General features: G+C 37.9%; 1 protein-coding gene across 1 annotated transcript; it reads right to left on the minus strand.

The window, feature by feature from the left end:
* Nucleotides 1-30,783: 30,783 nt before the first annotated feature.
* On the minus strand, nucleotides 30,784-108,106 carry LOC131033290 (uncharacterized). Its single transcript, XM_057964472.1, has 5 exons — nucleotides 107,369-108,106; nucleotides 105,897-105,995; nucleotides 82,161-82,205; nucleotides 81,198-81,335; nucleotides 30,784-31,410 (listed from the first exon to the last, which is right to left on the minus strand). Exons 1-5 carry the CDS (start codon nucleotides 107,750-107,752, stop codon nucleotides 31,075-31,077), a joined length of 1,002 nt encoding a protein of 333 aa, XP_057820455.1. The 5' UTR covers nucleotides 107,753-108,106; the 3' UTR covers nucleotides 30,784-31,074.
* Between the last annotated feature and the right edge of the window lie 36,073 nt (nucleotides 108,107-144,179).

Consider the following 144,179-nt stretch of genomic DNA (forward strand, 5'->3'; position numbering starts at 1 on the left):
AGTCAAAGACAACATTTGTACAGTGTGAGCAAGGTAATGCAGATAATGTATAGGATACTGATAATATTATGGATAATACTCCACCGACATTAACAGATATTGCACCAAGTGGCAAAGCCACCGGTGCAAAAGAAGATGAGAAAAGAGATACAGCAGGAGAGGATAATGAAAAGGATGCTGATAAGACACCCAGTACCATACTAGCAGTTGATTCCTCATCAAAAAATTTGTCAATTGACACTTCTCAAGTTGAGAAGAAATCAATCACAGGGATGAGTCCCACAGAGCTAATGATGATGGCTATTCAAAAGCTAATGAAGGAGGGATTTGCAGACAAAGGAATAATAGATAAGTCAATAATAGTTTTACACAGACTGATTCTGGATTGTATGATTAAAAATGAAGCAGGCCCTTCTGGCAAGCTTAAGGTATTGATAGAGAACATCTCTAATAACTTTCAATCATTACAACAGATTTTTGACTGGCAAACACTTGAAAGATTTAATTTGGCTAAGAAAGTCGCTTTTGACCAAATTATTAAGACAGAGAAGAGGAAGGTTGGAGAGAAACTTATACTTATTGAAAATTCTTTGAAACGGTGTACTAACATCTACAGGGTCTGTTGTAATATAGAGATTCTTACAACAAATGTAGATAAAAGGATAAAGGAGCTACAAGAAAAGATTGCTAATATTGCTAATTCTTTTGATGGAATAACTTCACTTACAACATCTATTGATGGACAAATTTTGACTTTGGAGAACCAAATTTTTTCTTTTGAAAAGGAAAAAGATAAGATAATTCGAAGAGCAAGGAGTCTCAGAGGTTTGGTGAGTCCAAGATTGGATTCACTTGGTGTACATAAGAGGGAATGCATGGATATGCTTGGGAAGCCCACACCAACAGAAGTCACTGAGAAAGAAGCACTTGCACATTTATTGAGTGGACTTGTATCCATATCTGAAACATTCAAAACCGGCTGGGATACCTATATACAATTACTTGAGAAAGCTTATCTAGAAATCTTGAAATTGGTCAAGCTCCGGTAAAGTAATCTGTAACAATTCTTTCACCGATCTTTGGCATTGATGCCAAAGGGAGAGGATATGTATGTGAGAAATATGTATATAATCCTAGGGTGAGGATATCAGACAAAGAGTATATTGCAAACATAATCAATCAGCTCAGAGGGAGCATGTTTCAATTCATGTTTCAATTTTAGTTGAGCCGGCAGGGAATCCATTTTTCACATGAGTGTTGCCATCAATGTCAAAGGGGGAGATTGTTGGCAATTTTAGATTCATATGTTGTCATTGATGGCAACAAGATTCTATAGAAGGCATACACCAGTAGATATAGACATTGGAAGCATACACCAGTAGATACTAGCATTAGAGTAATCAGGGTCATCACCCGACATCCAACACTTCAATGAAGCCGACATCAGTTTGGGACCCGAAAGGTTTTATTTGTAAAATCATTTTGTAATTATTATAGGGCCTACATTGAATATCTATTGTAACGTTTTGTAAGCCAACATAAGGCATATTGTTTGTAAAGGGTATATAAGTCGGTTTATTAGGTCATTTTGATATATACGACAAGGAAGTAGAATAGTGTAATGTGAAGGATATGTATGTAGGTCATTTGTATGCGAAATTCATATCATGCAATGATCAGTAGATGGTTTGTAAAGCATTCTTGGAGGAAAGGTGATACCAGTAAAAGGGTTCAGGGTTTATGAACCAGTACATAACAAAGCTTTAACCGAAACTCTTTTTGGCATTGTAGATGCATTTTGTGAGTTCATCATTACTATTTTATATCAACATAAGCTTGTAGTCAGTGAGACTCTTTTGTGTTGAGAAGTGTGTTGTAGGCAATGTGCCTTCCTGCATGTGCAATCCCCCATGCTATGTAATATCTTTCATGTGGCCAGTGAATTGATATTGTGGGTCAGAAATCCCACCGTGGTTTTTCCTCTTTGAGGTTTTCCATGTATAAAATTAAGTGTGTTATGGTGTTCATTCATGTGGTTGGTTTATTTACTTCATGTTATATGTTTCTTCATTTACTGGTTTATATGTGTAAGTTGTAATAAGGTAAAATTTTATATTATCGGCAGAACATTGATTCACCCCCCCCCCCGCCCCCCGCCCCCCCCTCTCAGTGTTCTTGGATTCCAACAATTGGTATCAGAGCCTGGTCCATTGGAAGAAGTTTAATAGCTTGAGGAATGATATTCCTATCTTCATTGTTGAACAACACATATCTTCTTCTGCCTTCTTCCACTCTAAGAGCTCCTAATAACTTCAATACGCTCTTTCTCAAGCTTCCCATCACATATTCCTCACTAATATGTTTATACATTATTTGCTCCACTGAGCTCCTCCAAGAAGGATTTATACATCATCTAAAGAAATAAGCATTTAGTATTTGGTAATTATTTTTGTATTGGGTCAAAATCAAGCGATATTGAGAGCTCACCACGAAGGAAAGTTTGTTGATGTATCGTAAGGATTTCCTCCTTTGTTTTCAAAGTGTCATATCGACCAGCAAAGTTGAGATAAGGCTATTCTATATCCGTTAGTTAATGGTTTTTTTAAAGGTACGTGCACTTTGGAACCTTTGAAGAAACCTTGTTCCATGTTAATCAAGGAGACAATAGATAAAAATTTTCATATTTTATGTTATTTGTGTGGACTTTTCTAGGGAATGATTTGATGTAGAGGAAAGGGTGCAATAGTTAATTATATTTAATAGATGAGATCATGATAAAGATTTAACATTTACTAATAGAGTGAGATGATTCCATTCGAAAGAATGAATAACATAATGTCATAGGAATAAATCTTCAATTAATATATAATTATAGGTCTAGTTTTTAAAGAGTTTTCATTAAAATCATGTTGATGTGACATCTTGGTTGATGTTGTAAATCTAATAAATTAAGTTTGAGTTGCAAACTTGTAAGGTCAATTATAAAAATTTAAGTAATTAAAGAATGTCACATATGATTTTGAGAGGTGTGAAGTTAAAATACGTAAGTATTGGGTCATTTCTTCTAGTTTGGTTCTTTTAGCGGAGCAATCAAACTTGGTATTGAAATAGATCTCATGTTCAAAGATTTTGTTATGTGCTTAGGGATCTCATGTTCAAAGATCTCATGCTCACTTTGGTGGTTATGCCTCATGCCCCTGATTCATGCCTAATTGTGCTTAGCTCATGGCCATGTGTGGAAGCTCAATGCAATCCCCTACTCAATGACCTTTGTTTTGGCCAATAATTTTTAGACTATGGCGACTAGCGCCATAGACCTCCTAGACTATAGCGCCTAGCACCCAAGTAGAGCCATTTTGGCCCCAAATTTGAACTTCAAGCATTTGGATTTACAAGTAGTAGGAAAGTGCTCCTCGATGTCGGCCTTCTTTGAAATTTAAACCCCAAAAAGTGAAAGTTGTGTATAAACACAATTCCCTCTCTCTTTTGAAATCTAAGTCCTATTAGACATTTCAAATAATCGGAAGACAAATGAGACGAGGGGTGAATCAGTTGTCATAAATTACCAGATGTCATAAATTACCAGAACATTTAACAATTAAAACTTTAATACCAGAACCCAAAATATTAATACCAGAATGCTTAAACCAATTACCAGAATAGCAGTTAAACCAATTAAGCATAAAATATAATCAGAGAATAAATACCATGCACATGACACCAAGATTTATACGTGGAAAACCCGATAAAGGGAAAAACCACGATGGGAAGCCTACCCACAGTCAGATAATACTTTTGTAGTAAGTATTTGAATTACAATTGAGGGGCTTGCACTTGCAAGAAGGCCAACAGCCTAGAGCACACTGCTCATCACAAAAGGATTCTCATTAACTACATAGAAATACAGACTACAATCTGGAAGAATGAATGAGCTTCAAAGATAGCATCTCCTATGCCTAAGTACAGTTCTGGTTAAGCTCAATACTGGAGGACTAGATCCTCTTACATAAACCCAATTCGATCTCCAATGATCGACCAAATCCTCTGCCTGAATGATATTACATTATTCGTACATTACATATCCATATCCCATTCCATGACCATGATCTACAATGAGATCTTATATCATATATATACAAACCCTCGACCATAAACAATCAGGTCGTCCACGAGACAATAAATAAATTACATAATTACAAAACATCTTGGCCTTTGACCAAACAAATTATATCCAACTCATAAGACATCTCAAAAACATATCGAGAGGTCCAATCCACACGTTACATTAAGCTGGTCCATAACCTAGCTCAACCAGTACCCAATATAGGTCCACATGCTAAAGCAATGATCCCAATCTGCCAAGTCTCGAACATGATCACCATCAACACGTTGAATCCATACCAGAAGCTACACCAATACCACTTATGCATATCATCAAAGATCTTCATCAAAGCTCTGCCAGTGAAACCCTCACCAGAACCACAAACCAAGCTTCCAAGCAAATAGGATAGTATCTGATCACTAGACCAAAACCAACTGACTAAATATGAATATGAGTAAGCCAATTCCATAACCAAAACATATTGAAGCATATCGGATCATGCTAGATCCAAACCAACTAGAAACCACTCAACCAACCATGACTAAAAGGGTGTCGATAAAGCATCCAAAATAGCTAGTGTTGACATTAATGACAAAACATCAATGCAACACATAATCAATTCCTCCAAATGACCAACAATCTCCCCCTTTGGCATTGATGGCAATGATAGATGTGAAAAACATCTAAGTACCAAAAAATGTCAAACAAGTCTCCCCCAATGGAAGACAGCCAACAATCTTCCACTCAAAGATATAGCAATGAAATTATGAAACAAAGACCAAACTCCCCCTGTAAATGATATCTTTGTAAAGCTTTGAATTACACATATATATCTCTCCCCCTAATGTATACAACTCCTTAAGTTTTTCACATCAATATCTCTCCCCCTTTGACATCAATGCAAGAAATATGACATAAATATCAAAGCAAAAACATAAACCACTGAATCACAAAGCTAACTACTCCCCCTAAGCAGTACCATCCCCACATCAATGCCAAAATGAATAATATCTCTGATAATGCATACCAGACTGATGCCAAAAAGCATCAATCAGTTCTCTGTCGGAGGGGCAGAAACCCCTAACTTGTCTCTGAGGTACTCAAATGGTTCTTTAGGCAAAGGTTTAGTGAAAATACCTGCAATCTATTCTTTAGTGTTCACATAAACTAGTCTAGCTTCATTTTCGTCCACCTTCTCCTTCAAAAAGTTATACTTGATAGATATGTGCTTTGTCTTAGAGTGAAATATCATATTCTTTGATATGCCAATAGCAGCAGAGTTATCATAGTGAATAACTACTGATCTAGTGCAATGCACTTTGATATCCTTCAACATTTGTTTCATCCATAAAACTTGTGTACAGTTAGTAGCAACAGCAACATACTCATCTTCAGTAGTAGATAAAGAAGTGCATGACTATTTCTTGCTAATCCAGGAAACCAACTTCTTTCCAAGAAAGAAAGCTCCACCAAAAGTACTTTTCTGGTCATCAACATCTCCATCCCAATCAACATCTATATATGCACATAAAGTAAAGTCATCATCCTTAGGGTACCATAAACCATATTCAAATGTACCTTGAAAGTATCTTAAAATTATTTTCACCGCACTCTCATGATTTTCTCTAGGATCACTCTGAAATCTAGATGCAATACAAACAACATTCATTATGTCAGGCCTAGTCTGAGTCAAATAAAGCAGACCTCCAATCATAGCTTTGTATCTTGTAGGATTTACTAGTGCAGAAACATCTCTCCTTGTTAATTTCTCACTTGTAACCATAGGAGTACTTACCGGTTTAGAATCTCTCATACCAAATTTCTTCAACAATTCCCTAGCATACTTAGTTTGACAGATGAAAATACCATTACCAGTCTGAGTAATCAGCAAACCTAAGAAAAATTTCATTTCCTCAATCATAGACATTTCAAATTCCTTCTCCACATTCTTAGAAAATTCCATGCACAAGTTATCTTCACCTCCAAAAATGATGCCATCAATAAATACTTCAATAATTAGTATATCATCATCAGTGACCTTATAATATAAATTATTGTCAGCATTACCCTTAGTAAAACAAAGCTTCAAAAGATATTTATCCAACCTTGCATACCAAGCTCTAGGTGCCTATTTCAATCCATATAAAGGTTCCCTTAGCCTGCAAACCTTGTTTGTATCATCTAAAAGTGAAAAACCATCAGGTTTCTAAATTTAAACTTCCTCATCAAGATCCCCATTAAAAAATGCACACTTAACATCCATCTAATAAACCTTGTAGTGTTTATGGGCAGCATAGGCAAGAAATAATCTTACAGCTTCAATCCTAGCTACAGGTGCAAAAGCCTCACCATAATCAGTTCCTTCCTTATGAGAATATCTTGTACAAACCAATCTAGCCTTATTCCTTACAACCTGACCATCCTCATTCGATTTATTCCTAAAAACCCATTTAGTTCCAATAACATTCTTATTTTTAGGCCGGAGAACTAAAGTCCATGTGTTATTCTTCTCAATTTGATCTAATTCTTCTATAGCTTTCAACCAACAATTATCTTTACATGCTTCAATTATCGATACTGGTTCAACTTGAGAAATTAAACATACCTCATTAGTTGTCAGTCTTCTTCTTGTCATCACTCCATTCTTCTTATCCCCAATGATCTGATCTTCTGAAGTATTCAATCTCACATACCTATGGGTCTTCTGACTATCTCTTCCTCTTCTCGGTTCTTCAGTTACTGTTGAATTTTCTGATACTGTTGGAGTAACTGGTTCAACACCATGTTCTGGTAAAGATGCTACCGGTTCAGATACAATCATTTCCACCGCCGGTTCTTTCTCATAAACTCTGATTTGACTCCTATTCAACTCATCCACCTTGACATTAGCACTCTCCACAATTCTCTGCAATCTCTTGTTATAACATTTATATGCCTTTCTTTAATTAGAATAACCAAGAAATATGCCTTCATCACATCTAGGATAAAATTTGCCAATGATATCATCTCTCCTAATATAACATTTATTACCAAATATTCTGAAATACCTAACTGTAGGTGTATTGCCAAACCATAATTCATAAGGTGTCTTACCGTTTTCCCCTTTGATATGTACTCTGTTGAAATATAAACCGCTATTCTCACTGCTTCTCTCCAACAGATATGAGGTAGACTAGCTTCCATTCTAGCAGCATCCAAAATAGTTTTGTTTTTCCTTTCCACAACCCCATTTTGCTGAGGTGTCCGGGGAGCAAAAAGATTATCTCCTTATACCATGCTTCTCACAAAAGTTATTAAACTCACCCAATGTGAATTCTCCACCATGATCTTACCTCAAACATTTAATCTTCAATCATGTCTCAGTTTCCACTTTAGCCTTAAAGATTTTAAACTTTTCAAATGCTTCAGATTTCTCCCTTAGAAAAGTAACCCACATCATTCTAGAATAATCATCAATGATTAGCATAAAATATCTATCACCTTGAAAACTTTTAACTCTAGAAGGGCCACACAAATCAGTATGAATAAGATCAAGAACATCATTAGATTTATCTTGTATACTCCTAGAAGAGGTTCTGAACTATTTACCCATTTGACATTCTTTACATACCAGATTATAGGGCTTCACAATCTTAGGTATATCTCTAATTGTCATAGTTGAATTGATTTTCACAATGAAATCAAAATTCACATGACACGGCCTTTTATGCCATAGCCAACTCTCATCAATTTGTTCAATTAAACATGTCTTCTCACCGGAATTCAAATGAAATATATTACCTTTTGTCTGTATATCGGTTGCAATCTCAAAACCAGATCTGTTAATGATTTTGCATTTTCTATCCTTGAACTGTAATTGAAATCCATTATCCACAAATTGTCCTACACTCAAAAGATTATGCCTTAAACCTTCGACATAGTAAAAATTATCAGTATTGTTCTTACCATCTAGTGATATAGTTCCTTTTCCTTTGATCAGACATGCTTTATCATCTCCAAATCTAACCAGACCACCATCAAATTCTTGTAAAGATAGAAACTTCCCTTTATCTCCAGTCATATGATGTGAACAACCACTATCAATTACCCATTCATCCTTGTCTTCAATCTTAGCAGCAAGTGCCTTCTCTTCAGGTACATTCTCTTCCAGCGTCGGAACATCTTCCTTGATAGCTAGGAACACCCATTCCTTCCCATTGTCGGAACCACTAGCAAAGTCTTCTATCGGTTCATCATCAAAATCAGTAACACCTTCCTCATCCGCTATGTAGCATGATTTTCCTATGTTTTTCCTGTACTTATACTAGTTCTGATATCCAGGGTTAGGCTTAAATGATCTTCTAACTCTTTCTTCAAATCTTGAATTCCTTTCAGGACATCTAGATGCAAAATAACCAATCTTATTACATGCAAAACATTTTAAAGGTGCTTTTCTTTCATACTTACTTCCTACCAGTCCTTTAGGTACTCTTCTAGCAAATAGTGTTTCAAGTTTCTCAAAATCATCATCTTCTCTCTTCATATCATCGAATTCCTTTGCATATAAAGCTTTCCAATCTTGCTTACTGGTTGTTGATGCAGATGCATGAAAAGAAGGTTCAGACTTCACAACTCCAGAAGGTCCAAATTCTTTAAGCTCAAAAGTAGATAATTTCTCAACCAAGGTCTCTCTGTTGATGGAAGTATTAGCCATTGTTCTCAATTCATTAATTGTAGTAGCCTTCATCTTGTAAGCTAGTGGTAGGGCTCTCATAACTTTAGAAACTATTTCATCTTCACTCAAAGATCCACCACAACATTAATTCCCATAACAATCTCATTTACCCTTTCCATAAATGCAGTAATCCTTTCATCTTCTTCCATCTTCAGGTTTTCATATCTGACCCGATAACCATCAAGTTTAGCAATCTTTACTGTAGGGACACCTTCATTAAGAGTCTCCAAATTATCCCATATAGCCTTTCCAAATGACTTGTCAGTAATCCCATTATTTGTTGATCAGAAAGTGCACACAAGAGGGCTTCTCTTGCTCTACAATCATTCTCAAGCTCCTTATCCAAGTTTTCTAGAGGAGGATTTCCAAATGTTGGATTATGAGGTGTAACACCATTCTGTGTGATCTCCTAAATCTCCTTACCAATACATCTTAGATGAGTCTCCATCGGAATCTTCCATATTGTGTAATTTGTTCCATCAAGCCTAGGAATAAATCTCCGAAAGATAGGTCCAGATGAGCTAGATGAACTTGAACTGTTAATTGCCATAGGATCTTCCACAAGCGGTTAAGCTTTATGTAGAGAGGACCAAAGCTCTGATACCAATTGTTAGACAGTTCAAATAACCAGAAGACAACTGAGAGGGGGGTGAATCAGTTGTCACAGATTACTAGAACATTTAGCAATTAAAACTTTAATACTAAAACCCAAAACATTAATACCGGAATGCTTAAACCAAATACCAAAATAGCAGTTAAACCAATTAAGCATAAACAATAATCAGAGAATAAATACCATCCAAATGACACCAATAGTTATACGTGGAAAACCCGATAAAGGGAAAAACCACGGTGGGAAGCTTAGCCACAGTCAAATAATACTTCTGCAATAAGTATGTGAATTACAATTGAGGGGTTTGCACTTGTAGGAAGGTCAACAACCTAGAGTGCACTTCTCATCACAAAAGGAGTCTCACTAACTACATAGAAATCCAAACTACAATCTGGAAGAATGAATGGACTACAAAGATAGCATCTCCTATGCCTGAGTACAATTCCAGTTAAGCTCGATACTGGAGGACTAAATCCTCTTACATAAACCCAATTCGATCTCCAATGATTGATCAAATCCTCTTCCTGGATGATATTACATTATTGGCACATTACATATCCATATGCCATTCCATGACCATGATCTACAATGAGATCTTACATCGTATATATACAAACCCTCGACCATAAACAATCAGGACAGCCAACAGACAATAAACCAATTACATAATTACAAAACATGTCGGCCTTAGACCAAACAAATAATATCCAACTCATAAGACATCTCAGAAACATATCGAGAGGTCCAATCCACATGTTACATTAAGCTGGTCCATAACCTAGATCAACCAGGACCCAATATAGGTCCAAACACTAAAGAAATGATCCCAATCCGCCAAGTCTCGAACATGATCACCATCAGCATCCTAAATCCATACCAGAAGTTGCACCAACACCACTTATGCATATCATCAAAGATCTTCATCAAATTTGTGCCAATGAAACCCTCGCTAAAACCACAAACCAAGCTTCCAAGCAAACATGATAGCATCTGATCACCAGACCAAAACCAACTGACTAAATATGAAAATGAGTAAGCCAATTTCATAACCAAAACATACCAGAGCATATCAGATCATGTCAGATCCAAACCAACTAGAAGCCACTCAACCTACTGGGACCATATGGGTGCTGGTAAAGCATCCAAAACAACTATTGTTGACATCAATGACAAAACATCAATGCAACACATAATCAATTCCTCCAAGTGGCCAACAACTCCTACAAGTCTACATTCCTATCACTTCCAATTGAACATCCAATCAAGCATCTTCAAGGCAATTAAGGAGAAGTCTGTAAACAAGCATTCAAGAATTTAAGTTCAACAATAATGATCAAGTTATGTGTTCCTTCATGATGGGGGCATGCATTAACACCTATCAAGAAACATCAAACTTTTTGTGAGGCTTCGAGGCAAGGATTTTCACATCAAAAGTATATTTGTCAATTCAAGCATTTTCTTAAAGGTTTTTAGCCTCTACCCTACCAGGGCTAAGCTCCCTTTCATCTAACATTTTGGTAGTGAAGGTGGTAACACTAATACGATGTTTGAATTAGGCAAGAGCCTATACAATACATTTTTTTCTCTTCTATGTGTGCACATTGTAAATATGACATCTAAAAGTTGCAAAATTACACAAAGTAGAGTAAGACACATAGTTCTAGAGTTTGAACATGCAAAAACCATAGGCCTGTGCCAATTTTCTCACTTGACCAACACTTTTAGGCTAAATTTTGGAGGCAAAGTTCTACAAAGCACCTTGATCTATATTCTAAAGTCTTAGCTAACAAAAACACCTCTAAATATGAGACACCTACCTCACTAGACCGACTCTTTTAGCTCAAGATTTTAAAAATGAGGTTCTTCTCTACATCCCATTTCTATATTTTCTCTTTTTGTGTCTTCTTTTGTTCTATATATGTTTGTCGGTAAAACTATATCATGAAGAATACTTTTGTGTGTTTATTAAGAGGTGAAGCTAAGGAATGGTATTTATCAATGTGTGAGCATATTTCTTATTTTGATGAGCTAGAACAATATTTCCTAGATAGATGGATTCTAAATAAGAAAAGGAAGAAGAGGAAGAAAAAGAGGAAAAGGAAGAATAAGAAGAAGAGGAAGAAAAAAATGAAGAAGAGGAAGATGAAAATAAATAAGGAAGAAGAAGCAAAAGAAAATGTAGAAGGAGGAAACTTATAAAGGTATGTGCACTTTATCTCCAAGAAAGGAAGTTTCAATCTTTTTTTTCCATGGATGCATTGAAAAGAAAAAGGTTATTTTCTCTATAAACCCAAGCAACAAGTATAACTTCATCAACATGGAATTAGACAATAACCTACATGTATAAGCAAAGAACATCAAGGATAGTCAAATATTAAGTATGGATATTTAGATTTTCAAGATTTAAATCTCTATATGGATAAATATATTTTACATTCATAATTTCATTCTTTGGATATGGATGGATTGGATATTTCTCTTGGTTATCCTTGGTTTGAATCTTTGAGAACAATAAATATCAATTTGCAACAGAAATCCATGAAGATTTGGTATGAAAGAACACAATTATATAATATTACTCATAAAGAATTCCAAAGGAAATTTAAAGAAGAGAAAGTTCAGGAATCTTGCTAAGATTGTAACAATGAACTAGAGGAAAAGCAAGAGTATCAATATATTGAGAAATATGACTTGAGACTGATAATTTAGCTAAGGAATCACTAAAACAAGTGACAAGAAATGATGAAGAAATAGAGAAGGTTCCAATGACCAAAAAGGGTGCAATATATAGGCATCCACAACATTGTGAGAGGCAATAATCATGGAAGAAATATAGTACAACAAATCAACAAACTAGTCACTATGGACCTACATAAAATCAAAAGAACAATTACAATAATTAATGGCTCATAAAAGTAATGGATACTCATGGAAGCAAAGGACTTACTATGATAATGAATGGAATCAAATGGGTGTAAAAGAATTTGGCTCAAGGATTGGATCTAGTAACTATCAAACAAAAGGTACGACAAGGATCGACTGTGCATGGTTAGATGATTGGTCATGGCATGGTCATATTATTTAGATCCATCTCATGTCTTGAATATGAAACATGTCAAGGAGGGATGACATTTTATGTACCTACGGATATGATGTTATAATTTATTTTGGTGGATGGAGATGCCAACTTATGGCATACATTTCTTAAGTTAGCTATGTTAGTTTATGTGAATAATTGATTTAGTTATAGCATCATAGATTTTTTACCACTCACAATTAGACAAATTGTTAAGAAATCACTTTAGTCCTTGTAATTGATAGATGAAAATGTGTATCCCTTAGGGCTAGATTGCCAAACTTGATGACATCCCATGGTGTCTGGCCCTATGAACTATCAAATTAGGTTAGAAATTATCACCAGACACTAGTGTCCTCTTATTTTAGACCTTAGTATTGTCAAAAAGGCCAAGACAATAGCACTGGTGTCCTCCTAATTTGGTCCCAAATTCAAAAAAAAATTGATTTTAGCTTCAGACTATTAATGGATATAATAGTATGCCAACCTATCTAAAAAATATTGCTTGTGAAAAGGTGTTAGTTACATATTAAAAACAACTCCTCCTCTCATTCACAACTCCTTTTATAATCTCTCTCCAATTATAAGAAATCAATATCAATCAAGTGAAGAAATTTGAGGGTACTACCAAGCTTATTGTAATGCCAAGGAAATAGAACTAGTGTTTCACAAGTTATGCCTTGTAAACTAGGAATTGACCTAACTTTCACATTCATTATATTAAAAGGAAGATAAATAGAATAGATCCAGCCTTAATTCTGTTAGGAAGAGGGTTGAATGATGATTGTAGTCCTTATTCCCCTTTTGTTTGAGTTAAAAGTGCAATTGGAATTGTATTATTTGAATTTAGGGTAAATACTTGATAATTTGAAGCAAACTAACAAAAATAGACTGCTACAGATTAAAGGAGTTGAGAAAATACAACACCACATGAGCCCAAATAATCTCTGCAAGCTGAAAAACCTGTAACAAGGAGAAGCAAGGAAGCAAATATAGAAAAACAAATACACAGAGAATATGCTCAAAAAGAGAGAGCTCAATATTCACAAAAATATGTAATGTGATTCTTACAATGAAAAGAATGAGCTCAACCTTTAATAGGTCAAGAAACCCTAAAAGGGAAAACCTAGGTTTGCACATAATAATTAATATTATGCACCTAAAGTTAGCTTAAGTGTAAAAGAGATAAAGGGAACTTAAATAATTAAACAAATAATGTTTAATTAATCAAGTAAATACCCGAATACTCTAACACCCCCCCTTAAGCTAGACTTAGGGAGAAGCTAAAACCTAGAACAGAGACTGAAAGCAATAAAGATGGGTCCCAGCAACAAGGCCTGATCAGGTACCCAAATACAATGAAATCTCTATGAAGTGGAGAAATAGAGAAAACCACGTGGGAACAAAACTCTAATCCAAAAAGAGATGGAAAAGAATACCACTGAAGCATGAAGAACCTGCAAACTCTGTCTCTGAGAAACTATTGATCTGAAGAACCTCCACTAAAATAGAACATGACCAGGTAGAGAAGACTATAATCTGTATGAGTGCCCTCAAATGACACTACCCGAATCAGAAGGCAAACAAGGCAAACAACTGAAATTGAAAATACAGATGGCATGAGAAGTCAAAGCCTGAAGAGCTGATCAATCGAACCATGGAAGCATTAGAACCAACAGGACAAACCTCCCCATAATGCGGAAGAGGGACAGGAACAATGAAAAGAATGGCCAAAAAAAATTGCATGACGAAGAACCAAGAACATCAAAGGTGCTGAGACAAGTACATGGTGTCGTGGAAGGAACACTCACTTGACACACTCACTTGACAAATGAAGATGGCAAACAACAGGCAAACATCAACCCCCTCATGGCACTTGATCAATAGTGCATGTACAACAAGACACAAGATATGCAAGATTCCAAGTAAACGATGCATGATGGCACTTTATCTCAGTGCATTTGCATAAATACAAGCTACAATGATAAGAAGATTGGAAATAGAAACGTGAACCAAAATAGAGACACCCTACTCAGAGAAAAGATCCCAGGACCTGAAACAACCACGATATCCACCAGAGTGCTAAAAAGCAAAAAACTGAATAAAATATGCATGGATCAGAATCTGGAAATAAAACTTAGATGGCTGGAAAGTACACAGCACACGCTTTCCAAAAATATAAAATTTTCGAAAAACGGAGTTTGGATGCTCATTCTATGGCTCCCGAAATGCAAAAACTAGACCTCACTTTGACTGAAAAAAACACAGTCAAACAGCAAAATTGGAAAAAAATTACCAACACCATGAGGTCTGACTCGGAACCAGCTTCCTGACGCCTATTCGTTTTCGAAAAAATGACTCCGTATGTCCAGGATAGAGCCAAAAAACCAAATCCCCCCCTGAAAAAGACCAAAAAGGGGGTCTGGTGGCTCTTTGGTGGTCTGGTGGCCAGTGGGTGGCAGCTGAAAAAAAACGGGTAGGGGCTGCTGAGGCGGTGGGTTGCTAGAGGCGACCAGGGAGCTGAGCGATGCGGGGAGCGGAGGGCGCTGCGGGTGGCGATCGGGGAGCAGGCGATGGCCGGGGTTGAGCGCGACCGAGGAGCAGAGCGGCGCGGTGGTGGCGGGGGCCGCAACGGCGGCAGAGCCGGGAGGAGCACGGGCGGCGGGGGCCGCAGGGCCGGTGGGGGCTGGAGGCTAGGGCCAGTGGGGGTTGGGGACCGGCAGGAGGCCGGAGGCCAGCGCCGGCGGGGGGCCGGGGGCTGAGGTCGGCAAGGGGTCGGGGAAGCTGGAGGTCGGGGAGGGTCGCGTTGACGAGAAAGAAAACGCCGGCGGCAAGGGCCGAGAGCCGACAGGGGGCCGGAGACGGCAGTGCGGAGCCCGAGCTGACGGCGACGGTGCCATACCTCCATCTGTAAGGCCTGCAACAACGCAAGGGCCCCATGGTACCCTGCATACCATGGGAACCCCCCCAAAAAAATTGAAACCCTATTTTGCTTTTTTTTTATTTTTCGATTTTTTTTTTTAACAAAAAAGCAAAATTTCGGCCTTCATGCCGTAAAAAGGCAAAATATATTTTTTTTGAAATTTTTTTCTCGAATTGTGTGTCAGGGTCGTACGGCCTGGATCTGATAAAAAAATGCTCCCAGAGGCTCAGGAACCAAAATAGGTCAAATTTTATATGACCATAGGGGTGTTTGGGCCTTCTGAGCACGATGGTGAGGTTCGTTTAGGCCCAAAGTGCTCAGAAAAAAAAGAAAAAAAAAAGGTCAAACCCTAGGTGCATAAAAAAAAATTCTTAAACCCCAGATCTGCTTCCAAAGCCAAAAATTCTCAAAACAAGAACAGGGAGTTGCAGATTTGAAGCTCTGATACCATAAAGGAGTTGAGAAAATACAACACCACAGGAGCCCAAATAATCTCTGCAAGCTAAAAAACTTGTTACAAGGAGAAGCAAGGAAGCAAATACAGAAAAACAAATACACAAAGAATATGCTCAAAAAGAGAGAGCTCAATATTCACAAAAATATGTAATGTGATTCTTACAATAAAAAGAATAAACTCAACCTTTAATAGGTCAAGAAACCCTAGAAGGGAAAACCTAGGTTTGCACATAATAATTAATAAATGAATTAGTTATTATGCACCTAAAGTTAGCTTAAGTGTAGAAGAGATAAAGGGAACTTAAATAATTAAACAAATAATGTTTAATTAATCAAGTAAATACCCGAATACTTTAACACAGATATCCGACAGAGCCATAGTCAAATATTTGGGCAAAAGAATAGAATTGGAACTTGTTCCCAGATGTTCAAGCTAATTTTCGGGATCGGGTAGTACAAATTCGCCTTGGTGCTCCGACTTTCCCTCCAGTAAAAGTTGAACTTGTTTGTCATCATCAACTCTATCAGAATCCTTGAGTATAGCTCCTGAGCCAATTTATTGCACATATAAAGAGGGAAAATGTTGTGGATAGGGTTTTTCCTTAGGTCAAACCCCAATATAGGAATTAACCTTGAAATTGATATAAAAAATGTAATGAAAAATCACAACAAGATACTTTCCTTTTGAGGGAAAGGTTGGATCTGAAATGAAATGTTTATAATTGAAAATTATACCTTGATGAAGTTTTGTTTAGATCCTCATGCAAGGGTTTCAGGATGTCCTGTAAAATGTCTTCATAGAAACTTGATCATGGATGCCATCTTGAATGCTTGAACTTGACTTCACTTCTTCTCCAATGCTTATGAATGTCTAATTGGTTTCTCACTTGAAGTGAATTTTTTAAAGTGTAATTGAGATCATAGAAGTTATTAGGTTTGATTTCAAATGAGAGGGTAAACGTCCTTTTAAAATTGACTGCCCAAAAATTATTTGAATTTTCGAAGTAGGCCGACACGAGATCAGATTTCCGATTGATTTGAGGTGACCATTGTGAGGACCAAATTTGGGCCCTGATTAAAAGGATCAGGGCGCTAAGCACCCTAGTCTTGAGAATCAAGACTCATTTTTTGGAGAAGGAAAGGAAGGTGATGAATTTGCAATTTTGGTAGGTGTCGTGAGTAGAATCAGAACAAGCATTAGGCATCAAGAGATGAACCACCAAGGTGGGGTCTAGGCGAGGACGAAATTGTATGTGGATACAATTTATGACACTATATTTAGCCCCCACTTTAGTGGGAGTATGAAACTAAACATACTCATGATAAAGTATAGTCTCACGTTGAAAAACTTTCACCAAGATATGAAAGAGACAAGATGCACCAAGCCCCCAAGGAATTTAGGATCTTACTACTCTAATATCAAGATAAAAGGGACAACACATGAAAGGGAAAGAGAGAGAATGACTACATTGGCCTAGTAATATTTTCTTAATACGAGTCACCAAAAATAAAATACCAAATGATAAAGCAAAAGGCTCAATTTGCAAAGTAACTTGAGTATCAAAAACATGGCATGGTATATTGTTCGCAACAATGCAACAAACTGAAGCAGGGGAGGGGGGGTGAGTTAGTTTTCTCACAAACTTTACACAACTCAAACTTAAATTCAGATATGATAATAAACAATAAAAGCATAAATCGACACCATATCAATGACACACATAACACCAAGATTTTTGATGTGGAAAACCCGGTTAAGGGAAAAACCATGGTGGTAACCTACCCACAATGAGATAACACCCTATTGGGAGTAAATGTAAATATTACAGTGGGGAATGCACATGCATTTAGACGCATTTTCTAGAGCTCACTACTCAAATCACAAGAAGGGCTACAACCCTGAGGAAGGCTCGCTGCCTTACAAAATTCGGACAATAATCTGGATTACATAAATTGTGAAAATAGCATCTCCCAATGCTTGATTACAATTCTAGTTAAGCACAGATACTCAAATTGTTCTCTTTCCACTTGTTCACACTCTTTCTCACTTTTTCAAACTTCTCCTCTACTACTAAAAGATCAATTCAATGTTCGCACACATAGATACATCTCACAAATGAGTATTACATATATTTATACAAATAATAAACCTATATTTCAAGGTCGGATAAACCCTCAACACAAATTACAAAATAATAACCTCACACGCTACAACAACACATGCGGACCAAAACAATGTCGGCTAAGACATAGTCTGGATCCAAATTAATATCGCAACCAAGAAAAACTGCCAAGACTTATGCCTCGAACATTTGCAACATGCTACAATCACCAAGAATGTCACATAACACGTAGAACACCACCAAATCAAGAAAATGATCAATAACGCACACAACAATCAATGTGAACCATCAAAACGGATAGGACCCAATCTAGAAACATCCAAAAGCAACGTGAATCACCACAAAAACAACTGTAACAACACCATTTACTAGAATCTCCATTGTCAATATAGCAAACCTCAAGAACACACGTTGAACTGACTGTCAAACTGAAAGATTCACTTGCGGACTCCCAAATCACAAACACTCAAAATTGAGGACACATATGAATGTCCCAAACACTCTACCAATTCTGCAAACCAATATAATGCAATTCCATAGCAATGCAAAGCACAAACCAGAATACCAAATAACAAGAACAACTAAATATCCAACCACAATACTAGACTTCATAACTTAATCAAATCATCATGTGGATCACTGAAACTTTTGTTGAATCAACTAGAGATACGTATCTCTAGACTTATCAAACCGCAACAACTCAACTGCAACACATTGGCCAAACCAACTCATTTAATCTGATTGCAACACTGGAATACACAAAAGAACGTATATCTAGACTTATCAAACTGCAACAACTCAACTGCAACACATTGGCCAAACCAACTCATTTAATCTGATTGCAACACTGGAATACACAAAAGAATATGTTGACATCAATGGCAACACATCATTCCAACAAACTTCTAAACAATATCCAACTGTGCATAGAGTGTAACATTGAGCGAAGTCTATGCCCCCATGTTAAAGCGATTGTGTTCACCTTATTGGGAGCAATTTCTTTAAGGTAGCATGCATCCAAAATACAATCACATTTTCACAATGAGTGTTGGCTTGATGATGATTGTAATTAATGACTTCATATGTTGTCATTGATGGAACATGTACACACACACATATGTTTGCATTGTTTACCAGTATTACTTCTAAAGTTACTTGTATTGCAACCGGTATTGGAAGTTTTGTTTATGATGGTTTAGAGAGTGTCAAACCGGTACATATAGACAACTGGTATAAGCAGGAAATAACTTGACACCAGCTTGAAGATTCAGGGGAGACCATCAAAGAAGCAATGGAGGACAATCGGTTTACATATTGAAATGGTTAACTCTAACCAATATCGGTGTTCCAACCAGTATTCACCGATTGTGTGATGAGTTATCACCGGTCGTGATGAGTTACCGTAACTGATAGATTGTGGTGGTAATTTGTGATGAGTTATGTTTGATTGTCCAAATACACTGCACCTAGGAAATTGTGATATAATTTCTAAGGCCGACATGAAATCTAAATGTCTATATAATGACATTATGATGAAATATTTTAACAATATGATATGAGATGATATGATGCGAGATAGAAGTGTTAAGTTGTTGAAGGCATTGCAGAAAATGTTGGTGATGCAGTTTTGAGTACATAGAAGAGGATCTATTCAAGCAAGTTGTGCTACTTCTAGATCACTCCACCTGTTGTTTTCTAATCACTACAACAGTCAAATCCCCTAACCGGGTAAGCTCTAACAAGCTTCATTGTACAAATACTTTAACAAGGTCATCCATTAGTTTGGATTCAGAAATCCTCTATCGAGATTACTCCTAACAGGGTACTACCTTTAACAGGGTATAGCTCCTAATAGAGCTTTGGGATCTTTAACAAGATTTGCTCCTAGCAAAGCACTTTTGTAGACCTTAACCGGTCAATTATCTATTACTGCAGATAGTTAACTTGTGAGTCCCATCTCACCGTGATTTTTCCGATTTGGGTTTTCCACGTATAAACACTTGTGTTATGGTGGATATTTTACTTATTGTGGATGCTTTAATATCATTTTGGATTGCATGCATAGTGTTGAGTAAACTTGTTAAGTATATCTACCGGTCAGTGTTTAAAGTAGTATTGTTTTGGGTGTCATTGATTCAACCCCCCCTCTCAGTGCTTTATAAGTCTATTAATTGGTATCAGAGCTCAACTTATTTAAGGCTTAATCGCTTGGAAGGAAACCCTAAAGCCACCATGGGGGATATGAGCTACTTTGAGATGGCTAGAGTTCTTGAAGCTACCGAGGATGAGCTTGAAACCCTAAGGGTCAGATTTAAAGCTTCACAAGTCAAAAGGAGAGAGTTGACTGAACAACTATTGGAAATATATGATAATTGTTCTTCAGATGAAGCTAATATTGATGCATTAGGTGAAGAAGTTGAAAAACTGAATGGTGAGAAGTTAAATATCAGAAGAGAGTTAGACCTAACTATCTGCATGAGTCAAGAACTGGAAGTTAGGAGGGCAGTTGAAGACCTTGTCAAAGATAGAGATCATGAGATTGCTAAGATCAAACAAGAGAATGCAACCTTGCATGAGCACTGGCATGCAGAAAAAGAAGAAAAAGAGGCTTTGTTGCTAGATCTTGAAATGGCATCATCCCTAAAAGAGACTCTTACAAAACACAATGAAGATCTTACCAGAAAGCTCATTGAGACTAATGGAAAGTTGGAAAAGTTCAACAAAAGTTCTACCATGTTGGATGAGCATATCGAATCACAAAGGATGAAAGGTGATACATCTGGACTAGGCTTTAACACATCTAAGAAAGGAGAGTCTTCTGGTACAAAGAGAAACATTCACAAGGATAAAACTACTCCTAAGGCTAACAAGCCTACCGGTAAGAAAGTTTTTAAACATGTTTGTTTTGTCTGTCATAAACCTGGACATACTGCAAATGTGTGTAGAAACGGACCCAATGGGAATACGGGCTACAATGCAAATACTAGGTATGTATCTAGGAGATTTGAAGGTCATTGTTTTACATGCAAAATGCATGGACATAGATCAGTTGAATGCAAATATGGAGCAAATAATCCAGTACCTCACATGAGTCAAAGCCCTAATGGTAACTGCAGAAGAACCTATGACGACCGGGGTAACATGAACTGGTAGAAACCCTATGTCAACTGATTTAGTCCGTTTGAGATTGAAAAGGTAACTAATGTCATTTGCACCATTTGTAACAATTATGGTCATGTGGCTATGAATTGCAGAAGGAGAACTAGAAGAGGCAATGCAGGACCCTGGAAATCATCTGGAATGGCCTTCTATCATTTTCATAAATCGGGACACATGGTGAAGTTTTGTAGATCTAGAAAGAACAAATCGGTTAATCATTCTAAAGATCATAAAGGTAAGCAAAAGGTAAATGGTGCAGGAGCACCTAACCCAAACGTACACCAGGAGGTTAAAGATCATGACATGAATCATTTCGCTCATATTTGAGTTTACATGGTCATTTTAATGTATTTTGAGTCATTATGAGGTCATATGTAAGGCTAAAAGAGCCAATTGTAATGAGTTGTCCAAGTTGTCCTAATAAGGTCTTGATTGGGTTTATGAGGTCAAAATTGTATAAACAAGTCATGAAAGGGTAAAAAGGTTGTAAAAGGTCATTTGAAGTCCATTTTTATGTATTTAGAAGGTTCATGTGAAGTCTTACAAGTTTGGAGTTCATATTCATCAAAGTTGTCATTTGTGGCATTAAATGTTGTCAAGCAAAAAAACTCATGTTTTGCAAAGTTGTAAAAGGGTTGTTGATTGGTCTTGGGCAGTTGTAATTGCAATATGGATGTGTGGAGGTTATAAAAACCATCATTTGGTCGAATCCAATGGGGGTGTGTATGATTGGAGAAAGGAAATGAATAACATTAGAAGTTTTTACACACTCCATATTGTTTTCTAGGTATTGCAGTCTGATCATTCACGTTTTTATTTATGAAAAATCATTTGTCTCCATTCGAAATATATTTGATATGATAATGGCATGAGTTAACTTTGTTTTCTCTTTGGTTTCATTCAATTTCAATCACTTTGAAGCAAGTTATGCAAGTTTTGGTGAAAACTATCAAAAAACCCTCCAAATTGGGGTTTGTGGAGAGTTTCACTAAAATCTTTTGATTGCACCATTGGAAATTGTTGTGACTTTGGTGTTTGCTATAAGGTTGAATTATATTTCAAATGAATTCAGTTTCAATATGATTGGTTAAGTTTTTTATGAGATATTTGATGCCCTAGGCGGACTGGGAATGCAGATTTCTTGTTTTTTTTGTAACAGTCAAAACGATCTCGGTGCAGAGATCATAACTCTTAACTTCACCGTTGGATTGTTCTAAATTTTGGATATGGTTTTATAAACCTAGTTTTCTACAGCCTCACCGAAGCGATCTGTAAACTATTGTCGGGTTTGAAATTTATTAATACTAGAGTACGGGTCTATCAAACTGTCATTAACTGGGACAACATAATGCATTGTTTGGGTCTTCATTAATGTTTAAAGGGTTATAAAATGTTATGAAAGATTTGATATTGGATTGGTTGGTTGAAATTAATCTTGTTATATGCCTCAAACATATCAAGGTTGCAGATCGAAGATTATTTTGGGTCATTGAGCACCCTAGGATTGGGACTCCATGGAATTTGATGCAGAGCATCAAATAGGCATAGAATAGGCATAGAAGTGTAATGTGTCATGACAGATGTTGTTTATCTAAGGGAAGGTACAGTTAGAATTTTACATCCCTCTTTCTTGATTTTGCAAAATGCTTATTATGCTTTGTATTGGCTAATCAATGACATTGTTTTATTCTTCTATCAATGATGTTCTTATCAAAAAGAGAATGATTAATGAAGTTATTTAGTTAGCAGCATATTATGAATTCGACAATATGGTTAAGATGTGGCTAACTAAATTTTCTTGTGACCAAGTGTTTGCAGGAACCACAACACCTTCAAGAGGAAGGGAGAGCATCATCGAGGAGAGGATCGCAGATATTAGAAAAGAACATTGTCATTGAGTCCAGAGTCCGAAAAATTTGGACGTATACCTTGAGTATCACGGCCTTAAGTAATGTTTGATCCACTTTTCTTGTTAGTGTTGACCTATAGTCACTTTGTCACCCTAGCACCATTGAGTGGTCTGGTACCCTTGGTTTGAGTCAATTTCTTGATGATTGAGTGTTCTTGTTTATTTGTCTCTCTCTTGCTATGTTCAAGATATATATATATATATATATATATATATATATATATATATATATATATATATATATATATATATATATATAACTAAAAAGGGGTGAAAATTATTCAAATCCAAGAAGAATATAAATCAAAGACATTATCCAACCCTATCAGCCTCAACTAAGTAGTCCAACTCTTGAGACAATTCTGGGGGTAATTGGCCCTAATCCACAATATTTCAATTGTACAAATGATCGGACGCCCATTTGGCCAAGCAATCTGCTACACCATTCCATTCTCTAAGTATATGATTGAAAGACACAAAATCCAGAGAAGCACACAACCTTAAAATTTGTTTAATAACCAAGGCAAGATGCCAACAGACATCATCAAGTTGTTGCCTATTCAACAAAGACACCACTACCTAAGAATCAGACTCACAAATGATCTTTCGCCACTCGCGCTCACAACTACACTCCACAACATATAAGATGGCTAATGCCTCCATCAAATTGTTAGAATGTCAACCCTTATAGACAAAGAAGATGAACTAAACAATACCTTAACTATCCCGCCTAACTCCACCAATACCAACTTGACCCGGATTTCCACGGGAGGATCCATCAGTGTTGACTTTCAAAACACCTTGTGGAGAAGGGCACCAACGCCCCTCCCTGTTTATTTTCTGAAGAGGATGACGGCATCTATTTTGCATGACCCGTCGAACTCTCGGAACACTCCTTGGGAGAGGAAAATTGAGTTGGTTACACAGCACAACATCTCCCAGATCCACCTATTCAGCCAAGTCACACTCTATCGAAATTGTTTCACGAAAAGAGTGAAGAATTTTCCACCACAAATGCTTAACCACCATCTTGACATCTTGGAAAACCATACGATTCCTCTCCAGCTAAATATGCCAAATAATGAAGGTAGGACCAAGATCCCAAGCAAAATGAAGAAAACAAGTCTTAATAGAGACTCTGCCCCATTGAGTAAAAAACTCAGCCAAAGAAGAGACATGCCAACAAGTTTGATTCCAAACTCCCCGTCAAAAATGTCAAACCTCCTTTGAATAGGAACATTGGAAGAAGAGATGAGAAACACTTTCTTTACCAATACGACACAAAACACACATCAAGGGACCCTAGAACCCACGCTTATTCAAATTATCCCAAGTAAGACACCAATTTTGAAGCACCAGCCACATGAAGAAGTTACACTTAGGCCAGGAGAATTTATTCCACACCTTTTTCCACCAAGTAACCTCCATGTCTCCAAACATTTGGCCTCATACCTAGTAGAGACAAAATACTTACCAGAAGAATCACTCCCCCAAGAAAGAACATCATGCCCTCCCAAAACATTACATTCACGAGAGGCTAAAATTTGAGCCAGCTCTTTCCTATCCTCCTCTGAGCCACCCAACGGCCATTCACTTGAATGCTTCCATCTGTAACCAACAACCTGTCCAAAATTGCAAGCTACTTTATAATACGCCACCTTATCCCAACCAACCGCCATAAAAATATCACAGAGGGACTAGAGATGCGGATACCTGGTAAGAATAGGAGGATTACCATCCTAGGAATCCAATCAAAAAAGGGCCTTAGAACCTGAATGACAAATCCAAAACATACCATTCTTAACTAACTGAGCCCCCATTTTCAAAGTATGCCAAATCATAAAACCCCTTTCCTCCAAAGGATAGCATGGAATATCCAGAGGGTTAACCCCTCTAAGATATTTGTGAGTGAGAATCTGAGCCCAGATCTAGTTTTGGCAGATACATCAACACCAGTAAATCTTAGCAGCAAGAACTTGCCCATTCAAAATAGCAGAGCGAAGACCAAGGCCCCCATTCTTCCTTGGCCTACACACAGATTCCCACTTAACTAAACTCCATTTTGCATTCTGTAAATTACCACTCCAAAGAAATTGTTGTCAAAGAGCATCAAAATCCTTGAGAAAATACATAGGAGGCACCTGAACAAACACCTATAAATAGGAAGAGCCTGAATGATAGATCGAATAAGAGTTACTCTACCCGTAGTGGATAACCAGTGATGGGTCCAATAAGAAACTTTTTGACGCAACTTGTCAAGCAAATTCTGCCAAGAGGCCCTGAGTTGCCTACCAATAATAAGAGGAATACCCAAATAGACAAGGGAAGAGACCCAATCTGAAACCGCTAAATGTTAGCAATCCTTCTCTGAATAGCTTCAGGGGTATTGAATAAGAAGATTGAAGACTTATGTTCATTGACTTTTTGGCAAGAAGCAGAAAGATAAATATCCAAAGTCCTTCTAAAAGATTCAACTTCCTGAAGACGAGCCATCCCCATTAGAGTTGTATCGTCAACAAATTGAAGATGAGAAAGATTTGGCAACCCATTTCCCCAGCTCCATCCGTGAATAACACCCTGAGAAACCTGAGATCTGATGAATTTGCCCAAACCCTCAACAATAATAATAATAAACAAATAGGGAGAGAGAGGGTCACCTTGGCGAAGACCCCTAGAAGCTCAAAAGAGCTGAGAGGGTTCACCATTCACAATAACAGAAAAAGATGACGAGGTAAAACAACTCATTGTCCAGTTGACCCATTCTGGACTAAAACCAAAAGCTAAGAGGACTTTTTGTTAAAAAATCCACTTAACTCTATCATATGCTTTGGCGATATCCAACTTTATAAACATAGACCTCTCCTTAGACGTCGCCATAGAATGAATGGTTTCAGAGGCAACCACAACCCCGTCTAAAATCTATCTGCTAGCTACAAAACCCCCTTGCTCCTCTGATATCAAAAGGGAAGGCAAACTTTGTTGCCTCTTGAGTGCTTAATATTGTTTTGATGTATTTTTTAGGAACATATTCATATCCACACATGTACGAGATGGATGTACATGTATAAATAAATATGAATATATCCATCTTTTCTTTTGGTATGTTTATGTTATGTGAAGTATCGCATTAGTAGTGGTTCTCATTTTCGGTGACCGCCAAGAAGCCTTCTTGTGTAACGGAAGAGACATTACTTCCCTAGTTGTCTTGGTGTCGGTGTTTCTTTACCGAGCTTGTTTTTGGAGTTAGCCATCACATTGGTATTTATGGTAGACTCGAACCATAATGCAGCGTTGTTGTTTTTGTGATGTGAAAGACATCAATAGTGATGTTTCGATAGTGCTCTATAATCCTGGATTTTTCTATTAAGTCGATCTTGTTCTAAGAAGTGTTGGAAGGCAGCGATACCAAGTCGTTACTGTGTGGTTTTCTTGGTACTTGGAAGCATTGTTAGTATCTCGTTAATTATTCGATCCGATTAACCTTGAGTTCGGCTGGCGTTTCAATCTGTTCTGCTAAATTCTCATGCAAAGGATATTCCTAATCTATCCCTATTTTGAATGTATTTCTGAAGCTAGTATTTTTGTTGTTAAAAGGATCAAGAGTCGATTCATGATATGTAAAGTTAAAAGATTCATGAATTAAGCAATTAAGTTGAAAGAGTGCTAGAGCTTATTGTTTTTCTTTTTCTATTGTTTGCATTTTGAAATGCTGAGAGGCGGAATGTATTGGTGTACTCTTCCGGGACCTTAGGAATTGTACCACTATATGGTATCATTGTTGGGTAAACCGAATGTTCAATACTTTCGTAATGCAAAGAACACAAAGTTCTATTAATACTATGATTGTTACTTATAAATGGAAGTTCATTATGTTATAGTTTAAGCCTTTCCTTTAAAATAAATAAATCTTGTGCAACTAGTTCACATGTTTGTACCATAGTAAGGGAAGTAAGAGAGAGGTTGTATCATCATGTTGAATAGCTCTGTTCTGTGAAGGTCGTTGTGAATCTAATTGAACCAGGGCTTTCAATATGGTTAAACTAGCACCCTATGCTAAATAAGGACTTATTTTTCGATTCCTAAGGTAGGATTATAACTTTGTCCACCTGGCAATATAGAGTTATCAAAGATTAACAATTGTCAGTTGGACCCAAGGGTAAGTTGCATGTACGCAACTCTTTCTTTCCTTTTCTGAGTAGGGGTGGTGGACATTGACTACTCCTATATGCTTATCATGAAACCTTGGCCAAGGTGGCATTGCAGTCAACATACGTCTGTCAATTCACAAGAGTCGGATACACCACTAGCCAGTGTCATGCAAGTTAGGGGGTACCTATAGTGTATGACCGGTTAGTTTGTGTAGATTCTAAACACCAGGTTCAAAGGCTTAATGGCAATTGTTCTATCCTCTATTTGCTACCCTCGTGAAGGGTCGAGCCCGTCTACTAGGAAGTGGCACAGAGGACTTAAGTTCATGATTGGGCAAAAAAGCCCTTGATGATCTCTCCCTCTCCCAGTTGTAATGAGTTATGCATATGTTCTTCCGAAAGTTCGTTATTCTGTAAATGATTAGCCTTTTCTCTTTCTTTTCTTTGGAAATCTAAAGTTGATTAGTTAGTTAATTTCCTTTCCACTGAAATGGTTAGTTAGTTGAAAGTTAAGTTAGTTAATAACTGTTTCAATTTTAGTTGAACTTGATTGAAATGTAATTATTTTTAGTACAATAGTTAAAAATTAATGAAATTTTCCATTCTAGAATTTTTGGTTGTTACATAGAAGGCCAACCATATGGAGGGGGGAGGAGAGGGGGGAAGGCACTAAGAAAAAAAAAAATATTGAGGTACACCAAAATAGTAATATGAAGATGAATTTTAGTGGTCGAAGGAATAATAGTGAGGATGGATTAACAATAGAAAAGGGAGATACAAGAGATGCACTAATCACAATAGATGAAGTGATTTTAGAGCCCCCCACTTTCAAGATCTTTACTCCAAATGGTTTATTGGTGAGCATATCATGAATCATATTAACTAGTTGTCTTGGATCCATATTAGCCAAACTAGCAAGCTCATTTGCAAAGTTTTGGTTGTCCACATGAGAATCATGATCATAATCCTCATTGTTGTTCTCAACGCATGCATCAAAAAAGATCTCAATTTCATAGAATAGGGCAGCAAAGTTAAAACAAGCACTTCTCAATGGAAGATGAGAATCATGAGTAGCTTATGGCATGAACAAAAGAGAGAAATATAAAGCTCAAGAATGCACTTTCCATATTCAAATTTTGAAAATATTCACGGCATATTATATCTAAATGTAAGCCCTAATGGCCTAGCCAAGGGTGGTAGAGTGCCTAAAAGAGTTATCGCAATAAAAACTCAAAACCCTAAAACAAAAAGATGTGATAATGTAAAAACAATTATGTGTCTAAAATGAGAGAACAACTCGATATCAAAATGATGTGAAAATCAAAAAATTACAAATTTAAAATATATATATATATGAAGCAGAAAATCTAAGGGTATATTAGATTGTGTAAAGAATAAAAAAAAAATTCAAAAATGCAAGAGAAAATATACTTCCCCTATGCTTAATCTAGGCTACTCAAATTAGAAGTGTCAACATAAGCACAAATTAACCCAAATCAATTAGCAATCAACAACGGTTGTGTATAATTCACTAATTAAAGCTAAGCTAGGAAATTATACACCAAATGGATATAGATACTTAGCTTAATTACCAAAGATGAAGATTTTGAAATTTGACCATCTCTAGTCTAGAAATGATACCTATGTCTATGTGTTGCCTCACATTTTGCACAAGGCTTGTGTCTCTACCTGTGTTGAGTCCACATTGCGAAGACACTTCCACATTTATGGATCCATCCTCTATCATGTGGATCTAATCTTATTATTTTTCCACTTATTGTTTTTCCACTCCTATTCTTTGACTTATTGAAGTCACCCACCTCTGCCCTACTATCTCGACTAGTATTATTTATGAATATTTTTAGAGGATTGCAAGATTCCTAGGATATAAAATTCTCCTAGATCATCCCCCATAAAAAAGATGGTCTTTATAATCATGATAATGATAAAATACAATAATCTTCAACCAATCCTACACATAAATGAGCCAACATGATGAAGCAATAAACGTTGTGTTGGGAATGAAATATTGCTATATGGGAAAGTGTGCAAAGATGGGAAATGTACAAGCAACATATGGAAATGTGTATATTTGAAAATTATGGATATGTAATTATATTAAACCTTCTCTCAAAATGAGTATAAGACTAAATGGGCATGTATATACAAATTTCACCATCACAAATACTATTTTTAAATTTTAATATTAATTAATTTAATTATAAACGCATTTATAAAATCCTATATTGGTATTATTAATTTATCTGTTATATATATAGCCAAATATTAATATCCGGGAAATAAATTGCCATACCAGCAAACTCAAACCCAAACTCCAACTTAGGGTTAAACATCTGAATGTTCATGAAACTAATATGGATTACAAAAGTATCCTATTTAGAAGCTGGATTCATCACAACTGTTAGCATTTAGCTCAAATTTCTGCAGAATCAAAAGTAGGAAGGAAACAAGGAAACCCAGCATCAGAGAAGAGAAACAATAGGAAGATTAACAAAGAAGAAATGCCACGGGAGAAAGGCAAATAAGACAAAAGGAAGTATAATAAGATGCATTCTTCTGACAAGGAAAGAGCATAAGTGAAGGAATATGAGTACAAGTAACATTCAGATAAGTACAGACTACAAGAATATAGACTCAGAAAGACAACAAGAAGAAAGCTCCAGAAGAGGTCATGTAAAACTAATCAGGATGAAAGGAAGAATATTAAATTTCTCCCATGATAAATCAAGGAAGTCAAGCAGGACCAAGCCTCAAAGATACTCTTGGCATGACAAAAGGGAGCCAGACTTATGTCATAAGAGTAAAGGAAGGGAAAGCCCAATTCAGCTGCTCTTCAAGAATTGTTCAAAGAAGCCAAATAGCCTTTAGTCAATGAGAAATGGAAAGAAATGATGCTTGTAGCCCTGCTGCCCCTGCTCATCTGTATAGAATAAGCGTTGGCATGCATCAGATTAAAGTTATTTTATTTCTTTTAAGTAAAACTGACATTTTTTTTAACTTTATTTAAGGAGTGAAGAAACAATATTGAAATAAAAACCAGGTTACAACAAAATGATCCACCTTCCCATTTGAAAAAGATATACAATGGATAAAACAATGCAGAGTATTGCAATAATATGGTATGACTGAAATTATCTCTATAGTAATAAATTATGGTCACTTTTTGGCAATTAAAATGAAGGTAACACAAAAAAGGGGGAAATGTCAATCAAAACTTTTAAAAGTTATTTTTGATCCATGATGGGACAAACTTGCTTATTTTGATGCTAATGACAATTTTCTGTTTTAACTTTAAGTGAATGATTACTATGGATACACAGATAAAGAAGAAAGGAACATCTTAGTCAGTACCTGCCACTAAGATGATGCTAAATAGTAAAGGAATATCATAGTCATATATCTAGGCATCAACAAATTACTAGCGAGAATTTGAAACTGTAGTGTGTATTCTGTTATACACCACAGGTCGTGTATTGTCGATAAGAAAATCATGATGTTTGACACAATTCCAGATTTTATGAATACTAACATATGTCAAATTTAGCAATAATGAAATAAATTATTAAAGCAATGAATAAATAGAGGTGATATGCTTAATTTTTATCACTATTTGACTCCCTTGGAAGATTTTGAACAAATCTATTCAACCAAAGAGCATTTACATTTCATCATACAAATTTTCATGTTTGTTTCTATTGAAAGCTAGGGCAATGGGCGTAGTAACCATACCCTAAGAATTCAAAGGACTCCATGATTTGAAGCAACAGAGCCAAATAAATTTTTTGCTCGTTCATGTTGATGGGCTGCTAAGGCTCTTCTGAAGAAGAGAATCAGCTCTCAACATTTGCAGCCCTCCTGATTCTCAAGCTAATTTGCTTTTCTAACACAGCTACTTTAATTCCACCCCATATTTCTGATTTGGATGGAAATTCAACAATTTCTTCCACAATGGCCATATCTTCTGGAAGAACTGAAGCAAACACTGTATATTTTCCACCCCACTCATCATGATTTGCAAGACTGATAAAGAAATCAGGCCCACCATCAATCCATGCTAATGAACCTCTCTTTATACCCGGACATGTCTCCTTGGGAATTTCTTCAAAGATTAGTCCTTGAGCTTCAAGTGTTCCTTGCAAGAGAGCATATGGGGGACCTAAAGAACTCTGGTTCACATCAGGATGGAAATATATCATTAAAAAAGATGGAAAAACCACTGAATTGCTCTTGTCAAACACACTCTTTATCACTGTATGTCATTAGCACCAACTGACATCAAAACATCAAATAACACTAGATTGCCCAGTGATACATTGCATAGAGTTTTAAGGCTAGATTCATTCTGATAAGAAAGTTATAAATGACTAAATGGTTCGGATGGTGCAGTGCAGTTACTGACTTACAATTTGCATACAGCCAAAACCAAATCACAGAAAAGTTGACATGACTCAATTTCATAAACCATCAGAAATGAATTATAAACAGAAGGTTCTATTCAATGGTAGATGATAACCATGTAAAGAAATGGAGAATATTTTTTAGAGAGCTTATAACAAATAAGAAGATCAAAATTAATGCGACACTCAGTGCTACCTTCTTAGCAGTTCAAAATATGAATTTCTCTCTGCAACATTTCTTACATTAACAATGGTTAAGGGTGCAATTAAAATTGAAAATATTCCTGTCTTAAGTAACAAGAACTACCCGAATATGTAAGATGGAGGAATAACACACAATGTCACTATCATATAAGATGCCATGCACACAAATAACACACAAATTACAATACAGGATTGATGAGAGAAACTTATGTTACAAAGGTATCAAGGAGTGGATAGTTGCTTAAAAGTTAATTCAATATCTATATATTTAAGACATCATCATTAGACTTTGACCAGAAGACAAAAAATATTTCATAGCACCCACATGTGACCGTGAATGGAACCAGTATTGTTGGACTCCATGACAAAGTGATCATAGCTCAGAGGAAACTTGTGTTGCAATGTGTTGTGACCTTTTCACACATCGCCCCATTGCTAACAAGGACCCCCTCTTTGCCAGTTTCCTGCATTGTTAGGTTAGGGTTTCAGCTGCTTAGTGGGCAATTTTGTGTTTCCCGTGTCCGAGTCTCGGAGTTTTGATCATGCCTAGTGCCGTCTAGGGTTTTTGAAGTTATAGGATCAAGTTGCAAAAATTGATATTTTAATGATCCTAAGTTTTTGCTAAGTGTAGACCTATTGAGCGTTAACGTGTTTTTAAACACGCGCATTAGTGATTTTAAAGTGCCAAGATATTCACAGATCTTTTGGAGTTGTTTTCTCGCTCCTAAGGTATTATTTAAATTGATTTCGCACTTTATTCCAATATTTTCCTAGCATTTTGCTCATATTTTTGGAAAATTAGCCTAAGTCCAGTTTAAATTAAATGTTTCTAAGTGATTTTGAGTGGTTAAAATGATAAAATCCTAAGGGAAATCCTTATTCCAAGGGTTAAAGGGTCAAATTCCATGCTAGAGGTGCTTTTCCCCTCACATTCCAGACTACCCAACCCATTCCCCCACTCAAAATCCATACTACACATGGATTTCCCCTGGAATCCATACTGGCTACTAATTTCCCCCATTGTTTATCCAGACTGCCATCGAATTTCCTCTGGAAGTGCTAAAATTTGGCTAAGTGTCGGGATTTATCCAGACTGCCATCGATTTTCCACCAGGATTTTTGTGACAATAAGTGAGGATTTTTGTCTGGATTTCCATCCAGACAGATGTCGATTTTCCCCTGAGAGCATTTGTAAGGATTTTTGTCCAGATTTTCATCCAGACAAGGATCGATTTTCCACTGGGAATATTTTGAAGAGTTTTGAGTCCGGATTTTCATCCAGATTGAGGTCGAAATTCCAACAAGAAGATTTTTTCCAAGTTAAGTGAGTTTTGAGTGTGGATTTTTGTCTGGATTTTTGTCCAAACTCATATCGATTTTCCCCTGGGAGGGTTTTTGTGTGCATTTTGGTGAAGTTATGCATGGATTTTTGTCCAAGCATGGGTCGAATTTCCCTTATGGGGTAAATTTTGACACTTAAATGATTTTTGAAGGGATTTTTCAATCCCAACCTATATCGATTTTCCCCTGGAAGCTTATTTTGGATTTAATTTGCAATATTTTAATAAATAAGCCCCATTTAATTGCTTTTAATTAATTATTAATGATTATTTAAAATTTAAAAGCAAAATTTAATAACTTGCAAAAAATCATTTAATATTTGAACCTTCTAGAAGCAAGTTAGATTTTCACCAAGCAAGTATTTATACAAGTGTTTTATCCCACATTGCTTGTGTGGTGAAAGTGAGAGGTGAAAGCAAGTATATGAAAGGAGACTTAGCATTATTTTATTATTAAATCTCCATGAAAGCGATTTTTCTCCAAGTTAGGCGATTTTTTTAGCAAGGCGTTTTTGAGAAGTGTGGGATTGAGGATTTATTTTCCTCCATTTTTTCCAACTTGCTGATCTATTCCTCTTGGCTGCCATTAAAGACCAATTTCAGAATTTCGATTTTGCTAAGTTTGGCGATTTTTTTCAAACTTTAGCATTTTTGGGTGAAAATTGGCAATTTCATGTTTGGAGACTTGGGCGATTTTTCCTCCACCATTTTTGCTTGTTGTCCAGACCTTCATTGCTGCAGATTGCTGTCATTAACAACATTTTTTCAGAATTCTGAAAATTTCGATTTTTGCTAAAGAAGGCGATTTTTGTGTTTGGGGTATCCAATCCCAACTTGGGTGATTTTCAGATTGCTGCCATCCTTGCTACTGCAGATCAAGGCTGCCATTGACATCAATTTTCAGATTTCAGTTTGGCGCCATAGTTGGGAAAATTCAATTTTGCTAAGGAGGTGATTTGGTGCCACATTTTGATGGTTTTTGTGCATGCTTGTTGGCTGCCATCATTTCCAACCTGCTGATTCGCTTCAGATCTGAGGTTTGCTTCAGATTTTGACCTCCATTAATGGCTGCCATTAATTTTCAGACTTAAGTTTTTATTGCCCAGCCAATTCCAACTTTAACATTTAACATTTGGAGGTGTTTTATGGAGTTTTCTGTGCATTTTTTTAGACCATTTTATCGTTGTTGCAGGTCTGAAACTCCATTGTTAGGCAGTTGTCCTCAGAAATTTTCATTTCCAGCCACCTAACCAATTTTGGCGAATTTGCTTGGGGCTGTTACCTTAGCCATTTTTCATCATTTTTAGGGATTTAAACCACTTTGCAAAGTGCTGGTAAGTCTGAAGTATCCGATTTTCAGATTTGTCCTCAGAAAACTAAATTTTACCAGCCATACTTACATTCCAGAAAATGATTGTTTTGATCATTAGAACTGATTTTTATCAAGATTATGCACATTTTGAAGATTGCAACATGTTTTAAAAGTCTGATTTTCAGGTTGTCTTCAGAATTGTTGACCTCCATTGTTGACTGCGGAAGGTGTCTTCAAACATTCATTGTGTGAAAACACAACCTTTCACACCTTTCCTTAGTCATCATCAATCCAGTATACTCCTTTGCATTCTAGCTTGCATATTTTCTAAGCGTAAGGAGGTATTCAATGAATTTTATGGAAAGCTTCCATGCCTTAGTGTTGTCACACTTTGAACTTAATTGCTAAAATTTACCAAGTGTATGAATTATTTTCCTGACTCCATGCTCTGAATTAACTAAATCTTTAGAAAGCCAAGAATTTTATTACGAATATTTTCATAAGTCTAACTTTGAGCTTCGTACAGGTGCGATATCAAAGTCTGGATACAAGGAAAGAAAAGAACTATTGAAGACACTAGAGACTGGATTTTATCCAGAGTTTAAGATTTCATCCAGATGGAAGGGGATCGCTGATACAAACATGCATTTCCTAGACTTCGACCAGATGCAGCGTCGGATGTTCGGAGTCAGAGATCAGGTTCCTTCCCCAGCATATGCGAATATTATGAAGAGTGGCATTTTCCATGCCGCTGGATTTCCACAGTCCATACAATGCAGTGGGTTGATCCTGGAGTGTGCACGATGTTACGATCCGCTCACAAGAATGATTAAGAGTCCTAAGGGCGTTGTCATCGCCTACCTTGCTGAGGATGCCATTGTTGAGGTGTTTGGAATTCCACGCGAAACAGACATGAAGGATGTGACCAAGGACGATTATGCAGAAAGATACACGAAGAAGATGGGTGTGTGCAAGAATTTAATTAACAAAGAGTGGATGATTGAGCTTAGGTCTCATCATTCCAAGGCTCCCAAGACACTTATGTGCATAGATTTTAAGGAGGAATATAGTGATTTGATATTCCTACTCAACAGAGTGATGGGGATGCTGCAGGGAGCAATATTTGATGGATGGATGTTCTACCTCATCCAGAATTGTCTTAGAGGAACACTAGTGAATTGGTCCAAGATTATAAGTGACAATCTGGATTTTCAGCTGAGGAATGTAGAGCGGTCCAAGTCATTCGCCATGACTTCTTACCTGGTGTACCTGCTTGCACGGTTTGTTTCATACAAAGGATTAATATGCAAAGGTGAAGTCGGGAATGGGCAAGGACAATTTAAGAGTTATGAATGCTACCCCCAACTGAGCATGCATAGAATTGAAGACTATAAGAGAGTGAATGATGCATTCACTATGTACATCACACGGATGCTGCAAGGCGGAATCCACAGAAGATTGTCCAAGGAGGCAACAGAGTTAATAGAAAAATATGGATCGTGGTATATACAATTTCCCACTTTCACATACCTCAAGATTCATGAGTTTCAATCTGAACCCTACAGACTTCCTAGGTATCCAACCGACAGAATGATATTGTTGGAAGTGGTGAAACAGCTTCTAGAGTTCGATGTTATCCGGAGAGAGAAGCACAGGACAGGAATGACGTTCCCTATTTTAGTTGGGAAGACGTCAGAGGTTTGTCAGTCTGCCATAGCCGCCAGCACTGCGGGTGAGGAGCTTGCATTCTATCGATTTGCTACATATAAGAAAAGAGAAAGATTTGATCCAGACAAGAAGGTCGGAAGGATCAAAGGAGAGAAGTTCACTCATAAGATTGACATAGAAGATTATTGGGCTAACCTGATGGACGAGCAAGCAGTGAAGAGAAGAATGTGGTCCAGAATGTCAATGGATTTCATGAGGAAGTGTGGACTTTTCCTCATTCCTGATCAGGTATTAGATGATAGAGATCATACACATCCACAGTATGAGAGTGAAATGAAGAAGGCAATCCTATTGCCAAATTGGTCAGAGTCAGAAGAGGTTGACCTGAATATATTGATGAGAGAGGTCTTGAATTTCTCCCGCCTATTGGTGGATATACAAATGAATAAGTTAGTTGCCATGGGTGTTCCCTTCACTTATGAAAAGATGAAGCCTCAGAGAACTGTCAATGATGTCAGGATTCATGCAAACAAAGAGAGTCAAGCTCCCAAGAGAAGGAAGAACATGCCAGGAGAAGTCAAGGCCAGAGGGAAGAAGATTGAGGATGTGAAGAAGAAACAGAAGACTATCATTCCACTTATCATTCCTTCACCCCCTCCCAGTGTCTCATCAATCGAAGTGATTGAAGTAATAGAACAGAACAAGGAGACTCAGCAGTGTTCCAACAAAGTGATACTACCGGAGAATATTCAGGAGTTCCATGCCACAGCGACGTCTGCACCTCCTGATGAGAATAATAATCAGCCGGAATCCCCTACTGTCCTTTTGGAAGTTAGTTTGGGAATGAGGTATATGATTGGACCAGGGATAATCCTAAAGACAATGATGATGTTATTTCAGCATTGAAAGGACTTGATCGAGAAATATGTCTTGATGATGGTATGGAGATGGCCGCTATTCCTGAATGGCTGAGGAGAAGTATGGAGAAAAGTAAACAAATGATAGAGGTACAACCTATTGATGATATTGATGACTACCTAGCTAGGAGTGCTAAGGGGAAGGAGCCCAAGAGAGCGGAGATTTTATCACACATAGCTAGAGATGAGACAGGAATGCGAATTGCACAGATTGTTGTTCCTATTGCAGGCGTGACAGCGGACATTGCTACTCCTATGGATTTCCAGATCACTTCAGTCACCCTTGGTCATACATCCAAAGAACAAGAATTCCAGGAGATTGGTGAGAACCTCCAGGCAATCAATGCAAGGTTAGTTTGAGCGGTTGCGTAGAATGAAAGGTACAGAGAGGAAAATATTAGACTCAAAGAGTATATTGCAAGGACAAGGCGTGGAGATCCCACCCTTATTTCCCCTATTGCAATTGACCATGGAATACATTCACACTATGAGGTAGCGAGAGGTACACACTCGGAGGTAGAAAAGTGGATTGAAAGCACAAGAAAGCAGGCAAATGATTTCCTTACTTAGTTTGTTCATGCATATGATAGGATAACAGGGCTTATATTCAAAATCCAGTATTTTGAGGGAGTTTGGGAAGAATTCCGACCTATTCAAGACAAGACTATTCCACGCCTCCAGGCATTGAAGAAGGTTCCTAATTCCACCTTGGTCAGCGAGAACATTGTGCACAGTGGAGACAAATATGATTTCCATGGCTGGTATTGTTCACTAGCCGTGAAGAAATCAACTTATGAGAACGCCCAATCAAGTTGCATGGAGATGGAAGGATTAATTCAGGACATTCAGATGAAGATCCTTGCCTCGATTGAGGAATTATTGGGTGTTGATGTTAGTGATGCTAGTGGTTTACACTTAGTCAAATTAAGAGACAAGATGAAATTTATGTATTTTTGCCAGTTGGACCCTTTGAAGAAGAGTCATATAGATGACTTGGTCTCTTTGTTGATTCATGTTCATAGTTCGTAGAAGCTCATGCCAGAATGGGAGAACACTTTGAATGCTTGCTCGGATTCACTTGACGTGATTGATTTACAGCAAGATACCTTGCCTAGCATTTCCATGGAGTTAGATTCAATATTGGCTAGATTCTTGGAGTATGCTAGGAGAGAGAGAGATGCAGGGAGGAATCTTCTAGAAGATTCCCTATATGATGACTAGGTATCTTTTCTTTGGACCATATGTTGGTGGCGCCATTTTTTATGTAGCCCCAATTAGGGCAATTATAGGGTTTTGTTGGCATGATCTCGGTCATTGATCTTAGATCAATCTGGGCCATCCATTTTGTAAGAGACTCTATATATGCCCCTTTGTCTCTCATTTGTAAGAGAGTTTTTGTAGAATTGTTGGTATATGCTGCAGCTATTTGAATCCTAATCATTGTTCAATTGTTGGTGATTTTGCTCTTCAAGTGTTGTATTTGCATTCATGGTTCTCAATTCCTCCTAGTTAGATTAGAATTTAGATTAGAATTTATTTTCATGTATGTTAGATTGAGTGGAAGATTTGTTGAATTTGTTTGTGTGGAATCCTTAATCCATACCACTAGCCTCTTGTCGCTGGTAAGTGTGCCCTGTGTGGTCAACTGGAATTTGAGTAAGCATAACTTCAACTATTACGCGTCCGTTGACAAGCATCAATTTGGATGGTGTCTACGTTTGATGGTGATAGCCTGAAAAATCTTTAAGTATACCTTAGACAATTGCACTAAGCTTGTGTCAATACCTGATTGTGAGACCTTGCCTAGTTTGATTCCACTAGATCCATTCATCATTTCCTACATTCCTAAGCTTAAAATAGGTTTCTTGACCCCTATTCTTTTTCCCCTTTTTTTAGTAAGAAGTAAATCCAGAGCCATATTGATAAATCTTAAGTTGTCAGCACACCTATTCCGCATCATTCATGATAATCCAAACATTTGCGTAAGCCCCCAAGTGAAACATAGCAATTCACATCAACCACTGAACTTACCCACTCGTCAAGACCTGACATGTAGAAACCTTGGAATCATTTTAGTTGATCTCATTCTTAGCATCGGAGGTGATTTTGTTCAAGAGAGGGTAAATTACCTTGGTACTTTATTCTGAAATGTTTCGTGCATAAAAAACACATCAATACATTGTCAAAAAGAGACCTTTGGCGGCACCAAAATCTGAATATTCTTGCATACTTGGATTCCATTAAAAAAATAATCCAAATTCCCCAAAATGTCACCTCATTTTGATTCCATATGCAAAAGTTATGGCTTATGGAAGCTGGAGGAAAAAAACTATCATAAAATGGAATGAGGCGGTTTCACTCTGTTGTTTTATTCTAATCAGATTAAGAACAATTTGAAACAGCAACACAATGAACAACAAACACACCAAGATACACTGGGAAAACCCTCCTACTCGAGGGAGAAAAACCAAGCAACAAAGTTCCTTATTTATTAATATACAAGATGTCTTTACAATAGATTTGCTTCACTCCTTGAAGAAGAATTAATCAATTGATTGCATAATCCAATCTGCAAACCACAAACTGTAGAGAATGTATTCAATCTATTGTGTATATGTAATACAATCTGCTTGCGGTATATGATACAAATTGTTGTGCGAATGCAAACTCCTAAGACTGAATGAACACGATCTGCTTGTATGATCCAAACTGTTGGAGGATGATGTATGTATATAGATTTGATGCCAAGGAAGGGAGGTATAGTTTTCATTTATATCCCCCGATAGAAGCTATTCTCCAAGAGTCGGCTCCCTTCAAGGAGACATGACTTCACATAATGCAACGTATCCTTCCAATGAGGGGTGGCGGACTTTTGCCAAAAGTCGGCCCCTTCGATAATCATATTTATTTAATAATAAGTAAATTAGTTATGCAAGTCGTCATATACCAAATGTATAATAAAATCGGCTCTATAATTGTCTAAGGCCGATAGGCCAATTAGACAATTATATTGGCTATGTCGGCTATAGAAGAATTCCGACCATAGCTACAAACATCAACACTCCCTCTTAGCTAGGGAGGAATCCTTCTCAATATCTGAGTCACATAGTGACATCCACCATGGCTACTCCCAGAGGGTGGGTCCATCGTGGCTTCTCCCATGTATGGAAATGCAAATGAACACAACCACCATGGCTACTCCCAGAGGGTGGGTCCATCATGGCTGCTCCCATGAATGGAAATGCAAATGAACACAAGTGCCCATCACGGAATCCTCAACGTGATGTCATCGTCTCATCATGGCGTTCACCATGGCTACTCCCAAAGGGTGAATGTCAATGAACACAAGTGCTAAGTCATGGAGTCTCTCACATGACATCCACCATGGCTACTCCCAGAGGATGGATCCACCATGGCTACTCCCAGAGGGTGGAACAAGGGCTTTCACCTCAAACTTCTCTCACAAAGAAGAATGCACTAACAAGGGCTTGCACCTCAAACTTCTCTCGCAAAGAAGAATGCATTACCAAGGGCTTTCACCTCAAACTTCTCTCACAGAGAAGAATGCATTAACAAGGACTTGCACCTCAAACTTCTCTCACAGAGAAGAATGCATTAACAAGGGCTTGCACCTCAAACTTCTCTCACAGAGAAGAATGCATTATAGTATATCTCAAGAAATCACTGATGCTGAGACTCCCTCTCAGCAAGGGCTTCATTCTCCACAACTCCAAGCTTGTCTAGAAAATGCTCAAACTTCACTTTGGCAAGAGGCTTGGTGAGAATATCGGTTGTCTAATCATCAGTGCTAGTGTACCTCAACTGAATAGCATTCCTTTGCATCATATCTCTAATATAGTGATATTTGACCTCCTCATGCTTTGATTTGTCATGAAACACGGGATTGACAGATAGCTTCACATAGCTTGATCATTGCAATGAATAATAGTCAGCTCCAATGATTGCTCAAGCAATCCTGCAAGGAGCTTTTGAAGCCACACTGCTTCTCGAGTTGCCATACATGCTACAATATGTTCTACCTCTGTGATGCTCAGTGTCATTGAAGACTACTTCTTGCTACATCAAGTCATCAAAGCAGACCCCAAACTGAAGCAACAGCCAAAGGTGCTCCTCTGATCAGCAAATATCTAGTCTAGTATCAACAATCCACTCTGTTGCCTATACATGGTAGGATCTACCAGATCTTCATGATAATGTGGCTCCCTCTAAAGCCCAAGTTCTTGCATCAATCTCCTGACCTCCTCGTCCAAGGTTACCTCTGTTTGGTTTGTCAAACTCCCTCTAAAAGCTAATTCCCCCTCTTCGAAGAAACTGATTGCAAAGGTCAACCTGAATAGGTTCTTCCTCATTGAGAGATGTCTCTAGTTATGCGTTGCCAACTCAATCCAAGGCAAAAGTTGTGACTCCATTCTTCAGCCTGCGTGACTTCCTCACAAGATGCGTCAAGTTATGCAATCTCTCATCATCCTTATGCTCCTCGATCCGTCTTGGAAGCATTTAGAGGGATTACTAATAGTTCATAGAATCCACCTTTCCCGAATAGAAATATCAATGCTAGAAGCATACAAGATTTACTATCCCAATGCATGAATTGGTAACTACATAAAAGATTCATGAACATTACTCAATGATACAGGAAAATACTTATCTCTTTATTGTCGATACCCAATAGTCCTGTAGCAGTGTCTTATCTTTTCATCCACAGGGACTAAGGGACTGAGACACACAATCAGGAACATCGCCCTTCACACCAAGCCTTTCTGAGTGCTAGAACTCATGCTAAGAGTCTAGAACTTCACAAGATCTAAGGATGATAACGAACTTGAAATGGATCTGTGCTACTTCTATTCATCACCAACATGAAAGAATATTCATTGTCATAAATTTTCACAAATGCTGAGGGTTTTAACAACAATCCCGTATTCCAAATGAAGGCAGGATCAATGATTTTAATCTGAGCCTAGAACAAAATCATGTCCTTCCTTGGAATCTTACACCAAAGATAGATAATTCGCATTCAGCAATATTCTTCCACGCCAAAGGGAATGACTCAAAACAATCAGAAGCATAGAGCAATCATGAGTATTCACCATGACCAAAGGGAAGCATTCACGACTCCATGAAAGCAACTCACGCCTTAATGAATTAGGATTGTACTATAAGAGGGAGCTTTGTCGAGTAGAAAACACGTCTCTTGCAAATTATTCGTCCACCACTGTAGCACATGAAGAAGTGATGATTCTTGCGCTCAGAACCATTGACCATCCTTCCATTCGCCCTCAGAAGATTTTGCAGATATAGAGAAAGCTATCTTTGAGAAAGGGCAAGACAATTACTGTGTCGTGTCTCGCTGGAGACCCCCCCACGCAATAATGGAAGAGGAAGAAGTTGTCTGTGTATTCATCCACGAACCTGAAGGCATTTCATATGCCCGACAACCTACAGCTGTGATAAAGAATTCACAGACGTCTTCATTTTGGCAGGATAATTTACTCAACCACCACTGAAATCTGCACCCCAGAATAGAAGGAAGATTCCGATGCTAAAGAGATATGTGTTCAAATCCGCTTTAAAGAAGGTCGTGAGAAGACAAGAAGGCTCGTTCTCAAATGACTATACAATATCAATTTCAAAAATCCTCCCACAGATTGAAGGCATATGCCTTTCAAAATGAACTTCAGGAGAATCTGCTTAATCTGATCGGATCTTTCCTAACCTGGCTCTGATACCATGCTGTTTAATTATAATCAGATTAAGAGCAATTTAAAACAGCAACACAATGAACAATGAACACACCAAGATACCCTGGGAAAACCCTCCTACTCGAGGCAGAAAAACCCAGCAACAAAGTTCCTTATTTATTAATATACAAGATGTCTTTACAATAGATTTGCTTCACTCCTTGAAGCAGAATTAATCAATTGTTGCATAATCCAATCTGCAAACCACAAACTGTAGAGAATGTATTCGATCTGCTGTGTATATGTAATACAGTCTGCTCACGGTATATGATACAAACTGCTGTGCGAATGCAAACTCCTAAGACTGAATGAACACGATCTGCTTGTATGATCCGAACTGCTGGAGGATGATGTATGTATATAGATTCGATGCCAAGGAAGGGAGGTATAGTCTTCATTTATATCCGCCGATAGAAGCTATTCTCCAAGAGTCGGCTCCCTTCAAGGAGACACGACTTCACATAACACAACGTATCCTTCCCCTTTGATAATCATATTTATTTAATAATAAGTAAATTGGTTATGCAAGTCAGCATATACCAAATGTATAATAAAATCGGCTCTATAATTGTCTAAGGCCCATAGGCCAATTAAACAATTATATTGGCTATGTCGGCTATAGAAGAATTCCGACCATAGCTACAAAACATCAACACACTCTGCAATCAGAAAACATCCCATGGCATTCCAGATTCTTCGTTTTTTCCTTTTTTTGGCTACTTGGTAATTTTGTGCAGGCTTGTGAAGCTACATCTGCCATTGCAACTGCATTCTAAACATCAATTGAGAAGTATTGAAAAATTTATGAAGGAAATTGAGTGGAAATACATAGGATTTCATAGTTCCTAGTGAATAATTTTCAATTGTAAGCTAATTCGACTTGTAAGAGAGCTGTGTTAGAGGTCTTAGGGACTGAATTCACTAAGATTCATGCCGGATATATGAGCAAATGGCTTAGGACTGTACTTGCGACTGAATTCGTTGCCACATTTTGGAGTTTTCTCCCATATGGGTTATACTATAGAGCAAATCCTTTGTCTTTTTAATTGTGCAGGGTGTTTTCTCTCATTTACAGATTGCAAGATATATTAATCAATTGGGAAGTTTACAACAATTCATTTCTTTTGGTTGGTGTATAGGATATCCATTGTTGTTGACATAGCAGTATGTTAATATCTCACTACAGCATAGCAGCAGTGAAAAACATTTCCTCCAAGGAAGTGGTGTAAGATAAAAGTAGCGGAAACCTTCATTATTCACTCCTAGCTCCTAGTCTCTCTTTCTCAAAGGTTAAGTAAAGATAGGTCTAGGTTTCACATTTCACAGTCAGGTCTAGTATCTTTTTTTTAGCTTTTCAGCCATCAATTTAGCACGCTGCCTCAGGATGTAGCTTCAATGGTATATGATAAGGCAATTCCTTTCTTGACGTCCTTGGTCATGATATTGCATGCTACCCTCATCAAAGTACTCTATCAATGTTCTCAACCTCATCATGACATGCATAAAAACAAACATTATTGGGACATTTTGTAAGGCATACTTAAGGGGGAAAATTTGGATTGACCTGGGAGCCTGTCATTCCTGTCAGGCAGGAAATGAACTGCAAAACAAAATTTAGAATGCAAAATTATATTATTAAAATGAGATGCAAGTTTCATATTTATGAATAATGTATGACCATCCAGTTCACTCGAAATGACTCTTCAAATTCTACAAGAAAACAAACATTTGTAATATTTATTTAAAATATTATTATTAAACTTATTTACCATAGCTTAGAATTATTTTTAGCAATTCCCCCTTCCACAATCCTCCATAATCCTTCTTATAAAACTCTCCTAGAACTTTCTGGAATTTTTATTATAAAAATCACTTTTTAAATATTAATTCCTTTAGGTCATAAAAGTGATTTTATAATATTTTATTTTATTTTGGCCTCAGGTAAAGTCACTTTATTTAATAAAATATTCAACTCATGAACATAATTAATTAAATACAAGTTGCCTGAAAACATTGATTTAGACAACTTAATTTAATTAATCAAATTACTTGCTCTCCATAAACCTGGGCCGAAAATGGAGACATTACACTTTAGCATAATGGCACATAGAAAATTCTAAATGAAACCATGCCTACCCCTTCAGAAAGAGAAATGGAAAATGATTATCAATCTTTGCTCTCTTATAATAGCTTCAGAAAATTTAATCAGCAAATTTGAGATTACTTTTATTCAAGATTGACTGACCGATCTTCATGTATGCAGCTGATGAAAAATAATCTAACGATCTTGAATAATCTCGGATGAATTAATTATGAATATACAACTGTATATAAAGGAATTACAAGACTGTGTTCTAAAAAGAACGAACCGTTAATCTAAAGCTTCAACATGAAGCTAAAATGCTTAAAACGCTAAATAAAACTAAGCAGCTAAACACTAAAAGTAAAAAGCAAACTATATGTTCTTATAAAAGAAGCAATAGTTGTACTTAAAAGACTAAACGAACTAAAAAGCTAAATAAGTCGACAACTAAGATGAAGAACTAAAAAGCTAAATGACTAACTAAATGACGATTAATAGAACCACTAAAATAAATAAATTATTCTAATACCCTACCTTAATGGTCATTGTATCAACTAAGTACCCGACAAAAGATACTGCAGGGCTTTTGATCACAAATGCAAGAACACTCTGCTACTACGAAGACCCTCCCAGGATCTGCAAAGTGTTAATGACCAAGAAAATTGATTCCGTCCGACTAATGTAACCCTCACATGCAAATTATAGAATTGTCACACGCGAATTATCGAGCCTAAAACCATGATTTTGAGGGACAACAACAAACCCTCCAAAAAGCAACAAACACAATTTTAGCAGAAAACTGCAAAAACTTTTGCAGAAGAGTACTGAGCATTGTTTGTTCCAGCAACCCCAAAACAAACCACAATATACCACAGTTGCAGATGTTCACCCCAACAACTCCAGGTGCGACCCAAACCTGACTGCAACAAAGCACGATTTTTGTGGAAAAAACTATAAAACCCTAAAAACTAGATTTACAAATTGTTTTTGTGGAAAAAAATGGTTCAAACCTAGATAACAAAATCCCACACGAACATTGTGAATTACAAATGATAATTTTTAAGGAAAAATTATAAACCCCACACAATTTCTGAAGAAAAAATCGTGAAAAAACTACAATATACCACAGTTGCAGATGTTCACCCCAGCAACTCCAGGTGCAACCCAAACCTGACTGCAACAAAGCACGATTTTTGTGGAAAAAACCGTAAAACCCTAAAAACTGGATTTACAAATCGTTTTTGTGGAAAAAATGGTTCAAACCCAGATAACAAAATCCCACACCAACATCGTGAATTACAGATGATAATTTTTAAGGAAAAATCATGAACGCCAAAAACAATTTCTGAAGAAAAAATCATGAAAACCCAGCAAACAATTTTTGAGGAAAAACTCGTGAAAACCCATCGCCGAGGTAAAAAACAGGCATGAACGGGAGGGCGCGCGAAAAATCGCATCATCAGCCCCCGGAAAAACGCAATGAAGATAGTAAAAGGATGACGAAAAAAAATCACGCCACACAAAACACTTGCCGCCCACAAAACACAAAAGAAGCCACGAATTTGCAAAACAAAAAACCCTTGATGGAAAAAAAAAGCTGCAATTTTCACAGAAGAACAATCTGCCTTTAGACCTGTGATCAAACAAAAAAGATGGGTTGAAAAACCCTAGCGAAAATACATCTTTGTGAAAAACACCCACAAATTTTTAACACCAAAAACCCTTCGAACAGCAAAACATGCCCACGATTTTTTTAATAAAAAAAACTCTCAAAAAAAATTGTAGCGCCTCCACAAACTTTTATTAAAAATTCACCAAATCCTAAAAAACCCCATTGAACCACTCTGATACCATGAAAAATAATCAAATGATCTTGAATAATCGGATGAATTAATTACGAATATACAACCGTATATAAAAGAATTACAAGATGGTCTTCTAAAAAGAACGAACTATTAATCTAAAGCTTCAACATGAAACTAAAACGCTAAATAAAGATAAAAAGTTGAACACTAAAAAGTAAACTATGCGTTCTTAGAAAAGAAGCAATAGTTGCACTTATAAGACTAAACAAACTAAAAAGTTAAATAAGTCAACAACTAAGATGACGAACTAAAAAGCTAAATGACTAACTAAATGACCATCAATAGAACCACTAAAAAGGTAACTGATTAAAAGAAATAATTATTCTACTAGCTGAATGCCAATGATGCGTGCTATTTCAACAACACTGCTTTGTTGGCATTGACACACTAATAAATTTGTTTAACCACCAAATTTACTTTTCCTCAAATATTTTTAAACTGCCAGCCAAAAATGTTGATGCAAGAACTTCCTAGAGATAGTGCAATCTTGCTTCGTCCAAAAATAGTTTATGTTCAATTTTGGTTTGTTTATGCTATCTAATTTCTTGGCATGGGGATAATGTTTCAAATTTCAATTTCAAGATTTTGAAATTCAATATGATTTGCCTTTTTATGACACTTATTCATCAAGGAGGCACATGACAGCCACTACTACCTACATGCACATCTATGACAGATCATAGATGAGGATTTGATTGTAGAAGGGCATCTTTGACTAGTCCAAGTACAACTAGGAATTTGAGCACTCCATTTTGGCATAGGGATGCATGTTATGAACTTTGAATGGAATGTTCAAGGAGAGACCCCAAGGGGCTATTTTTAGTTACGGGATGAGTTATTTCTTATTGGTGGGAGTTACACTTGACTATTCTTAATTCAAGTGCCACATTTGGGAGATAAAGAGTTACATTTTACCATGATTTAACCTTCTTGATTCGGGTGTCATAATTGGAGGAAGGAACAATAAATCCCACATTTAGATTAAACATATCCCTGTCCTAGCTGAATCAGCTCAACAGTTTTAAAAAAGTGTTTGTAAACACTGACACACACACACACACATGTTGATGAAATAGCTTCGGTCGATATCCTTCAGGACTCACGATATAACCAATTTGCCTAATTGGCCTATTGGCCTTAGACAAATTAAATCGTTGAATATAAATCAAACACGATTTGTATATATTGAAATGCAATCATTCATTAATGTGTCGATTTTATAAATCCCGCCAACCTTCAGGAATCGTGATTAATGTAACCGGTATGTAATTCGTATAACCAATGCAAAATTATAACGTGTTGATTGGAAGTCGACTTTTGGAGGAGTTGCGATGGTTGAAGACTTATTCGATTGGGTATATATGTGAAGGTTTGTATCCTTCTCAATATAAACAGCAGACAGTTCATGGATATCGTATAGCAGATAGTCGGTGATTATCAGATTATTCACAGCAATAGTTCGTAAAAGATTGCATAGCAATAGTTCATGGAAATTGTATATCACTCAGAATATACTTTGTGGAGATTGCATAGCAGATTGAAGACATATATAACAGATCGTTGATAGTGTATGATTGAAGAAGACAATCTACAGCAGATTGAGGATCAACAAAGGAAAACCTATTCTTTACTGCAGATCAGATATTTCCCATATTGTATTATCATATATAGCTTCAAGAGAGAAGCCAAATCCTTTGTAAAATCTCGACACATTTGAAACAATTAAAGTCATACTTAATTGCTGGGTTTTTTCACCTTCAAGAGGAAGGTTTTCCCAGGGTAATAGCTGAGCATTTGTGTGAATTATTGTATCACCTAATCTGATCATAAAATCAACAACATATATATATATATATATTCTGGCCAACCTAGACCCGCCCACTTTAATTTAATATTAATTAATAATAATATTTTTCTTACTTGGACCGACCTGGATTTTATTTTTGGGCATCAACTTTAAATCAAACAGGTATAAATATCATTTAGCTAACCAGGCGAAAGGAGGGGGAAGAAATTGATGAAATTTTGGGAATATTTTCCTATTATAGTTTGCAGGGTTAAAAACCCTAGCCAGCCTTCAAGGTTAGGACAAAAACCTTGCCCTTGTTTCATCACATTTTCCTCTAAATTGTGCCTATTTCAGTTCTGAATTTTCTTCTATTTCCAATGCCAGGTTTACAGAGGTTTATTAGGAGTCTTTCAGTGTCAAACTACTCCATGCTTGGTATGTAATCAAATGTCCATACTAATAATTCAGCCTCTGAGGACAGCAAATTAAGTGGCAAATATCAAGGAAAGCAAAACAATAGGACACAAACCGCATCCGAGGTTGGAAGGGATTGCTATGACACTTGCACCAATCAAAAGGAGGTCAGAAAAGCCTCCAGTTGCAGATTGTCATTACAAACCAGCAAACTGAATTGGAATCAGATAGCCAGTGCTGAGTATAATGGCCCTCTATGTTGTTAGGTATGTCACCTTGTAAAAGTCACTAGATCTGCAACTCTAGACTACATTTCCAGGCTGTTTGTACACTCAGAGACACTAATATCATATGTACTGTAATGGTTTTCATAATTCACGTCATATTATGTTATATTGAAGGTTGTTGTGGTTTGTTATAATTGTGCTCGCTTCATTAAGGCGGATAATCGTAGACTTTTTGAGCTGTTATGTTTGAAAATTGCAAAGTGCTGGTTAATTTTCACTGGGATCTGTAGTGGTTGGAATAACAAGGGCTGGTTATCTCCCTACACAGAGAAATTCAAATTCTCCTATTATACTGCTGTTGTAATCTGAAGGTATTGCTGTAAAAACATTTGGTTTTCTCCAGATCTACATATGCTCGCTAACTGTTGGAAGGATTAAGGATTGATTTCATTAAATCCGAAGCTATTGTTTGAGAAATTATTATTACAAATCTATTAGTGCATTCCAGTCTACAGATTTATGACTATCCTTGTTTAGGGTTTGATAATCTTTAACAACTGTTAGTTAATGAGTTTGGAACTTGGAGTTTTGAAAGTAATACTAGGGTTATTACAGTGGTATCAAAGCCATTGTTTCCTACCAGCCTGTGAATCTCTGATGAAGATTAATGAGCTTGAATGATAGAGAACTAAGGTATCAGAAAAGGGAGAAGAAAAAAGAGGCAACCATGAGTGATAGAGATCAAGAGAACACACAGGAATTTCTCAGGGAAAACAGAGAGTTTCAAACTTCCATAACTTTGTCTATGGCAGAGATGGTTCAACTCCTAAAAGGGCTGAATCAGCAACTGAATGTTTGAAGGTATAATTGCAATGGCCCTAAAGGAAGTCACTCCCCCAATAATGGGGTTTCAGTCAACCCCCCAACCAAGACAAAAACGCCATTTCTTTTGCAAAAAGAGGGAGATGACCTACTTGAAGAAGAGCAGCAAATACCACCAAATTCTGATGATGGGATCGCAAGGTATCACACTATTTATAGTGCTATAAGCCCTGCCATCTGCCATGATATGACATTCATAGAGTAGTATGACCTGAAGACAAGAAATGGGCAGAGGAGAAGGCACAAAGAGAAGCCACGTAGAGACATACAACATTTGGGAAAGATTACAATACCTACTTTTGATGGATCAGGAAGCTATTCAGCTAGGGCAAGGTTGTATAAATTGGACACATATTTCTCCTTGAACCCCACGTTTGAAGAAGAAGCCATTAAGTTTGCCACTGTACACCTAAGGATGTAGCTCATGAGTGGTGGTACCATGGCAAGGTGACACAAGGGCATGGTTCCATTACCACCTTGGAGGAGTTCAGCCGAAGATTGGTAGAGAGGTTCAACAGGAAATATGTAGAGATTTATTGCAAAGAGTTGGCCCAATTGAAATACGAGGGATCAAAGTTGGACTACTTGCAGGGTACTCGGCGAGTTGTAAAAACTCGCCCTTGTGAGTTTTTGCCACTTTAACTTGCGAGAAAAACTCACCAAGTTGTTGGCAAAAACTCATCGAGTTTTCGGCAAGTTTTTAAAAAAAACTCAGCCGCTGCATAGATGTGTTTAATATAATTTGTTGTTACTATGTATTCTGTGTTACTAATTTTATAATGATATTATAATTCATCAGATATAGTTCATAGTAACATGTTCTTTCTATTTGTCTATTGTTTTGATTACTTTTACTATGTAGCGAATCCTAATGCAGTGATGGTCTTATCTGCATCATTTTTTTGGTATACCTGTTATCACAAAAGCTCGCACCCTTGCTGAGCTATCGACTCAACAACCTTGTGAAACATAGAAACAACCTCGAAGTGTGGGACCTTGCGCAAGGGGTTGAATCTCCGAAGAAGGCCAGCTTCCTTCTCAATCCAGGTGCAGGTGTTGAACCAACTCAACACTTCAAAACTTACTCCTAAGCCTATCCTAACAACTTGCAGAGGTAAAGGGAAGAGAGAATTGCTTGAAATAAAAGGAGGTGATGCACCAAGAAGAGATTGTTCCTCTCCCTACCCAAAATGACACAAAGAATCAACTGAAAAACCCAAGAGATGCACAAACTTAAGTTGTATGAGTGACCCCAATGCATGTATGGAGGTTAGAATTCGCTGAATGCCAAGAGGGGAGAAGGTTTCCCACAAGTCACACTAAGAAATAAGTTGACGCAGCATAAATGAGAGAAGAGCCACAAAACATACACCTATGATGAAGGTAAGAAAACATACACAGCATACATAAGTTGAAAGAAGACAAGAATGGTGATTTCAATTAATTATAAGGCCAATGGCCAACTCACAGTTGCAAAATACAGAATAATACAAGAAAAGTGAGAGAGCATAAAATAGCTCAAGCCAGCAAGGAGAGAACCCTTTACAATGAGGCTTAACAGCCTTTATATAGAAAAATGGTTACAAGAGTGATCATGACACATGTATGTTAGTCTGGAAGTGCAGGGAAGTGCATGCACTTGACTTCTGTACATGCAAGCAACCTAATCATACCCACAAAAGGCAACCCTAAGAAGGGTGGATTGACTGACCTTCCAAAGTCAGAGTATGCAGACATGACATAAGTCATTACAACAAGCATGGTCCCGTACCTCTCTTGATGGAAATCCTACCAAAAACATTAAATGCACCCCTGTGGCTCCACAAAAGGTGCACAAGTCACAAAAGTCGTCAGAGCATTTAAAGCTTTGAGTGTCGATCACGCCATTTGGAAGTGTTGCAAGCCAGAAGGAGTTTGGAAAACTTCGGAGACCTGGGTCACCGAAGTTGGGGAAACCTCGGAGACCTGGATCACCGAAGTTGGGAAGACTTGGGAACCTGTTGACGTGTATTTTGTACACTATCAAACACAAAATAAAATACCTAAAGGTACCTTATCCTCTCTTGAGTAAAGCCTCCGAATGCTGAAGATGTCGCGAAAAGGATCAATCGGGATGACTTCAAGGTTCTTGTATGTAGGGTCTCTACGTGTGGATAAGCTCTTTGTGGTATGATGTGATTTGCTGGAATCACAAGGGAACTTACATTTGATGATTGAACGTCTGATCTGCTTTGAATATTGCTGGAACACAGGCTCTTACTAGCTTAGATTTGAAAAAAGGAAAAAAGATGAGGGCGAGGAAAGGATCTAATCCTAACATTAAGAATGTAAGAGCAATGAATGATCTTTGGTGAAATTCTAACTAAGTCTTGTTTTGACATCCCAGGACCATCTCCACAAGGCTAGTGCGATCTTCGAAGGAAAGCTTTATGATGTTCAAATCATCACTGCAGGCATAGACACCATCAAGCTGATGCATATCAATGAAGAAGCGACAATTGAAGTTAAGCTTAAGCTGAATGATTCCAGTTGACTACGCAAGGCAAGTCTGCAATCAACAAACTGCTAGTAGTATGGATATACGAATTTCACCATCAATCAAGCACATTTCTTCCACTCATCTAATAGCATGAAATCAAACACGAGAAGTATAAAGACCATGCAAATTGTCGAATCGACCCATAAATTTCACCATTTCTTCAATGAAGTTACAAGTCTTTTACAACAACATCTTGGCAACAATCTTTGCCTTCTCTCTCTACTCTACTCTAATTGCTATTCTAATACTTCCAACTGCTTACTAACTATTCTAACTCTCTCTAATTCCCTTTACAAAATGAAATGTCAGGGCTTATATAGTGCCCTCAATACAATTCGATGGCTTAGATCAATTCGAGATCGATGGCCAAGATTTTACAATGAAAACCCTAATTAGGGTTTGTTACAACCATTACATAACATTTAATGCTTGACCAATGATAAAATTGTATTGCTTGGACACATGTCCTCTCTAGAAAATTCCACCAATGGATAGCTGGGGTAGGTACATCGGAGTTTGTGCCACCTTCCATGAGTTAGGTACATTGAATCTAGAAATGCTGAGGTGGACCACACTGATTGGAGAAGTGATGACTAGGATGCCACCTCGTCCGACACTTGTAACTTGGTAGATATTCAACATGATGTTGTTGAGAAGCTAGCTTTAATTAACTCTTCTGGAACTATCTGCTTCTTCAACGAACCCTTGTTCTAACTTCTTGTGTCCTTGATGTGCAGGATGATGATGTACCTTGCCTTGTAATACTGGATTGGAGAAGGTCGCCCTTGATGACGTTAGTCCAAAGAAGGCCATCCTTGTCGATGCTAGGCTGGAGGAGGTCGCCCTTGTCCTTGCTTGATCGTCCTTGATCTGGCTTGATTTTCCTTGAGGAGAGTCTTCCGATTTGTAGATCTTTCGAGCTTGGGAGTCGCCATCTTGACACCTACACAACATTTCACAATTAATAATATATCTTGAAGTGTAGAAAGGAAGATTCAAGATTCTAATTTTAGGAAACTTCATGATAAATCTTGAGTTGTCATTTCCTAATTTAGGATTTTCAAAGCAAAATTTAAATCTTCAAAAAAATGGTGCCAAGGTGATTACGCCATACCTCCACTTGGGAATTAATTCTAAAAAATGATGCAAAAATAGGAGAATTCGCTAGGCAAAATGTAGATCAAGACTCCCTTTAGCAGAATGCGCCCCCTTTAGCTTGGAAAAGAACTCCATCTTCCACTAGCTTCTTCAAGATCTGGAAATTCGCCTTCAAATGTCTTCAAAAATATGGAAATTATCCTCCAATCTAGCAAGAAATACGCCTCTCCAATAGCCTTCAAGATGAATTTCACCTTCCTTAGCCTCCACACTTGGTAGAAATTCGCTCCACACAAGCTAGATTTCGCACCTCCTTCCTTGCTTCTCCAAATCGCACTTGAAAGGATGATTGAATGATTTGAATTGTGAAACAACACCTCCAATATATAGAGCGCTCACCTTCCACTTACCCATGAGGCCGACCTTGCAAGTAAGCCAAAAAAAATAAAATTTAATAAAAGGAGAGGCCGACCTTTATAAAATATTAAAATAATATCCCAAGCGCTCTCTTTTTAAATTTAATTTAATAATAATTAATTTAAAATGCCTTTACAATTAAAAAATTTCGATTTTTTAAAGGCTTAAATTAATTATTAAATACCAACGCACATTTATTAAATGCCAAAAATATTTCAAGGTTTTATCGAATCTGGCATTTAATGTAATTTGAAGGATATTTGGCGCCCAATCATGAAAAATAATGGCTATTAACAAGATCGCTCTGGTCCCTTGGTGAGGGACAGGAGCGAACTCATTCTAGACCTCACACTTCTTGTTTTTTACGTCCAAGACCTCATTTTTGACGTCCAAGATGGCATTTTTACTTAGAATTTCGAGTTCAATTTATTCGATCTTTGAAATGAGTGCACTTTAAAGCATTTTCGCCCTGGTCCCTTGGTGAGGGACAGGAGCTATTTTGCAAATCCAAGCTTATCCGTCCTTTGTTAGCCTTCCAAATTATATTCAATGGATAAGTCATGTTTTCCTTGGTCTCTTCAAATCATAAAATTGTCTTGATCCTGCAAGAACAGTGCAAATTTGAAATTCAAGCTCCGGTCCTTCAGTGAGGGACGGGAGCACTTTTGCAATTACAAGCCAATTCGTCCTTTGCTAGCTTCGAAAATTATCTTCAACGGATCGATTGCGTCTTCCTTCACCCACCTCAAACGTAAAACTTGTTTTTCTCTTGCCCGAATCTTGTCTTGAGGGAAAATCGCTCTGGTCCCTTGGAGAGGGACAGGAGCGCCCTAGCCAGTCACCTTGGTCCCTTGGAGAGGGACAGGGGCGAACTTGTTACTTAGGCCGATTTTCTTCATTGTGGCGTACTTAAGTTATATTCAACGGGCAAAACATACTTCCCTTGACCTCCTCAAATCGCAAAACCACTTAAATCTTGCAAGGATAATGCGAAATTGGAATTCAAGCTCCGGTCCTTCAGTGAGGGACAGGAGCGATTTTTTGCTCTCAGGGCCAAATCTTTTTACTTTTCACTTCAAATTTCCTTCGCGGAGGAAAATATCATCTCTTTACACGCCATGAATAAAAGTTCAAGTCCAAACAAGGTCTAAAAATGTGTATATGAATAAAATCGCTCTGGTCCCTTGGTGAGGGACAGGAGCGAATTTACCTTTCTAGACAAATACTCCATCATTTCATCGTCCTTAATCAAGTCTGGATGCTCTATCACGTTCATTTTGTCCTCCCTCATGCCTTTGATGTCTCAATTTGTCCAAACAAGGTCAGGAATGACTCCACTAAGCTTTTTCGCTCTGGACCCTTGGTGAGGGACGTGAGCGATTCGCCTTGGACCCTTGGAGAGGGACAGGAGCGTTTTTCGCTCTGGATCCTCAGTGAAGGTCAGGAGCGAAATTTGACTTTTCGAACTCTCCATCAAGACAATTTTAATGGAATATTATACTTTAAGTTATATTCCATATATACTTTCAGGATGTTTGAGAGTGGTTTCAGACCTCCAGGAGTTATATTGCAAAATCTAGTTTTTTGAGGTTTTTCAGTTTCCAGACTTAGTCAAATTTCAGGATCAGGACATTCCAGACTTAGCCAAATTTCAGGATCAGGACTTTCAGACTTAGCCAAATTTTCAGGACATTCCAGACTTAGCCAAATTTCAGGATCAGGACTTTCAGACTTAGCCAAATTTTCAAGACCTGCTATCCTATTGATCTCCCCGACAGCACTCAAAATGCAAAGGCTAACTAACAAAACCCTAAAAAAACAAAAAAGCAAGGGTCCCCATTTGCAATGGGGCGATGTGTGAAAACGTCACAACAGAACCTCGGAACTTCGAGGTTCTGGAGTTCCAAGGTTGAGGAAGAGAAGACTTAGTAACTTCGGAGACCTGGGTCACCGAAGTTAGGAAGACTAGCAACTTGGGAACTTCGGGGTTCCGGAGTTCCAGGGCAAGAGAACAAGAGATCAAGGAAGGGAACTTCGGAACCTCAAGGTTTCGAAGTTCCAGGAAAGAGAGAGGAAGAGAGAGGAAGAGAAGGTTTGGGAAAGGAACTTCCGACAAGACAACACTTCGGAGTTCCAGGGTTGAGGAAGAGAAGATTTAGGAACTTCGGAGACCTGGGTCACCGAAGTTGGGAAGACTAGCAACTTGGGAACTTCGGGGTTCCGGAGTTCCGGGGCAAGAGAACAAGAGATCAAGGAAGGGAACTTCGGAACCTCGAGGTTTCGGAGTTCCAGGAAAGAGAGGAAGAGAGAGGAAGAGAAGGTTTGGGAAAGGAACTTCCGACAAGACAACACTTCATACCTCATGATTCCATCATCTTCTCTTGATCAACTGAGGCAACGCTAGTCCATAGAACATATCTCTGATCAGTTCTTACTGATGGACCAAGGGTGTCATAAAAATGACAACATTTTTGTAAATGTTATTCAATTCTCAATTCAAGATGCAAGTTATATTCAAGGTTGTCTTTTCTTTTAACTATGTATTATATCTTTAATATGATAAATCTGATTGTATTCCTATATATTGCAGGTGAGAGGAGCATTTATCAATTTCAATGTCCTTCTCACAAATGTCGATTGATATATATATGTAAGCAGGGAGGATCAGGCAATGCCTTGACCGGTCATGTCTATTAGACATGATCGATCAAGACATTACTTGATTGCACCCTTTGACTTATCGTAGCATTTACCAATCGGTGTATACTTAACAAACCACCCGATACTTAATCGGCGTGTCAATCATATGCAAGAAAACTGATATTAAACGGTATGTATTAGTTAAGCCCGATAACCATCAATGTTCACCATTTAATATGATAACCGATATTAATCGGAGTGCATCGGTTAAGCCCGATAATAATCAGTGTTCACAGTTAATATGATAACAAATATTAATCGGAGTGCATACGTTATAATGTAAACCGATACCAATCGGTATTCTGTGCTATGAGATTTACAATCAATGATTATCGATAGTTAAGCATTGATCGAACTTTACAAGTATGATTGAACATATACAAATTGAAGAATGATCATCAAATGAAGGAACAATAGCTTGAAGTTTTTCATCATAGTTTATCGGTATTCAATCATTTATCTTACCGAGGCTATCATGCATTAACAATTTTGGCGACCTTTGCGGGATGCTTGCCAACTAAACATGAAGTCCAGAAGCCTTGAGCATCCATTGGGCACTGAGTCATTGAAAAGACCCAAAACATGTGTGCACCATCACTTGGAGGAAAATTGGAAACTAAAGCACGCACCCTCTTAAGGAGAATGCGGCGGGTGCACAAGCACTTATGAAAGCAAAACAACTTCTAGTCTAATATTTAAATAGTTATCAACACCCTCTTCAGAAGCAGGGCTTGAGATGAATCCTATTCACTGGGATTGGAAGAACTTTGCCATCAAGCCTGGAGAGATGAAATGCATTGGCCTCCTTGCAACTAGTGATGACATATGGACCACTCCAGATAGCATCAAATTTGGAGTGTCGCCCAGCTTTGGCTTTGTTTGCATCCCACTTGAGAACTAGATCTCCCTCTTTGAAGACCCTATTAGTAGCCTTTTTGTCAAAAACCTTCTTGACCTGCTCTTGATGAGTCTCAAGTGTATGCATAGCCTGACTTCTAACCTCCTCCAACTCCATCAGCTTAGCTAGCCTTACTGTCATGGCATCATTCTCTGTTAATTCCAGCTGATGTGCTAGTTCAAGAGAGGGTAACTCTAGGGAAGTTGGGAGTCTTGCTTCCTTCCCATATATTAGCATGAAAGGGGAGTTACTGATCGCCCTCTTGGGTGTGATCCTGTCAGCCAATAAGGCTGTCCTCAACTTAGTATGCCATGCCCTCTGATTGTCTTCAATCGTCCTTTTAATTATCCTGATGAGGCTCTTGTTGGAAGATTCAGCTAAGCCATTACCTTGAGGGTAATAGTTGGATGACATCTTCAAGTATACACCATGGCATTGTCTAATATGATGGTGGAGGGGACACCAAATCTTGTCACAATTCCATCAAGGAATTCCAACACTGAGGCCTTAGTGGCATCCCTCAATGCAACTGCCTCTGTCCACCTAGTGAAGTAATCTGTTGCGGCCAAGATCCACTTATGGTCAACATTAGAAGGTGGATTTATCATGCCAATGAAGTCTAAACCCCATTGGGCGAACGATTGATCTGCTTGGATGGGGTGTAGAGGTAGGGCAGCTAGTCTTTGCTTCCCATAGAAGAGAGCACATTTCTTGCAATTCTTCACCCATCTATGTGAGTCACTGAATAAAGATGGCCAGTAATAACCAGCCCTCATTATTTTGATAGTCGTAGTCTTTGCAGAGAAGTGGCCCCCTGAAGAGCCATCATGAAAATCCTCTAACAATCTACTGACTTGGTTTTGCTCGATACATCTTAGTAAGACTCCATTAGAGTCTTTTCGAAAAAGAGTGGCATTCACTAAGACATAGGGAATGGACTACAACCTGAAATGCCTTCTTTTGGTCTTGTCCACACCTTGGGGGTATCTACCTTCCATTAAGAAGGTGGTCATGTCACTTACCCAACTGAATTGAGTGTTGTTGCCAATTGGTTGATCCTCTTGTAACACAAGGGTGACCTCTAAAGTAGTCTCAGAAGATGAGACAAGTTGTTCACATAGGCCCCTGCCTCTTACAAATTTAGTGATCTTGATGTTGATGTCATCCTCCATGACCTTGGTTATCCACCCAACCCTCTTCTCACTGATGTCCTTGTTTAGAAGGAAATCTTTGACACTTGCATGCGGAACTAAGAGCTGGATCTTGTTGTTGGACAACGGGTGTCTAAACTTTTTTAATGCCCTTACAACAGTGAGGACTTGCTTTTCTACATAACTATACTTAAGCTCGTAGTCCTTTAGCCCCTCACTAAAGAAAGCAATAGGTTGCTCCAAATTATCATCGTTCAGCTGTGTTAGGACAGCTGAGATGCTGGACTCTCCTTTGAAGATATAGAGGATAAAATCCCTTTCATAATTGGGATTGACAAGGGTAGGGGCTTGAGCAATTGCTTGTTTGATCTCTTTGAAAATGGCCCTCCCCTCCTTGATCCAACTGAAAGCCAAGTTTTTCTTCAACGTGGAAGTGAGGGGTTTTACCATGGTGGCAAGGTTGGGAATGAACCTCCTCACAAAGTTGATCCTACCAAGGAAACTTTGCAATCCTTTCTTGTGACTAGGGAGTGGAAGAGAAAGAATGGCCTCCACTCGCTTTGGATCAATGGTCAAACCCTCCTTGGATACGATGTGTCCTAGCAATCTTCCTTGATCAGTAGCAAATACACACTTGCTAGGGTTCAAGGACACACCATACTCCCTGCATTTCATGAACACCTGCTCAAGATGACCAAGATGGTCAGCTACATGCTTCGAATAAACAGTTATGTCATCAAGGTATACAAGCACAAACTTTGCTAATATACCCTTGAAAGCCATGTCCATTGCTCTTTGGAACGTAGCACCTGCATTGGTTAGCCCAAAGGGCATTTTACAATAAGCATAGGTACCCCACTTAGTAGTAAATGCAGTCTTGTATTGGTCTGATTCTTGGACCAAGATCTGATTGTAGCCTGAATACCCATCCAAGAATGAAAATCTTTCCAAGCCACTAACCTTTTGGAGAATTTGCTCCATAGAGGGAAGGGAATAGTGATCCTTGAGGGAGGCTCTATTAAGATCCCTAAAGTCTACACATAGTCTGATTTACCCATTCTTCTTTCTTACTGGGACAAGGTTGGCCACCCAGGAGTGCTTGATAGGGAAGATGATATTGGCTTCTATGAGCTTGGTCAACTCCTTCCTCATTAGTGGCTCAATCTTGGGGTTTATTGGCCTTTGCTTTTGTCTAAATGGCTTTGCATCCGGGTTTAGCTCTATAGTATGTTGGGCTAAGCTAGGGTCAAAACCCTTCAAGTCTTCATAGGTCCAAGCAACTATGTCATCATCCTTCTGACAAAGCTCAACAAAGGCCTCTTGTTCGATTGAGGAACACACCTTGCCCAAGTTTAGAGACCTACCTTCGGTGACAACAACCGGCTTGTAATCCCCCCTCTTTGCAACTAAGTTCATCTTCTTCTTCAACTGATCATCCGAGTTGAAAATGTCTTCCAAGGTAACTAGACCTTTAGGCAACTTGTTGGAGTTGAGCTACATGATTTGATCACCATACTGGTCTTGCAACTTGGACTGATTTTTAGCAGAAAACTCTGCTTCATTTTGCAAGAAGTTGACGATCTGCTGATTGCTTTCAAACACTTGCCAATTTACCTGATTGCCTAGGACAGAAGGCCTCACAACAAGCCTGATGTGTTGCTCCTTCTTACTTGCAACATGCGCTGGTATGTCGAATTGAGCACCAACCGCTGCAAGCCTATCAGCATGCTTGTTCTGACTTCTAGGAATGCTCTAGATATTGAAGGCCTCGAATCCTTCCATCAAATCCCAAACCCTGTGTTTGTATGATTTGCGTAGGTTGTTTTTTGCTACACTTTGGGCTCGGATGTGGTTAACAACCAACTCACTATCTCCAGATACTTGCAAAGATCTGATCTTTCTGCTTTGTGCAAGTTGGAGACCTTGGATCAAGGCTTCATACTCAGCAACATTGTTGGTGCAACCAAATTGAAGCCTAAAAGAGAAGAAATATTTCTCCTGCTCAGGAGAAACAAGCATCACACTGGCACCTGCACCATTCTTGTTTCTTGAACCATCAAAAAACATGTTCCATAACCCCTCTGAGTCTCCTTGTGTCTTGATGAGGTTAGGGATAGAAGTATCCTCTTCATGGATACAATAGGTGCCAAGCCCAGTCTCGGCTAATGGATCAAACTGAAAAGCATTGGCCCATTCGTCCAGTAAGCAATCAGGAACCTCTTGCAAAAGAGTGGCAGGCTCACAAACAGTACACTCCTCCCCCTCTTCATGCAATGTGCAATTCATGTTTATAGGGCTGGGGGTGTAGGGCTCAATGTGGTTTTGGGCAATGGGCTTTGCCCTTATGGTGACCTTGGTACCATACCTTGTTCGAAATAGCATGTGGAACCAATCAGAAGACAAGTACCCACCTATCTTGGCGGTGAAGTCTCTAGACAGGCAGATGGCAAAGAAGGCAGGGAGGTCCATGATTGATACGTCTTGCAAGACAGTGCAACTAGGGCATGCATGCAAGGTTAACTTCAAATATTTTACCACCCCTACTATCTAAATAGAAGTGCCATCTAATTGGACCACCCCTTTAGTCATAGGTTCGTATTCTATGCCAAGAAGATCAGCTACCTTCTTAGGCATGACTGAGCTACTAGCTCCTGAATCTATCATGCAGTTGTGAACCAAGTTATCTCCTATGATTAAGGAGAGATAGAAGGGAGGAGACTTGCTGACCTTGCGTGAATCCTCTTCCTCCTTGGGTTGCACCAAACTGGTGGAGACTGCCTTTCCGCTGACTATTGCCTCATCACCTGACTGATCGATGTCCTTCAATGCCTCTTTAAGCAAATCCCTTTAAGATGGGATTGAAAGGGCCTCCCACATAGTGACGTTGAGGTTGGCCTTCTTCATCTGATCAACTATGTTGAAAGGAACACCATCTGACTTTAGAGGCCCCTTTGAGGCTACAAGGTCTGCCTTTGCTCTTCGGACGACTTGGGCCTCCTCCTGCCTCTTGCTCCCTTGCATGGTACTTTGGCTTGTATCATGGGCGGCTACATTGGGTGTTGGAGCTTGGGCTATTGTTGAAGGTGAGGCAACCTCCATGGCTCTCTTCTTTGACCTTGTATATTGCAGCATAGACTCACCATTTGTTTGGTTCAAACCACAGAATTCTGCCTCTTGCCAATTGACAAAGGTAGAATCCCCTTGTAAGTAAGCCTAAGTACCAACACTAGGCTGATTTGGGTCATATTGCTGGCCAGAAGTGGTCGGCTCATCCTACACCACTAAGGTTTGGACAAACCCTCCATTTTGGCATGCACCTTGGTTGTGTGGCTGATTGCATGGTTGACACCAATCTTGCTCTTGGGCGAAGTTATTTTGCATTGGAACTATCGCCTTTGAGTTGCTTGCGGCTGTGGGGTTCACACTATTCAAAGGCATGGTGTTGCTCCATTGGTTTTGCCCTTTAAAGGGTGGCCTATTCTAGTAAAAGTTCTGATTTTGTGCCTGATAAGGTCTGCTATGTTGGGCTAGTTGCCTCTTTAGCGTCACCAAGTCATTGCTAAAATTTTGCAATAGAGCCTTGACTTCATGGAGCTCATTGGAGGATGTAGATGGTGTGGATGATTGTCCTACGGGTGCCATGGGGATAGGAGCCAAGGTGAGTTGTTGAGTAGGAGCTTCTGGGAAGAGAGGCATTGGAGGCCTTGGAGCTATCTTCCCAGCCTAAATCAAACAATTTTCTCCTCTGATGGCTATGTCATATGCACCCGGTAGAGAAGCTCCACCCATTGATTGTACCATGAGAGCTATATCGTTGTTGAGAGCTCTAAGATAATACAAGAAAGCATGATTTGGAGATGGCTTCACTAGAGCAGGAATTCTATTCCATGTCTTATGGAATCTGAAATTGAAATCTCCCATGAACTCATGGGGTGCCCTCTTGATTGTAGTCAACTGCTCCACAAGTGATAGGTGGTCACTTTTGTCTTCGAAATGGTTGCACAACCTCTCCCCCAATTCATCCCAATTGTGAATGGAGCTAGACGGCAACCCTCTATACCACTGCAAAGCTTTGCCTTTCAAAGATGTGGCTAAGAGTCTGACAGCAACATCATCCTAAGTGATATTATGGACGGAGCAGATGTTTGCAATGTCTTGAATGTGCTCAATGGGCATAGTAGTTGTTTCACCAGTGAAGTATGGTATATTCTTCAATGCAGCCACTAGTATGTCATTCCATTGAGTCAAAATAAGGGGACTCCCCCCATTAAAGGTAACAAAAACCTGATTTCTTGCCATGTGAAACAATGGTCTATTGATATGAGTGGTGGGAGCCCTTGATATTAATGGTCTTGTAAATGAAAGGGTAGAATAAGACCTGGGAGATGGAGTGTTTACAACCCTGACCTCCCTAACTGGTGATAATGAAAGTCTACCTCTCTGCCTTCTAGAGCCTAAAGATGAGAGTTCTTCGAACTGGAAACTACCTCTAGAAGACGCCCTTGTATGAATTTTGGGCATGAAATCCAGAGTTGCAACAAGTCATGAGAAAGCAGTGGACCTGTTGAGCAGAGACTTCAGAACCTCGGGGTTCCAAGGTTAAGCACTTCAGAACTTGGGGGTTCCGGACCTCCGAAGTAGCGGACTTCGGAACCTAGGGGTTTCGGGGTTCCGAAGTTGTGAAAGTTGCAATGACTTGGTAACCTAAGGGTTCTGGGGTCCCTGAGTTATGAACTTCGTATGAACAAGAACTGGACTTTAAGCAGAGTCGCCAAGTGCTTGAAAGGTGATTGCCTCTAAAAGCTGAAACACTAAGAATTAGCACTGAATCCTTAGCATTATGTCGAAACTAAGTCCCACCGGGCGTGCCAAAAACTGTTATCACAAAAGCTCACACCCTTGCTGAGTTATCTACTCAACAACCTTGTGAAACATAGAAACAACCCCGAAGTGTGGGACCTTGCGCAAGGGATTGAATCTCCGGAGAATGTCGGCTTCCTTCTCAATCCAGGTGCAGGTGTTGAACCAGCTCAACACTTCAAAACTTACTCCCAAGTGTTGAAATGGTTAGCTAGTTCGGATCATTTTTTAATGTTACCTTGTGGCAATTAAAATATTATCTTATTGTAATAAGGTTAAGCGATTTATGTTTATAGGGCTGGGCCCAAATGTAACGTATGGGTTAAGCGATTTATGTTTATAGGGCTGGGCCCAAATGTAACGTATGGATTAAGCAATTTATGTTTATAGGGTTGGGCCCAAATGTAACGTGTGGTTAAGCATTTCATAGGGCTGGGCCCCAAACAGGAAACGTGTGACAAGTTGCAGGTTATGTAGGCCCCAAATTGGGCGCCAAAGTGCAAAGCAAAATATGTAAAATAAAGGAAATTAGTTAAGGCCGACTTAGAAGACTTGAACATGAATCTTGTATATAAACAAGATTCATTCTTCACAACATCCATCCTTATCAAGTGCGATCAGCCTTATGCAAGAACAGTCAACGAATCTGCATGTTAGAGAGAGAATCCATTGGACAACTTGATGGGCAAGGTGGTGCGCTATACTTCAGTGATCTCCCTCTTCAATTGATGTAGATATTCTGCTCTCTCAGAAGACACACTACAGTTACATATGCTAGGTTCAGTCTGCCCTAGATTGGCAACCAAATCAGATAAATAATCTGATTCATGTAATCTGCTTATAATTAAGAATCTGATCTGAATCTTTCATGTTGGGTTTTTCCTCCAAGAGGGAGGTTTTCCCAAGGTACTTGTGTCTTGTGTTGTGTTTTTATTATTATTTCTGATTATTCTCAATCTGTTTATAACTTAAGTAACTAGATTAACATCTGAGTACCTAAAGTCAACACTAAGCCTATCCTAACAACTTGCAGAGGTAAAGGGAAGAGAGAATTGCTTGAAATAAAAGGAGGTGATGCACCAAGAAGAGATTGTTCCTCTCCCTACCTGAAATGACACAAAGAATCAACTGAAAAACCCAAGAGATGCACAAACTTCAATTGTATGAGTGACCCCAATGTATGTATGGAGGTTAGAATTCGCCGAATGCCAAGAGGGGAGAAGGTTTCCCACAAGTCACACTCAGAAATAAGTTAACACAGCATAAATGAGAGAAGAGCCACAAAACATACACCTATGATGAAGGCAATAAAACATACACAACATACATAAGTTGAAAGAAGGCAAGAATGGTGATTTCAATTAATTATAAGGCTGATGGCCAACTTACAGTTGCAAAATACAGAATAATACAAGAGAAGTGAGAGAGCGTAGAATAGCTCAAGCCAGCAGGGAGAGAACCCTTTACAATGAGGCTTAACAGCCTTTATATAGAAAAATGGTTACAAGAGTGATCATGACCCCTGTATGTCAGTCTGGAAGTGCAAGGAAGTGCATGCACTTGACTTTTGTACATGCAAGCAACCTTACCACAAAAGGCAACCCTAAGAAGGGTGGATTGACTGACCTTCCAAAGTCAGAGTATGCAGACATGACATAATTCATTACAACAAGCATGGCCCCGTACCTCTCTTGATGGAAATCCTGCCAAAAACATTAAATGCACCCCTGTGGCTCCACAAAAGGTGCACAAGTGACAAAAGTCGTCGGAGCATTTAAAGCTTTGAGTGTCGATCACGCCATCCGGAAGTGTTGTAAGCCAGAAGAAGTTTGGGAAACTTCGAAGACCTGGGTCACCGAAGTTGGGGAAACTTCGGAGACCTAGGTCACCAAAGTTGGGAAGACTTGGGAACCTGGGAACTTCGAGGTCCGGAGTTCCGAGGTTGAGGAAGAGAAGACTTAGGAACTTCGGAGACCTGGGTCACCGAAGTTGGGAAGACTAGCAACTTGGGAACTTCGAGGTTCCGGAGTTCCGGGGCAAGAGAACAAGAGGTCAAGGAAGGGAACTTCGGAACCTCAGGGTTCCGGAGTTCCGGGTAAGAGAGAGGAAGAGAAGGAAAGGAACATCGGAACCTTGGGGTTCCAGAGTTCCGGGGAAGAGAGAGGAAGAGAAGGCTTGGGAAAGGAACTTCCGACAAGACAACACTTCATACTTCATGATTCCATCGTCTTCTCTTGATCAACTGAGGCAGCGCTGGTCCATAGAACATATCTCTGATCAGTTCTTACTGATGGACCAAGGGTGTCATAAAAATGACAACAATACCATTTTAGTTTTTTCATTAAGAATCGTTTATTATTAAATATTAATAACCATATTAACTAAACACTTCTTTAACGTTTATTTTTTTCCATATGTTTACTAGGCGAGTTTTTAAAAATATTTGCCCTCAGAGTCTTATGTCAGCGTTGTAGTTCATCCAATTGTGAGCGCAATTGGAGCTTGTTTGAAGCAATTCACACGAAGAAGAGAAGCAAGTTAGCACAGAAACGCCTCAACCTTGTCTTCGTGCAATATAATCTTCGATTGCGCGTAAGGAAGGTAGAGGAAGTAGAAGGTGGTCCACTTAACTTGGATGAAATAGATCCTTATAGTGATTGGACATCACAGGAGTGGCCTCCATTGTTTTCCGAGGATGGCATCATTGATTTCGAGAGGTGGGCTATGTAGGAGGAGGGGGGTGGATTTGGTTTCACGATGGATGACATTGAGGAGGAAGAGGATGAGGAGTCAATGCCAGTGCCACAAGGTGGAGACATAGCTTCAGCCAGGATGGAGGATGAGCCAGCCATACCGAGCGAGGAGGCACAGTCACACGCCTCACGCCCACTGCAGACTTCTAGGACTAGACCCTCTAGTTCTACCTCTCCCCCAGTTTTTGCTAGAGCTGGGAAGAGGAAGTTGTAGTTGAAATGATGTATTTACTTTTAGTTTTACAAAAACTATTTACCATTTTGCTTCCAGGCTTCCAGCCATCAGCATTCCTCATGAGGATGCGATTTTGTAGATACTTTGCATTTAAATATATCTAGAATCAGCTTGTTTCTTTTGTGTTCTCATTTATTGACTCATTGGATGCATCTTCTCATTAAATTTTGCAAAAAAATGCATTTTTAATTAAATTTAAGCATGTTTTTAAGTTGCCGAGTTTTTCGCCGAGTTTTCCCGAGTTTTTTTTCCAGCCCTTGGCGAGTTTTGCCGAGTGGCAAGTAGTTCAACTTTGGGAGGGATCAATTGAGCATTATGTAGCAGAGTTCCAAAGGCTTTCAATGATGGTTCCAGATGTGATGGAGAGGAGACTTTTAGTGCTCTTTGTAGAAGGACTTGTAGATTCACTCAGGGGTTGGTGAGAACATTAGAGCCAAGTTCTTTGCAAGAGGCCATCAAGAGGGCTTTGAGCTTGGAGGATTGTAATGTCCACCCCTAATTTTTTTGTTGTTTGTGATAGAAAAGAAGGAATTGTGTAAGTGTTTGTATTTTATATTTCATTCATCATAATGTTGCATACAATAAAAATTAACGTATAAAGAGTTTAAACATATACTTTCTTTCAAATCAACTTGGAAAACCAATTCAAATCAGAATGCAACAACAGTAATCAGAAATCATACTTATTGAAACAAATTGCAGACCTGGTATTCGTGCCAAGAAGTGTATTTTTTCAGTTCTTCATGAAATCAGAAACCTCTCCAAACTTCTTCAAATATCATGGAAACAACTAGTGATCATATGCAGATTTTAAACTCAAAAATACCACTTTCAAGAGCAGTTTGACTATCTAATAGGCAGATTACAACATTTGCCAAAACCCACATCCTATGCAAGAATAGGCGCCCAATACATAGGGATGATTTTTCCTTATTAAATGAGTGCTCCCTCAAATGATGCAAATAACCATAATCACAATACCCACATCAGCATACTTCATATATCTTCAAACCCATCACACCGAACAAAACCAAAATCACTGTTAGCCAAAACCAAGAGCACCAACCAGCTAGAGTGGATGTTTCACTACCGAAACTAGCAAACAAAGAAGAGGGTTTTCCTCCTAAACCAGAAAAAGAAGAACACCTTGAGCTCATTCCCGCAACATAACATTAAGTTGTCAAAGCATGTCAAATGAGAGCTCAAAACATGAATATATAGAGTGAAAAGGAAATTAGGGCAACCATCCTTCAATTTGAAACCTTTTCCCTCCAAAACTGGAACTTGAAAGCAACTTAAAATCCTCAAGGAAGTTCAAACCTTTTTGAGTTCTCAAATTGAACATTTAAAATTTACTTTATGTTTTATTATTCCTCCTTAACGTCCCCTTTGGAAGCATAATATAAGCTCAATAAAATAAATATTTCTCCTCTTCCTTAGGCGTCCATTTTAGATGTCAAATGGCACCTCTTTTTAAAACAACTTCATGTTACTAGGCAAGGGGGGATATTTTTAAAAAGCACTTTATAAAGACTGAGTGAATAAAATAAAATAAATCTCTTTTGAAAGCAATATAAGTCACCAAGCTCAACTGAAACCCATTGAACTGAGAGAGGAATTGAGACCATGATCAAGTGCTAAAACTAGCACTTTCTTAAAATAGCCTTTTGCTAAAAATAGAAATAACTGCCCAAACCCTGAAACTTAAGATGTTGCACACTGAGCTGGAGGAGACTAAAGTTATGACCAGCTGTCAAAATAGTGGTTACTATAAATAGTAACTGCTAAAAATAGTAAGACGGTCAAAACTCCCAATTGACCAATCGATGTCCAAACTAACACTTACTAAAAATAGTAAGTCTTAGACAAGTTGTCCCAAATTACTCTAGAAAGTGTCATTCATCTCCATTAATCCATCTAAACACACTAGCAACATCGAAATACCCCTTTGATCCTGTTGACACCTATTAGCAGTAATATTGTACAAGAATAAAACAGCAGTTAATTAAGTAGTACTTGTCTTTGTTAGTATGGTAACCGAGGGATGGTAGTTACAGGTGCGACTGTTGTCCCTCGCACCCCCTCGGTTCCTTTATATACCATGGAAGGTCACTTGTAAAGACACACATGATTATGAATGGAATAGTATCTCTTATATTTGCTTGATCTTATCTGGTATCTATGGCATTATTGTTTTGCATTGAGTATTCTATCTGTATGTTCTAAACTGTTCACCCAAAGGGTAAACATCTGGCGCCGTTGCCGAAATTTATCCGGAGCACGGGAGTATACTACATGGCACACGAATAATGGGACAACCATTGGCCAAAGGGACAAGCAATAACCCGGACAAAGAACCTGAAGAACTGTTCGAGGGGGAACTAGCACTCGCAAAAGATTTCTCCTGCATCCTCCAGGTGGCGATTGAAACACACGTACGAAGGGAAGCCACCACCGAAGATGTTCCAGAGGACGTTGTGTGGAGTGCGCTTGATGTAAGCCCGGCAGTAAATCGGTTGATGAGCGATTTGCCCAACCTTCTGGCATTGGCATTTCTGGCTCTCCAAAACCGCAGGGAAGACACCTATTGGGAGAACTGACACCAGCAAATCCTACAGGAGTTTCACAAACGCCAAGAGGAGGAGCATAATGAAACCGACCGAGGGATGAATAATCCCTGAATGCATAAGGGTGAAGGAGAATAAACAAGAACACCTCCACTGTAGTGACATACATTGTATACCAAGGATGAATTAATAAAAGTGTTCTTTTCAATATGATGTCTTGTTCTATTGCATAAGGAGAATTTAGAATTAATGCCCAATCTGCTAAATAAGGACAAAAATAAGAAGGAATACATAGGGGACTCTGAAGCCACTCAACGAGCATCAATTCTCGAGCAGCAAGTAGAATGAAGAAGAAGATTCAGGAGGATTGCCGAGGAAGGAAGCGGCAGAAATGGCACCAATGGCTCTGGGGAGGGCCAGGTTTCCACACTAATAGAAACCACCAAGAAACGGTTGGGGGACCTTTCCCTAACATTGGAAGAGATCGGTGATGGGAGTACGATTGAGCCGTACACGCCATACAAAGGTGTCAAGACCAAGAGGGAAGACGAGACAAAAACCAAGGACAGAGAGGCCGAGGATACCGGTGCGACCGAAGGTGTCAGGAGGACACAAGGTCACAGTAGTAGAAGCAATCTGTTCGAGGCAGGCTCATCACACCCTGGTAGTCAAAGCAACTTGGTGGGACCCAACGGACCAAATCTCGGCGGAGTACCTTCGGGAGGACCAGTGTCTGGAGGAGGAGTTCCTGGAGGGTTAAATTCGAGTTCCGAAGGGCAGACCGGGCCGCCGCCAAGAAACGTAATGGCAAATCGGCAAAAATTACCGAAGTTCACCGGAGATGGGAAAGAAGACCCCGTACGGCATTGTCATACATGTGAGACAATTTGGTCGGCCAATGGTGTGACCGATAGGGCGGAATGGATGGTGCGATTCCCCGCCACCCTACGAGGAGTAGCCATCAATTGGTACTCGGATGCTAACAAAACCCAACTGACAACTTAGGATGAATTGCACAAAGCCTTCGAAAAGGAGTTTCAACTCCTCAGAGATGATAATGAAATCGTAGCAGAAATCTTGAGCACCAAGCAAGGAAAAAGTGAGACCATCCGAGCATATAGCCGACGCCTCAAGGAATTGTTGGGAAGAATGGATAACCAACCCGGCGATGGGTTGAAGAAAAGGTGGTTTGTGGAGGGCTTAAAATCGTCACTCGGAAGGAAAATGAAAATTGTGCCCCCCATATCCTACGACAATGCCTATAATCGGGCAATGGACCTAGAGAGTGAAGGGAAGACATCCGGGAAGAAGACGGACAAATCCTCTGGAGAGGAGGACTCATCCGACGGAAGTAGCAGCGACGAGGGGTCAAGTAAAAAGGTGCAAGCCCTTCAAAAGGATATGCACCGCATGATGAAGGAATTCAAGAGCATGAAGGGAAGTACTAGCAAAAATGAGGAAGTATGGTGCGCAGAATGTAAGGAGGAAGGTCACACAAAAGGCTCTTGTCCAAAAAAGACCTTCTGCGATATTTGCTAAGTGTTGGGACACTCTACCAAAGAATGTCCCTACAACATGAAGACATGGGGGAACCAAGTGCTCTTCACCCAAGAGCAGTCGTCAATGACAGCAAGCACATCGCAGACCCAAGCCAACACCATGGCATCATCTGGTGCTTACATAGGTAACCGAAGGGGAGGAAGAGGCAACAATAATAATAGCAATAATCGAAATCGAATGCAGTATGATGCCAAGGGACGGCCAATGATCCAGTGTCAAGCATGCAACCAGTGGGGACACTTTGCACAGGATTGCCAGAAAGAGGAGGCATCGCAGCACTTGTGCAGATGATCTGGTCCTGGAAACCACAATGAGACAAATTGCCCCAAGCTAGGGGTTAACCTCCTCAACATTGAGAAGACTGGCGAGAAAGAAGTATTGGCAATCACCCGCGCTCAGACCAAAAAGGCCACTTATCCCGACCGCCATACGGAGGAGAGATTACAGGAGGCAAAAGCCAATATAGAGCGTGAGATGACAGCCGAACGACAGAACAAAGAGGTGTGAGTAAATCATCCCGTACTGAAGCTGAAAATAACATAATTGCGCAAGTATTGCAGATGGAGGTGCCAATAAGGGTGAAGGACCTTCTAGACACAATGCCACAGCTGAGAACCGCCATTTTTAGTTCTGTACAAACCACTGCACAGGCACCTTTGGGTGCGACACGGGCAGAAGTACCGGTCAACCCCTCGGCTGACCCAATGTTGTTGGCCTTAAATAGTGGTCGGCATCCTGCGGTAGTAGAGATGGGAATTCTCGGGGCTATCCTCAAAGACACCATCGTGGACGGAGGTTCGGGGGTGAATGTGCTGCCAAAGGATACATGGAAGAAACTCGAGAAGCCAACACTATGGCCACCCACATTCAACTTGGTAGGTGCAGACCAGGACGGCATCAAGCCACTCGGCACCCTAATGGCCTAGCCAGTGACCATCGACACACAACCCTTCCTACTAGATTTTGTGGTAATCCCACTCAAGAAGAAGGGGTATGACGCCATCTTACGGAGAGGGTGGCTAGTTACAACAAAGGTGAACCACGACTGGAAGAAGAACACCCTTTCCATGGAGAAAGGGGAGCGGAAGTACACCATTGATCTGAGGACCCAGGTTGTCAACAAGGAACTTGTGTCATCTGACTTAGATTTGGAGGATTCGAACAGATGGGAGTGGGACTCCTATGAAGGTAAAGACGAGAGGGAACCAAACAACGAAGGAGTGCTTGAACTCAGTGGATGCTCAAAAGATGACACTTCCTCATTGAATGGACTCTTCCACTGGCAAATGGAAGACTATGAAGTGTTTAATCCTGCTTGTCACATGCTACAAATTGAGGACGAGCCAAGCGAGAAGGAGGAGTTCCCGCCAGAATACATGGAGTACAAGGAGGGAGACGCCAAAGTAAATGATGTTCCGGCGTACGAATTTTCAAAGGATAGACCAATGCGGTACGAAGACCCCACCGTGAAGGAGACAAACTTAGGAGACACTGCCAACCCCCAAAATATCTGGGTAGGCGACGATTGGAGCCCAGTGCTAAAGGCCGCAGCATTCAAAATCTTCGTGGAATACAAGGACGTATTCGCCTGGTCCAACAAGGATCTGAAGGGGGTCCCGCCAGAAATGTGTGTCCCAAAGGGTAAACAACACCAACCCATAAAGCCAAACACCAGATGCACTACAAGAGAACCATAAAATGGGGACATGACAAGGATTCAATGGTTAAAGGTAATGTCAACCACAAGCCTTCTCCAATAGTGCAGGATAAGAAAACTATCCAAAAAGATACCCTGAAACCAATGGCATTACTATCGAAACCAAGCAAGATTGAAGAAACAAAGAATGAGCTCTGAAGGAAGAAGTGCTTTTCATGTAGAGAGTCATGGGTGTCGAGACATAGATGCTTGGGAAAAGGGAAAATACACTATATAGAGGCTCTTCCCAAGGAGGATTCAAGGACAAAAGAAGTTGAGTTTGAGGCAATGATAGAATCTATGAGAAAAGAAGAGACCCCAAGAGGCTTTGAAGTTACAAGGGGTTTTGCAAGGTCACAAAGTAATAGTATTGATTAATAATGGGGCCACTCATAACTTTATAGATGTCGATCTGGTTTCTAGGAAAGGTTTGAATGCAAAAACAATATTGAGGGGTTTAAGGATAAGCTTGCAAACAGCCATATTATTCCTTGTAAGGGGAGAATACAATAGTCCAACTTATCTTTGGGAAGGCATCAAGTTTGGGAAGACATAGTCTTAGGCGTGTAATGGTTACACTCACTTGGGGAAGTGACCCGTAAATACCAAACAATGGAGTTCAAATTCAAGGCAGATGGGAAGGAAGTGATAATCCAAGGCATTTCAAAAGAGTCCCCAAGTGTGGCTGAAATGAAAAAAATGAAGATGAGCATTCAGAAAGATCAGGCCATTCAATGAAAGGAGATAACCAAGGATTCCTTCCAAGGGAAAGATACTCTACTATGATAATGTTCGAACTATTTTGAATATGCTCATGATAGCACACCAAAGATGGCCACCCTATGGGTTATGGGATAAAATGGACCTTTTGAGAAGGAAACATTATCTTAGCATAGGGATTTTGAATCTTCCATCTTAGTACTACTGCTACCAATTTTTCCATCTCTTCCCACCTCCTTGGGACAGCCATAAAGAAGTTGAAGATGCATCTTCCACATTCCGACTGTGAGGAGACGTATGGGAATGATACAAGAAGGTTTTCAGTCAACATATATTTACTTTTCAGAGATTTTGGAATAGCAAGGCAAGTTGGTGGTCCCACATGAAGAGAACACTGAGTATGTATGCCCCGACATTATTAGCAATGACAAAGGTCAAGATTAGATTTAAATGTGACTAAGGCAATCACCTATTTGTACTCATACAATCAGTTTTATACCACTTTCAAAAGGGAACAGCAAGGGGTATCATGATCAACAATTGTGAACTCCTAGGTGAGCTTCATAATAGGGACGCGGGAGAGGTTTTGGTCTATGATGATGAAGCTTACACATATGATGATGTGGTCATTAAGATGGCAAGAGCCAAAAGGAAGCTAGGATTGGTGAGTACTGCTACAGAGGATAGTTTATTCATTAAACCACAAGGGTAACGCCCAAGATTTGTGAGCATCTTTGGCATAAAGTGGGCAATGATTCCAGAGTTATCATTGCTTGAGAGCTAAGTTGTCAGTTTTGGTATGGGACCGAGTACAGATACGGGATACATGTAGACCAATACGGCAAAAATATTTTCTTGGGTATGGTACGTTTGGGTATGGTGTGTATATATATACAAAAAAAATTAAAAGTATATAGAATTGTAAAACTAAATACATTTGATAGTATGATACTCCATCATTGATCAATGCCAAATGCCAAAATGGTAGTGATAAGGATAAATATTAAATACCAATTGATAGTTCAAAATTTCAATAATGTCATATGCCATATAATATATATCATATATGTCTAGGGTCACAATTCAAATGAAAATCATTTCAATTACAAAATTGAAATAAATACAATCAAAAACAATAATTGTCCTCAATCTTGATCAATCATGAAAAGGATCTAGATCAAGATCTCGTTTGCTTCAAGTTCAATATCATTTGAACCACAAGTAAATGCAGTGCCACTCCTACTAGGTGATGTCTCATCATCATCTATAGTGACTCTAGCAAGCTTTTGAATAGATGCATCCAAGTTGGTCCACATAGGGGCTATGTCCGAGTGCTTTGTTGACCCTTCCTTGTAGTGTTCTTACTTATGTGATAGAAGACACAAATTGGAATGAACATAAACCAAGTCTTCTTTTTTTGCAGCCAACATGGTATGCTTCATTGATTGGATAAAGGAGTATGTACTCTAATTCCATTAAGTGGAAGAACTTCCAACCTGTTGAAATTGGAGAGAAAACCAACACAACTTAAAAATAAAAAATAAAAAATATATTAAAGAATGCTAAGTACTAAAGTCTACAATACAAATGTTAAAAATTAAAAAATACTGCATTGTCTGTAATGATTTGGACAACATTTTCAGGACCCACCATCTCTATGGACTCAATGAGGGTTTTAGAAATGAATTTTGCATCCTTGATTTGCCCTTCCCAATCACCTGCCTTCAAAAACATTGCCCCTTTGGGGGACACTACAATAACATTTATTAAAGGACAGTTTTTGCAATCTTTCCATCCATCACAAAGAATAGAAACTCCTATTTCAATCCAAGAATCCCTAACTAGTTTGAGTGATGTCTCTACGAAAATAAATATCTTGCCAATAAGGTGGTGCATAGCTTTTCATACCTAGGACCTGTGAAACCAAAAGGTGCACTATTGATTGCTGCCACTATTTCCTTCCAATATGGTGATCTCACCAAGTTGAAAGGAAGACCATAGGCATAAATGCAACATGCAACTTTTCCTTCTGCAATGTCTCTTGCTTCATTTTGCAATGCCTTGTCCAGTGTGCCTCTTTTGTGGGAAAGAGTAGATCTTCTGCTTGGATAGAAGGTGTCTCTAAGAAACGATGTTGGGAGGCCATTACTAAATGAGAATCTATAGGTAAAAAATCATGTTGGAGTAGTACTAGGATGGGTTACCTCCTGGGAAAGACCAATGCTTCACCTCTGTGAACATCACATAGATGCAATGAGTGCTAAGTGTACCATTCATTCTCATGAGAGATGGGTTCTTGTGAACCACTACTCATGAATCATGGGTCAATGAGTGACTCGAAAACTACACAATGGAATCCTAATAGCAATATGACAAAAAATCATTGATTTTTTCCTTGCTAAAGGATTAGATCTTAGTTTTGCTCTTTCAGTCACAACATCAGTTTCTTGTTCTCTAATGTATGCCATTATTTTTTCATTTGACAATCTCTTCCTAGATGGCCCTTCACATACTCTAATCCCTTTCCCACATACGGCACAAAAGTATTTCTCACTCGACTATATGAGTTCTTAAAGTTGGTTTTACACTCATTACAATTCCAAAGGAATGCCCCACCTCCTGGAAGTTGTTCAAGCATCATAGTATATTTCCATAAAGAAGATGCCCTATCAATTTAAATTTTTTGTTTGCATCAACACCCACTGAACTTGAACTATTGGCCATTCTTGTGGTTTGATGTTGTTGTTATAAGAAATTATACAACTTTAAATTATAAAAAAAAACATATGCAAACCTACAATATGTACAAACTAACGAAAGTTCAAAAAAAAGATCCAAAAACATTATAACAAATAGTCAAACTTGTTTCTTATTTTCTAAGAAAAAAATAAAAACTTGTAAAAATTCATCAAAAACTTGAAAAAAAATTGTTAAAAGACTAAAGAAAACGGTAAAATGCTTACCTTTGATGATTAAATCTCCTTTGTGCAAGCTCTCTTTGCTCCTTTGGCACTCCCCAATCAATCACCTTCGAAATAAACCAACTGCCTTTCCAAATGCCAAAATGAGAAAAAAAGAGTGAAGAGAGCAAAATGATGTTTGTATTGGGCAAAATGGTGCTTTTAGAGTCGTTTTAGGGTTTTCTTTTTCTTGCTTGCAAAAAAATGTTAAAAAATGTTTAATAATTTAACTTTTTGGCGCTTGGGAATGCCCAGGGAGTGCATTGGACGCCTCGGGTTCCCTGTGGGTATGCGGGTGCGTACCCACTAGGAATATGAGGCATCTAGGGCACTCCTTGGGCATTCACAAGTGTACCCACACTCGGACACTCCTGAAACAGGTACAAGACCCAAAAAAGGTAAAACCCAGTAACTTAGTTTGAGGGCAAGCAAATTGGGGATGGGAGGATTCTCGTGTCCCTGCCCTAGCTGAGTCAGCTCAGCAGTTTTTAAAAAGTGTTTTTCAACACTAACAAATATATATATAATGATAGTTTGGAGAACCTAGACTTCTAGGTGCCAACATTAATTTAAAAAATAACAATATATTATTTATTTGGGCCGACCAGGATTTTCTGTTTGGGCACCAACTTTAAACCAAACAAGCATAAATATGATTTAGCTGGCTGGAAGAAAGGAGGGAGAAGAAATTGATGAAATTTTGGGAATATTATCTTGATATGGTTTGCAGGACGAAAAACCCTAGTAGGCCTACAAGGTTAGGATGAAAACCCTGACCTTGTTTCATCAAATTTTCCTCTAAATCATGCCCATTTCAGTTCTGAATTTTCTTCTATTTCCAGCGCCCAGTTCACAGAGGTTTATCAGGAGTCTTCCAGCGCCAAACTACTCCATGCTCGGCATGTAATCAAATGCCCAGACCTTTAATTGCAACCTCTGAGGACAGAAAATTAAGTGGTGAATATCAAGGAAGGTGTAATCACTAGGATACAAGCTGCATCAAAGATTGGACATTTGCACCACTTCCAAGGAGGTCAGAAGGGCCTCCACTTGCAGACTGTCATTACAAACCAGCAAAATGAATTGGAATCAGATAGCCAGCGTTAAGTATAATGGCCCTCTATGTTGCTGGTTATCTGCCCTGTAAAAGTCCTCTAGATCTGTGACTCTAGACTACTTTTCTAGGCTGTTTGTACACTCGGAGACACTATTATCATACCTACTGTAAGGGTTTCACTATTATCATACCTACTGTAAGGGTTTTCATAATTCAGATCATATTATTTTATATTGAAGGTTGCTGTGTTATAATTGTGCTCACTTTGTTAAGGCAAATTATTGTAGACTTTTGAATTGTTGTGTTTGAAAATTGCAAGTGTTGGTTAATTTTCACTGGGATTTGTAGTGGTTTTAATTACAAGGGCTGGTTATCTCCCTGCACAGAGAAATCTACCTTCTCCTAGTATACTGCTGTTGTAATCGGAAGGCATTTCTGTAAAGACATTGATTTTTTTCCAGATCTGCATATGTTTGCTAACTGTAGGAAGGATTATGGACTAATTTCATTAATATGATGCTCTTGTTTGAGAACTTATTGTTACAAATCTATTAGTGCATGCTAGTCTACAGATTTATGACTATTCTTGTTTAGGGTTTGATTATCTTTAACAGATGTTAGTTAATGAGCTTGGAACTTGGAGTTTTGAAAGTAATCCTAGGGTTATTACACTTCCATAGAGTTGTTCTGCAGGTTGAAGGAACAAAAGGCAAGACTTCTTCAAGATTTGTAGGTTGAAGGAAGAGAATGTAGAAATTCCATTTTGTTTTGCAAGTATTTAGAGCCCAAAGTCTGTGCTTGTTGTTATAGGTTGCTTACAGTGTTCTTTAGCAGGTCTAGATGTATTAACAAGGGGAAACTCTGCTAGATTTTTCTCAGAATTTGTGGATGTAATTTTGTCTTGTTAGGTTTGCAACAGAGCTATAAACATGATCATTGTAATACTATATTAAATCAAATGGGTAATTAAATGAGATTTGAAGCAATTCCTATGTGTTCAAATGGTCTTGCATGGTTTATATTAAATTTTTTAAGTGTTGTTGAATCTTGCACATGTTAGGGTAGTCTTGTGTCAAAACTTTCTGGGTTGTGATAGGGTAGTTAGATGTTTCTGCAAGGTACAGGCCATCATTCATTTTAGCCCCCTCTCCTTCACTGTGTCAAGACTCAAAACTATTCATCCAACACCTAGGAACATTATTTCTGAAAGCAGCCACACAACAAACAGAAAAGGAACATTCTTGCTAACAAATCCATGCCCAGCCCACTAAGATATCATGAAAAACTGAAACAAAAGATTAGCAGCGACTCAATCTGAAACCACCCCCATTTTCTAACAGAAATGCAAACAACAAAAATATTTCTCCTTTCACCCATCTTCTTCTACAGGCTCTAAACCACTCGTAAAAAACTCACAAGAACAGAGTTGCAGAGAATGGACAATAAACACAGGCTAAATTACAATTTTTTAAACATGCTTGGAAGAAAATACACTAAAAAAAATTGGCATGCAACAACCACCTGAGTACCTACTGTCATGTCCCCTCCTTGATCGCTATATGTATCCTAAAGGAAACGATTATTATTAATAATTAATATAATAATTAAAAAACAAATGATTATTTGAGATTTATTTATTTATTAAATATTATTATTTAATTAATATTTTACTAATAATATTCTTAAAATTTATTTATCCATCCATTAAATATTATCATTTGATTAATATTTAATAGACTATGGTTCTGGAGAATTTCCTCTATCATCTTTTGGTATTACCGACTTAGGGAATTCTACAATAAATGATTCCTCACTGCCGGCAACTGGTCGAGCTATGCTAAATACCAAAACTCCTTTCGTATACGATCCCAGCTAAGAAATGTTGATGAATATATGTCTCCGTAATCAACACTATCACATGGAAGATTATTGAATCCAGGGATTATCAAACAAACATTCCATAAACTCGGTTAATGTTAAATACAGAAAGGTAGAAAAGAGCGATTATAATCATCGCACATGAAAGTATCGAGCCAAACCAAAACGACCATCGTTGTCAATACCGTATCAAAGGTTGCAACAGGAGAAGTGGACTATTTTATCGATCATACTTAATATTGCAAGAGCAACGATCTGTATTTGTAGTACATAAGATATCATATTATCACTACCCCAATTAATGATTATTTAGCGCTGAAGAAATAACAGTCAAAGAATATCCGCTAAGGCAAATGATAACATGTGTGATTAATGAATAAGTTGTAGTAATGAAGACAAAAGGTTTAATCTGCTATCCACCCAATTGCGTATACAAGTGACCAATAAGATAGTGTGCGTTGCATATATCGATCAAGGAAGATAGAAGGATCGATGAGGGTGATGACTAACTATTAGTTTATCATCGATGATTGCTGTCGTCAGAATCACACTTATAATCAAGGCCGTGCTGTGATTCATTACAGAAATGTTTTGACAAATTCATAAATAAGAAACAATAATTAAACTAGTGCGATCTGTTTGGAAGTTAACAAAGGGGACATATTATCAAGTGGTACGAATTGGTAATAAGCCATGATTATGACACATGAAAAGATGCAATTGTTAAAGGTGTGATGTATGTTAATTGCAAGTAGGCAAACTTGTATAATTTACGATCTGTATTAAATAATGATAAATCAATTAAGGAAGAGGCACGTTGTTAAGTAAGAATGCAATGTTTAAAAGACACAACCCCTCACGTCAAGTCTCTGGTATGATATTTAGGGAGGATACATTCTCATTTCAGGGGGGAATATATAATATCGGTAACCATGGAAGAGATTGAGAATTATAGTCTGTGTGCATAAAGGGGGTCTAGTTGCATCATTCTGATCGCCATCAATCAGATCAGAACAGATCAGATCTGTTATTAAATTACTGGCAGTAACATCTTCGTTCTTGGTGGTATGCATGGGATTTGCTTAATATGTATCTTAATATAATTATAATAATAATAATAAAATTACAATTATTACAATATTTTATATAAACAGCTCTGCAGTAAAATGTATACAATAATACTGTTCAAAATAAATAATAATATAATTATAGGGAATAATATAATGGCTGCAATTATTTATAAGACTGCTCTCTAGTAAAATAATATATATGTTTTAATACTAACCGAAAATAAATTAATTAATCTATATATATATATAGAAATTAGTAATTTCAATGAATGAGTAAATAGAATATTATAAATCAGATTGAGTTCAATATCAAGTACAAGGTTATGTTTCTCTGTTGGACTGTCAATGTCTTAGGAAATGTGATGTTTAAGATAGTTTGGTCTCCTAATCAATTTTGTTTCAGTCATAAGTATGTTGATATGGATGAATTAGCGTCAAAACAGGACCAAACTTAGTAGGGGGCATTACACCTACCTCCAACTACATACCCAGCAATCTAACCACCCTTGCATAACATGAGCATATTAAGATTAACACAAAACACCATAGATTATAAGGAATGTTCTCACATTAAATTAACATGACATACTGACAAAACACTTTTGGATCACAACAATCCAACATGGACTCTTTATTACCCACTTTGGTTAGACGTGATTATTATATCATTTGACATTCTTTTTCTTTCAAAGGAAATAAAAGATAAACATGTTTTTAGGCTTCATCTCTTAAACTTCGACACTTGAAGAATTAACATAAGAATCTCACAACATAGAAAATTCAAGAAAAGATAAGAATGTAGATAATTTTCATAGTTCACGATAAGAAGATAGATAGACATTCAAATTATTTCATAATTCAAGTGAGTTGTCAAGCCTAAAGCCTGTGAGATAGAGTAAACCAGTGTACAAAAATGATATCATGGAAAAGGTACCTTAGATATGTGATTTCCATCCATATCCCAATTGTTTCCACGTTTCTCTGCACGATAAAATTCGCAGCCCGCACAATGGCGTAATCTTAGTAGCTCGATCACATATGCTACAGACCGTGGGGCACAATCAGGAAGCAACTACAAAAATCATAAAAATCTGTTAATAAGAAAATAATAGTATAAAACAAAAAGAAAACATCCTATGATAGTATTCTCAAACTAATGAGATTCAAGCATAGACACTAAGCATGAAAACAATTTCCTTCAAAGAAGATAGTAACTTTCAAAAAATGCATGTCTTGAAAAAGTACAAGGGCTATTGATTTGAAACCAAAGGATAAGTAAACCTCTAGATTGAAGTAATAGAAAAATTTAAAGATGGCCTTCTGAGTATCCATGTGTTTAAAAGATCATGACTAATCAAATAAAAAAAGAGGACCCGCAACCTTTACATAGCCCTTAAGTAAACATATTTTGTTTTTGTTACTACCAAATAGGATTTGTATTTAACATCTAAGAAATGGTTGCATACAGTTTATAATCAAATTCTCAAATTAGTTGGTTTGACTCTCATTAGCAGCCATGAACCTATGCTATAGGCTATTTTATGCTACTAAACCATAATATAAGAAGGTAAATATCAAAACTAGCATTCCCACAATAACATCGATTCTTGTCAATCTTGCATTATGCTCATAAGATATCCTAAACTAAGGTGGTAAACCCAGTCAGGAATATGGTCACCATGATTTTTGTAATAAGTATAATTTGCAATGCTTGTAATTAACACAAAGGCAATTTTTTTGGGGGGAGGAAATACATGGAGTTTGGTTGCTTCAAGAAAAGCAACAAAGTTGATCACACAACCTCTTAAACCTCAATTTTATAAAATACTTCATAGTCAAATTATTTTTCAAATGGTGCAAAACAACAAAGATTTCAAGAAAAAAGATTTTTTCTCACCTTTATACGAATTTTTCCATGTTTAGTCTCCAATGCAACGTATCCCTTTAATAAAACATGACAAAGATTACCATTCAATATTGAAAAAATGTACAACAAGAATTATAAAATTCAATAATGCAACAAACAATAGGTTAGTTGAACGATTAGCTTTTACATTCAAAAAAAATTCTCTGCCCCAACCTAAATTGTACAAACAAAACCATTATCAAAGATCTTGAATGATAATACCTACAAAGGTGAGGAAAGTTAGAAATATGGCAAAGCTTATGTGGTTTCCTTTTAACCTTGTTATCATTTTAATTTTCCTTTTAACCTTGTTATCATTTTAATTTATTACTTTCATGACAACTCAAACCATAACAGTATGTGAGAAAATCCTCTATTCAAATTAGCAGCAAAAGCTCCCTGATTTAATCCACTCCAAAAAAATAAAACAGATGAACTAGATACTACTTGTGCACACCATAGAAATTACCTTCTAAAGGTTTTGCGTGTAACCTAAACATACTTGAAAACAATCTATAAGTATCATTTTGATCTTGAAGGTAGGAGTACAACACTGAAAGTACTTATCTCACCATAGAAAAATCTATTACGAGAAACAAAACACTATTCAATGGCTAAAGCAAAGGCTAATGAACTAGTATTGGCAACAGAATGGATTTGACAAAAGAAACATTCTATGAACAATACAAAACACAAAGCGAAATCAAGGACGTCAGTCCTTAAAATATACAAAGCTACTAATTAAGACTAGAGGACAAATGTTAACAAAAACTGAACATAAATATTCTTATTATCGTCATATCAAATCTCAATACAATAAACTAAGTTCAAAGCTGAATGAGAATGCTTGCAGCATAGCTAAAACAACTTTAAAGCTAAAACTAAATTCAAAGCTGAATGGGAATTCTCCTCTGTAAAAGAGGCAATAGACACTTCGATATAGATTAAACTAAGCACTTGTCTGTTTTAAAACTTACTTTTTTTCCTTTAACAGGTCGACATGTCAATGAATGGCCATAATTAATGCTTGTTGCTTTCAAATCTTCTAGCTTGGCATTGATCTTGCACTTGGGTGACTATGTCAATATGGACAAAATTCCTTTGTGGCTATGCTAACCCAAAAACACCACAAAGCCTCTCTTAAAATTGAGCATTAGCTTGCATAAGTTGTCCCTAACAAAAACACTATTTAATAATGTTAAGTGGCTGGGAACAGGAAAAAGTACAACATTTTATCTTATTATCTTAAGTTCTTAACAGCTGAGTAGTTTTCCTTTCTTGTTGCCATTTGCATATTTTTGTTATCTCAACCACTTGAATTGTCATTTCATGCTGATATTGCCATTAATAAAGGGTGATTCAACAGTCAAACTGATTGATTTTCCTCTTGGCATGCTTTTATAATCTCCCTGCACTTTCATCACACTTTTTTGATGATAATGCCACTGTAAAAGTACAATTTCTCTTGAAAGTAAACTTCCCTATTGCTTGCACTTCACTGCCATCATTGTCAGTTGGGTCACATCTTTGAAGTGGCATTTCCATGCAAAAAATGTGACCTCTTCATTATGTTTCAACTTATATTTGCTGATTGTGAATTTCCAATCACTCAGCCATCTACTTTGCCCTTCTTACCTAGCGCAATCAATGAAATAAGTGTGACATTACACTTGAACTTGCTCTCATACCTATCAATCATAACTTTTCATTCTCTCAAACACTTAAATTGCCATGTGTTTATGGCATTGGCAACATGAAAGGGTGATTTCCTTCTATGATTTGTTCATGACATTGGCAACATATGGAAAGTGATGCTTTCAAGGAGATTATTAGAAATATCTTGGAAGAAATGCTATAGATGAAGTCTTAACATGAAGTTATCATGGAAAAGGATTAAGGAACAGTTCTAGGAACAAATGTCATAACTAAACTGGACCAAATGGCCAATCTAAAGGAACAAGGCAGTAGTATGAACAAGGAAGGGAGAGGGACCAGTAGTTCAATCACAAATTAAGAAAAGATTTACGATAGAGGACAAGACAAGTGAGGGTAATACTACATGAACATAAAAAATGTAGTGGAAGCCACAATAGAGGTGGCTAGTGGATCACAACCTTTATTGATGTACGTGCTCATAAGAGTCAAAAAGATGTAAATCCAATTTGTGAACATCTTGCAATCTGAAGTGAATGAATGCCCTTTCCAAGATAAGATTATAGAAAGCTGTGACAGACCATGAAAAGCTAGATATCCTCATGTTACAAGAAACCAAGTTAACATGGCAGATCTATTGTTTAGTAAAAACGTGAGTAGATGTGTGGAGGTTGAGGGTCAAACTAGAGGATTCTTAGTCATCTAGGTCCCTTGAGATTTCAAGGATAACATGTAATATCCAAAGTCTGAGTTGTCATCTCAATTTTAAGTTAGTGATCTTCTATAAATCTTGGGATAGCAAGCTTCAAGGGGAATGCTTGGACCACTTCAAAAGAAGTAACAAAGCATCAGCAGCTAAAAGATAGCATCTAGAGGGACTCTGTCATGCCCCTGACATAAACCCTAGTTGCAGCAGTCATGAAACCTAGTCACAGATCTATGTAATTGCAGTCTTCAAAAAATCAGGTTATAGCCTTTATATAAATTAAGCGAGGACTTTCCAAAGAGTAAAAGGTAAAAATTAAATGAAAGGCCGACAGGAATAAATTATATTATCGTTGCCTTGTTAGAGGGCCAACTTAGATGAAAAGCTATTTTCCATTATTAAGGCCGACCAAAAGATTAAATTAAATAAAGCTTAATAATTAGGGCCGACCTCTCTCATAAAGACACGTCTCTTGGGCAGGGTATGAGTAGTAGATAAAATGGGAGATGATGGGAAAGAATGGGGAGAAAAAAATATTGAATAAGATAATAGCAGATAAGCAGAGGTAAATCTTCAAAGCAATTGGCAACAAGTAGCAGCAGTAATATATTAAAGGCTGCGATTACAGAAAGCTAGGGCAGCAAACCCATTATTCATGAAGCAGTGATCTCATTGAGCAGCAATTCTATTATAACAAACAGCAGTGATAATTAGTTGAAAGCAAAAAAAGAAAAAAGATCAGCATTGGCTAAAAGCAAGGAATTACAGTCTCAGCATTATCAAATTAAGACAGCAATCTATATACTGATCTGAGTATTTTGGATCTACAAAACGGATAAGCATCCAATCTAATAAGAGTTGCAGACTCAGAAGATATATTAAACAGCAGTTACATATTTATCAAATATTGTGGCTCTTAATCCATACCTCGTTTAGAAATTCTAGGGCAAATTAAGTTAAGTCCTAATAGTGGACATTTAGACTTCAATATGTTACATGAAGCTTCTAATAGACAAGAAGGGAGACTGATTTGAGGTCAAGATTTGGAGACTTTACAAAACTTTATGACAAATCTGCAACCTTAGCAAATAAAACCCTATTACAGGCATTATATATTGAGTAATCTGCATGAGGGGAAAGATTTTATTGCATAAAGGTTAAATAGATTCCTAGATTCAAAAGGATGGTTGGAGCTGAATCTTACTTTGGAATCAAAAGTTAGGCAAAAGATATTTGATCATTGGTCAGTGAGCTTGTTAATCAAAGAGGACTCCCACCTCATGTGCACCTTTTAGATTTGAGAAAAAATTGTTAGGAAATCAGGATCTAGTGGCTAGATAGTGAACTGAAGCTCAAATGGTGAACTGGACAAGAATGTTTGCTTTAGCTAAAAATCAAGGTTTCTAAATATGAAATGAAAGACTTGGAATAAAGAGATTTTCAAAATCATATTTTCCATTAAGATTCAAGTACAAGACAGAGCATGGCAATGATTTCAAGATGGCCATTCAACAGCTGTGCATTAGTGATGAGAGTAAGAACATGCTAGATGAAGTGTACCATAAAGAAAAAATTTCCTGGAGATAGAGGTCAAAAAGATGTTGGATGAATGAGGGAGATAGGAGCATTAAGTTCTTTCATAGGGCTACAACAAAATAGAAGCAGATCAGCAAGTTCCTTGAGCAAAAAATCATGATGGAAGAACCTGAAAATCCTGAATGGATCTTCAAAAAGAGGTGATTGGGTTCTTTAAGGAGTTATAAGTTATAACAAAGGAAAAGGGGGGCAAAGAGGAAACCAAATCTCCATTGCTCTACAACGTCCCTTCAATAATATCTAAGAGCCAAAATCAAGCCTTGACGTACCTAATTTCTGGAGGGAAGATCAAGAAATTGTGTTTGAAATGTAGGGGAATCCAACCCCATGGCATAATGGTTTTTTGGCTTTCTTATTTAGAGTTTGGGCTGTAATAGGTGAGGAGGGGAACTAGGGTTGTAGAGGACTCCTAGGTATCCTAGATAATTGTGTATTCTCTCAATCTTACTATAATGCTCCAGGCGTATGTGCCTTTGCTGCTTGGTTTTTGGATTTTGATCCTGAAAATTTATTACCAATGACATTTCGTATTTTCATCAAGTTTTTTCAACTATGTATTGTGGATACATATATTATAATCTGATGTTCGAACATATAGTTGTGATTCAGCTTCACTATTTTCTCTCTATGTTGATAAGATTACAGTAACTAGTTCAGAATCATGAATTTTATGAGATGCCTTATGTTTATCTATGATAGTCACAATTTGATATTATATTGATTATCGGCTTATATCATGTTGGATGTTTGTATGATATGCTCAGCTATCTTGTATTATGTGTTGCCTTAAATTTTGCTCCTTATTGAAATTTAAGCCCTAGTCTTCATTTTTGCATTCAAGGATAAGAATTCATGTTTTGATGTGTGAACGACCCCATACTTATTGTTAAAAGTCTTGATACTTAGTCGTTTTTAAGAACGTGTCAAGGTTTTGTCTTGGTTAGAAGCTCTTGTCGAAGTCTGACAAGCCTCCTCATACTAGCTCAAATCTTCGCAGTCCTCCTCTTAAGCGCTTTCGGAATATTCATCGACCTTTGTCATTTGTTTTAAAAGTCCTATCGGACCTTGACATTCTTTCCCTTAGTCTCCAAAGCTTCAACATCATTATGGTCTCAAAGTCTTCGAAGTGTTGGAGTTCCAAATGTCTTGTTGGAGTCTGATACTTGAACCTAAATACACTTCCAATATCAAGTCAAGTTTGTTTGAGCCTTAAGTCTTTATCGGCCATGTTTGCGAAGATTTGAAATGGGTGTGGGACTTTGACGCGGTTTCCTATCAGAGCCCGACCACTTAATTTGCATTAAGTTTTGGAAGGCGAAAAAGGTTAGAGTTCTTATAACTTGACCCAATGCAATGAAATATGTTGGAATTCAAGATAAGCATCAGGTCAAAAGGAAGTTATGAAAGCTCGTCGGACTCCGACACCTTACCTCGAACTAAAAAGTAAAGATGAAATGAAAAAAAAATAAGAATCGCCTCCATAGCAAAGTGACTAAGTGGAGACAAAACAAAGTTTTAAAACTTTTGTCAAAGTCCGACAGGTTATCCTAACTAGTTCAAAGCCAAAGTAATGGCACTGATTCCAAGGTACTGAACATTAATTACAAAGAGCCGAAGTAGGTAAGCAATTAATGGGACTTTAAGCGGAATTATTTGTCCCTAATTCATCATCCCAAAACCACAATTCAAGGAATTAGCTAGACATGAAGTAAGAGCTCGTGACCTGATTAACGTTCAAAATTGAAGCATACCACGTTGATGCCCACCACCACTGCCACAAAGAAGATAAGCCACCAGAGAATCATCAAGAAGCTTATCTTTCTCAGTGCTAGGGTTTTCAAATTTCAAAATCAAAGGTAGTTGAAATAAGGGAAGATTGGTGAAATTTTTCTTTCGAAGTACAATTCACAATGAAATACAAGTATTTGGGATACGAGCATTTAAACAAACCAGAGAGCTCATTCCCCGTGGTCAAGGATACTCGACTAGGGCACATCGACTTGAAAGAATTATGGGATCGTATAAAGAACCCTAATTGGCACCCAATCACACAAATTAGTGGATAGTGGATTGTTAGAGGCGGCAGCATTCCCGATGGCAATTCAATGTACAAATTTGGTAATGGAATGCATTAATAGATATGACCCTAATACTCGGGAGATTAGGACAAATGATAATAGGCTCCTCATAACCCTAGACAGAGCCACAATTCAGAGTTGTTTTTGGCTTCCAAACAAGGAGAAGTACTCGCATTGGGACTTTGCCATATCGCAAACACAATTCAATGAGAAGGGTTTCTATAGGAATTTCATTGCTAAGAATTGGTTCGTCGTGTCGAGGAGAGGGCAACCCCAATTGCCGAAAATGATTCATATGTCATACCTAAAAGGAGAAATAGCAGACATAATTATTCTATTACAGAGGTTGTGAGGAGATGATGATGCTTTTAATTTGAATGAATGGATTTTTTTCTTTGTTCAAGTCGTGTTGGTGAATCGTATTTGGATTTGGCTAGTTTAATAAGTAACCAGCTACATAGCACTAGTTTTTACCTTAACAGGTTCTTTTATATGTCATCTTACTTATTCTATGCCCTAGCCTACACACAATACTAGCATGGTATTAATCATGTAAAGCAATATGATGATAATATCCAAATTTATGACTTCTACCCAGATTTGCAGTTGCAGAAGAGCTACTCCAACTTTAGGAGAATAAACGATGTGTTTACTACGAGGTTGGTGAGAGAATTACAAGGCGAATTGGGAAAAAGAATTTCACTAGAAGTAGCTCATCTAATCACCCAGTATGGAAGCTATTTTATACCATTTCAAAGGTTTACATATCTCGGGATAGGAGGATATGACGACTTTCCTCAGAAGATTCCCAAGTATCCAGATGATAGATTTATTCTAATTGAAATGTGTAGGCAGATCTTTGAAGTCAATAAAAGGTGCTCTGAAAGGAAGAAAATTGGTATCCAATTTCCTATTAGTTTGGGTCGTTATTCTTGTAGAACACAATCAGATGCATTGAACATTGAAAGAGATGTTGTCAAGTATACTACTACTACTTATTATCATCTTTGATAGCAAATATTTTGTCAAGAATAATATGCACCTCGGTCCCGCATTCTATCATGTTCCTCACCAGGAGGATTACTGGGTGGATTGTGCTGATGATTATGAAGTTAGGAAAAAAATTGGATGAGGTTGAGCTTAAAACAAATAATTGATTATAGATTGAGTTGGGATGTCGAAGGTGTTGTAGATGATGAGTCTAACTTGGTTGATCCTATTTACACAACCAACATCCAAATGCAACTCTTGATTCCCATTGATTGCATTCTACCAAAGAAAAGAGATTCGGATACAATGACTACAGTGGTTCTAATGAGAACCCAAATTTGGCTTACAAAGAAGAAAACAAAAACCCTCAAGACCGCTCCAAAGAAATCACAGAAAGCAGAAGGCCAAAGGAGCCCAAGTCCTACAAATGTTTCTACTCCAAGCTCATCAATAAAAACAAAGCCAATAGCCGCTCCAATTGGAAAAGGGGGTGATGAGGAACCACCTAAGAAAAACAAGTCACTAGAGAAAAATTGTTGAGATGGTTCGTTACGAGACACAAGAGCAAAAAAAGAGAATAAAGAAGAGAAAGAAAAGGAGCATGAAGGAGATAAAGGTAAGGGGAAAAAAGTAGTTGAAGAACAAGAGCAAATAGATGGAGTTGTTGATGCCAATCTGAGCAGAGGTCCCCACAGGTGATGAGTCTACCACGCCCTTTCCCTTTAATCTGCAAAATATAGAAAGAACTCCCCTTGTGAAGAGAACTTCATTATTTACCCCTAATTCTATACAAAGTGCTATGAAAACATTGTCCTCTCCATCTTGACTAGAGACATCACTATCCAAAAAGAGAAAAATTGAGTCTATTAAGAAATCTTTCTGGAGATACTATTACACAATTGTTGCAATCAACTTCCTCCCCCAAAGCTAAGAAGCTCAAGACTATGGCAAGGATTGTGGAGGATGAGAATTCAGATCACCTGTTCCTAGAGATTGCTCATCCTAGCACATAGAAGGACCCCAATCAAGCTACAATAGTTGACTTCAACATGACTAGAATTGACATGGGCATGCCTATTCAAGATGCAAATTTGCATAATTTCCAAGTCACTGCAACTAAGCTTATGAAGAGAACAAAAAAAAAGATGAATTTGATAAAGAAGAATTGAAGGCATTGGTAAATGTACTTTCTAATTGTTTGAAATCATTGTTGGGCCCTGTTGACATGTATTTTGTACACAATCATACACAAAATAAAATACCTAAAGGCATCTTATCCTCTCTTGAATAAAGCCTCCGAATGCTGAAGATGTCGCGAAAAGGATCAATCGGGATGACTTCAAGGTTCCTGTATGTAGGGTCTCTACGTGTGGATAAGCTCCAGTGGTATGATGTGATTTGCTGGAATCACAAGGGGACTTACATCTGATGATTGAACTTCCGATCTGCTTTGCTGGAACACAGGCTCTTACTGGCTTAGATTTGAAAAAATGCAAAGAGGATGAGGGCGAAGAGAAGATCTAATCCTAATACTAAGAATGTAGGAGCAATGATTTGATTTTTGATGAAACTCTAACTAGGTCTTGTTTTGACATCAATGGACCATCTCCACAAGGCTAGTGCGATCTTCTAAGGGAAGCTTTATGATGTTCAAATCATCACCGCAGGCATAGACACCATCAAGTTGATGCATATCAATGAAGAAGCGACAAATTGAAATTGAGCTTAAGCTGAATGATTCCAGTTGACTACACAAGGCAAGTCTGCAATCAACAAACTGCTAGTAGTATGGATATACGAATTCCACCATCAACCAATCACATTTCCTCCATTCATCTAATCATCTACCATCTAGGATTGAAGACTCAACAAGAAACCATGCAAATTGCAAGAAACGACACACTTCACCATTACTTCAATGAAAATGGAGTTTGTTTACAATCAATGGCAATAATTTCTTGCCTTGTCCTCCTATTCTACTCTAATTACTATTCTATCAATTTCTAACTACTCTCTACTACTAACTGCTTTCTATTATTTACAACTCTCTCTCCTTCTTTCTAATTCGCCTTTACAAATGAAATGCCAGGGCTTATATAGTGCCCACAATACAATTTGATGGCTTAGATCAATTCAAGATCAATGGCCAAGATTCAACAATGAAAACCCTAATTAGGGTTTGTTACAACCATTACATAACATTTAATGCTTGACCAATGATAAAATTGTATTGCTTGGACACATGTCCCTTCTAGAAAAATCGACCAATGGATAGCCAGGGTAGGTACATCGGAGTTTGTGCCACCTTCCATGAGTTAAGTACATTGAATCTGGACATGCTGAGGTGGACCTCACTGATTGGAGAAATGATGACTAGGATGCCACCTCATTTGACACTTGTAACTTGGTAGATATTCAACTTGATGTTGTTGAGAAGCTTGCTTTAATTAATTCATCTGGAACTATTTACTTCTTCAACGAGCCCTTGTTCTAACTCCATGTGTCCTTGATGTGTAGGATGATGATGTACCTCGCCTTGGAACGCTGGATTGAAAGAGGTCGCCCCTGTCCTGGCTTGATCGTCCCGGCGAAGATCGTCCTTGATTCGGCTTGATTTTCCTTGATGAGATCTCCATTTGATGCCTACACAACATTTCAAAATTAGAAACATGATTTTGCAATGAATAACTAGATTAAATTAATTTTAGGAAACCTCATGATAAGTCCTTGAATTATCATTTCCTAAAAAGGATTGAGCTAATTGAAATTCAAAATTTCAAAATTCAAAATTTAAGCTATGACGATCAACGTTCAAAATCAAAACAATAAATCCATATCGCCATGCCTCTCTTGAGAGCTAACACTAGAATGCAAAATGAGGAATTTGCCTAGGCAAAATGAACGTTAGAAGCCTTCAACGTGATCTTCAAGGATAAGGAACGTCCTCTTTATCAATTCGCCACCCTTGGGGATGTCTTTGACGTGGTCTTCAATGTCCTTGGCAAGTTCGCCTAACTTGAAACTCGAACTCCTTTGATAATGCTTGCACCTTCCCTTTGAAATTCGCTCCTCCTCTTGAATGATAATTTCGCACTTCCTTTGTATACTCCAAATTGCATATGAAAGAGGATGCTTGAATAATGATTTAAAAATGAAATAAACACCTCCTTTTATAAGCACTTTCCTCATGCATTACCTTAGGCCGACTTGGTGAAAACAAAGATAATTAAAAGCCATTTTTAATAAAAAACCAAGGCCGACTTTGGTAAAATAAACCCAAGCGCTCAATTTGATTTTATAATTAATTAACTTTATGCCTTTATAATTAATTTTTTTGATTTTTAATAGGCAAAATTAATTAATAAATGTTATGCGTTATTTTTAAATGCCACTTAATTAAATTTTCAAAACCTATCGAATTTAGCATTTAAAATAAATTCAATTGTTTGTTTTGGAGCCAAAATGGGAAAAGTGGGAAGATTCAAACCTCATCGCCCTGGTCCCTGACTGAGGGACAGGAGCGATCTACCATTTTAGGCTCGATCCTTGCATTTTTGACGTTCAAAGTCTTCATCTCCACGTTGAATTTGCCATTTTCGTTGGGTTCTTCGAGCTTGATTGATTTGCTTGTGTGAACGAGTGCCCTTTATGACCATTATCGCCCTGGTCCCTTGGAGAGGGACAGGAGCGATCTAGATGTTTTCACTTAGATCTTGCATCTTTAATCTCCAATTTCCATCATGGGGCGAATAATAACCTTGTTTCTCTATTCCATGCTTGTTTCACTTGACTTCTACAAGGCGTTTAGACGTTTGGAAGGATCATCGCCCTTGTCCCTTGGAGAGGGACGGGAGCGATCCATGTGTTTTCTCCATTTCAAGCTTAAATTGGTAACATCTTAACGTTCACCTCCTTTATATCGCCTTCCAAATGATGTTTTAAACTTTGTGCAACTTTGCTTTGACGTGATTTTCAAAGGATAAAGAGTGCTCTAACCAACATCGCCCTGGTCCCTTGGAGAGGGACAGGAGCGATCCTTGTGTCCTTGATCAAATTTGCAAACTTTTGATCTTTGTTCTTCGTTCATTACCTTCCAAATGGTGTCCTCGATCTTGCCCATCCTTGCCTTGTCTTGATTTTAAAGGAATATGAGTGTTTTGATAAAAATCGCTTTGGTCCTTGTCTAAAGGACAGGAGCGATATAGGCTCCTTGGCTCAATTGATAACATTTTGACGTTCAAAACTCTTGTATATCATCTTTAAAAGACACCTTAGACCTTTTGTGATCTTGCATAACCCTGACTTGACGTGGTTTTGGAAAGATTTGACCAATATAATCAATATCGCTCTGGTCCCTTGGAGAGGGACAGGAGCGAACTTCAACGTTTTGAGCTTGTCCTTGTTTTCTTCAACTTGTAATTGCTATCATTGTGTAAAATGAAGTCCCCTTGATCCCCTTGGTCGCTTGACACTTGACAAATTTTCGAAATCTAAGCCTTTATAAGAATTTCGCTCTGGTCCCTTAGAGAGGGACAGGAGCGAATTAGGTGTCTTGATGTAATTCCTTCAACATAGGCAACTTTAGATACTTCGTCCTTCATTAAGATGCCTTAAAACGTCTTCATCACCTTGTACTTCATCTTGGAGTGTTTTGATCTTGGAAGAAAAGCAACATAATCATTATATCGCCCTGGTCCCTTGGAGAGGGACAGGAGCGATCCTGGTCCTATAGGCTTCACTTCACTTTATCACCTTCAAAAATTATCTTCAACGGATTCATGATGTATCTTTTCACTCATCCATGCCTTGGAATTCATTGTAACTTGGCCAGAAATTTGTCTAAGACAAAAATCGCTCTCGTCCTTCAGTGAGGGACAGGAGGGAATTTGACCTTCTAGGCAAAAACTTCATCATTTCATTGTTTTTGATCAAGTCTGGATGCTCTATCATGCTCATTTCGTCCTTCACCATGCCTTTGATGTCTCAATTCGTCCAAACACGGTCAGGAATAGCTCAAATAAGTATTATCGCCCTGGTCCCTTGGTGAGGGACAGGAGCGCTTCGCCTTGGTCCTCTTGAGAGGGACAGGAGCGAAATTCGCTCTGGATCCTCAGTGAAGGACAGGAGCGAAATTTGACTTTTCGAACTCTCTATCAGGATAATTTTTATGGAATATAACATTTAAGTATAAGTGATACTTTAAGTTATATTCCATATATACTTTCAGGATGTTTGAGAGTGGTTTCAGACCTCCAAGAGTTATATTGCAAAATCTAGTTTTTTGAGGTTTTTCAGTTTCCAGACTTAGTCAAATTCAGGATCAGGACATTCCAGACTTAGCCAAATTTCAGGACTAGGGCATCACTCAAGCCGGACTTGCTTATCCATGCGATCACCTGGGCGACACTCAAAATGCAAAGGCTAACTAACAAAACCCTAAAAGACCTAGAAAACAAACCCTAAAAAGCAAAAAAAAATGGGTCCCCATTTGCAATGGGGCGATGTGTGAAAACGTCACAACAGGCCCCTCTTCACAGTCATCCAACTCTTCGAAATTTATTTTAGACCCCAAATCTGATACTAACAAAGAATTGGTAACTGTTGATGGTGTATTTACACACTATGCAACACAGAATAAAATACTAAGTATTTTATCCTCTCTTGAACAAAGACTTCTCAAATGCTGAATATTTGCAAAAAGGATCGCTTGAGATGACTCCAAGGTTCTCAATGTCAGGTCTTGACGTGCTCTTCGATAGACTCAGTTGTTTGTTGTGATATTGTTGGAATCACAAGGTTTACGTTGAATGCTTGAATGTTTTGAAGTCGCTACAACGCGGAAATTTACTTGATTTGAAACAGGAAAAAAAGATAAGGGTTTGAGAGAGATCTAATCTACTCCTAAGAATGCAAGAGCAATGGACAATCTTTGATGAAATTCAACTAAGCTTTGTTTTGACATGCAGCGAACATCTCCACAAGGATAGTGCAATCTTCTAAGGATGGCTTGATGATTTTCAAATCACCACTACAAGCATAGACACCATCAAGTTGATGCATATCAATGAAGGAATGATAATTGAAGTTAAGCTTGGCTAAGATGGATCCAATTGACTACACAAGGCACTTTATCATCAGCAAGGCGTTAGTAGTATGGATGTATGAATTTCACCATTGTTCATACATAGAGTATTTCATTTATCTAAACAACATTAAAACAAATGAGAAGTAGAGACCATGCAAATTGTTGAATGAACATATGAATTTCACCATATCGTCAATGAAGTTTACATGCTTCTTACAACAATGTCTTGGCAACAATCTTTACCTTCTCATCCTACTCTACTCTAACTATTTACTTGTTATATTTGAACTACTGTTTATTCTCTATTAACTTGTACAAATGAAAGAGTGGAGCCTTATATAGTGCTCTCATTACAATTGAGTGGCTCAGATTGATTCACAATCAATGGCCAAGATTGAAAGATAGAAACCCTAATTAGGGTTTGTTACACCCATTGAAAAGTATTTAATGCTTGACCAATGACAAAATTACATTTAATGGGACACATGTCCTTCATTGAAAATTCAACCAATAGATGACGACAGTAGGTGCATCAAACTTTGTGTCCAAATGTGGTAGTTATCCTCTTTGATGGATGAGTCAAGTTCATTGAATCTGGATGCCTTAGCTTAAAATGATATGATTGGATAAGTGATGACTAGGCGCCATCTTAGCTTGTTTGATCTTTGTTACTCCTCAAGAGTTGTAGATGAATGAGGCATGTCTCTTGATACTCAACATTTCCAAGCGCCTAATATGATGATGACTTTGTTCAAGTCAATCCTCTAACTTTGATTAACTCTTCTAAAACAATCTCCTGCCTTGATCATTTCTGCCCTCGAGCTTCCGTCTAGCTATACTGGCAATGATTCTTGGATTTCCGAACAAAATTCAAGATTGTGAAAATTTCCTCCTTGGGTGTTGATTTGATGCTTATGCTTGATTGATAAATATGCAATCGGAACCTTGATTTGCCTCCCTAAACTTACTTGAAGCCTTAACCTTAATAAGGTTTGGTGTGATAGAAGCCTTCTTTGTTCGAAACCTTGAGCCTCTCCTCCTAGGTATTGTTGAGCTCCTTGTAGATCCTCATGTTGAGGTCTCTAGTTCCTTGAAATGTGAATGTTGTCCATCTTCACATCGTTGTCCTCTTGTATCCACTTCCTTGAATCATCATGAGCTGATCCCTTGTATGTCTTAGATCACCTTCAAATGATGAAGTTTTTCCTATATATCTTATGATTGCTTGCATCCAGCTACTTCACTCTCTTTATCAGCCACCTGCAACACAAACAGAGATACAATCAAACACACTAGATATACTGATTTCACCCATTTTCAACTTTCTAATCAGATATAAATGCCAAAACAGTGTGAAATGATGTTCTAAGCACTGTTCTTATGTTGACTTTTATCACTTCATGTCTGATTTTCATTTTAGAACTAATTTCTTTCTCCTTTGATGTGAATTAGGAAGAGCAAATCTGAGTTTGATTTGAACTTGTTTTGAAATGATTTTACCTTCCTACGCGGGCCTTTGCAAATCGTATTGGTTCAAAGTTCAAACCACACTTCATGGTGGTAGCATCGCCTGAGACATATCTTGTCTTTGCCAAGGGGGCTCTCAAATCTTTATGTCGCTCTTTTCGTTGATCAAAGGACGGATTGAATTCCTTAAGTCGTTGATTTGTCAAGGCAAGGGACAGGTTGAATTCCTTGAGTCGCACATTTGGCAAGAGAAGGGATGAATCTTATCCTTAAATCGCACATTTGATTGGACAAGGGATGGATTGAATTCCTTAAAGCGTTGTTTGCCTTAGTCAAGGGATGGATTCATTTCCTTATGTCACTGATTTGGCTAGGCAAAGGACGTAGCAATCTTTAATTCGTGTCTTTAACGCTCAGCTGAAAATGCAAGGCTTAATTCGCTTTTTGAGTAGTCAACGAAAATCGCAAGGCTAAGTTCATGTTTGGTCTAATGTTAAAGGAAGAGCTGGCTTCTACAATGTGGCATTGTAAATGCCTTTAAAATCTTTCGCTCCATTCTAAAGTTTGTGGGCCCAAACAATGGCACGTGAGTAAAGGGGAGTTGAAGGTGGTGGGGTGAAGGGATGTCGTGGCAAGAAAGAATGAGGGGATGTGGTGAGGAGAAGCCATGGGGGTAGGAAGGAAGGGATACGAGGGTAGGATAAGAGATGTGGTGGATAGGAGTTAGGAAAAGGGAGTAAAGAGGTAACAAGGGTGGTGAAGAAGGTGTATGTTAAGAGAAGCAAGGGGTAAGGGGTGTGAGATGTAGGTTAGAGAATGTAGGAAATGGAAGGCATGAGAGGTAGTAAGAAAGGTAAGAAGTGGGGTGATGGAAGGTAGGAAGGTGAGAGATAAAGGTAAGAAAGGGTGTAGGGATGGGGAAGGATGAAAGATAGAGAGGCATATCAAAGGCTTAGGAGGGCAAAGGAAGTGTTGTCAATACCTTGGTTGCTGATCTAGACAATTAAAGGAGATTTTCATGCCTTAGCCAAATTTGCATTTCATCCCTGATTTTGCATGCTAATGATGATGATAATCGTGATTCATTCACTTCCTAAGCCATGAAAACTGACTGACCTCACCTAATCTAGAGAGAGAGATTTGACTTGATTACCTCTGAGCCACTTAAAATGCTACAACTCTTCCAAGTGAAAGGCTAATAGCAAAAGACTCTACAACTAACCTAGAAAGCAGAAAAAAGTGGGGGTCCCCATTTGCAATGGGGCAATGTGTGAAAACGTCACAACAGTAACGCAAGTTCAAAAAGATAGCTATTTTGGCAAGGTCACTCAAGAGTGGATTAAGAAAATCAAAACTAAGAGACCCCCTTTCATCATCAGCATGCGTAAAGCATACTATGAGCTGGTTATAGCAAGAAAAGGCGTCAACTCAGAAATCAAGTCTACTAAACAAGAAGCCACACATACCCAAACAATTAAAGAACTCTAAGAAATCGTGGCTCTTGGCACAAATGTTGCAATGGCTGAAAAGATAATCCTTAATGCTCAAGATAATCAAGGCGTTGTGTGGATAGAAAGTCTCAAATGGAAGTGTAGTTTTCTACAACAAAATGTTTGAGAACAAAGAAAGCTACTGAAGGATGCAAACAAAATGATAGGACAAGTGATACAAGAATTTAATGACATTGGTTGTCAGGTTAAAAGAAAAGATTATTCTAGAGATGCCACGTGGACGAACTCAATGTAGAGTTTGAGAGCAATATTGACACTTTGTCTGATCCAAAGACTTTTAGTGAAGAGAAACAGAGCAAGTTGGCCAGAATTGATTCCTCGTTGAGCTGGTGTGCTAATCATGCAAGGGCCTTCTCTACAAAAAACAAGGTAAGCAGGTCTAACAAAGCCTTGTGTGGATTGAGGACAAGAAACGTGTTTTATTCCACATGAGCAAGAGATTCCAACTATCATTAAAGCACTCCAGGACTATAAAGCCAAACAAACACAATGGTAGCCAATGCAACAGGGAGATGCTAGTGCGGGTCAAGCAGAAGCTCCACCTCAGCCATAGTGCCACCTCATGTTTTATTTATGCCATGGACTTTGTTTTAATGTTTTCCAAAGAGACTCTTTAAATGTTATTTTTTTATATTAAGAATCGGTTTCAAGTAGACTTCAACAGTTACAAACTTGGATACTATAAATATACGTTTCATGGACTATTGAAGGGTCCAAATATTTTATTCCCATTATACTTTGGTATAAGAGTGAGACACAATTGAATTGGAGGATCAATGAAGTCGTTGTGTTTCTAAGATTTCTCTGTCTGTGTGCATTGAACTTGAATAGTTGCTTATGTTTTGTTCTAAATCTGTGAGTTTGAGCAATCTAAATATCATGTTCTTTGAAATATTAATGTTTGCATGAGTGATTTTCATTATCTTGGGGATTCAATTAATGTTTAAATCTACATTTTTCCTGTTCATTATTGGTTATCAATCTATGTAATGATGCTAATGGTGAAAAATTCTTTAACATCGAAAAATCTCTGAGCTTAAAATTAGAATTTTGAATTTATTTTATTCCAAGCATTCTCCTTTGCATTTGTTGAATGGCGATGAACAAATGTTAGGTACCTTTACTACTTTCTAGTTAAAAGTATACCCAATTTTAAATATGTCAAAAAAATCAAAATTATAATCATACAAAGGGAGTTGTACCTTTAAAATTCAAAGGGAAACTAGTTAAAAGTTTACACGACTATTGATCAACATTTTGATCTCATTTTTGGGCAAAAGAGTCTTGTTTTGTATAATTTTCAAAGAGACAAATCTGTTAACCAACATTATGCAAATGTGCCCAATGTTTTAACTGAGAGTGCAAACATAGATATTCCCAACAATGGTTAATTGGAGATTGTTCAACTTGGATAAACTATAATGCTATCAAAGTTTTCTTGAAAATATATGTGATGTGAAAAATGTGATGTTGTGCATGATATGCTCATAAGCTTATTCTTATTTTCTTGAAATTGTATATTTTGAAAATTCAAGGATTTTCAAGCATTCATCAATGGTGGATTTGGGTTTTGCTCGGTGCTTGCTATTTTGAAAATGGTAAATTTTGATTTTTAGAACATGTTTCAACTTTTCATGTTATGAATGTTAAAGTCTCATCATAGAAATATGATTGCTCACCTCATGGATATGCCTTGTTTTTCATGCCCTCATCTTTTGATATTTGTTGTTCTTTGGATAATGGGGAGATGACTATGTTGAGGCAATGGAATTACCTCTTGTTGTCCATTCAGATTATATAACCCTGAGACAAGGACCCAAAAGAATATTAAAAAGATAAAGAGCTTAAACTAAATGGAGTAAAAACATTGATAAGATTAGCAAAAAGAATCTGATCTTGTTTTTGAAGGCATGGAACAACCGAACATGGCTCGATGTCAATCTTCTGTGGTTGTTGAGACAATGAAGGTCTCCTATATAGTAAATAGGAGGATGCACTCCTCACGTCCACATGGTCTTAAGGCCACTATGATGACACTCCACTATTCTAGTGCAAATAGCTCTCCCTTTTGTTCCATGGGATTTTGGATTTGATTGGAGTAGTGTATCCCATGCTTGTACATTGATATGGTGTTGGTAGAATCATCATGTCTACTTGTATAGAGTGAATGTTGTTGAACTACCCAATTGGCATCTTCTTGGTACAAAGAGGTGGGCCTAAGGGTTCCACATGGTTTGGCGGTGTTGACCACCATTGGGCCAGAAGTAGTCTTGGAGATGCTCATGGAAGTGGGCGTTGGGCTCTTGTAGCACCCTATTACTTGCGTCTTTCCATTTTGGTTTATTGGAAATCTTGTATATTACGAATCTTGTGATCCTTGTTTAAAATTGATTGATTGTAATGTTGTGGATATTACTATTTATTCTTTGGTCCAAACATGCTTCGGATGAGATCCATTATATTGCAGCATGTTGATATTACTATTTGTGATTATTTTAAAGGTCATCTTGTGAAGTATTTAGAATATTGGATAAGTCCTAGAATGATTGATGAGTGGATCTAAGTTAGCGTTCAAGTCGAAATAGAATTTATGGGCTATGCATGTTTGTCATTTGAATGGTACGTGTAGATAGTATCAATGCTAATTTAGCCTTATTGACAAGGAGTTGTAATGGTCATTCTTGTTTTTTCACATTTGTTGTATGTCATCAATGTTTTGGATAATTCACGCTTTTGGATAAAATTGAACTTATGATTTATGTCAATACTTAATGTGCCTTATTGAACCTTTGACATGCGAGAAATGGTTGGTTCAATCCATTTACACACAATCATTTAACATAAAAGTTGCACCTTTGGTAGTGTAGGTTGCTAGTGGCTTGCCTAGGCCTATCCCTTCACTCATCTCAAGCTTTGTGCCCTTGATTCTTGTCCTGAAAGGTGATAAACTATTGTGTTAATTATGATTTTAGCTTATCAATTACCTTGAAACCAATTTTCATGCTTCTAGAATCCTCATTGTCTATTCTAGGCCCTATACACTATTTGGAAATTGCCTATTTTCCTAAGGATGACTTACTCTAGCAACAAGGGCAATTTGGGGATTGCATGGGCAACGCAACTTGTCTACACAATTTGGATTGGCAATAGGGGAACCTAGAGCCAATAGCAACAACTTGCAAATAGTGTGTAGTACTCAAGGTTTTGCAGAAAAATTTTCCTAAAGGTAAGTTGTAAGTTAAATTTTATCTTGAATTCCTATTACTTGCGATTGGATGGTACATTGTGTTAGGAGTCATGTTTTCTGTGTGAATAACTTGCCCTACCTAGTGCATGTCTAGGCAAGACTTGGATCTCTCATCTGTCCTCCCTCTTGTGTTTGGGAACCAAGGGTTACGATGTTTCAACATCCTTGTGGATGGATGGTGGTATTGAATAAGGGTTGATATATGTCACTCTCATCCTATTCTTATGTGCGCAAGTGATGGAGATCATCTTGGATCCAATTCTCGTAGATAGAAAAACTCTTCTTCCTTGTAGGATCCTCGTGGGGTTGTTGTCATGTGACTAAGTAAGACTTCCATTTATGTATTCATGCATGTGCACCAATTATGCTATATGCATGTTTTAAGGTTGAGTCATGGCACCCCTTGAGTCTGTGAGTGCAATTATGTCACATAAGTTTTACAACTACAAAGCGAAACTTGTCCATCTGATTGTTTACCACTAATGTCTTGAGTGCAAGCTTGAGGCATCCCAACTACTTCATAGCTTTAGTCTCAAAGGAGGCTGAATCAATAATCTCTAAATAAGTTCATACCCATTTTTCTTTGCAACACCTATAAGTTTCTAGTAAAACCAAACATCTCCAAAGGCTACGGCAAGGTATGTTGAACCTTTCTTCCGAATGTATTGTTAAAATTCAGGTTCTTATAGCAATGGAGAAATTGGATCCAAAAATATTAATCTACCATAAAATTCTTTCTTTTGGTTAATGATAAAATTCTTTCTTTTGGTTAATGATACTCCTATTAGTTTTTTCAGGTCTTCTAAGTATGAATCTCAAAGAGAAAAGCAGAGAAAAATTGTAAGGGATCAAAGTTTCTGACCATCACCCTCTTTCACGTTGTAGATTATACTATGTTCACTTTCAAGCTTTCCTTTATAAGTGTCAATGTCTTCAGGAGATTCTTCAAGATTATAAGATGGTCTTCAGGAAAGCTATTAATAGAAAGAAATCTAGAGATATCTTCATGAATATGAGAATTTGTGAGGAAAGTTAATTTACATAGGATGTCAAATCTTCCGAATTCTTACTTTGGAATTCCTTTCTTTGCAGGGAAAGCTAACTCTAATCTATGGCATAGTATGATTAAAAATTTCCAAAATAAGTTGACCAGTTGGAAAGAGAAGTAGTTGTCATCAGCAAGCTGATTGACTTTGATCAAAGTGGTTCTTTAATCCAAACCCATCTATTGGCTTTTTATTATGCAGGCTCCAAAGAAGAATCATAATGAGATCTATCAAGTTCACATTTTTTTTTTTGGTGGCAAAGAACGGAAGTCCAATGGAAGTTCTCATTGCTGGTTTGGCAAATAAAGCATTAGAGTATTAAGTAGAATACAGTTTTAGAGTACTTCGCATGCATGCACTTACTGCCCATTCTAATGAAGTAATAACACCACATAACTTATGTCTTAAAAGGTAAGTTATATTAGATATAATTTAATGTTAAGGCTAATTTTGTTGATTAATGTATCTACATCATTTAGTTATTTCTAAAGTTAACTTTCCCATTCAATAATATGCACAAGCAACAGTCATTGAAGTGTGTACCATCCAATTTTATAAAATTTCATGCATTCATTCTTCCAACATTTGGTATCCAAGATAAAATGCTCTAAGAAGAGTATGCTGATTCAAAGCAAGAAACCCCTAGGAAGGGTACGCTAAATCAAAGTGAGGAAACCCTTGGAGAGGGTACACTAAATCAAAGCAAGGAAGCTCTAGGAGAGGGTACGTTGATCTGTTGTATTTGGAAGGAGAAGACTCCGTTGAAGGAGTGACCGTGAGGACTGCAAATCGCTGTCCAACAAGACAAACTGCCATCAAAAGAAAAGGGAGAAATTTTTGTCTAAGGAGTTTATTGTTAAACCCACTATCCAAGGAGAAAAATTGTTGTTAAAAACATAAACAAATAAATAAAAGCAGATAATCAGAAATCTGTACAATGAACAATGAACGGTACTGATGAACAATGTCAGTGCAGATGAATAGTAGTAAGACAGTGCAGTGCCAATGAACAGTGACAATGTAATGTTCAAACAAAATGTAAAAAAAGCCCAGTGTTTTGCAAAAATTTGTGAAAACCTACCTTCTAATAATTTGCAATTGTTTCTTCTTCTATCAAAGTTGAGAATTTTTTCATGTAACTCTAACCAATTCACTCAAACTTCAGTTGTTTATTGTCGATTCCATATAGAACCTCCCCTAACATTCAAGGCCAAAGAACTATTGGTGATAGTAAAGTAACTGGTAATGGAAGCTTGCTCCCAAGATCTGCATTGTACAAGACAACTGATAGAGGGTCCTCATTGCCGAGAAGAAAGAACCACAACCATTAGAATGGGAGTTTAGGTGCTCAGGAGCCTTAGCAGTAGTAAACTGAAAAGATGAGCAATGTCTCCCCTTGTTGCCAAAAAAACAAAGCCACAAGCCAGTCATGATTCATTAAGGGTGGGCAAAGTTTTAATGACATTACCATGTCCTTAGTCTATATTTTGTAGCCAATAAAAAATGATTATGACTATTCATCAATTTAGACACGTCCAAAGCTTTTGATCAAAGCAATTGGACATTAATTCTTCAACCTGTGACCCGATATAACTTTATAAACATCTCGTTTGATATATTAAAGGTTGCATCACAACTCGCAAACATTATCAGTAGTATTAAATGGAGCTCATAGACCACTTTTCAATTCAATGAGAGGATAAAGGCAAGGTGACCCCATATCTTTTTGTAATCACAGTAGAGTGCCTAAATCAGTGTTAATATCCTCATATCTCATTACATATCCTCATGTCTCATTGTGTCTTGTAACATTTATTTAGGCCCTCTGCTATAATTACAAAGAGAATATGGCGATATGAATCTGGGCCAAATTTTTCAACATATAATGCTTTGTCAAATATTTTTATATTGTGCTTTTCTAAAATTGCCGAGTCATTGCCTGGTTTTTGCCTTGGTGAAGCTGAGTCCAAGTCCAAGGCAAAAATCAGCCTGTCAGCTCTGTGCCAAGTCTCTGGTAACTATGACCTGAATAGAGCCCTTAGAACTTCAAAGGAAGGTTCTGGCCTTCCTAGATGTACATCAGTGTGAGAAACTTTCAAATCTGCAACATGCAGACGATACATCATTACCCCTTGTGGTTATAAAAAGGGGGGTAAGAAACCTGAGGACTATTACTAGCATATTTCAAAAAGCCTCATAAAAGTTGATGAACTCGGAAAATTACAAACTTTCGTTTAAAATTATCCCCCAAAATGTTCAAGAATTATCAAGATTGATCTCAAATAACTCAGCTTCCAACAAAGTACTTGAGATTTCCTCTTCACAGAATGCATGCCACTACACAACAAAGAGATCTTATGGCACAAGTAAAGTCCACGTTCAGAGATTGATGACCAAACTATAGCAAGAACATGTCTCATTCAAGAAGTTCTCCAAGCATTTCCAGTTTATTTGCTATCATTAATCTCAAACCCAAACCTGTCAAGAAAGAATTAATTTGTCTTTAACATGATTTATTGTGGAAAGGGCTACAACACAAGTTTAAATATCATCGTATTACCTAGAGGCTAGAATAAACTATGAAACCATTTGAAACATAGAAACACAACATCAAAGATTTTCACACTGAGCCAAGCTGCACCAATAAAATTAGTGTGGAGGCCATGGCTGGAGCCTGACACCAATAATAAATAAAATACATAACTAAACCAAAAAGGTAAAATTTCCAAAGGCCCCTAGGCAGTCAAGAGTTCCTCTGTCGGGGAAACACATCGAGGAGAAACTTAGCTTCTTAATATATGATGTTTTGTCAAGTAAAAAGGAGCAGACAGCAAGCTTTCCAATTTAGAAACAATCAAGACTATAGGCAACATGGAATAAGCACCCTCCAAGCACTCAAACCATCATCAAGGGGAAATGACAGCTAAGGTATTGATCAAGCTAAGAGACAATATCCAACATATCCATTAAACAGATGGAACTGAGATTTGCTGAATGAATATAAACATAAGCATGAGAACACAGTGAAACTTCTTGTTGGAAAGGTCCATAAAAGAGGGACTGGATAACTTGCTCAGCATGAAAAACCATACAACTAGTAGGAAGTTCTTAAGATTGCAAACACTACCTTGCACAGACTTTGAACAAACAAATCCTAGACAAAAATAAAAGCCATCATCTGGCTAGTTCTGCATTAAATAAATCCAACTGACTGTGGAACCACGATGTGTGGGACTGTAGAAGTTAGAACCATCAAGATGCACCAACTACAAAAAGTATGAAAACTAAACATCTCAACCATAGTTTCACTATGAATTTGGCACCAAGGTAAAGGAAAGATGCACACACCACACCCTTTTCAAATATGAGGCCTGATGTCCATTCAGACTCTGATGCAGAGTCGTGTACCTCAGGGGACATTGGATCCGCTTGCTGCTTCAACCAGCACTGCATGCACAAAAATATGATTAGAAACTCTCTATGCAACAATTTGAGCAGATTATAAAGTTATTGATAGGAAAAACAATATCCTTGAACATGGCACAAGTGTGAAAGCGAGAAAAAATACACTAAAGTTTTGTCAAAACTCGTGGAAACAACTTCTAACTAGACTTAAACAATAAACTTCTTATAAAATCTCACAGTATGGAACTGACCTGGCGAAACAGTGACGAGGCCTCTTGCTTAAGCAATAAACTTTCATTTATAAGTTTATGTCAATGGTAAGAAACAACCAAACATCTCGAAGATGAAATCAGATAAAACTAATCAACAAATGAACTTATATCTTTAAAAGACTGCGGAAACAGTCTGTCCAATCAGCATTGAACAGAGGAACTTAAATATCCAAGAAAATGTTAGTTTTATCAACAAAAACATTTCAGGAAAAGTGCCTTGTAACAAAGGAGGCTCAACTCAAAATTGTTGTCTGCTAGATAGTAGTCAAGGATGCCAAGTGGGCGATAAGCAGCAGTGACCAAGTGAATACGTTGTTCCATTTGAAAAACTTGTTGTGGACTATTATTTACATTCAATGGAATCTTTGAGATATCAAAAAAGAAATTGTAATTAAACATCTACACTTGTTATTAGGTTGTTCTTGCAGATTGCCATAGTTAGCATACAGATCTACTGACCCTCCCTGATTTTTACATTGTATATAAACCATTTAGGAGCACTTCAAAGTATTGCAATTGATTTTCTACAATTGTCTCTAGTGCCATCGTTAAATTGCTTGTAACAACACCTACACAACTAAAATATCCGGCTGCAACCTGTCCGTACGGCCCGGCAAAGGTTTCTTTACGCAATTTGGATACTAGGAATTTCTGTAGTGATTGATAAGATACAAATCAGACATTCATACCTGTAATATGGCAGCCTTCTGTTATGATCCTGTACAGGTGTTAGCGGGCCAATTGATCATCGAAAACTAAGTGAACCGAATAAAGGAGTCCGCTAATTGTTCTAATTATATTCAGACTCCTTCCATAAATGTAGTAAAAAAGCACACATAGTTCATTGGAATAACAAAACACGTGAAGATGCCCCAGATCCAACAATTCAACAAAGGGGTGCGTGATCTCTGAGTGGAAATTTTAAGGAAATCTAATGCCCAAACAGATCATTTGCATCGGGCAATTCAGAAAATGTGTACGACAAAATTTATTTTAAAAAATAGATTTTTTTGGACAAAACTTGAATAAAAATTAAATCCTTTAAAAGACTTGTATGCAGCAATTGAGAAAAATAAACAGAAAAGAGAGTAAATGTTTTCTTAGAAAGATTGAATGAAATCTATAAACTAGAAGAAGAATTACCTCCCCAAGCTTGGCGCCACATCGATTCTTATCGCCACAAAACACCCAAGAATTGCAGCTACATTTCCCATCCTCCTTGCACATGGATTTGCAGGCTTTGCAACAATCTTCAGGGGTGCTGACCTTGAAATCAGTACCCAATTTGACTACCTTACCCCATAGCTCCAAGTGATCCTGACCTCTACAACATTCAGGCTGCTCTTTTTTTATATTCTTCTTTTGGTGGGTTTTTGTTAAATTGAAATGGGTATTTGAGGAGACCTCGTGAGGTTTAAAGAGAGGAGAAAGTAGAATGTATACTACTGTGCATGAAATGAACGTTATGAGGAGGAGACTAGTGCAGGGCTTCCAAAGACCTTCGATTTCCTGCTGTCGCCTCCTCATTTTAAGTTCTCAAACTTGTCATCAAGTCAATAGGAGGCCTGAATCTCTTAATGGCAGTGAAAGCCACACTTCCATTAATGCATTGTATTAGAAATGTTCGTTATTACAGAGATCAATGGCATCCTCTTTGACTTCGTTAGTTTGGCTAATTAATATTTTAGGAATAAAGGAAAGTAAACCTTCGCCTAGTGTTTAAGCTAGGCCGATTAATTAAATGTGATTAATTATGTAGTAATCAGATGAGGCCTGCTTTCTTAATGGCTGTGAATGAGAACATTTCTCTATTACTGAGATCAATGGCATCTTCTCTTCTCTTCTTTTCTTTCTTTTTTTTCCTTTTTTCCTTCTCTTTTTATTTTGTGATGGATAAGTTATGTACATGCACTTGGGGTGAAGGGCTAGGGAGAAAGAAGCACTATTATATCAATGAGTTCAATCTCACTTTTGACCGTCATCAAAAAGTGTACATTGGGGCTAATATTTTGTGGAAAGCTAAAATTCTTATTGCTCAACTTAGAACTAACTCTCATCGTTGGAAAAGGCCAAAAGAAGTGTGGGAAGAAAGAGTGTATTTTTTGCACCTCCGGGGAGGTGGAAACTGAAAAACATTTCATTTTGGAATGTGATGCATTTAAGAACAGCAAGGACAGTTATGTGAGTATCTTGACATATAATTTATTTAATGAAATGTTTAATGAGGGGATAGTGGAGAAGTTGAGGGCGCTCATCATCACCTTGCATAGGAAGAGATTGGAATTGCAGAAGTCAATTTGATCTGGTGGTTTGGTACTTTATAGATGGACTTAAATCTAGGAGATGTATACTTTTGTTATGTTGCTTGCCTAGTTCACCTCTAACTATCATGATCTTGTTTAATATCTAATGATTAGTGATATCTAAAAAACCTTGAAAGGACTTGTGTTGTTTCCTAAGGAGACATGTTCTTTTTATGATTTCTTGTATCAACTAATGATATGTAGCAATATGGTCATGCACTCTACCTAAAGAACAAGGTTAATCTATATTAAGCAACCATTATTTGTCATAAGATGCATTAAATTATCAACCAAGGATATAAACTTGAAATGAGACTTTTACTATGTGTGCACTAAGAGGTATTCTCGAATTCCTAATATGCTTTCAAGAATTGAAGAAATTATTGATTCTAGAGACAAACATTACTAAATTAGCAAATAATTAGAAGAATGAACAATTTATAGCTAAAGTAAATGACAAGTTAAGCTAAATTATAGCTAAAAATATATGACAATTTTAGTTGAACTCTTATGTAGACTATAAAATAATAATTGTTGCATGAAAAAATAACTAATGCTTGAATAACAATTGAATGTAATGAATAGAAAATAATATGTAGTAGCATTAATCAAACCAAACAACAAAGCAGCACACTACCTCAAGTGGGGCCTACTTGGACATGTGCATTGGTTATGCCAAACAATCTACTATAGTCAATACTTTATATGAAATCGCTCATAGAAATAGAAACTTGTTGACATATTGATTACTGAATTTGAAAACAAAAAAATATACAAAATGATTGAACCCTTTGAAATGATGGGAAAAGGGGATTTGAGCCTAAAGACATGTTGGGTGAAAATTTTGTAAACTTGTAAAGGGTTACAAAAAGAGTGTTTCATGATAGCACTCAAGATAATATCTCTCAGAAGGCAAGATAGATCCCTCCTAATTATAAGGGAAGGTTCCTCCTTTCTACTGCAATTAGTCTACTTTCTTCTACATGCTAAATTTACACTAATCAAAGGTACAACAACAACTTAGTTCTCTTTTTTCAGAACCAATTCCATCTAATTTTCTCGTAAGAATAGACTTTTCCCTTAATTTAAATAACTTAAAAACTTGCAGTAATACTCAAACTAATTATTTTGGAAAGTAAAGTGTTCATGAAAGAAAAAAGTCTCTCATTACTTTCCTTTTCTGAAAATGACCCAGGGACGAGAACTCACACACTTAAGAACTCAAAGATTTTTTTTTTATGTATTATAACTCCTATCAACCATTGTAAACCAAATATATTGTTAGCTCAAAGACTGATAGATATATTGAAAGAAATTCTACTCTAACTAGATAGTTTGCGCAACACAAAGACTTCACCTTCTTTCTTTTTAAATTTAACTCGAGGGATAATTTGCAAAAGCACAAAGACTTATAACAGTATTATCTTAACCAAATCCCAATTATTGAATCTTCAAAGTAACTCAAAGCTTACTTGTAAAAATCCAAAGTTCTTCAATATCTATCACCAATAACTTTCACCAACTTTGATCAATTGAGAGCATATGATACTAAATGACATAAGAACATCGATATCACACAAAGTTTGAATGCCAAGATTCAATCCTTCTTGATTAAATTGTAAATTCACAAAAAGAACACAAAGTCTCAATTTGTTCTTCACTTGGGCAAAGTTTTGTTGCATAAAACAAAGATGGAAAAAGATCCTTATTACAATAAAAACCCTCATATATATATATAGGAGAGGGGTGCTACATGAAAATAAGAAAATATAACTAATTCTATAAGTAAGACAAAAGAAGAGTTTGATTTGACTTAGGACTTGTGCACTCAGTGGGTGCACAAGAGCAATTGCAAAAAGACACTTGAAGTGTCATTGGATAAAACAAAAAGCCACTGGAGAATCATGAAAATGACTAAGTGTCACTTTCCTTAGGTAGAATTCTTCTTCAGAAATTCCTCAAACTTTTGGAAAGCATGCTTCAACTGAACTCCATCAGGTCCCTGGGTATTACTAGTGATGATTTTGACTCTAGTAATGGAATCCTTTAAATCAGTACAACATTTCTTATGCTTCCTCAGAATAATATCTAAGAAATCCATGACAAATTGAAGGTCAACCAATTTATCAATCAAGGATAAAGAGAAATCCTCTCTGTCAACTTCAGCAGTTACAAGTAAATTGAATTCTTTAATGACCTCATCTACTGGTAGCACTTTCCCATCCTGATCAAAGAACACACGTGGAATTTATGAAATCTTTGTAACGATCTCTTCCTTCTTGTCAACACATTCCTTTAAAGCCTTCCTCATATCCTTGACTAGACGTTCAAGAATGTTCATTTTGTGTTCTAGGGTTTCTCGTTGCTCCACATACATGCGTCGTGAAGGAATAACATTATTTTGTATGAGTTCATCAGGATCATAATCTTCAAATTTCAACAAAGCCTCAAAGTCTCTTTCTTGCATTTCAAGCTCCTAGAGAAGACCTATATAGTGCTATCTATCTTTGTCATGACAATATCAAGGTTATTGACGATGGTACTAGCTAAACCTATGAGTCGTGTGCCTTGACTCAAAATACGATCCATCCATTCTGCCACAACTCTACTACGAGATGTCGCTTGCTCAGCTCTTTTAACAACCTTCTCATACAAGGAAGAAGTTATTGGTTCAACAATCTCAAAAGACTTATTTACCTTGATCAATATCAAAGTGAGTTGCTCAATCCTTGCTTTGAGTTGATCTTTCTTAACATTGTCTTCATCATATCTAGCAAGAAGAGTTGAACTAAAGTCGATATTGCATCTCATGAAGCAAAATCATGAGTCTGTTTTCCCAACTCAACCCTCTGAATAGTATAATCAATATCCTATACTTGACCATGATGAATACTAAGAGGGGGGGGGGGGGGAATTAGTATACAAAAAAATACTAAACTTAAACACTTAAATAGTTTAGCAGTAAACCGGTATAACAATTTTACGAACAAACCGGTTAACACAAATGCAAACCAAACAGCAAATAAGGCATTCACCCACAGAAGCACAATCACCATAACACAAGAGATTTTGACGTGGAAACCCAAATGGGGAAAACCACGGTGAGATGAAACTCACAAGTAACTATTTGCAGAATAGTAACCAGACCGGTTAAGGTCAGACTGGTTAAGGTCATACAATGTTCTTCACAAGAACAGATCCTGTTAGGAATCTCAATCTTTGTTAGGAGATAAGTCTGATTAAAGACTACCTTGTGAGAGGATTTCAGATCCACAGATGTGAACCACCTTGTTAGAGGATTTACAAAGGCTTTTCTGAGCCTACACGGTTAAGGGTTTCAGACTTGTCGAAGATGTGAGTAATCAACAAGTGAATGATCTAGCAAATAGCACAGTCTGCTTGGTTAGATCCATGATAGCTCATTGCTAATGCATTTCAGCATTACTTCAGTCTTCAGTAAATCCACACTCTGTTACAGCACACAGACTCGATCTTCTCTTCTAAGATCGCACATACAAAAACTCATCAACCACCAAAAAACCCTAACATCTACATCTCTTAAAACCCTAGACATGATGTCCTTAAAAAGGAATCTGATTTCATGTCGGTCCAATAGGATTACATTGCAAGTTCATAGGTTCATTGCATCTAGACACATTTTGATAACACGACACAAAATCACCGTCAAAGTGTCGGTGGATGGTAACTCATCACAAAAATACCAGTTGGTAACTCATCATAGAGTATTAACGGTTCATACAACTTTACCTATTACCAGTTGGTAACTCATCACAGAGTAATACCGGTTCATACAACTTTACCGATTACCGTTTGGCCAAAAATGAAGACTGGGAAAATGATAACTGCCGCTTTAGTTTCTTCGCTCTGCTTGAGATCCTCGAACCGCTTGAGGTCTTCATACCGCTTGAGATCGGTAAACACTTTCTGCAAAACACCGATAGCCTAAAGATTATAATAAATAATACCGGTTTGGAACAAATACTGGTTGAGCATAACTCATACATAAAAAGTGATCTCAAAGCAAGTGTGTGTCCATCAATGACAATCACAACATAAATATCAAAAATGCCAATAGACCAATAATTACACCTCGGGGAGGAACAACAACCTCAACATACTTGTTCTTATCCTTATCGACCTTGACTCTTGATAGAGTCTTAGCTTTCTTAGTAGTTTTGGATTTGACGAGAAAAAGTTGACTGAAATCAAAATCTTCGGGGGGAACAACTTGCTTCTTCCTTTTTGAGGTATTAGAAAATAACCAAGGTGGCAAGGTAGAATCATCTTTCCAACCAACCACCACATCCTGGGAAGGATTAATAGAATCTTGAACAGTTGTAGTCACAAAAGGAGAGGTTATGGTGATCACATTGGTGGTATTTTCTAATGAAGATTCATTTGACCTAGGAGTCAGCTCATTGATGAACTTATCAAAATCATCTAATATAGATGTAGACACTCCAGACAACGTGGGAAAAGCCAAAAAAAAATCTCAATATTATCACGGGGTGTGTCTAGGGTTGATTCACTAGCACTTGTGAAAGATACATGAATAATACTTGATGAAACAACACTTGCAAATATCAGAGGCTAGGGATCGAAAGTAGAGATAGGAACTTGCAATGTAGATGTAGGAGAAGATACCTAGAGTAAAGGTTCATCTATTTGTGGCAACTCTTCTACATTCAACTCATCCTATTCCTGATCACCCTTATGTTCATTAACTAGCTCTTCATCAAGAAGTTTACCCTCCTCGTGATCATTTGGTGCATCCAATTTTGATATCTCCTGAACATTATGATGCAACCATAACTAGTAAAACCCTCAATAGAGAATTAATCGGCTTATGCAGCAAGAGTAACACAACGAAAGCAACAAGAAAATATAGCAAGATTATAGAAATAGATCATATTATTGCCTTAGAACTTTTGACAACCAGCTGGTTATCATCATACAATCATCATAGAACATCCGGTAGTTAACCGATTACATGCAGGCTACAAGCTAGATACAATCCAATCGGGACTCTCAGAATCAACTGGATCACTAATTATCAATCTCAATCCTTATTCTTATTTCAACTTCCTCTCTCCTACAAATGATTACATAGTACCATATATATACCCTCCGGAACATATCTCGGTCAGCCTCAAAAGATTACATTTACCAATGCAGGAAAATGAAACGTGTAACTAGGTCGGCCCTAAGGATGAAAGAAATCCTTCCAGAAAATAACAACCAAGAAGATCGGATCAATAGGAAGGTCGGCCACATGCCCAAGAACATCGGACAAGACCCCAAATAGATCCACATGCCAAGAACTGCTCCGGTAATGAAGGAAAGTTAACCGGATTGTTGGCATTTGGCATAACTGATGCAGATCAGGAGATGCAGTTGAAGTTGGATGACTACACTAGTAAAGGATAGAAGTCTATTTGTGATGAAGAGATTGAGACTCATGACATGATCAATTATTTGTGTTGTCATTGTTGACAATTGATGTTCCTGATGTTTTTTTTAATCATCTAAGTGATTTGGTTTATCGAAAGATAGGGTTTACCAACAATGAGCTAAAGTCTGTGAAATAGGATTTTAACCGGTAAAGCTAAAATGTTTTGATTGGATCAATCGATTAACGATGATTGGTGATTTGTAGTTTGGATGGTGAACTTGTATCATGGAAAGATGTATATAATTGGAACCAGAACTTGTGATAATTATCAGAAGGCATGTTTCAAATTTCTGATGAAGTTTTGCTAAGGTTTTAATAGGGTTTAAGGAACGGTGAAGAGATCGTCAAACCGGTAATGATTTTGTTATGACGGTGATCAAAAGTGAGTCTACTTAAAGTTGGCAACACGACACAACTCGTGTGAAATATTTGATAGTTGTTTTGGCGCAATTCAAGGAAGATTTTCTTGGGAATCAATGAAACACTCAGTAGAGTGTTTTGAGGATACAGATCGGATTTCCATGATGAGTTAAGATCAACCAACCGTTGATATTGCATTGTAATTTGTTGTGATGATCTAGTTAGTGATCTACGATGATCTTTTGTGATCTTATTGTAAATTCATTATGTAATTAGGTTTTGTGGCCGACCTAATTGAGATGGCTATTTAGGTTGACACAATTGATGTTTATTGTGTCGGTGGTCTTACAAAATGTGTTAAGTCATCCAAGTGAAGTGTGAGATCTGCCTGAGAGTTTTAGAGTGTTGTGTATAACTGGATCTGATCAAGCAAGTAGAGAAGTGCAAGTAAACAGATCATTTTCTTATTGTTGCTCCCTAACAGTTGCAACAGGTTAAATCCCTTGTTTGGGTAGGTTCTAACAAGCCTTAAACATTTAAGTCCCCTAACAGGGCAGCTCTCAAAAGAGTGTTAAATCCTCTCATGAGGTTGATCCTAATAGATCATCAAGCTCCTAATCGAGTTGCAAGGCAAATACCCTAACCGGGTGACTCCTAACAAGGTCTGCTCTTAACCGGGCGTATTGTAAGCATATAACAAAGCTAAGCTCCTAACATGGTGTACTTCAAAAGAGTACAAATATTTGTGGGTGCCAACTCCCACCATGGTTTTTTCCCTATTTGGGTTTCCACATCAAAAACTTATGGTGTTCATGTGTGGAATTTTTTTCATGTGATGTTCTTGTTTATATTTCATGCATTATTTCTGAGACATTGGTTATGATATTTTATCATAAGTTTATTAGAGGTTACCAGTACTGATAAGAAGTTGTTTAAGAAAGTATTTGATCTTATTGATAAGGTTAATGAGTTGGTAATTGATCAAGTTTATATGATTACTTTGGTGGTGCAAGTATTGGTAAATGATTTGATTAATGTGTTAAGAAAATATGATAATGAAGTTATTAGATCTGATTACAGAAGTTGAGATATTTGTTAAATAGTTTCAGATATGAGATAAGCTGAAATAAGTTTGATTTTGAGTTAAAGTTTGAATTGGTCTTAATACTGATTAACCCCCCCCCCTCTCAGTATTAACCAGATCCTCATAGGATTAACAATTGGTATTAGAGCTCTAATCCTCTGTGTGCAGAAAGCCTAACTGCTTGAGGAAAAGATTCTAAGAAATTCAAGATGATGAAGAAAGAGGGTCCCAAGTTCAATAAGGATAACTACAAGATCTGGAAAGATAGAATGAAGATCTACACCAAAGGTCTTGGTGCACAGTATTGGAAGCAAGTTGAAACAACATATGTTGCTCCTACCATTACTCCCTTGACACTAGATGAACTCAAAGAAAAACAAGATAACATGCAAGCCCTAGAAGCTATTGTAAGTACTTTATCTTATTTAGAATATATTGATGTTCAAGGATTGGAAACTCAAGGTGAGGTTTGGGAAAAGTTAGAGAAAACCTATGGAGGATATAAGCATGTTCAAAGAGCCAAAGAAGAAATCTATGAGAATGCTTGAAGGAGAGAATATTGGACAATATGGCCAGAGAATCTGGTGTAGGAGCACCTAAGGGTGAGCAAATACCCTGCAACTACCCTTTTCAATTTTGGCAATTTTGGCATAAGGATTGGTTCTAGTCCATTAGGTTGTCTGTTTGGAGCTTGAAGTGCATTTTAACTTCTTTTGAATATTTCATGTATTGGCTATACTTATCCTGATAACCCGATGAACTACCATCGGCTATCGGCGAGACAGTTTTCTACCTACCCCAATAGCCCGATGAGGTCGCAAGTGGGTTGGAGCAAGTCGGAAGGAGCCATCGGCTATCGACATAACTAGTATTTGTGCCACCCAATAACCCGATGGGAAAGAATATGCTTTGGAGCGCACCATCGACCATCAGCACGAGGTATTTTAGGCTACGCCGATAACCCGATGGGAAAGCATTCTGTTGGGAGTGCACCATCGGCCATCGACAGGACTGTTTTAAATGCTACTTCGATGACCCAATAGAAAGGGAAGTGAGTTGTAAACTGCCATCAGACATCGGAGTAAGTGTTTCGATACTAACCCGATGACTCGATGAGGAAAGTGATGCTAACCCGATGACTCGATGGAAATCCAAAAATCAATTACAGTCAGAAACTGATTGTGTCGAGTTCAATCTCATTGGTTAGGGATGATTCATGACATGTCGTAGAGGATATAAAAGACCCAATGGGCATTTTGTAAAGGGGTTAGAAGGAGGTTGGATAGGTAGAACAAAAGAACATTGTTTTGAACAACAATTTAAAGACTGTTTTCTGGTTTCTTTCTCAGAGCTCAATTTTTGCTTGAAAACTGTAAATAATGGCTTAAATCTTTAAATGCCAGTGTGATAGAGTAGATGTTACTTTTCTGTGTTTTGTGAGTTCCAATTTTGAAGTCGTGCCAAGCTCAACTCTGTAAATAAGTTGTCATTTTGTTTCTTATTTTATGTTAGTGACAAGTAGTTACAACATGGCTCTATCTTGATTCTCCATCGTGGGATCCATACGATCATTGGAGGTTGTCAAGAAGAGCCAGTCATGTATAGTAGAGTTCTTTGTGTAGCAGACCAGGGAATGGTGTCTGTCGTTTTAGCAGACTACCTCTAGGCGAGCTTGATGGTAGCCCGACTAGGTATCAGTGACCAAGAGGAATCACTTGCAGGGTAGACTGGAGTCTAGGCCATTAGCCTCATCTCAGAGGGAGATGGGATCAAAGGGAGAGAAGACCCAAGCATGAGGAGGAAAACAACTTAGCAGAAGTTGTAGGTATACATCATGGTGGAGAAAACCCTGCAAGGTGTCTGGTGAGATCCGGTGGATTAGTGAGTTGGTGGATTTACGAAAGTGAATTCACACAGAGTAGAGTATCAAACCTCGGTAGTGAGGACCTAGAGTGGATTAGGGGAATAGCGAGAGAAGCATTCCCGGTTAGGCTAGGAAGAAAGCCTTAGAGTGAGTCAAGTTGACTCAAGCAATCTAGGATCCTCCCTATCATATTGGTATCAGATCAAGTTAAAGATTTGGGGTGAAGAGTGTAAGATTGATCTAGTATCAGAAGGAGTAAAGATGGTGACCAATGCAGAATTGGCTAAGTAGGTCGCTGACCAAGAAGAGGAAAACTGATTGCTCAAGGAAAGGTTTGAGTAGTTGGAGCAGAAACTAGGTGTGATGGAAGTCAAGACAATAGAAGTGACTGGGAAGATAGATGAGAAGGGTAAAATGTTGGCAATAGAGGATAAAGTCCCTACCCCAGACCCTATTTTTTATCAAGAACCATTCTTGAAGGCTTTGAAGGCAATGAGTGGAAAGTCTTTGGAAGGAGTACCACTGTTTAGTGGTAAGATGGAAGCAGAGTCAGTAATGGATTGGATAGAGGGAATGGAAAATCATTTTGAGTGTGAAGGTGTGACTGAGGCCCAAAAGGTTAAAGTGGCTAAGCCAAGAATGAGAGGTGTTGTCGTTACTTGGTGGAAGTTTATACAAAACGAGAGAGAAAGAGAAGGTAAGATCCCCATCTCTACTTGGAAAGGGATGGTAAGAAAAATCAGAGAGACTTATCTTCCTGAGGATTATGAAATCCAGCTGCATAGGAAAAGACAAAACCTAAGGCAAAAAGAGTTAGATGTAAGTACCTACACCGAAGCATTCCAGAAGTTGTGTCTACAGTCAAAAGTGATGGATGATGAAACTATTAGAGTAGCAAGGTATCTTAACAGTCTGAGATGGAACATACAAGAGGAATTAAGTTTGTTGAGTCCAAATACCATTCACAAATGTTATCAGTTGGCCTTGAAAGTAGAAGAAAAGAATAAGAAGAAACACGAAAGAACTAGTAGAGGTAGAGATAGAGGCTGAGATTCAAACGGTTATAGAGGAAGCTACAGTGGCAAAGGAAGTGAAATAAGATTACAAGGAGAGTCAAAATTGACTGAGCAAATTAATGAATCCAGTGGAAGAGGAAATTACGGTAGAGGAAGAGGTCATAACAACAACAACAACAACAACAACAACAGAGGTAGATCTGGAAGTTCTGGCGGAGGTTCATACTTTGCAAACATGAAGTGTTACCACTGCAGTAATTTTGGTCATCTTGCCTATAGGTGTCCTGAGAAGGCAAGCTCATCATGTTCAAAGAAAAGAATCAATTATGTGCAAGAGGATTCTAGTAGTTTGAAGTCTCCTGAAGTAAACCTTGACTCAGAGAATGGTGAGAATATGATGGTTAGAAGGGTACTAATCAGGGAACCGGCTAAGGAAGAGCCTAAATAGAGGAGGTCTCTTTTCAGAGTAAAGTGTAAGATACTTGGTATGGTCTGCAAAGTGATCATTGACTCAAGATCAACGGACAATATCATCTCCGAAGAAGCAGTAAGTAAACTTGGGTTGAGTAGCATGCCACATAGTCATCCTTACAAGGTCACATGGTTGAATAAAGGACAACATGTGTTAGTAAATGAACAAGTATGGGTTGAATTTGTAATTGGGAAATATTTTGACAGAATTTTATGTGATGTTATACCCATGGGCGTTTGTCATTTGTTGCTAGGCAGACCGTGGCAATTTGTCAGAAAGGCTATCCATGAAGGAGAGAAGAACTCCTATGCATTCACAAAGGAAGGGGTGACATACAAGATTCAATCTTTGGTAGAGGATGAAGGAACCAAGACCACTGGTCCTAATGTGTTGTTGACTGGAGGAAAAGAATTTTTGAGAGATCTCAAGAAAGAAAATGGAGAACATTATTCTCTCTTAGTGAAACCTAGTCAAGAAAAGAAGACTGAATAAGAAAGTTTACCTAAAGAGGTTCAACAGTTGTTAGAACAGTTCAAGAACATTGTGAGTGATGGAACACCCGCAATGCTACCTCTTCCCAGAGCAGTAAGTCACTAGATAGATTTTATACCTGGAGCATCATTGCCTAATAAGGCTGCATATATGATGACTCCTAAACAAAACAAAGAAGTGGCAAGACAAGTACAAGAGATACTTGACCAAGGTCTAATCAGAAAAAGTATAAGCCCATGTGTTGTACTAGTGGTGTTAGCAACCAAGAAAGGAGTTAAATGGAGATTATGTAGTGATTCTTGGGCAATAAACAAAATCACCATAAGATACAGATTTCATATCTCTAGAATTGAGGATTTAATGGATTGTCTTGGAGAAGGAAATTATTTCACTAAGCTCGATTTAAGGAGTGGATATCACCAAATCCGGATGAAAGAAGGGGATGAATGGAAAACAACTTTTAAGACTATCGTGCTCTGTGAAGTGTACCTGTACCTGCAAACACAATGCACTTAATAAATCATTACAAGCAATGGTTAGAAGATATAATCAATGAAACACAAAACCATAGCTAATCGACTTATTGCCTCCTAGTAAATGCGAGTGTGGATTTTGCTCTCAGATCTTCGTATGCAAATTCCAGTGACTTGACTACACTTAGATGGAGGATTTGAATGATTAAGATGCATGATCTAGCATGATAGCATGATTAAGCTATATGAATTCATGATTATCCTAGCATGATTAAACTAAGAGTTAAGCTGAAATGAACATGATAACATTGCTAAAACTGATAAACTATAAGCTAGATGCCTATAGTAACAATGCAAATGAGCTAAAATTGAGCACGAATTAGTAAAGTGGCTGAATTCGTGAATTGGCCATTTGTTCTCCAAAATAGGGTCTATTTATAGGATTTTCCAAGGCTAGGGGTGAGTTGGCATGAATCAACGGTTGAGATTGATCCGAAGATATCAATGGTTAAATTGGAGGAGGTTGGAAAAGGGGATTGGATTAAAGGGAACACTTAGTGACAAGTGTCACAAAGGTTCTAGAAGATGTTGGATGAAAGGGGACAAGGTGGTAGATAGAATGGGTTGGGTTTAGGAGTGGTAGAAGTTAGGAGAATTTGAATTTAAAAATTCAAATATTAGGAAAATGGCTAATTAATCTCAACAACTCATGATTTGATTTGATTTAATTAATTAGGGAATTAGAAGAAATGATTTTGGTGGGGGGAATTAATTAATTTGAATTAATTAATTAAAGGGGGTGAAATGAACCTATTTAATAAATCCTTAGATTTATCAATAAGTAGATGAAAGAGAGATTTAATCAAATTGCTTAGTGAATTCAATTAAATTGGGAAGGAGAGATTAATTAAATAATTGCTTATTTAATTAATTATCTTCAGACCATTTTTAGGTGTATACAAAGACTACAAAGGGGTTATATGAGTGGTTAGTTATGCCATTTGGGCTTACTTACGCCCCTAGTACCTTCATGAGGTTGATGAATGAGATATTGAAGGATTGCATAGGTATATTTGTAGTGGTATACCTGGATGATATCCTGATATTCAGCGGAACAAAGGAAGAGCATCTTGAACACTTGCAGATTGTACTAAGGAAACTGCATGAGGAACATTTGGCAATCAATCTTGAAAAATGTGAATTCATGAAACAAGAACTCATTTATATGGGTTTTGTTGTATCCCAAGGCACTTTGAAAATGGATCCTAGCAAGGTGGAAGCAATACAAAGTTGGCCTACACCAAAAACTGCTACTGAGGTAAGAAGTTTTCATGGACTTGCCCAATTTTATAGGAAGTTCATTCGAGGTTTGAGTAAAATTTGTGCTCATGTTCTTGATACAATTAAGGGTGGGTTGAAAACTAAGTTTAGGTGAACTAAAGAAGCTGACCAGGGGTTTGAGTTGCTCAAAGAGAGGATAGCTACCCAACCCATCCTAGTTTTACCAAGCTTTGATAAGTTGTTTACCCTAGAATGTGATGCTAGTCATATAGCAGTAGGAGCTATTTTGAGCCAAGAGGGAAGACCAGTAGCATTCTTTAGTGAGAAATTGAATGACGCCAAGAAGAGATACTCATCCTATGACTTAGAATTTTATGCTTTAGTGCAAGCTCTTAGGAAGTGGAGGCATTATATTTTGCCCAAAGAATTTATAGTGTTTACAGATAACCAAGCCTTGAGTTTTATCAGTTCTGAAGAAAAGTTGAGCAATAGACACATAAAATGGATAGAATACCTGCAGGCATACACTTTCACTATCAAGCACAAAAAGGGATAGCTGAACAAGGTAGCACATGCCTTAAGTAGAAAACTCCTCATTATCTAGGAAGTGACTTTGCAGAGCATAGGTGTGGAGAGTTTCAAGGAGCTTTACAAAGAAGATGAAGATTTTTCTAAGGTATACAAGGCATGCAGTGAGTTTAATAATCATTTCAATAGCCAGTATGCAGATTACACATTGCAGAGTGGTCTTTTGTTTAAGGGATGTCAATTATGTGTGCCAAGAGGATCTCTGAGGGAAAATCTCATACATGAAAAACATAATGGAAGTCTTAGTGGACATTTTGGTCTAAATAAAACACTTGAATTGGTGCAAAGATTTTATTATTGGCCAAAAATGCATAAAGATATCAGGAAGTATGTTGAAAAGTGTTTTGTGTGTCAGAAAGCCAAGGGTACTAGTTCAAATGCTGGACTATACCAACCTTTACCAATTCCCAAAAGACCGTGGGAGTGCATCAACATGGATTTTGTTGTGGGTTTGCCAAAAACCAAGACTGGCATGGATAGTATTTTTGTCATTGTTGACCGGTTTAGTAAAATGAGTCATTTTGTTCCATGCAAGACTACGTATGATGCTAGTTACATTGCACATTTATTTTTCAAAGAGGTGGTAAGAATTCATGGGCTGCCTCTCTATATAGTTTCAGACGGGGATGTGAAGTTTAAGAGACACTTTTGGAAAACTCTGTGGACAAGACTGGGAACTAACCTTTCTTTTGGTTCTGCGTACCATCCGCAGACAGGTGGTCAAACTAAGGTCATTAACCGAGTATTGGGTAATCTTCTAAGGTGTCTAACAAAAGAGTATGGACAGATGTGGGATCAAGTGCTACCACAGGCAGAATTTGCATATAATGACAGTGTCAACATAACTATAGGTAAGCGTCCTTTTGAGATTGTTTATGGACTCCACCCACGCGATGTTTGTGAACTTAGAGATTTTGGAAGCCTGGAAGGAAAAAGTGGACATGTAGAGGATTTCACTCAGTCTATGAAAGAGGTGCATGAGCAAGTGCAGAAAACATTGATCGACGCTACACAAAGGATTAAGGCTAAAGAGGATGAGAGGAGAAAGGACATTCAATTTGCAGTGGGAGACATGGTTATGGTACATCTGAACAAGGCAAGATTACAGAAGGGAGTCCCTAGTAAGCTTCAGATGAGGAGAATAGGACCTTGCAAAATTTTGGCTAAGTATGGCTCCAATGCTTATAAGGTAGATTTACCCACAGATTTGACATTGTGCCCTGTGTTTAATGTCCAAGACTTTGTTCAGTTTAAGGGTCCCATATCAGTGACAGATGGAATGAATCTAGAAGGGGAGACTACTCTCAGTGATGTTCCAATACCACCCATTTCTAAACCACGGGTGGAACAGATTTTAGATTCCAGGGTGAAGAAGCAAATGAGGCATGGTGTGTATATGAAACACTTAATCAAGTGGCACAACTTACCTAAAGCCGAAGCCACTTAGGTTGCAGAATCTGATTTCAAAAGATTGGGCATTGATGTCATCTTTCCACCCCCAGGGGGACTTGATCTTTTTGTGTGGGGAGTATGGTGCAGGAGCACCTAAGGGTGAGCAAATACCCTGCAAATACCCTTTTCAATTTTGGCAATTTTGGCATAAGGACTGGTTCTAGTCCATTAGGTTGTCTGGTTGGAGCTTGGAGTGCATTTTGACTTCTTTTGAATATTTCATGTATCGACTATACTTATCTTGATAACCCGATGAACTGCCATCGGCTATCGGCGGGACTGTTTTCTACCTGCCCCGATAGCCCGATAAGGTTGCTAGCGGGTTGGAGCAAGTCGGAAGGAGCCATTGGCTATCGACATAACTAGTTTTTGTGTTGCCCAATAACCCGATGGGAAAGCATACGCTTTGGAGCGCACCATCGGCCATCGACAGGAGGTGTTTTAGGCTACGCCGACAACCCGATGAGAAAGCATTTTGTTGGGAGCATACCATCGGCCATCAACGGGACTGTTTTAAATGATACTCCGATGACCCAATAGAAAGGGAAGTGAGTTGTAAACTGCCATCGAACATTGGAGTAAGTGTTTTGATACTAACCCGATGACTCGATGAGGAAAGCGATGCTAACTCGATGACCCGATGGAAATCCAAAAATCAGTTACAATCAGAAACTGATTGTGTCAAGTTCAATCTCGTTGGTTAAGGATGATTCATGACATGTAGTAGAGGATATAAAAGACCCAATGGGCATTTTGTAAAGGGGTTAGAAGGAGGTTGAATAGGTAGAACAAAAGAACATCTTTTGAATAACAATTTAAAGACTATTTTCTAGTTTCTTTCTCAGAGCTTAATTTTCATTTGAAAACTATAAATAATGGCTTAAATCTTTAAATGCCAGTGTGATAGAGTAGATGTTACTTTTTTGTGTTTTGTGAGTTCCAATTTTGAAGTCGTGCCAAGCTGGGCTCTGTAAATAAGTTGTCATTTTGTTTCTTATTTTCTGTTGGTGACAAGTAGTTACAACATGGCTTTGTCTTGATTCTCCATCGTGGGATCCACATGACCATTGGAGGTTGTCAAGAAGAGCCATCCATGTATAGTAGAGTTCTATGTGTAGCAGACCAGGGAATGGCATCGACCGTTTCAGCAGACTGGCCCTAGGCGAGCTTGATGGTAGCCCAACTAGGTATCAGTGACCAAGAGGATTCACTTGCATGGTAGACTAGAGTCTAGGCCGTTAGCCTCATCTCAGAGGAATATAGGATCAAAGGGAGAGAAGACCCAAGCACGAGGAGGAAAAAAACTTAGCAGAAGTTGTAGGTATAATCCATGGTGAAGCAAACCCTGCAAGGTGTTTGGTAAGATCCGGTGGATTAGTGAGTTGGTGGATTTATGAAAGTGAATTCACACATAGCAGAGTATCAAACCTTGGTAGTGAGGACCTAGAGTGGATTAGGGGAATAGTGAGAGGAGCATTCCCGGTTAGGCTAGGAAGAAAGCCTTAGAGTGAGTCAAGCTAACTCAAGCAATCTAGGATCCTCCCTATTAGAATCAAAGAAGTTATTGGCAACATTAAGAGTGTTGGAAGCAAAATAGAAGATGATACAATAGTAACTAAAATACTCAGAACTCTTCAACCTCAGTATGATATAAGAGTATCAAGAAATTGAAGAACTTAGATCTATTTCAAAGGACAAGGTAACTGTTGATTCATTGATTGGGAAGCTTACAACTTTTGAGTTAAATAGTTTTGACAATAGTGTGACAAAATCTACTGAATATGCCTTTAAAGCTTATGTTACTGGTTCATCTGCTAGAAAAAGGAAAATATATATATATCAAAATCATGAGTACAAGACAAGTCATGGAAGTAACCAGGGAGATGAAGATAGTGAAGATCAAGTGATGGAACTTGAAGCACTATTAACAAAGAGATTTCCAAGAGGCACTGGTAAGTATATAGGGAAGATACCTTTGAAGTGTTTATCTTGTAATAAAATTGGTCATATTATTGCTAATTGCCCTAACATCGATAAGAAAGAAAAGTTTAGAAGATTCAAAGGAAAGGGCAAGAAACATTGTTATGTTGCAGTAGATGAAGGTGTGACCGATGAGGAGTTGGAAGAAGAAGATGACAATGAAGAAATTGTGTTTGTAGCTATGAAGGAGGAACTGTTTGATAAAAAGACACTAGTATCTCATATGGAGAATAGTGATGAGTGGACTATAGATAGTGGCTGCTCACAGCACATGACCGGAGACAAAAGTAAGTTCATAACCCTTAATGAATTTGATGGAGGTGTTGTTAGATTTGGAAACAACTCTCCTTGCATGGTGAAAGGTAAAGGTTCTATCTCTCTAAATGGAAAGAGTAATGTCGATGATGTATTTTGGGTTGATGGTATTAAGCATAGTCTTTTAAGTGTTGGTTAGCTCAATGATAAAGGTTATTTGCTTGAATTTAAGAGTGGAGTCTGCAGAATTCTTGGAGGTAATGGTGAACTGATTGCTACCGAGAAGAAAACTAGAGGTAACTTATTCCATTTGAATAGTAATGTTAATAATTGTCTGGTTGCAAGAATGGAAGACAGATGGTTATGGCATAAAAGATGTTGTCATGTTAATTTTGATAATTTGATTAAGATAAGCAAGTCAAGTGTTGTAAGAGGATTACCCCAACTTGTCAAATCGGTAAGATGATCTCTATTTCTTTCAAGAGCGAGAATGGTATTTCTGAGAATGTTTTAGATTTGGTACATACTGATCTCTATGGCCCCATGAGATTAAGTTTGTAAAGATGTATTCTTGGCATTTCAATTAGGATATTGAGAAGGTTGTTGATAATTATGGATATAACTGATTAAGGATGTTTACTGTCTTCACAATATTATTTTGTCATTGATGTCAAGAAATTGATTTTCTGATTTAGTATGATGTTGCCATATCTTAAGAAGGATGTTTTGAAGAGAATTAAGATGTCGGTAAAAGACATAGAAAGAATGTGATGAATAAGGGGAGGAATAAGTTATTCAATGGGCAACTATTACCGAGTTAGACAATGATGAGATCATGTTGTTTAGATTGTTCTGATATCCTACATATGCTATTGTTTGTAAGGTTAATACTATACTAATGGTAGTCGATGAGGATGTTTTGAAGAGAATTAAGATGTCGGTAAAAGACACAGAAAGAATGTGATGAATAAGGGGAGGAATAAGTTATTCAATGCACAACTATTACCGAGTTAGACAATGATGAGATCATGTTGTTTAGATTGTTCTGATATCCTACATATGCTATTGTCATCTTCTTCTTCCAACTCCTCCTTCACAGCTACTAATGGTATTTCTGATGCCAATTGTTAATAAGATGAGAGGGGGGGGGGTGAATCATACAAACTTAATCTTCAATATATTCAACAGATTCAACATTAGTAGCTTTAACAGATATATGTAACCAAAACTGTAAAACATGCAAACTTAAGAACACATAATCATAAAAACACTCATATCACCAGATTTAACGTGGAAACCCAAATAGGGAAAAACCACTATGGGATTTCGGACCCACTAAGAAATATACTCTTCTAGAGTATGCTCGGTTAAAAGCAAATCCTATTAAAGATTACAAACACATTGCTAGATGTGACCCGGTTAAGGGATTTCCCTCAGATCTGTTAGGATCTTCACCTTGTTAGAGGTGACCTTGTTAACGGGTTTCAAGCACTCAATCAGAATGTCACCTTGTTAGAGGATTTACAAATAAGACTGTTAAGTCCACTCAGTTAAGAGATTTTCTGTCACTTACAAATAAATAACAGTAATGAGTATTGATGTCATGGAAATGGGGACAAGGCAACAACAAAGTTCAATGTTAATAAGTTAGTTTCAATCATAAAAACAAAACAAAGAACTAAAAACCATTCCAAACATATCAAGAGAGATTTCAAAAAGCATGAAAGAAGTTTAACAAAATAAAAGAAAGGAGAAGAGCCTCCCTAAGATGCTTCCATGATGCCTTTTGATACTTCTCCCTTGTTTCTCTCCTCTCCAAGTCCCAAATGAGTGTAGCTCTCAGCTTTTAGCACTAGCCATGGATGTCATATGGAGATTCAAGATGGTTGAATATGATAAGCAAATACTATGCAAGAGTAGATAGTGATGCTATGAAAAAGCTCTATGCTAATGCCAGTATAACAACAATACTCTAAAATGCTTCTCCTTTTGCTTGAGGAGAAGGGTTCTATTTATAGAAGAAATAGAGAAATGAAGGGTTAAGATTGAGCAATCTTAACAAGGGTTAGGATTGAAAGTTGGGGATCCATGTGCACAATTGGCACCAATAAAATGGTGACAAGTTTCAACATAGGATTGGGTTGAGAGAAGAGGTTGGAGGCATTAAAGGCCTGAGAAGACCTCATGGTTATCTAGAAGGTAAGGGTCAAGTCTAAATTAAGATTACCCATTGGATTAAGAGTTAATCCAAGGATAAACCTTTGTGCAAATGTTTAAGAGATAATCATGGTCAAAGCATTAATGGCCTGATGAGACCTTTGGGTTGGGTAGAGGTTGAGTCAAAACAAATGTTTTAACCATGTGGGAGGGTTGAATTAACCATTAATGGTTATTGGAGACTTTGGGGATTAAGTGGTTGAAGGTTGGAAGCCTTCAATGGTTTTCAAAGACTTTGAGCCATTTAGTGGTTGAAGGTTGAAAGCTTTCAAAGGTTATCCAAGACTTTGAGGGTTAATTTGTTGAACACACAAAGCATTAATTGCTTTTCAAAGACTTTGGAGTCTTTGAGAAGTGACTCCAATTTGCTTAGGAATGTGACAATATTTAGGGGATGGATTAGGCTAATTAGGAAAGGTTTAGAAGAATTTAGAAGGGGTTTAGGCATACAAGTGGATTTTGTAGGAAAATGTAAGTGGGAGAAATTTTGGTATTTTCAATTAAAATAAAATCATTTATTTCAATTAAATGGTGTAAGTTGCATTTGGATAAATATTTAAATAAATATTAATTTATTTAAATGAGAAAAAGAAGATAAAGCATTAAAATGCTTGAAGACTTTGAGGGAAACCATTAAAGGCTTGAAGACTTTAAGGAAAACCATTAAAGTTTTAAGAAGACTATAGAAGGAAGCCATCAAGTTTGAAGACTTTAAAGCCATCAAGTTTGACTACTTTAAGGGAAACCATTAAAGGTTTCAAGTGGGTGAGGATAAATAGGATTTTAAATAAATAATTTATTTAAAATAGTTGTGCAACTTGCTTTTGTAGGAAAATACAAGTGGGTGGAGGATAAAGGTGATTTAAATAAATGATTTATTTATTTAAATGTGAGAGGTGGGATTTTGGGGGTTTTAAATAAATATTAATTTATTTAAATGTGAGAGAAGATTTAATTAAATAAATATGATTTATTTATTTAATTAATGGTCTGAATTTGGTTAAGTGAATTAAATCAAATAAATTGAATAATTTATTTAATTAATAGGAGAATAGGGTTAAGATGAATTAATTAAATATTAATTTAATTAATTATTAATTGATGGTTAAATAATCAAATAAATACTAAGTATTCATTTAATTAAGTGGACAGATTTATGTGACTACATTTGCCCCTCTTTGAGACGGTGCGGTTTATCGCGTCGTTTCAAAGAAAGAAAAATAGGTGTAAAGAAATGTCCCATAAAATGTAAATTTAATGGGTGGTATGCCCCCTCGAGAGATGGGCCGAATGTTTTTTTTTTTTAAATCGGGCGATCTCTCGAAAAAGAATGAAAAGTGGAGGGGAGGTAGAATAGAAGAAATTAGAACTAATGATGAAAGAATGGGAGAAAATGGAGTGAATATGAAGAAACAACAAGCCAGCGAGTACCCTGAGGTCATGCAAGAGATACATAGCAGATGTAGTGTGGGGTTTTGATTGATGCTATACAATTGATCAAAATTGGTTGGACAATCTGGTGCAATTAGTTTAATTGCCCCGGTCAAGTCAAAGCGTGACAGTTGATGTCAGTTGGTCACTTGAACATGATAAAGTCTGAGTAAGTGAATCAAAGTGACCTGATGGTGACTTAGACAATTGATGTAATTGTCCGATGAAGTCAAGGTATATGAAGCAAAATACTCGTTGAGACGTAGACAATTGATGTAATTGTCCGTTGGATTGTGTTTGATTGGTTGATCAATTGATAGTGTGTGCATGTGATGGATGGTTGTGGGGAATCATGGCAGCCCCGTTGAGACTAGGTCATTATGATAAATGCCTGATGTAGTCTAGGATTACCATAATCGATTACCTGTTGAGACCCGAAGATACTTGATCAGAGTATCTGTTGATAGTCTAGGTGTGTGGGAGTCGATGTATCTGTGTAGACAGAGTAACTGGCTTAATTTTGTGGATGAGTGAGGATGGGAAGTGATGAAGGGATTAGGATGATGTTGATGATCAAGATAGGGAGGGTGAGGGGGGATTTGATGTTAGATAGAAGATATGGAGGACTAGGACCGAGTCCTATGGAAGAAGATGAGTAAAATAGAGTATGCATTATTATGACTACGTATGCATGATATGCAGCTATTATGAATGTATGGATGGATGGAATGCAACGAAATGCAATATATACAGATGAGATGGAATGATGATCCATGGTGCTTTATTTCTCATCATTGAGCTTTAAAATGTTGTACGAAAATACAAGCAACTTGACATAAAGATTCAAGATGACCAGAGTATTTCTTACATGGATTTTGATATAGCAAGTTAATACAAGCAACTTGATATAATGGATCAAGTTGACCTGAGTATTGCTTGCGGAACAGACAAGGATTATCTCCGTTCATGCATGACTTGGATCGTCCTCCTTGATCTTAGGTTGATCATATCCTGAGACAAGTGCATACCGTACTAAGAAATAAAACCTTTATCCAATTTGGAGGAAGAGGAACCAAAGAATGAGCATTGTACCTGTAAACAAACAATATATACATAAAGAATAAAGAATATGGATCCTTGGTAATGGTTAGTGTCCATATGGTCAAGGTATACGCTGTAGTCAGCAAGCCATAGTGATCTATGACTGTATTTTGCATAAGATCACATAGCTTGGTGAACTTTCCACGTAGACACCATTAGTACATGCCCCAGAACTTCATCGGAAATAATGCGCAAATGATACAAAACAATGCTGCAAGATCCTGATACAGATAAACAAACGATTGTACTCACAAATCAACCAAGTATTTGATAGCTTAACATAATTTTCTTGTCAAAGAAAATGTCACTTTTGTCTTTGTTTTGGTAAGGAATGATGCATCCTTGTTGAAGACAGTTTGATTGTTGATGTTGAGTGTGTGGTTGATTGGTAAATGGTCATTGTGTGAGTAGTTTGTCAATGTTTATTTTGCATCTGCTTGAATGAATATGTACAAGGTGTTGCCATGTTTTTGTGTGATTTTCGATGGGTTTTTTTGATACTTTTGGATGTTGTGTAATAGTTTTTGAATGTTTTTGGATTTTGTGAGTCATTTTTGAATGTTTTTGGATTTTGCGAGACATTTTTGAATGTTTTTGTATTTTCTGAGACATTTTTGAATGTTTTTGTATTTTGCGAGACATTTTTGAATGTTTTTGCCAATGAATCACCAGTAATGTAGAATCCCCTTCCATCATCTAGATTGTAAGGGCATTGCCCCCAAGTTGGACATGATTTATGAAAAAGCGGGATGCCAGACGCACGAAGTACTTTCTTGGATTACAGATCAAATAACAAGCCATGGTTAGATGGATGGATGTGTGTATGTATGAATGTGATCGCAACGAGCCTGAAAGATACTGGAGCCATTGCCTTTACGAGTGGCGCCTGTTTGCCAGGTTTTCACCATCGTACTTACCCAAGGTGCCACTGGAGTGGTTGTTCACCGTTTGGATGCATGATTTTTCTTTACTTTTTTGAATGTTTTTGTATTTTCTTTAGGACATTTTTCTGAATGTTTTTGGTATTTTCTTTAGGACATTTTTCTGAATGTTTTTGGTATTTTCTCATATGCAGGGGAGCCTGATGCCTTGTACACCTTAGGTATAAAACCGTTTGAGGTGCATGCTATTGATTGGATCTGCGAGTGGTTCTCCGTCTGATGTAGCCAACTGATATGCCCCGGACCCGAATACAACAGTGATAACATATGGGCCGAGTCAATTTGATTCAAACTTGCCTTGATGTTCTCTGTTTGGTTGGTTGCGAGGATTCTCTCGAAGAACAAGATCACCTACCTCAAATGTACGAGATCTAACTCGATGATTGTAGCTTCTACTCATGCGCTGCTGATAGGCTTTGAGGTGATTGTATGCAGCTTGTCGCTTCTCATCAAGTAACTCTAAGTCCTGAAGACGTGAGACTCTGTATGCTTCATCATCGATGAGATTATGCAAGGAAACTCGTAATGATGGTATCTCAACCTCAATAGGTAAGATAGCTTCTGCACCATAGACCAATGAATAAGGAGTTGCACCTGTAGGGGTTCGAATGCTAGTTCGATATGCCCATAATGCTGGATTCAATTGAACATGCCAATCACGACCGGCATCATTAACTGTCTTCTTTAGGATTCTCAATATGTTTTTATTGGATGCTTCAGCCTGACCATTGCCTTGTGGGTAATAGGGGGTGGAAAAGCGATGTTGGATATGAAATTTCTCACAAAGCTCACGGACATCCTGATTTTTGAAAGGAAGACCGTTATCTGTGATGATGGACATGGGTACACCATACCGGCAGATGATGTAGTTGAGGATGAATGAGGCGATCTACTTGCCGGTGACTTGGGTAAGTGGAACAGCTTCGATCCACTTTGTGAAATATTCGGTAGCGATAATAATGAATTTATGGCCATTGGATGAAGATGGATGGATTTTACCCACAAGATCAAGACCCCATTGACAAAAAGGCCATGGTGTTGTGATTGGTTGCAGTTCTTGAGCTGGTGCATGTATCAGGTCACCATGAACTTGACATTTCTTGCATTTCCTGACAAAGCAGTAGGAATCCTTTTCCATAGATGGCCAATAGTATCCAACTCGCATGAGTTTCTTGGCTAGTGACGGACCACTTGAGTGAGTCCCGCAAATTCCTTCATGTACCTCTTCCAAAGCCTTTGTTATCTCATCTTGTTCCAGACATCGAAGGAGAGTACCATCAAGACTACGTCGGTATAGGGTTTCAGCAATAATGGTATATCGAGCAGTTTGGCGAATGAAGGTTTTTCGTTGGTTATTTGATTGGTTGGGAGGAAGGGTATGATCGCGGAGATAGGTGTAGAACTCACCGTACCATGGGGATTCGGAACCAACAAGTCGACATATCATTTCAGATTTGGGGATATCATAAGCGGGGATCCAAAGCTGTTCTACCAAGAACTCGTAGCGTGTTGAATTCTGTGGAAGATCTAGTAGAGATGCGATGGTAGCCATGGCGTCAGCAGCTCGATTCTAATCTCTTGGTATCTACTCAAAAGTGATAGTAGTAAATGATGTCTTTAGAGTGTCCACCATTTGCTTATATGGCATGAGTTTATCATCTTTGGTCTGATACTCATCTGTTGCTTGTCGAATGACTAGTTGGGAATCGCCATATACTTGCAGTTCTTTTAATTTCCATTGTATGGCTAATTTGAGTCCTGTGATCAAGGCCTCATACTCTGCTATGTTGTTTGTGCATGGAAATGTGAGCCTGTAAGACTTCGGGATGCTATCACCTTGAGGTGTGATAAACATAATGCCTGCCCCTGAGCCGTGCCTAGTGTATGAACCATCAAAGTATAATTTCCATGACTGTGCTTCTGTAATCATGAATATCTCTTCATCTGGAAAATTGGAAATGAGAGGATGATCACCTATGAGAGGTGCATCGGCCAACTGATCTGCAATAACCTGACCTTTGATAGCTTTACGGTCCACATACTCAATATCAAATTCACTTAGAATCATCACCCATTTGGCTAAGCGACCTGTCAATGCTGCTTTGCTAAGTAAATACTTGAGTGGATCAATCTTTGCAATGAGTTGCACCTTGTGTGTTAACAGATAGTGCCTCAGTTTAGTGGCTGCCAAGATTACTGCTAGGCAAGCTCGCTCAATAGGTGTGTAATTGAGTTCATAGCCCACCAGTGTGCAAGAGATTTAGTAAATAGCACACTCTTTTCCTTCTGCATTATGTTGTGCCAGTAATACACCTAATGCTGTACTTGTCGCTGAGATATAAAGTAACAACAGTCTACTTGGATTTGGTGGCATCAGCAATGGTGGATTTATGAGATAGTCTTTAAGCGTCTGAAATGCTTGCTGGCATCTATCATCCCACTGAAAGCAAATGTTCTTGTGTAGCAGGTGTGTGAATGGGTGACACTTATCAGCCAATTGTGCAATGAATCTGCGGATAGATTGAAGCCGTCCTTGTAGTGTTCTTAGCTGACTGATATTCTTTGGAGGTGGCATGTCCATGATTGCTTTAACCTTTGCTGGATCGACCTCAATGCCTTTGCTTGAGACAATGTATCCTAGAAGCTTCTCGGAGGTCACTCCGAAGACACATTTCTTTAGGTTGAGTTGAACATGGTATTGTTCCAGTCTATCAAAGATTTTATCTAAGATGTGAAGATGTCCTTCTCTAGTAAGTGATTTTGCTAGTAAATCATCCACATAATCTTCCATTATAGTATGCATCATGTCATGGAAGATGGTGGTCATTGCTCTTTGATAGGTCGCTCCTGCATTCTTTAGACCAAAAGACATTACATTCCAGCAGTATGTGCCCCATGGACATGTGAAGGCTGTCTTATGTTGGTCCTCTGGTGCGATCTTTATTTGATTGTATCCCGAAAAGCCATCCATGAGTGAAAGCATGGCATGTCCTGCTGTCAAATCTACTATGATGTCGATATTTGGTAGAGGGAAGTCATCCTTAGGACATGCCTTATTCAGATCTCTGAAGTCTGGACAAATGCGGATGCCCCCTTTTGGTTTGCCAACTGGTACAATGTTGGAGATCCATTCTGCATAATCAATTGGTCTAATGAAACCAACATCCAGGAGTTTCTTGAGTTCTGTTTTGACTAGCACGGCAATCTGAGGATGCATCTTACGAAGCTTCTGCTTGATAGGTTTGGCTCCTTTTGCTACTGTGAGATGATGCATGACTAAATCAAGATCAAGCCCAGGCATGTCTGCATATGACCATGCAAAGTTGATCTGACACTATTGGAAGAACTCTATAAATTGAGGCTGTTCCTCTGGAGTGAGAAGAGATGCCAGATGTATGATATGAGGGTTTTCAAGAGTCCCCACATTGTATTCTTTAGTCTCCTCAATGAGAATCGTCGATCGTTCCTGTTGTGTACTAGCAGGGAGAATGTCAAACCCTTCATCCTCAAGTGCCTCAGAGAGGTTTTCACCGTTGGATATGCTCTTTCTTTTTACTTTTGTTGGATCAAACAGTGCCACAATGTGGTTTTCACTGGAAGATCCATGTTTTAATGTTATATTTTTGCAGCTGAAGGGTTTGGCATCCGGCCCGAAGTATGCTGCGCTATTAAGTTAAATGGCGAATCCAGCTTTGTGATCCCCGCTTGGTAGATTATCCCTTAATTCCAAAAAGTCAATGATAGCCTCATCGTTTTGGAAGAGGTCAAGACATGGGGGATTTGGTTGGTTCCATTCGATGAGTTCAGGGTGGATAATGGGCATTACTTCATCGATTAAGTTAAGTGCGGGAGATGTATCAGTGAGGGTTAAGACAGTGTGGTGAAGGTCGTTGATGGTACTCTCCCTGTCAGAATCTGGCGTAGGATGAGACGTAGGGTCTGTGGAAGATGTTTCCAGCTCAGGTACCCAAGTGGTCTTTATCTGTGCTTCTCCGTAAACAGGAATGTCTTTGCGTGGCGGAGGTGGTGACGTGTCTTCCTCATTTGAAGTGTTAAGCTGTACAGAATCAAATTCCCACTCATGTGAGTCGGTCTCTGAATCACTTTCCAGCATCCAATTGCTATACCATACTGGGATGTCGCTGGAGTTGAATACTGCAGGTGTGATTGGTTTATGTACCTTTGAGGTGATCGGTGCTACAGGAACTGTGATGGGGTTTAAAGGTTTTGTCACTAGAAGTATCGACAGTGTTGATTTAGTGGCTTCTATTGGAACGGCTGGTGCCATAGATGCTGCTACGGGTTCCAATATAGTTGTGGCTGCGAATGATTTTATTGATGTGATGACTGCTGTGGATGGGATTACTAGTTTGATTGGTGGGATTTTCGGCACTGATGACGGTTGCGGTGGGTTTGTGAGCCTCGATGGGGCAGTGATAATATTGCTTGATGGTGCTTTGATTATGAAAGGTGTCCTCTTTGTCGTAGGTGGGCAAAATGGTTTGCTGGGTTTTCCTTTGAATCTGAGTTTAGGAAGGATCTCTTTTTCAAAGCCTAGGCTTGTATTACCTTTGGGCTTGAACTCTGGCAGCAGTGGTTCATGTCGTCCTTGTTTGCAGTATCCCAAAGCACTCTGACCATCATATCCCATTCTTTGCATAATGAGGAGGCCTTTGCCATATTGTTCCGTAGGAAGTGTAACTCGCGGTATGTCAGTGGTGATGGGATCTTTATAGATCCATTCCGCTAGGTCCTCATCTTGTGTCTCTTCCTCTTGACTCTTTCCAAGGATGAAAGGCGTCAAGGCACATGCAGGCGTGATTAGTGGTTGCTGGAGTAACTGCTGTGGTTTACCATGTGTTCTAAGAGAAGTGGGCATTTGTCCCACACAAAAGAGCTGACTCAAGTTATATTCCCCGGGACCTTCCTCTACGACTTTCATCTTAAGCTTTTCTTGCTTGGGTATAGGGATGTTCGAACTGGCAAGAGAGGCGGGATTTACATATGATGTGGAAGAAATAGCTTCCCTATTATTAGGAACAGTAATCTCCGGTTCATGGCTGATATTATGGCAAAATGCAAAGGGATTTGCATCGCCCAGGATTGTGATCTCTGCACCATTATGTGGGAACTTGATACATTGATGGTAGGTAGATGGAACGGCTTGCATGGAATGTATCCAAGGTCTTCCTAATAATAGATTATATGGCAGAGGAAGGTCCAGAACCTGACAAATTATGTGTTTTACCACAGGGCCCACTCGAATTGGTAGCACCACCGCTCCTTTGGATGAACGCTCTGCATCATCATAGGCCTTGATGGTGATCTTCTTGCGAGGATCCACTGATTCTATTGCATATCCCAATGCTGTGACCAACTGTAGTGTACAAATGTTTAGGCCTGCTCCATTATCTATCAAGACTCGCTTGATCCTGTGTTGGTTGATAAAGCCTTCAATGTGTAGTGAAGCGTTATGAGGTTGTTGGAAGGAAGAGTTGTCACTTTCAGAAAAAGTGAGACAAGGTGATGACTTTAGATTTCCAACCATGGCTTGAAATTGGTCTGTGTTCAGGTTTGCAGGGACTGACGCTTCTTGGAGTGCTTGATCCAAGATTGTTTTATGAGATGGCGATAGGCGTAACAGCTCTAAAATGGATATGAGCGCAGGCGTTTTATCTAATTGTTCCACAAGATTATATTGCTTTGGGACGGAGGTGGTGCCCTGTGGAGCTGCCTTGATGGTGACCTTGCCACGACGTGTAACAACATTGCAATTTGAGGTGGGATTTTTGAAGGTTATAGTTGCAATTTGTTCACTGGCATCATATAGGTGATTTACAGTGTAGTTATATGCAGCCTGCGTATAGTCAGTGGTATCAGTGCCTCGCCGGGAAGTGGAAGGACCCCTTTGATCTTGTGATGGAAGTGGATTCTTGAACATCTGATGATCATTATTTGTTGTTTTTGGGTCATGTCCTTCAATTTCAATTTCTCCTCGATCAATAAGATCCTGAATGAGATCTTTCAATCGGTGACAATTACTTGTCTTGTGCCCTCTTCCTTGATGGAATTCACAGTGTTCAGTATCTCTCCACCATGCCGGTTTGACCTGAGGCTCATAGTTTGATAGTTTAGGTAGAGTGACCAAATTTTGAGAAATGAGTTGTCGCAACACTGTTTCAATGGGTTCCCCTAAGGGAGTGTATGTACGTTTTTGTTTTTGTGGACGAGGTCTTGGTTCATCCTGAGATGTGATGCGACCTTGATTAGGAGGAACATTTGTGTTATTCTGAGGTGCAGGATTTTGTCCTGCAAACCGAACCACAGGTTGTGCATTTTGGATAGTTCGAGCATCCACAACCCCATCGTTGACGATATTTTTATTCTTGTTCCAAAAGTTTGGTTTATCACTATTGAATCGCGGGCGAGGACCATCTTTTGGTTCATTAAAGATTTTGATGAGTCCTTTCTTGATGAGTGCCCTTTCACATTTTATGCCCTTGGTGATCATATCGTTAAAGAAGTCTGTGTCTTTGACATCCAGGTGAAATTCCATTTCTTCGTTTAAGTTGGAAATGAAAATTTCCACTAGTTCTCGTTCAAGTAACTGAAGAGAACGTCTGCTAGACATTTGGCGCCATCGTTGCAGGAATACTGAGAATAGTTCACCTGGTTTTTGTTTGGTATTGCACAGATCAGCCATGGTGATGTCGCGTTCAATGTTATGAGAGTAATGAGATAGGAACTTCTGGATGAGTTCCTCAAATGTTCTAATGCCACCTGGTAGTCGGGAAAACCATGATGTGGTGGTTCCTCCCAAGCTTTGGGGAAAAAGGCGCATTAGGTATGTGTCCTCATAAGCCACTTCAAGACAAGCGGAATGAAATTCTCGGACATGATCACGGGGATCCCCCTTTCCTCTATATTTTTCAAATTTGGGTGTTTCGAACCCGCGTGGAAAGGGTGGCATATAAAGATTCCTATCAAAAGGATAGGGACAAATGTCGTTAAGTGAGAATTGATTGGTCTTAACACCACTATGAAGTTGTTGGGCGAGATTCTCGACTTGTTGCCGCAACATCTCTATTTCATTTGGAGGAGGAGGTGGTGGGTTACCTCGAGGAATGTTATATCTGATGTGATTTCTACCCCTTTCCTCCTCATGGCGACTTTGTCTTTCTGATGCTTGTCTTAATTGGGCAAGATCAAAGTCCGAGGGGAGTTTGGCTCCTTCTTGAGCAAGTTTTAAGAAGTGAGCATCCGCATTGCTCCTTAATATTTCATCAAATAATCTGTTGAAGTGAGGGTTATGCTGAGCTCTTTCAATTGTTGAAGGAGTGGGAGTACTTGGGTTTTCATCAGTTACAGTTCCTCCAAGTGCTTCTTGAAATTCATTGAGGTTGTCTTCTTCTTCCTCAATTTCTATTTCTCGTTGCCTTGATTGCGATCGGGTTTGAGCCATTTTGTTTGTAAATTTGTGTTGAAGTTGATTGAAGATGATGATGAGTTATTGATGAAAGATTGATGATTGGTGATTTGTATTGTATGGGGATCTCTAGCACTTTAAGGTAGATGTAACCAAAATTCCTTCTTTGAATTGCTTGTTTGTTTGAGGAGTTTGGATGTGATAAGGTGTAGAGAAATCTGAGATGTGTTACAGATTTTGACTACCTAGCAATGAGAGGATTCACTCATGAACTAGTTTTAACCTGCGTAGATGTGTCTCTTAGGATGAGCTTATCCTAGATGTAGAAACAATCTAAAAGTGATGTGATGTGTTTGATTTCAAGCAATATCTAAAAGAGAACTTGGGACAAGAACCTCTTAATGTTTTGAGAGTTTTGGGATGAATTGATGATGGAATAATGATGTATGAATGAGATGATGGATGTTTTGTTTTCAACTTCAATAAAAACTTTGTGTTACAAATGGAACAAACTCTACCTCTTCCCTTTCAGGCGTTGGTGGCACTTCTCGAGCTGTGTTGTAGGTGATACAGATGTTTGGGAAGAAATTGGGATTAATCTTTCCTCCTTGATTTTTGTGATAACTCAGAGCTCTATATTGCATAAAAGCTCTGTGGTTCAATGATTCTGAATCAAACTCGTTTGTTTTACCTTGAAGGTATAGACGCATGCGATGTAGAAAGACTCTATGTGAGACAAAAATTTGTCTATTGAGATAGAAGAATTTCCTCCTTTTGATCAAAGCCTTTGAGCTTAATGGTCTCCTTTTTAAGTTGATACTCTGATGACACTTCTTCTTTCGCAAGATGTGAAGAATGGTCATAAAATTTGACTCTTTGTTGTTTGTACTTTGTTCTTGGTATTTTTGTTTGTTTTTGAGAAATGTTGGATGAATACTTTGTTTTTGGGATTGATTTTTTTGATTTTTCCTTGACAAGAAAACAAAGCAAGTACACAAACACAAGAATGTTGCATCAAAGGCACAAATGAGTATGGGTCTAGATCAACCCAATTCTTGGACTTGTTTATGACCCTTCCTTTAGATTTATTTTTAAAGTGTATTTCCAAAGCCTGAAGTCGGCTCAATTTGCACTAGGTCTGTAAAACGAACACACTTCAAACACTTTTTATCCCTAAGGTCAAATGGCCAGTTGTGATAAATTTAGCCCACATCTTGATATTTCTACGACTTTGGTACTACATACCTTATGAATCCCGCCGTGGCAGGTAAGGATGTGATATACTAAGTCTTGCACGAGCATAACAAATAGATGATCCCTATGATGGGGGAGTCACCACTTTTATCAAGCCACAAGTGACTTTTCAAAAAGCTATGTTTCTACTCAAGGAAATATGTATGGTGAGTATCTTGGGAGCAAAACCATCTATGCTCTTGCACTAAATTATATCTCAAATATCCTCAATCAATAGAACGGGTGGGCTACTACTTAAAAGTGTTTAGTCATGTTCGATGTTTTTGGACATAAGTTCATTCTGCAGTGACTCACTTAAGAGCCTTGTAACTGGTGGTGGGGCCCATTTGTCCTTTCGGCCAGTTACACTGTAGGAACAGCTATACCCAAGGCTACAGCTTTCGCTCTCACCTGATTTCTATAGCGGCTCGAAGGATTTACCGCTCGAGGTCGTTCCCAAGAGTATCGATCCCTTGGCAAGCCTCTCTTAAAAAGATAAAATTTTGAGTGTTACTAACACTTTTCTCTTGCACCTAGGACCACGAGAGCCAAGGGAGAGGATAGTGTGTGTTAGAGGTAGGACCACTCGACCAACTCTTTTGCACAAGTGTGCCAAACACAAAATTCACTTGTTCCTTTTAATTTGTCATTGCAATGATTTTCTATCTATTTGGAGATGTTGCTCCAACAATCATGGTGTTCTTTTTAATTTTCAAAGGCAATTGTTGGAGTAAACTAGAATTTGAAAATCCTGGTCAACTTAATGAAAAACACGTTTGCATGAAGTAAAATTGCTTTGAAAATGAGACAAGTTGATTGTGAATTTTATTTGCACCAAAAATGGAAGTGTGGATTGTGAGTTTTATCTTGATGCAAGAAATAAAATTTGCCTTGTTGATTTTAAGCACCAAAAGAATTTGTTCCTAACTTTGCAACAAAAAAATTTGCGTGTTTGTTTTTGTGATTCTTTTTAACTTTGAACAAGTGTGATTCTTTTTTAGAGCTCCAAACAAATGTGTGATTCTTTTTTAAAAGCCCAAATTTGAAATGTGAAGTTAATTTTAACCAAAATAAAAAGTGAATTCATTTTTAAAACCAACTTCAAAAAACAAGTTAGTAAAAAATATAAATCTACTTTTTAATCTAATTTAAATCTGCACAAAAGATAAAAATAGTTAGTAAAATCCGTCTATTTGGTGGGCTTCTACAAGCCTAAAATTTTTGGTTTTCGGTTACAAGGTGATTTGTACAACGTTTTGTTACAATAGCGCTAGTCTGCGTTTGAACAGAGGCACTATTTAACACAAACGCACTAAAAGAAAGGGAAAGACAGAGAAGGGAAAAGCACTGAAACAGAGTGAATAGCGCCAAAATAATGTCAAATGCACCAAAACAGTGTCAAAAGCGCAACCTGTGTGACATTTTCAACATTCAAACATGTTATTGGTTAAAAAAAAAAACTTGATCTTTTTGGTGTTTGGATTCACGTCGGGTTCACCAAATGATGTCATGGAAATGGGGACAAGGCAACAACAAAGTTCAATGTTAATAAGTTAGTTTCAACCATAAAAACAAAACAAAAAACTAAAAACCATTCCAAACATATCAAGAGAGATTTCAAAAAGCATGAAAGAAGTTTAACAAAATAAAAGAAAGGAGAAGAGCCTCCCTAAGATGCTTCCATGATGCCTTTTGATGCTTCTCCCTTGTTTCTCTCCTCTCCAAGTCCCAAATGAGTGTAGCTCTCAGCTTTTAGCACTAGCCATGGATGCCATATGGAGATTCAAGATGGTTGAATATGATAAGCAAATACTATGCAAGAGTAGATAGTGATGCTATGAAAAAGCTCTATGCTAATGCCAGTATAACAACAATACTCTAAAATGCTTCTCCTTTTGCTTGAGGAGAAGGGTTCTATTTATAGAAGAAATAGGGAAATGAAGGGTTAAGATTGAGCAATCTTAACAAGGGTTAGGATTGAAAGTTGGGGATCCATGTGCACAATTGGCACCAATAAAATGGCGACAAGTTTCAACATAGGATTGGGTTGAGAGAAGAGGTTGGAGGCATTAAAGGCCTGAGAAGACCTCATGGTTATCTAGAAGGTAAGGGTCAAGTCTAAATTAAGATTACCCATTGGATTAAGAGTTAATCCAAAGATAAACCTTTGTGCAAATGTTTAAGAGATAATCATGGTCAAAACATTAATGGCCTGATGAGACCTTTGGGTTGGGTAGAGGTTGAGTCAAAACAAATGTTTTAACCATGTGGGAGGGTTGAATTAACCATTAATGGTTATTGGAGACTTTGGGGATTAAGTGGTTGAAGGTTGGAAGCCTTCAATGGTTTTCAAAGACTTTGAGCCATTTAGTGGTTGAAGGTTGAAAGCTTTCAAAGGTTATCCAAGACTTTGAGGGTTAATTTGTTGAACACACAAAGCATTAATTGCTTTTCAAAGACTTTGGAGTCTTTGAGAAGTGACTCCAATTTGCTTAGGAATGTGACAATATTTAGGGGATGGATTAGGCTAATTAGGAAGGGTTTAGAAGAATTTAGAAGGGGTTTAGGCATACAAGTGGATTTTGTTGGAAAATGTAAGTGGGAGAAATTTTGGTATTTTCAATTAAAATAAAATCATTTATTTCAATTAAATGGTGTAAGTTGCATTTGGATAAATATTTAAATAAATATTAATTTATTTAAATGAGAAAAAGAAGATAAAGCATTAAAATGCTTGAAGACTTTGAGGGAAACCATTAAAGGCTTGAAGACTTTAAGGAAAACCATTAAAGTTTTAAGAAGACTATAGAAGGAAGCCATCAAGTTTGAAGACTTTAAAGCCATCAAGTTTGACTACTTTAAGGGAAACCATTAAAGGTTTCAAGTGGGTGAGGATAAATAGGATTTTAAATAAATAATTTATTTAAAATAGTTGTGCAACTTGCTTTTGTAGGAAAATACAAGTGGGTGGAGGATAAAGGTGATTTAAATAAATGATTTATTTATTTAAATGTGAGAGGTGGGATTTTGGGGGTTTTAAATAAATATTAATTTATTTAAATGTGAGAGAAGATTTAATTAAATAAATATGATTTATTTATTTAATTAATGGTCTGAATTTGGTTAAGTGAATTAAATCAAATAAATTGAATAATTTATTTAATTAATAGGAGAATAGGGTTAAGATGAATTAATTAAATATTAATTTAATTAATTATTAATTGATGGTTAAATAATCAAATAAATACTAAGTATTCATTTAATTAAGTGGACAGATTTATGTGACTACAAGTATGTCTGCAACTTTGCATCTAAAATGCTAAAGTGGATTCTTATTTGCTCAATACAATCTAGTCATAGTACTTATCTTGTCCCTCTGCTGGGCTCCTTACTCTGTTATTCAAACAGGTCTTCAAGATTCCGTGCTCGGTAATCACTATGTAGTATCCCTGTGCTTACACTTGCCCGCATACATTGTTTATCAATAGTTCCTTATTTATAAACAATTTGCTAACCACTTAATCTCTTTGATCACATTTCCCATGATCAATCATAGCCATCAGATCTTCAATCTTGACCAGGTTCAATGTATCATTCGATCTGAAAACATTTTACCTTGCCTTGGAACTTGTGTTAGGGTATTGCAGTTCAATCTGAGTTGTAGATCTTCCTGCTGATCTTCCATTGCCATAGATCCTTTACAAACTTCATACACATTGTATCAATCATTTAATCATAACTAGCTCATCAGCTTCCATCATTAAATAACACATGTATTCATCCAGTGCATTCTATTATTACTCGGTTGCAACTCGATAAATATTAAACTTCACTCGGTAGACATTCTGCCTTCATTAACCGATAGCGATAACCTTAGGGTTTATCGACTAGGTTCCTTAGGGTTTACTGACTAGGTTCCTTGCTCAGTAACATAGTATAGTATTAACCTTACAAACAATAGCATATGTAGGATATCAGAACAATCTAAACAACATGATCTCACCATTGTCTAACTTGGTAATAGTTGCCCATTGAATAACTTATTCCTCCCCTTATTCATCACATTCTTTCTATTTCTTTTACCGACTTCTTAATTCTCTTCAAAACATCCTTCTTAAGATATGAAAACATCATACTAAATCAAAAAATCAATTTCTTGACATGAATGATAAAATAATATTGTGAAGATAGTAAACATCCTTAATCAGTTATATCCATAATTATCAACAACCTTCTCAATATCCTAATTGAAATACCAACAATCTCTTATTGTCTGTTATAATGCCAACAATCTCCCCCTTTGGCATTGATGGCAAAACTAATTGATTTGACCTAAAAGATTCGAATTCAGATTGCTGTGATTGTGATTGTGATTGTGATTGCTCAGATTGCTAAAATGCTCTCCCCTTGTCATTAGCCTCTCCCCCATACATTAGTCTTCTCCCCCTTTGACAACAATGCCAAAAGAAAACTAATACATAATTTCTTCCTGTGTGAAGTAATTCCTTTGCT

This window comes from Cryptomeria japonica, chromosome 10, assembly GCF_030272615.1.
Source record: "Cryptomeria japonica chromosome 10, Sugi_1.0, whole genome shotgun sequence".
In the NCBI taxonomy this organism is placed as follows: domain Eukaryota; kingdom Viridiplantae; phylum Streptophyta; class Pinopsida; order Cupressales; family Cupressaceae; genus Cryptomeria; species Cryptomeria japonica.

Excerpts from the sequence above, each read along its gene's own strand:
- LOC131033290 (XM_057964472.1), bottom strand. The coding sequence starts at position 107,752 with ATGAGGAGGCGACAGCAGGAAATCGAAGGTCTTTGGAAGCCCTGCACT. Across the intron at positions 105,996-107,368 it reads GTGGCGCCAAGCTTGGGGAG|TGCTGGTTGAAGCAGCAAGC; the intron begins GTAATTCTTCTT and ends TTGTGCATGCAG. Across the intron at positions 81,336-82,160 it reads ATGGAAAAATTCGTATAAAG|TTGCTTCCTGATTGTGCCCC; the intron begins GTGAGAAAAAAT and ends TGATTTTTGTAG.